Source organism: Erigeron canadensis, chromosome 2 (genome assembly GCF_010389155.1).
Source record: "Erigeron canadensis isolate Cc75 chromosome 2, C_canadensis_v1, whole genome shotgun sequence".
Classification (NCBI taxonomy): Eukaryota; Viridiplantae; Streptophyta; class Magnoliopsida; order Asterales; family Asteraceae; genus Erigeron; species Erigeron canadensis.
This window is the reverse complement of record NC_057762.1, coordinates 32371175-32484704: the sequence shown is the minus strand read 5'-3', so window position 1 is coordinate 32484704 and position 113530 is coordinate 32371175. Positions and strand designations below refer to the sequence as shown.

Here is a 113530-nt window from a genome sequence, read left to right as displayed (position 1 = left end):
TCACTTTTAACATACATAAACACACACACACACACACACACACACACACTATCTTATGTTGTAGCATCGGTTATTGCTCTGGTTACGAATGACCCAATCTATCTACGGTAACCATCCCTACTACTTTAGTAAATGGAGATGTGAACCTAGGAAAGCACGGAATAGACCTACGTGTCAGCTAGTGTCGGGGCAGAGATAAGGACCATGAAAGCATGAGATTCAATCGAACCTTTTCGAACAATTCCTAACGCAGAAGGGGGATGCTAATAAGCTGACTGCTCTCTTTTTTTCCCTTTCTTTTTTGTTTTTTAATTTTTTTCTTAAAAGAAATCCTAAAAAAAATGATGAGATGAAAGATGGACATTCGTCTTAAAGAAGATGGATAAGTGAAAGAAGATAAATCAATGATAGGAAACAAATAAAAATGAGAGGTAAAAAATAAAGTGGAGGACACCGTAAGTATTATTTAGAAGGGTATTGATAAATTGTAACTGATACTTAAATTTTTACAAAAATTCTTAGTTTATTAATGTATTCATTCAAAGCTTATAACACAATACAAACAATATAACCGATCCAGTCTGATAATGCATAGTGGTTGTGTCTGATAATAACCGATCCAATCTTTGATCTACGATAGAGAGTTTTTATGCTAGCATCCTCGAAAAATCAAATTGTATTATTTATCTTGATACTTCAAGAATAATCATCAAATTTCTAACCATTATAAATAAAATATTAAATAAAATCTAACCACTATACTCTTCACTCAAAACTTCTCATTAATATGAATTAAGTTGACTACTAAAAATTGTAAGAAAGGTTACAAAACTAAGCTTTGTTATAATTTCACTCTTTGCTACGAGGATACCTACAAAAATGTATATGCCAAAGATTATGTTGCTAAAGAGGTAAGTTTAAATAGTAAACAAATGGCTTGTTTAAATAGACTAATGAAAATTTCCCAAAAAGCAAAGGACCTTGCACGTATCATTCGTGCAAATTGAGCATACTTTTGTTTCAATCTATTCAAATAAGGTTTTAATTTAATGTTTTGACTTGTTTTTACTCAAACAACTAACCTTGAACTTTCGGTTTAAGAATGTTGGATCAAAGTGTACACTTGTTCGTTGAAATTTGACACCAAAGCTCACTCATTAATTGGTGGCTTGGTTCACGCCCGGTCTAGACTGACTTTTGACTCCAAAACTCCGAGTTTTGACGATGCAATGGTTTCTAGAACATATCAAACATTCTTATACACTTTTTTTGGATTTTGGATTTAATATGTATAAAACTAGAATATATTCTTAAAACTTTTTGCGACCTAAAAGACTAGTAAACCTCAAAATGACTTGATGTAATATATATAAAATTAGGCCAAAGTATTTTTTTCGTCCATTTGGTTTTTCGAATAAACATTTTTCATCATCGCCGTTAACTTTTAGCTAAAATCATAATTGTGGTTTGCATTTCGTCCTTGGATCCGTTAACCCCTTGCACGTGAGGGGCATTTATATCTTTTCGCCCATATTCATGGTTTGTCCCTATGGTTAAGTGCAAAATTATCTTTTATGATGTTGTGTTCTAGATTTACTATAATGTCGCATATGGAGAATTTTAAGTGGTTGATAAGGCTTTTAAGATAATTAATAAACAAAGGGATTTTTACTTTTATTTTTTTGAACGGAAAATTTGGGCTCAACGGTTTGACTTTTCATATACCTAACTCCAGTTCTAAAGGAAATCCATACTGAGAAAACCTCTGTCTCCATTCCTTAGAGCATTTTGCTCATACTAGAATTTAAACCTACTATAAAAAGGATTTTACGACTATATTAGGGATTGATATGTCATTCATAAAACATTGATGTTTAATTATTAATTTGAAGAAACTAACTATCAAAATGTAACATTGTAGTACTAGTAGTTTATCCGTCATTTTAGCAAAAAATGATAATGTTATGTCCATAAAAAGATATAAGCAAACATAGGACATCAAAGAGCCTGTGATTTCCTAGTGAAATCTTCAAAATCATATTAACAAACTCTCCTAATCTAACGCAAAAAATCACCTTAAAACTGTAATAAATTTAGTAACCACCTTAAAACTGTAATAGTAATTTTTAGTAACCAGACTACTTTTATGAAATCTGAATCGTGAGGAGAGAAAAAAAGAAAAGAAAAAGAAGATGGGTGATAATTCAGGTGGAAACCAGACGTTAAAGGCATCAGCGGATGCAATGCTAACCGTCGCTGAGAAGGCTCCCGTTACTTCCCAGAGAAAACTCAGATTAGATCTTGATGCCAAGCTCCCTAAACCTTGTACACCTTTTACTACTTAGATTGATTATTATTGTGATTTTATGATTGTGGGATGAATTTTGTGGTTATATTTGTTGTTTAGATTTGGCGCGAGCCTTGGCTGCACCCGATACGGATAATGTGGATGGAACATGGGGACATAAACACAATAACATGTCTGTTCTTCAACAGCACGTAGCCTTCTTTGATCAAGACGATAATGGCATCATCTACCCTTCGGAAACCTTTAAAGGCAAATCCTTTCATTTACATCATCTTGTTTTTTTGTAAAATCATATCATATGTATTTTTGATGAATTATGTTTTTACTGCCATATCAATGACACATCAAACAATAGGCTTTTATCTAATGACATCAATCTATGTTTTACACTATGTATATACAACATCAACACAAATAAAAGTTATGCTTGATGGCTTGATGCGGTAAAAAGTGTAAAAATGACCCATTGTTATATGTCTAAATAAGAAAATGTAACATAACTGAACGATTAATCAAATGCAATTAATGACAAATTAAACTGATCATTTACCAGGATTTCGTGACCTTGGATTCAACGTTGTCGCTTGTGTATTCTTCACTATGCTTGTGCATGGAACTATGAGTTATGTCACTCTCCCTGTAAGTTGTCATATACCGTCGTTGAGGTTAGATAACAGTTATTATTGTCAAATAAAAGTTATGCTCTTAATTATTGTTATCAAAGCAACAGTAACATTTTTTGATAAAATTTTTTTTGTCGTAGACGTGGTTACCATCACCTTGCTTCCCGATTTACATAGAAAACATACACAAGGCCAAGCATGGAAGTGATTCTGCCACTTATGATACCGAAGGAAGGTATAAAGAAAAGGTTTAATTTTCTTATAGTTTATTGAAGTTAGTTGCTCATAGGTTGGTCAAGTAAAGTGATATGTTTTATGGCAGGTTCATTCCAGCAAACCTTGAGAATATATTCAGCAAATATGCACACACCAAACCAGACAAACTCACCTTCAAAGAACTTTGGCATATGACTGATTCAAATCGTAATGCCTGTGATTTCTTCGGCTGGTACACACATTCTCTCCCTAAAATAGAGGAGGCTGTCACAAATTGTAGATTTTGGTCGAAGCTTTTAAGAAGAAACACTTTCCATATTCTTAGAGTGTCATAAGCATTGAGCTACGTACAGTGATTGATAAGAGTTGCAAATGATAGCGACAAACTTTTTGTTGTTGCAAATAACACTGGTTTGTGTGATACAAAATGAAGTCTTCATTTTTAGTTTAATGTTTGGTTTTTTCAACTTTTTTGTATAGGGCTGCAAGTAAATTGGAATGGGGAGTTCTTTATATGCTTGCAAAGGATTCAGAAGGCTTTTTGTCTAAGGAATCGGTAAGGCGATGCTTTGATGGAAGTTTGTTCGAGTATTGTGCAAGGATGCAAAAGGGTCTAGTTGGTAAAACGACATGATTAAGGCTTCTAGTTATTTTTTTTTTATCGTTATCGACTTGTAAGGTTTATTAGCACTCACTGCAAGAAGTTCAAAATCTACTTTCAAACTCTCATCATGTTACTAGAATACTAGAGAGAGGTGTTTACTAACCACAAGTCCACAACCCACATTTTTTTTGTTAGTAGCTAAAACAACTACACACTTTTACTTTAGTTGCAATTTTTGGCTGATTTTGGCTCTTGGTGTCTTGGTGACACATATTGTTCAGCAAAGGATGGTTGGTTTTTAGTGTATCTAAGTTTCTGCTACTTCATAATAACGAACATACATGTAAAATTACGATGAACATACATTTAAGAGTCATGTCTTTTGTTTGTTGTTGGCACAATTTATATTGGTAAAAGTGATATTCTGGTTGTGGTTGTATCTAAGTCTCCCAAAAAGGTGTAGATTGGCGGGACACCCTTGACCCGAGTGCTTCTTTGCACTGCCATTGCCCACCCACAAGGGAGTTATGTAAATGGGAACTGGATTTAATGTGATGCCTATAGAGATTGTTTTGTTTTCTAACCGAAAGACAACTTGACAAAACTATTATAGAGAAGGTTACACTTCTTAATTTGTAACAACCCGAAATAATTTTCTCAGATTCGCTATTATCTGCTTAAGGGCATATGAGAATTTTGTTTTCAACACTATCAATGATTATCCAATTTAAGAAACGGATAACATACAGGCATTAAGCATGATATTGAACCAAAGAAATTTTAAGTTTAGTTCATCTACTTCAACAAGTTTAGCAACATGTTACATGCTGCAATCCAGTGCCATCTTCACCAATCTGCACAAATGAAATAATAGTTGCTATCAAGATTCAAATGTTAATATGTCACGAAAAAATGGCATAATAATCACTCCATAATATATAAAATAGTAACATTTCATTGTAAACATTCAAAGATTTCACAACCTTATCGGTCTCATATAAATCAGAATTGCCATTTGAAAACACTAATATGCTCATATTAATCACTCTATAAAATAATAAATAGAATAAAACCATCTAATGAAAACAACGACAATATAAAAAATACGCTTCAAGTTAATGAACTAACCATCTTGTTTTCTTTTTGATGATCTGATGCAGAAGCAAAGAGCAGACAATAGTACTAAAGCAACGCCTATCCCAACCACAATTGCTGCAACCTTTGCGGAACTTGCCCCAACGCCATTTTCTGTCAAAATACATCAGTGTATTATGATAAAAATTCAATTGGAGTTGTGGTTTTGGGCTCACAAAAACTGCAACTCAGTGTAGCTAAAAGAGCAAAAACATTCATGCTACATAACAAAATTAATTTGTGACAGAAAATCAGTATTAGTTCGGCGAGGTTCTTTAGATATGCATTTTTAGGAAAAATAACTACTATCAGGGAGTTTTTCTCTATGAAATATAAAGTAACTAATGATCATATACTAATATAAATAACAATACCTTGAGAAGCATTCCCTCCGCCTTGGTTAGGTTGGTTGTCGCTAAAAGTAACAAAGCAGTTCTCCAAATAAACCTCCCCTGAATCAGATCCCCAACATTCATCTTGAGCTACTTGAAATGCATTACTTATGCATTCTCCACACTCACACTCTTCCAAACTCCCTCCACATTGCCCCATCACAGACATCCCTTCATGTGTTGTGTCACAATACCCAATTCCACTACTCATAACACATTTAGCAACTATCTCAAACGCCACGTCCCTAACTCCCTGCAACCCTTCAAACCACGATCTTCTTTCACCACATTTCTTGTGTTGCAAAAAATCTTTTTGTAGACCAATCATAACCCTTTTATGCATCCTTTCAGGTTCCAGCTCAAGCTCAGGCTCAAGCTCTAAACTAATATAACAACCTTTTAGTTGAATTCTAGCTATAAGACTAGATGGACATGCTAAATTTGTAATGCTGGTCACTATGCAATCATGGCAATTGTCATTGGTGAGGTCCCAATGACACTGAAACATACCAGATACCGCGAATGTGTCATCCCCAGTGCTTGTTTGGTAGAACTTGGATTTTGTGGATTTTTCAACAAGTTCTTGGAGGAGGGATGATACCAAGTTATAGGGAATTTGAGTTTCGTTTCGACAATTCTTGTAAACAAAATCTGTATAGTGCGAAACTGTGTTGAGATTTGATGATACCAAGATAAAAAACGTAACGTTTATGAGTATCCATAGTGCCAATCGTATTTTAGACACCATTGGCAAAGTAGTTGTTAATGATCTGATTCATATTCTTGTTCCTGATGGGTAAGTTATGGTTGGAGGAGTTGATGATTTTGTAGTTTTCCCACCAAAATCTATCTAATTAAACCTTTTTGGTTATTCTAAGGAAAAGACTAACATGTGCAAGCAATTTAATCTATTAATAATTTGGACCAAAAAGAATATACGGGATAATGGGAGTCCAAAAATGTAATTTATGAAACAGTAGATGAAACCACCAAGACCAAAAGTGTAATTTACTCATTAAAATAGTAAAGCCTTTTTTTTTTTTCATTATCACAAGTGGAAGGTTTTCTCAACCACCAATGGTTTTCGACTTTCGTTTTTATAATAAAACAACATGCAACAAAACAGGCTAACGTAACGCCCACCGTATTCTTATTTTTATGTTATTTATGTAACATTATATTATTATTATTATCATCATCATTATAACTCTGTTCTACACATAACAAATTATAATTGAATTGATATTCTTTCAATCTAACAAAGTAAAATTAACATCAACATTCCTTCACGCAAAACTCAAATCTTTTCATTCACACTTCTTGACTTTTGAAGGTTCCTTATCCAATATCTCGCCATTTTCTCGTAATTTTCTCGCCAATATCTCGTGGAACCCTTGTATCAAAAACCCATCTTTTAGTATCTTTGTTATATAGACACAAGATTTTGGTAAATTAAGTAATCAAGATTTAATCTAAATCCATGTATAAACTACATAATATTAGCTATATGTTACATATTTAATTAATGTTTGGACTAAGATTATAAGGTGTAAAAATATTAACTTTATGTACAAATACTAAAAAATCTTGACCAAAACTACTTTGATCTTATTCATTCATAATTTCATATATCAATCCAAGAAAATTTGTTGGGTGTTTTAATTTAATAAATTTACATACAGGTATAATCTTTTTTACTCAATATATTACTTATTATAATTATTATTGTTGTTGTAGAATCTTATGTGTATGAGCCTCCATTCTGATGAAGTAAAATATGTTGTGATCTTACTTAGAATATTTTTGTTTATAATAATTATAATTATAATTATAATAGGGCTAAGGTATCATGAAGGTTTTATGTTGTATTCATTCATAGATTAACATTAAAGTTTGTTTTCTTAATTGTTATTAGTATTATTATTATTTTTTATTATAAGTATTATGATAGTTTATAAGGTTCTGTTTTTGTGCCCATGTAATACTTTTCATGTGATATACATTTTTTATGTAATGTTTGTTAATATTAGACTTATTGGTTTATTATTTGCTTTTATTCTAGGATCAACTGAATCTTGTAGCCATCTTCAACATCTGGGCTTAAGCTGCAAATTTGGGAAAAGAAAATATATATTGTAAGTTCTTGTGAATTTTGTTGTTATAATTTGTTATTGAATTTTTGATATGCTCTGTGTCGGTCGGTAGGATTCAAGATGCTTTTTTGTGATTATGATCAAGAATGTGTAACCTTATTATGGAACGCGAAAGACAAACCATTTCCGATCTTATAAATGAATAATTACCTTTATAAATGTTGATGTTCTTGCAATGTCTCAAGAGATACTATATGATAAAGAAATTCCGTAACTTTAATTGACTCGATCATTGACTAGATGGTGTCCATATTCTTTATATTGTAGCTGTTTACTTGAACTACTTGAATTTGGTTTAGTTGTTATACTTTGTGAACTTAAACAGCCCTCTTGAGTTGGGTAAGGGGTCAAAACAGTTGTGATTTCTATAGAGCAATTCTATAGAAATCAGTTGAGGTTTCTATAGAGCAATTCAGTTTAGTTGACTTGTTATACTGTCTTAATTCAGTTGAGATTTCTATAGAGCAATTCAGTATGGCAAGATGGATGGGTTGGGTTGGGTAGGGGTCAAACAATTTGATTTGGCTGACTTGCAGACCTGTTCCTTTTTTGTCCTTTCTTAAATTTTGTGTTTGCTAGGATTAGCGGAATATTTATCAAACAATAACAATGAAATAATCTAAATCTTTGAATAAAACGACTTGGGACATTAAAGGTAGACTTTGGACAACTTCCAACCTGCTTGACCCGCTACGTATTATTTAATCTGACCTGTAATGACAAAAAAATGTAAATCTCTTGTTGCCACTTTTTAAATGATAGATTGTCAATTAATTTGCACATTTCATTTAATTACGTGACGTTTTACATTCTGGGTCCTATTTCTTTTTTGATTATCTGCATATCTTGAATAACAGAAGCGCCTGTGCTAGACTTTCACTATGGGGACAAATCTCATTGGACATTTCACAAAAGAAGAAAACCTCGATATTCCATCAATTCCACCTGGTTTTGAGTCAGTGGCAGCTGCTAGAATAAATGACAGTAGGCTTGCATCAACTTCTGCCTCTATGAGTGTTCTTGAACTTCAAACAGCCAAAAAAGAACCCAGGCATGGGTACAGTGAGTATAAAAAGAGGAGGAGGTCTATTAGGCGTAGATCAGGAACAAATTTCAAACAATCTGAGTGCAGTTCTGGAGACGAGTCTGATTCCAACCTGTTCAATCAGATTGTAATTCATTAAACTTAATTTTTGTGTTTCCTTTTCTGCATTAAGTTCAGTAAGTGTTTGACATAATAATGTTGATGCAGAATAAAACTTCAAAATCTCGGCTTCCAAAGGGGATTATCCGTGGTTGTGAAAAGTGTAGTAATTGCCAAAAGGTTAGATTTTTCTTGCAGCCCTGATGCCTTTTTAGTCATACATGTGCTAAAGTGTAAAGCTGTTTGTGTTTAGGTTACTGCAAAATGGCAGCCACAAGAAGCCCGGGTGCCAAATCTTGAGGAGGCTCCTGTATTTTACCCGACTGAAGAGGTATCTAATTTTCTGTCTAGCTCATCACTGCTAGAGGTTGCAAGATGGGTGGGTTGGGTCACAGGGCAAAATGGTTAACTTTTGTAGGGTTACAACGGGTGGGTTGGGTTGACCGAAACACTTTTTGTACTATTTGAAATTCTATTATAAATAAATTAATATAATTTTGGTAATAAAATGTTTTAGGAAGTGTTCTGCACTAAAAATACACTGTTGGTGACTTTTGTTCTCTTGTTAGAGATAAAACATGACACAAAAATTCCCATCTGTGTCTAGATCATTACTCCTAGATGTGGCAAAATAGACAGGTCAGGTGGGTTGGTAATGGGTGAAAATGGGCTCAGGCTAAAATGACCATTTTTAGCACACGTTACTGGTCGGGTTGGGGTGACCCACAAAAACTATTGTGTAAATGTTATCCCTTATGAATAATAAGTGTTAACTATGCTTACTAAAACAATATCTTTACAATAATAAATCTTAATCTTCAGAAGTTGTATCACTAGAAACTGGTTCCTCTTTCGGCTATTCTTCTATATCACCCGATTGAGCCTTAAATTATAATATATAAGATTCCATGGCTCGACCTATTCATAACTAAAGGGGTCACAGTTCCAATGCTCATCAATTTAGATTAGTAAAGAATTTCACCCTGTTTCAGGAGTTTGAAGATACTTTAAAGTACATTGCAAGCATACGCGATAAAGCAGAAGCATATGGCATATGCCGTGTAATTCCACCCGCATCATGGAAGCCTCCATGCCCCCTTAAAGAAAAAACCGTATGGGAAAATTCTACATTTTCTACTCGAGTCCAGAGGGTTGATAAACTTCAGAATCGGGATTCCATGAGTAAGATTTTTAGACCATATTACCATAAAAAGAATAAAAGGCGAAGAGGCATGCAAGCAGGGGTTGATCACAATACTCATGGGTCTAGTCTGGCTGAACCAATGGTTCTGGAATGCGAGTTTGGTTTTGAACCTGGTCCAAGCTTCACTCTTGATGAATTCAAAAAATATGCAGATGATTTTGTAATACAGTATTTCAGAAAAAATGACGGTATTCCTGATCACCAGCACCAGTTTGAACCCTCGGTACATAATATAGAGGGTGAATATTGGCGTATGGTAGAGAAACCTACCGAAGAAATTGAGGTATGTTGCCTATTACAGATGAGTTAATGTGTTATTAATACTTATTCTTTTAAACTATAAATGTCAGAACAGACGAGTCAGATAACGGATCAAAACAGGGTTGGGCCGCACAAGAAGTTTTAGGTACTGTTCAAATTGGGCAGGGCGGGGGGGGGGGGGGGGTGTGTGTGGGTGTGTGTGTGGGGGGGGGGGGGGGGGTAATTCGTAACCATTTAGTCCTAATATTTTACTTATTTTCCTTCTAGAAATGATTAGTGCGTTATATTATTCGAACAATGATCTAGCTTTTTTTAAAATCGCATGACTTTTTCAAGGATCTTTTTTTCATTATTTGATCCATTTCCTCTTAAGCACGTTTCAATGTATCTAAATATTTTGACCTGGGGTAAAATTTTTGGCATTGGGTTGATCCCCGAGTGGTTGGACATAAAATAATAGCAGCCGACCTTTAAATGGTTGAAAATTGTTATCTTTGATCTATGCATCTGTTCCATGACTTCACATGTGATATTAGCTACTTTCAACTTAGGTGCTTTACGGTGCTGATTTGGAAAGCGGCAAATTTGGTAGTGGGTTTCCCCAAATGCCTTCTCAAGTTGACGGGGCAGACGAAAAGTATGTTAGATCCGGTTGGAACTTGAATAACTTCCCAAAGCTTCCAGGGTCATTACTCTCATATGAAACTAGTGATATATCAGGTGTTTTGGTCCCCTGGTTGTATATCGGAATGTGCTTTTCGTCGTTTTGTTGGGTGAGCTAAAGATACTGTTTATGACATCATTAGTTATATATTGCAATATTGCAATACCCCTTGATTATGACAGAAAAATTGTTACATTATTGCAGCACGTTGAAGATCATCACTTATATTCGATCAATTACTTACATTGGGGAGCTCCAAAGATGTGGTACGCTGTAGCTGGAAAAGATGCCATTAAGTTAGAGACAGCTATGAGAAAGCATTTACCGGATCTTTTTGCAGAGCAACCAGACTTGCTTCATAAGTTGGTGAGTTATCTAACTGGTTATCGGATTTTGATCATCCGGCATTTGCTTTTTGTCACAACTGGTTATCTGATTTTGATGATACGATATTTGCATTTAAATCTTAGGTCACACAACTTTCTCCATCGATACTGAAATCTGAGGGGGTTCCTGTTCATCGTTGCACTCAAAACCCTGGAGAATTTGTGTTAACTTTTCCTCGATCATATCATTCTGGGTTCAACTGTGGCTTCAACTGTGCAGAGGCTGTGAATGTGGCCCCTGTTGATTGGTTGCCTCATGGGCATATTGCAATCGAGCTCTATCGTGAGCAGGCTCGTAAAACATCCATTTCTCATGATAAACTATTACTTGGGGCAGCAAGAGACGCTGTAAAAGCTCAGTGGGAAGTTAATTTACTCAGAAAAAACACCCTCGATAACTTAACATGGAAAGATGCTTGTGGGAAAGATGGAGTCTTATCAAAAGCATTTAAGGTAATTTCCTGCTAATAGTTAATATGTGAATTGCTCTTTTTAGTTACACCTCTGGTCCAAATGTCCTGTATGATCCACTTCGGTAAACATGAGAAGTTTGGTGTTCACAACGCTGGAATTATGTCAGCGGCACTTGTTAAAATGTGTCTTCTTTACAGTCAGCCAATTGGGGCTGGATTGAGATATATCGTGGTCTGTTTTATTGTTTTCTTATAAATATCAGATGCATCAGTTATGATCTGAAGATTTGAAAAAAAATTGTTTAGGAGGATGTATACATCAAACATAGACTTTGGGCCACTTTCACTGAACTTGATTTACTTGGCATGTAACCAGTCCCCCTTTTCACTTTTTACGACATATATTTCATTATACTTGTTTCAAATATAACTTTGTTTAAGTAAATGGGTCATTCTTGACAGTTGACACATCTACTCCAAAGTGTAATAAGTTTGACTTGTGAGGATTCTGGATTTTGTTAAGTTATCAGATGGTTATAACATTCGTACATATTTTATTTGTGTAGGAGCGTGTGGAGTTGGAACGTGTGAGGCGAGATTTTCTTTGTAGGACTACTCAAGTTTTAAAAATGGAAGCTACTTTTGATGCCATTAACGAGAGAGAATGCAATGTATGCTACTTTGACTTGCATCTCTCGGCTGCAGGTTGTCGCAATTGTTCACCCGAGAAGTATTCTTGCTTGAATCATGCAAAACAGCTTTGCTCTTGTTCATCAAGCTCGAAATATTTTTTGTTTCGTTATGACATGGTTGATTTAGGAATGTTAGTTGAGGCTTTAGAAGGCAAACTAAGTGCAATTTATAAATGGGCTAAGAATGATCTTGGGCTCTCTTTAACTAATCATGTAGATAGAGATATTTCTTCCGATATAGAATCGCCGCCCAAAGAGCAGAAGGATTTCTTGAAATATGGTTCTCAGTGCAAGAAGGAATTTTTGGCAAATAAATGCTCATTGGTGGGAAGTAATGATGTGGTAATCCTTAGTGACGACGAGGATGATAAGAAAATGAATGTTGCTTGCAAAAATGCACGTGTTGCGAATAATTTTGAATCTGTATCACGTCCAGTGATTCTTGCTCTTCCGTGCCACAAAAAATCTCAAGCTTATTCATGTGCAAAAGCGAAAAACATTCTAAAAGCTAATGGAAAATGTATAACTGGGAATAAGCCGTCCCCACAAATTAATCTCAAGTTAGAAGATAATGATGTTAAGTGGTTAGCCTGCAAGGTTGAGCTTCTGGAATTTGGAGTTGTGCAACCTGGAAAGCTATGGTGTGATAACCGTGCCATTTATCCTAAGGGTAAGTCTAGCTGCACCATGAAATTTCTACTTCTGGAAATATAGGTAGCAAAATGGGTGGGTCAGCAGGTTTGGTAATGTCTAAAAGCTGGTAATTTTTTTGTGGTAGATTGAAATGGGTCAGTTGTGTTGACCCGAAACTTCCGATTTAGTTTAACTAAATATTTGTGTCAATTGAGGTTATAAAGTTTCTTCCCAAAAAGGTAACTAAATTTGTTGAATAAAACTTCTATAAGTGAATGGGTTGAAATTGCCACCTTTGGTTGTAAGTTATCGTTTTCCACAAGAAATAAAAAAGCAATCATGAATCTATGTCGTGCAGGATTTTGTAGTAGAGTTAAGTACATAGACGTTCTCAATCTCAGCAATATGAGCTACTACATTTCAAAAATCTTGGATGCAGGATTGGGTAGACCTTTGTTTATGGTATTGAGAATATAAATGTTTATTATTCTAAAATATTTCCGCAAAGTTTATGATATTTTTGTAGTCTAGCTTGTGTATTCAAAATAGCCACCTCTATGTAAACTGATGAAAACACCGTCATTGTTCTTGTTGCAGGTTTCGTTGGAGAATTGTCCAAGTGAATTATTTGTCCATTTATCTCCTGCAAAATGTTGGGATATGGTACGGGAAAGAATTAATCATGAGATCTCGATTCAACACAAGTTAGAAAGATCAAATCTTCCACCTTTCCAGCCTCCCGGGAGTCTTGATGGCATGGAAATGTTTGGCTTTTCCTCGCCTTTCATCTTGCAGGTAACCTTGATCGTGCGGTTTAATGTTATATCATTCCTTCTACATAATGTGTACTTCTTGATTTACGAAAATGAAGCTTATATCTGTCATTTTTGTATGTATTTATCACTTATCAAATTGTAAAATTTACCTTAAAATCGTGACAAAGGATTTGGGGAACACAGCCTTTGCTGTTGCTTATATTATTTTTATCATTATCTTTTCACTAATCACATTATTGATAGAAGTGTAATCATGTTAACAAATTGCTCTACAGGAAATCCAGTCGATGGATAGGCATCGCGTGTGCAAAGAGTACTGGGAATCAAAATCCAAAGATGTTTAGAAGAATAAAGAATTAAACATGCTCTGACCATCAATAATTCAACATCTGATAAAAGCTATAACAGGGAAGGTAGTCTTTTTTTAATAAAAAGGTTATCAGAGGATCAAAAAATTGATCTAATATTTTCGGATCCAGTAAATGTTTCAATATTGTTGAACTACAGGTTAGTAGTCAAGTTAACCAACTTGTTTTACATGTAGATTGACTTGGATTTCCTGGTGAGTCTGACCCTTGCTTGCTTTGTTTTTCTATAGCGAGTTTTGATGTTTGTTGGCTTTTGTTGATGACACTCTATTTTGGGTTAATACTCAGGGTGCGTTTAGCTGGGGAAAACACCCTTTGTTTTACAAGAAAACATGTTAGTAGTCAAGTTAACCAACTTGTTTTACATGTAGATTGACTTGGATTTCCTGGTGAGTCTGACCCTTGCTTGCTTTGTTTTTCTATAGCGAGTTTTGATGTTTGTTGGCTTTTGTTGATGACACTCTATTTTGGGTTAATACTCAGGGTGCGTTTAGCTGGGGAAAACACCCTTTGTTTTACAAGAAAACATGGAAAATAAAAAACGCGTTCAAATAATAGTTTTCTAAAAATGTTTTACATGAAAATAAAAAACACTGTTTTCCATTTTTTCTATGGAAAACTAGAAAACACTTTTTTATTGCTTTCACTTTCCATTTTCTAAATTTTGAAAATCTTAAATTGTTTTTCATTTTTTAGTTTTTGAACGTTTTTTAAAATTTTTCATTTGTTTTGTATAGATGAAAAACTCTTTTTTTTTTGTTTTCTAAAAAAACAGAAATAGAACTAAATGCGTCCTTATAAACTTTAATTCTCTAGCTAAGTTTTCAATTTTGAAACTTTGGTTTGAATCTTGAACTTGGGGTGCCCAACCAGACTGATGGCGATTCCTTAATCTTTATTATCGTCCCAAAAGAATGGGCCTGGTGGGGATGAAGGACCAGTTAGGCCTTAGGGCATCTCTAATGTCAGAAACACAATACTTAATTTGGTTAAAAAAACATCTTTAGAGAGTACACCAATACTTATGCATAACCAGTAGTGGAGCGGACGATTCAATTAACCTATATTCATCACGATTCAATTAACCTATATTCATCTGATGAAATTTCACCTCTACCATCAATTGGTTTAGCCAGGGCGTTTACAACACGATCCAAAAAGGCCTCACTCACTGGTATCTGAGCAATTCTTCCTGTTGCTTTTACAGAACTCCCTTCTTGTATCAGCAAACCATCACCCATTAATACAACGCCAACATTAGTTGATTCCAAATTAAGAGCAATGCCTATCGTACTTTCTTCAAATTCTACTAATTCACCCGCCATTACTTCATCAAGACCATGAATACGAGCAATCCCATTGCCTACTTGAAGTATAGTACCGGTATTTACAATCTTTACTTCTCTATTATATTGCTCAATACGTTCACGGATAATATTGCTAATTTCGTCGGCTTGAATGGTTACCATGAGTATTTCTTAATTCTTTTTTGAAAAAAAAAATAAATCAAATATAATGCTTAAAGTAGAAGGACTAAACCGTTATTTGTTTCATCGCCCCCAAAATGCCAATATTTATTTGTTTCATCGCCCCCCAAAATGCCAATATTGGCACTGATAGTACGTAAATGTAACTCGCTGTTTAAACAACTATTCAGGGCCTTAGGTAGCTTGGGTTATCGATGTAAATATAGTTCGATGTAAAATGTGGTAATGTAGTGGATTTACAGGAGTTAAAAGAGATTGATTTTGTAAATAAATTTTATTAAGGGTATTTTTAATAGACTGTGTAATTTGCAAAAGTTATTGATTGTCTAGAGGTAAATACATCAAAGCAGTAATTGAAAATGTAGAGGGTAAATAGATAATTTATTTTAATTTGTTATTGCCACTTGTTAATATCTTAACAATTGCCGGTGAATGTACTTTTTTTAAAAAATTAGTTAAATTGAAGTTATTTATTTTATTTCAACATATATGTATCTATCTTACAACTTGCAATTCGTAACTAACATAGTAACATTTATAACAAATTTAAACACACAATTTCAAAGTGTATAAGCAAAAGACTAACATTTAAACACACAATTTCAAACCAAGCGAGTCACAAAAAGATGACAAGACTACTAAAATGGACAACTCCAGTTTGAACAAAATGCTTCTCGGCTGGCATAGACATGAGTTTTTCCAGAAATATCTAGGATCTCTCTAAAATTGAAGTTAGCCTTATGAAAAGAAAATATCATTGAACCCAAATTTGTTACATATAGTCTAACCAAAAATAAGGAAGTTAAAAGAAAATAATCTCTAAGTAGTACGTAGATTTGATAGTGATGGTACAAATAATTAAGTAGACCATGTTCCTTTAATGTCTTAGGACACCACCTTTATCTTTAGTCGTACATTGGTTATGTCCAATCGATTGTTAAAATCAGCCAGTTTGGGTTACCAATTACAAAAGATGAGTTTTGCTGACGACATAGTCCGACTACGTACAATCGAGAACAAGGGTTAACTACCCGTGTACCCTTGATTATTTGATCATAACGTATTCGAATTAGTTGCATGTTTTTGGACAATTTGTTAGAAAAAGAACATTAATCGCTCATTTTTAGAGTAAATATTTGTGAGTCATACACCACTTAATTATACTTTACTCTAAAATATGTATAGTATCATAAAGCATAATTTAGTAATTAACGACTAAATAATGATAGTGTACGCATGTAACGTTGTTTGTTGGAATAAACATGATTAGTATTATATAATATAATAAAAAATTGATAGAAAACGTACTTGTTGATCTTGAAGAACCTGTTAGATGATTAAGCATACTTGCTAATTGTGTCGGGTTTCCAAAACGAGATAAGTGATTAAAGATAAGATGAGAACATAGAACGGAAATAGGGAGAGCACCACACGAAAATTATGATGGAGATCAAGAGGTGAAAGTGATGGTTGTTGGTCTTTACTTATAATTAGAGAATTTTCACTTTTAATCATGGTGTTTAATGTGTGCTATATATATTAGTAGTTGAAGTTTCAATAGAAATTCTATAGTATGTCTTTTTAAGAGTAAATACGTTCATCGTATATTTAATAGACATAGGAAATTCAGTTATCGTCAATTATCAATATTAAAAATGATAAATGATCAGTGACGATCACATTAACGTGATTCCAACTAACGTATCATCACCAAACCACCTTCAACTATCGAAGGTACTTCAACCACAATGGTGGTGGCAGTGGTAGTCCCAAAGTTTGAATCATAGCATAAAAAATACACACCCTTGTGGCTACAAAGGTTGATTTAATTGCATATCTATTAATATACTTTCTAGTTAGCTTAAGTGGTTGAGCACCTGTGTTACAAGTAGGAGGTTTTGGGTTCAAAGCTTAGGAAGTACATATGAAGTCCTTCTATGAAGGCTTGACTTGGGTATACCCAGGTTCAAGTCTGAGGGGGCAAGGTTTACCCCTATTGATCGTCGTGTCTTCGGGCGGATTAGTAGGGGGTTTTCCCCCAATCGGATATTTGAAATAGGCATTTCTACTCCGAGGGAGCTCTCTAGCGCGAACCCGGTTAAGACAACATATGTTAGACCTCCCGCTGTCGAATCACGACACGAAGTTCTCAAGCGAAATTCACCATTCAAAAAAATTGCATATCTAGTAACATTGATGGGCTACTCATCGAAAATTTAATTCCATCTTTTATAACATTGATGAGCAAAAACCCCAATATTCCATTAACTTCAATGAACAACCTTCATGAACAAAAGCAGCATTCAATTATTCTCGACCATACAACACACAACAACCTTACAAATTCTTGCATTAATACCTTAAAGGAAGAATTTGTTGTCATAACTCATTTGAAACCGTTATTGTAATATTTATGTAAGCCATTACGTGATTTTGACCCCATATCACTCGACAAGTATTCTGCCTGTGCGTTTAGTAAACTTGTACGATTAACTATTTAATTCATTTGATACATTTCCCTTTATGGGGTTTGCTAAATACAAGGCTGTGTTTAAAGTGCATAAATTGTTTGTACATTTATCATGAAAATCAGGGGGTAGACTTTTAATATGGAAGGTACAACCTTTTATGCACGTTAAATACAACCCTTTAGGGAGGGCTGTATTTAACATTTCCCTTTATAATAAACATATGATAAATGTATTATAGCCCTAAATCACCAATTCATTAGGAGTGATTATCATCGTTAAATTTTTTAGGGTGTTTATGATCAGAGACGGAGCCAGAAAGTTATGTTAAATTTTTGATGATGATAAACATTCCAACATTATAACCAAGTCGGTTTCACGGACCGAACTATAACTTTTTTGCTTCCTTCTACATGATGAATTAATAATTGCCCCTAAAATATGTTTTTAACCAAACAGCATATAATTTTTAGAAGGTTGAAATTAACTAAAGCTCGTTAACTCCCAACTTCCATGTATTGGTTATTTAGTTTGATTATTTTGTTCTGCTCCCCTCTAACACTCTAGACTACAATGCCGGTTATAAATTCAAATTTACCTACAATCAATGTTTGAGGTGGATTTAAATAAACATTAAATTTTGGTTAAATAAATGTCAACCTGTTTATCATTTTACATTTTTGTATATTCAATTCTATTGGCTAATAATGTCTTTAGAAATTTATTTAAGTTTCAAATTAATATTTTTACATATAAAAATTTAATCTTCAAGAAGTAGCAAGATTGGTAATATTATCTTAAAGATAACTATAATCCATATCGTTTTTCACCTATCATGTAAAAAAATATTAAACATTCAAATCATTGCAATTGTAAAATATGATATATGTTCGTTATACCATAAGTATAATGGAAATGGCACAAAGTTGGGACTTATGTAAATATTATATATGCGCTTTAAGGGGTTTTTTTATATATATTAAAATGAACAAAATTCAAAGTGATAACGCAGTGTACAAAGATTGGGGGTGCTTGATGGCCAAAATATTTTAGAATTCTCGTCATAGTGAATTAGTGAGCCTTATAAATGGGTAAAATGGTCGGTTGGAGGTGCTAAGTATCGAACAGCCCCCTATTGGGTCCGCGACATATTGTTTGTGGTATATGTTTTTAGATCAACCTTATCTTTAAACAGCGGTGGAAGATGAACCTTTTTGTGAGGGGGGTAAAAAAACTTTCTCATTTTTTTGAGGGGGTAAGTGTATATATAAAAAAAAAATTTAACTAAAATTTTAAATAATTGCTAAATAATACCCAAATTTTTGGGGGGCTTTAAACCCCTTCTTGTCCCTTAAATGTTCCGCCCCTGTCTTTAAATAACTTTGATAGTGATTAAAAAGAGGGAAAAATACATAAAAAGGTAATTTTTTATTCAAAATTCTTAATATGAAGCACCTATTTAGTTTTTGTCTATTAAAAGGATTCTATTTTCCAAAAATTTTTAATAATGGTAATATCGTTAGTTTTTAACGTTAGATCTCCGTTAAATACCAAGTCCACTTGCCACGTCAAAAAATCCACGTGGACACACCCTAAGGACCAAAACTGTATTTAATTCTTATCCATCATATTTCTGTAAGACAGACACAATGACGTCCACAGGAACACAAATCAAACACAAATTGAAACTTTGAATCTGATGGTGGTGCCGTCAGTGGCCGATCTGGTGGTTGTGGTTTCCTGTCACCTTCTCCCGCTATTCTCAAAAAAAAGTTTTTTATTTTGTGATTATATAAGTTAGCATCAATATATAGAAATTTGATTCAATTAATGTTCTTCAATAAGATAAAATGAAATGAGTGAGTGGTGTAGAAATGGAGATCGAAGAGTGGCATGCAGTGCCTTCATTCTTAATTTTTTGTTATTGACTGTGTTTGAAGGATAGCAAAATAAGAGATTACCTATATATATTAGGAATTTTTAGTATAATCATCATGCATAATCCGGTTACTACCAAGCATCAAATATTTGTCCTTCCTAGTAAGTTTTGTACATTCAAACATTAATGCACGACCAAGTAGTTTTTGGATGTGGTTAGCCACCTCATGGCTAGCTTTGTTTCCAAAACCACAAGTGAGTCCCTTGTCCAATTTCTCCAGTACATGAACATAGTAGGTTTGTCTAGGATTCATCAAAAAGTAAATCGGGTCCAACCACTTGAATCCGCTTGCAGTTGTCCCGTAAAACATGGTCACATGTGTGTTCACGGCAACAGGCACAATCTCATCCGTCAACTCCGCAAACAAAGAGCTGAACCTTAACAAGTAAGGCTCCCTGCAAGTTGTTCCTTCGGGACAAATAAACAAATCCCCCTCAATCAATAACTTATTCATTATCTCTCCATCTATTTTCCTATCTCTCGTTAACCTAGCCGTTCTAATTGGGCTTAAGATCTCTGACATCTTACTTACACTATAAGTAACTGCAGTTAATGGCTTACGGATGGCCAATGTTAAGAAGATCGGATCCAAAAGAGTACGGTGTGTGCAAACAAAAAGAACCCCACCATCACGTTCGTTGGTTCTCTTTTCCCTTGAGTAATCACAACCTTTAACCCTAAGTTTTAACCCCATTATAGCACATACAAAGATATTCACTTTATGTGGGAGGAAGACGCCTGCTAAGAGTCCAAGTAATGCACCGAAAATGCCAAAAGGGAACCATAAAATGAGGGCTAACGTTGCAAGTGGAGTTGGAAGAAAAGCAAGCCTTCCATCATGAAAAACCAATGGTTTTGGATACTTGTCTCTTGGCATTTGTCTTCTTGAATACATCTTTGTATCTTCATGGATCATCACATAAGTTGCTTCCTACAATTGAGATATTACTGATGAAACTATAAGCTTGATAGACAATGGGAATGACATATGAGTTTAACTTATTCTTTGATTACATTGATTACATCTAGACAATTATTTCATATTTCAAGTAGCTTGATAAATAAACATCATATCCCCTTGATTTTTAACTTAGCTGCACCAATTTTTGGTGCAGCTAACAATATACATGATTTCCCCATATATGTCTTCATTGTATAGAAAAGCATATAGTTAGTTTAATCATTAACCAATCACATAGTCACATAATATACCTTGAATTGGGCAAGAACACAGCTTCCTACACCAAACTCTTGTTTGATTTCATCACCAAACCACTCCTTCAATACTTTTTGTTTCACAACCACACCGGAACTAGCCACAAACCCGCTATAATAACCCCCAACACTATGCAACTCGGTCCCAACCACATTATAAAAACCCAAATACTCTTTACAAAACCCGTCTACCATCATTCTAGGTACACTAGTTAACACCACAACCCGTGTGGTTCCTACTTCTTTATTGTTTCCAAAGACTAACTCATAGACTTGATGGTCTAAGTTCTCAAGATAAAACTTGGCCAAAACTGTCCTACTAATGTTCTCCAAGTTTTGGACATTCATCCCACAAAATGTGATTAAGATCATCAACCTGAGCATGTGGTCATGGTTTAAGAGAATCAATAGAGGGTAGGTTAACAACAAGAAACATGCTCTGAGTATACTTCCTCCTTCGAAAGCAACCAGCATGAAGTAAGGAAAAAATGATTTTGAATTTATCAAAAGGGTATCTTGAATGTCACAAATTACAGTATGTTCTTTAGGTATACTATAATTTGTGAGCGTAGGGGTTAACGAGAGGTGGTTATTCTGGTTTTTGAGCTTCATTGCGGCTTTCTGACATGAGTTTGCATGCCAAAAACTACATTAAGAAGCCCATGTGTACACGTGTGAGTGTGTTGAGAGTAAAATACTACACACCAGAATGGTGCGGACTATTTATACAAGATACCATAAGGGTGCGATTCCAATTTCGTTTTGAGAAAAACAAACACGAACAAGGATGGCATTGCACTAATCTTACTTTTATCTTTGGTAGGGTTAGTTATTGATGTATTGCTATCCTATATGGCTATATGAACATGGAATGACATTAATTCATGTACTGTTTTTGATTGTTTAATAGTGTTTTAGTTTCCATTTTAGATTTCAATATTCAAAGTTGATGAAGATGCAAGTACATTAAGACGTTGCAAGTTAATTTGACTTTGTAAAAAATTCAATATAAAGACTATTACGTACCATCATTTGGGTATAGTTGACACTTTTTTTTTTTTAACACCAATTGATTTATAAAGTTAGCAAGGTGCTAGAATCTTAATCTTAATTAATATTTACACTTTTTGGTTTTTCATTATCAATTTACACTTTAACCCAATTTAAAAATAATTAATACTTTATTGCATAATGTTTATCCAATAACAAGATATAACTAAAACTTAGAAATATTACATGATTAATACGAATTAATACTTATATCAATATTTTATTTTATATTATTTTTATTGTAAGTCTTATTACTTTTATTAATACGAAACCTTACAAACTCACGAACCAACGCTTACTTTTTATTGTTCATAAGAACCATGACTAACGAAAATAAAATTACTTTTTTGCAAGATATCAATAAAAACTCAGTCAATTGTGTAATCATGGTTAATATATTGTTTATCTGAAAGAATTTGTATAAAAAAACTCTGTTACATTTGAATATCTCAATTATTTTTTAAGTATATTTTTATATTTTAACGTATAAGTATTTTTGTTCCATATAATTCTTATATTAAATAATATTGTAAAACTCATGTATTTGACACGGGTCTAAAATCTAGTTACTTATTACAATTATAACAAGATGAGGGGTCTAATTGCCCACTCAATCCAACTAATATTACATCCTTGAGTTCTATTATTACAAATTCGATTATGTGACTTTGAAACAACATCATCAAAGATTGCCTATGGTCTTTTGGAATTTCGTTGAACACAGAGAGTGGTCCAATTTTTCCATAAGGCCCATGAGATTGTGTAGCAACATCAAAATGGGAAGCTTTTCTTTCGTCAAAACACAAAATGCCGGCCCAGCAAATATGATCATGAATGGTCCTGTTAGGAGGTTCGTTATGAGGGATTTTAATTTTTTTTTCTGTGATATTTGGAGAGTTTTCTTTTTGATTCATCGGAAGCAAAAGACTTGGAATTTTTTTTCCCTTCTTTTGTAACAAGGACGGGTTGGGAATTTTGGGTCAAACTGGGGTTTAAGTTGTTGGGCTTTTTTAGAGTTGAATTTGACAAGTGGGCTGGGATTTTGGGCTTTGGTGAAAGTTTAGAGCTTGTTAAGTTAAGTTAGTTAAAAAGAAATGCCAAGAGCATTGTATGCGGACAACTTTAACCTTAAATATGAGCGACCAAACAGCTAGAAAAAAGTAAAAGGCGACATTCGTTGTCATATACTCCCTCCGTCTCATATTAAATATCCAATTTTAACTTGTCAAGTCTTATGTTTGTAATTTTGACCATAAATAACTATTTTGGTGTTATATAATAGTTTACGAAAATTATATCAATGAAAAGTACATTAAAAACTAAATATGTTCATATATTTTATATGAAGTGTTGTATAATATAGACAAATATTTTCACGGTCAAAGTTTAAAACAAAAGACTTGAAAAGCCAAAATTAGAAATTTAATATGGAACGGAGGGAGTAGTATTTTTTATAATTTCAATTATTATCATCATCAAACTATAATTTCTTTATTACCAACAAGCATGGAATATTTGTCCTTCCTAGTAAGATTTGTGCATTCAAAACCTAATGCATCACCAAGTAGTTTTTGGATGTGGTTAGCCACCTCATGGCTAGACTTGTTACCAAAACCACATGTGAGTCCCTTGTCCAATTTCCCTAGCAATTGAACATGGTAAGTTGGTCTAGGATTCATCAAAAAGTAAATCGGGTCCAACCACTTGAACCCACTTGCAGTTGTTCCATAAAACATGGTTACATGTGTGTTAATTGCAACCGGCACAATCTCATCCGTTAACTCTGCAAACAAAGAGCTAAACCTTAGCAAATAAGGCTCTCTACAAGTCGTCCCTTCTGGGCAAATAACCAAATCACCATCCTTTAATAACTTTTGCATCATTTCTCCATCTTTTTCCCTATCTCTAGTTAACCTTGTTGTTCTTATCGGGCTTAAGATCTCTGACATCTTACTTACACTATATGTAACGGCAATTAGTGGCTTGCCAGTGGTCAATGATAAGAAGACCGGATCCAAAAGAGTACGATGTGTGCAAACAAAAAGAACACCACCACCGCTAACTTCTTTGGTTTTATATGCCATTGAGTGATTACCTCCTTTAATTCTAATTTTTAACCCCGTTAAAGCACATACAAAGAGAGTCACTTTATATGGGAAGAAGACACCTACAAAGAGTCGAATCATTGCAATGAAAATGCCAAAAGGGAACCATAAAAACATGGCCAATGTCACAAATGGAGTTGGAAGAAAAGCAAGCCTTCCATCATGAAATACCAATGGTTTTGGATACTCATCTCTTGGCATTTGTCTTCTTGAACTCATCCCCATATCTCCATTGCTCATTACATAAGTTGCTTCCTACAATTAATATATTGTCATCATACAATTCAATGTCTTAAGGCTATGAGATCAAAATATGCATTTATTTCATTCTAGCTAGGATTGTATTACAACAAAAAATTGAATTTCTTATTTCAAATACCATTAGATGAATATGCAAGTTCATTCTATATATTCATTAATCTTTGAATGCTAAGAAACCATTTTAGCATTATGTTAGTAAGTTTTTTTTTTATTCTTAAAGAATATAAATACCATATACATTTATTAGCTACTACTCAATTATTTAATGAAGTACTATACCTTGTATTGGGCAAGAACACAGTATCCAGCACCAATATCTTGTTGTATTTCATCTCCAAACCACTCTTTGACTACTTTTTGTTTCATAATCACACCAGAAGTAGCCACAAACCCACTATAGTAACCCCTAACACTATGCAACTCAGTCGCTACCACATTATCAACACCCAAAAACTCTCTACAAAACTCATCTACCATCACTCTAGGCACACTCGTTAACACCACAACCTTCGTCGTTCCTACTTCTTTTATGGTCCGAAAGACCAACTCATAGACTTGAAAATCTAAATTTTCAAGATATAACTTGGTCAAAACCGTCCTCCCGATATTCTCCATGTTTTTGACCTTCATCCCACAAAAGGTGATGAAGATCATGAATTTGAGCCTATAATGGTCATGGTTTAAGAGAAGTATTAGAGGATAGGCTGATAGCAAGAAACATGCTCTGAGTATGCTTCCACCTTCAAAAGCAATTAGCATGAAGTAAGGAAAGAAAGATTTTGAATTTAGTAAGAGGGTGTTTTGGATGTCACAAATTATAGTATGTTCTTTGGGTACACTACATTTTGTGAGCGTAAAGTGATGATTATGTTGGTTTTGAAGCTTATTTTCTGCTTTCTGGAATGAGTTTGTTAGAATATTGTTTACTATACAGTTTGCTAGCTTCAGTAACACCGTTATGAGACCCATATGTATGTCTGATGTGTGTGTGTGTTTGTGTTTTGAGAGTAAAACAGGATGATATAGAGTATTTATACAAGAAAAGAGAGGTGTTTTCTTTTATAAGGCAAATCTGCTCTCCAATAACCACAAAGAAATAAAATACATCTATTTAATGTTTCATATAATATTGTCATGCTTTTTAATTCTTCATATCAAGTAATAAATGATTTGCAATATAAGTAAACTAAGGGCAAGTAGCACAAAATAAGTTATTTAATTTTGTTTATTTTTAAATTAACCATTTTAACTTTCAATCAAGAAAAAGTATTTAACTTTTAAAAAAATATATAAAATTGAATGAAAAAATAAAACATTTTTTATTGATGTTATGTAACCTCTCTACTTAGATAAGAATACTTATTATATATCAACCTCCCCATATACGGTCAAAAATAATATTGTAGAAGACAAATGTTACTAACTTATAGGATATAATATAACGGTTCCAGGAGACCAAATTTCGTAATGCAAGTAATGGGTTTGCTATGTGTCTAGCACAGAACCAGATACATACGAGACATGTGCAAGTGTGGAATCTTAAATAACATTAACCTGCTAATAAGCAACATAGGCGAGATGAATTGGTCTAAAAATGTCTTCAAGGCATAAATGACTAGTTAAAGGGGTTAATATTTCGTACATACGTGTGTACTAGGCTGGAAATCAAAGGCTTGTATGGTACAAGATTAAGGAAAACGAACAAATTTGAAAATTCATGGAGCAACCATATGCAATGAGTCTATGATCGGAATTCAAACACAGCAATTAGAGATATACACACACCAATCTTCAAAACAGATATGAAGCTTTCAATATTTCCAAACTACAGGTTCGGAAATAACATGTTAGAGAAGACCACTTATATTTCTTCTTCCTCAAAGAGATCTCGTTCAGGATAATCTCCAACCTGCATTACGTTTAAAAACCACACTATTTGAAAAGAAAGTAAAACAAAAAACAAAAGGGATATACTATAGTTTGAATACATCAATTCTACAGGGTCGCCGTGTTAATGTGGTAAAGTGAACAAATTAGATATTTAGACTATTAGAGGGCATATATTTTGTGTATTGTTGCGACTATCAGCAACTAGTATCTTTATACTTGAAAAGTTGCCAAATATTGGAACTCAGATTTTACACGACATCCCATGGTAGAGATCATTGCAATTCTTAGCAGATAAAGAAGAGCAAGCATATTGTTTTAATTCAAAAGGAGATTCAGGTAAATTGGAATCGTGAACCTAATTTCCCTAAACATTGCTAAATGCTAAGATGAATTTTCTTCAGATGACGGTTCAACTCTTACCAAAGTAAATGCAATTAATTTGTATGTAGGGCAGCCCACTAATACCTCACTTTTCAAAAGGAGCGGTCCCTCTTTACCACTCTATGCATCTAAACAAATGGCAATTATGATCCATTAATTTATAAATGGTTTAGTTCGCCTTATGTTTTATCTCTAATGAACTAAGCAGGTATAAAATGGAAGTTATCTTATAATAAAATAGCTTTATAGTCACCCAAACAGTATTGTTATGCATAAAACCCCCTAAACCGATTTTGTTAGAAAAAATAATCATATTCAACACGTCATCTATACTATATTATAAAGCAAATTCCCCTGTCTAAATTTTAAGTTTCAACATTTACTTTCCCAAATTACCCCCTATCTATTTTATATTTACCTAAAATAACTATAAGAGCACCCCTTATGTAGTAATACGGAGCTCGTATTAGACCTTCAATACGGTCCACACCATTGGGTGTGGGCCGTATTCGAGTGTATTGGTTTACGTATAGGTGGGTTTCGTGGTGGTGAATATGGAGCTCAAGTGCATTTTTGTTTTTTTTTTTTAAATTGAAAGTCGCATAAAAATCAAAAAAAACCAAAAATGTAACTGTTGCACATTCAACCAAACGGCTAGTTTAGGATTTTTTGTTTTTGTTTTTTTTCTTTATTTAAACATTCACCACCTTTCCCCCACCAAACTTCATCTTCAACCTCTCAACCCCTTTCTTCCATGGTTGCAAATATCGGCCATATCGGCCGATATATCGGTGATATATCGGATATCGGCCTTCAACTGAAACGATATATGGGTTATCGGCTGAACTTATCGTTTCGGTCAAATGTCGGTCAATATCGGTCAATATCGGTCAAAAAAGTTGACTTTTTTTTCTCTTTTTTTCTTTCTTTCTTTTTTTCTTTCTTTTTATAAACCAAAAATAGGGTTTCTGACTTTAAGTTTAAAAGGTATGTAAAATTTGCTTCATAACATAGCAATTAAGATTAAAGGTATGTAAAGTTATGTCAAATTGTATATATTGTTAGTCTATATATATATATATATTATATATATATATATATTTAGATGAATTCCTTTACAATTTAGGGTATCCGACATATCCTCGACATATCCGATATATCGCATATCGGGGGTCGGCCGATACGATACCGAAACCGATATTTACAACCTTGCTTTCTTCTACTACAAACACAAAAATGGCATACAACCGTTCCCCCGCGGATGATTTCTACAACGCGGTACACAACTTCGTTCCCGCTAACTCATCAACGGGTGCACATTCATCCGATACTTCACCATCCAAACCACAATATCCACCATTTACACCACCAACTTTCGTACAACCTTATTACCCGACATACCAAAACGATCCAAACTTCCAACAATGGCAACAATACCAACAATGGCTACTATCCAACAAGCTCGTACGACCCCTCCAAGCCAACCCATACCCGAGACACCACAAACCGTACCCGACCCCGTCCCCCAAGCCGAACCACAACCCCAACCACAACCCGAAAGTAGTACGATACGTAAGAAGGGAAAAAGGAAGCATGTCGCGGGTGAGAAAGTCATTAGGAAGCCAAAAGTGGCGTGGTCCGGGGAGGAAGAAAATCACCTAGCTCTTTGTTGGCTTGATGTTTCCGAAGATCCAATCGTTGGCAATTCACAAACCGATGATTGTTTTTGGAACAAAGTGTTCGATATGTACAATGTCGCGGTTCAAATCAAGCGTCGACCCGATCAAATCACGGGTAAATGGCGTCTCATCAAGGAACAAGTCGGGAAGTTTAACTCTACTTACAATAAGTATGATAATAACCATAATAGTGGCGAAAATGATGCTCAAGTGATGGAACAAGCTAGGCAATCGTATACTTTGGAAACGGGTGGGAAGTTTACAATGTACGATGCATGGAACGTTTAAAAAGATAAACCGAAGTTTCTATCTTTTATCGGTGTCGATGGCATGGTGTTAAAGAAGAAACGGATCTCCCGCATGATCGAGTCTAGTGATGACCAAGCGCCCGTGAACCTCGACGAAGAAGAGCCACTCGACACCGACCTCTTCGGCCTAGATGCTATTCCACCCCCCCCCCCCCCAAAGTCGAAAAAGAAAATGCCACGAACATCGGGATCCTTGGATGCGGGATCATCTCGTTCAAGTGCATCCGACTTGGCCGCGCGTCTCGAACAACTTGGAAGCTCCAAACAGCGTTAATTGACAAAAAATAGGACGCCCTCAATTCCATTCGCGAAGAAGAAAAAAAACGACCATGTACGCGGCATTTTTCATTTGTGGGTCAATCAAATCCAAATCCTCGACAACGAAAGTTTATCGAGAAGGTGATGGAGAAGGTGTTGACGAGTACAAGGGGTTCGTTGAGGTGTCCGATGATGAAGACGAAGGCAACAACGAGTAATTTTAGTCGTTATGTTTTTTTTTAATGAATTATGATATTGTTTTTTTTTTAAGTGTTTATGTTTTTTTTATATCTGTTGTAATGTTTTTTTTTTTTATAATAAAATGGTGTTTTTAGGATTTTATATAACATTATGTATTTATTTTATAAATTATATTTGTTTGTTTATTAAATTAAAAGTTGTAAAATATATATGTTGGAGTGAATTGGAATGTATTGGATGCAATGGGTATTGGGTGTGAATCGAAGAAAATGTATTGGAAAGAGGTTTTGCTGATGTGGCAGTGTATTGGTTAGTATTGGGTAAGACCATTGGGGTGCTCTAATACTCTTTCTCTCTCTTTAAATCTCAACCAATCATTTTTTTTCTCTCTCCGCTATAAATCATTCATTCCTCCAATTCATTCAAAGTATTTTATCTCAAAAACCGTACATCGATAAATTATAAAAATTATATGGTTGTTCTTAAAATTTCATTCTCTTTCATTAGAGATGTCATTCGATATACTTTCGACGAATTTTTAAATCTGAGGGCGAAACCCGTACGGTTAAGGCATTTGGCTATCACACTCTATGACCTATTACACTTTATGACCTATCACCCCCACCATCTTACCGCCACAACGCGCGGGTACTTACTCTCGTAACTTATAAAAAGTGTCGTCAACCAAACCTAGCTCATAACATAATCTAAAACAATTGCCCGTTTGAACTCTTACCCAAACATGAACCGTCAGTTTTGTCACTTTTAACTATATGTGTTGTTCATGAGCAAAGAAAATAGCTTGTCTTCATATCAAAAGACCGATGCTAACCTTTACTTTGTCTGGTCTAACTATGGCTCCATGGAGTGGGGGGCACTCAAAGAACCGTGTCCCTTTCACCCTGTCAACATTAGCAAAGATATTTTCAATAATTAGAGGAAAGAGAATTAAGTACCATAGTTAATAAAAAATAAATAAAAGTCAACAACAATAAGGCGATCTGCGGGTGATCAATATTTCATGTCCGTGAGCATTCAGATAAAAATCAGATAATCAATATTTCACGTCCTTAAGCATTCCGATAGAATCCTCATTCTACTTTTGAATCTTTGTGGAATCAATTAGGCCCCAAGGCCTAATCTACATGGTACCTAGATTACTAGAGTGTGCTTACGAAGTTATGAATTATGATTATGATCGAAGTCAGATAAATCATGACCCCAATGAGAATAAGCACTATATGTAGAAGCCTCTTGTACACCAATACAATACAAAGTGTTCAAGAGATGAGAGGAGGGCACTTTAACCTGTTCATACGAATACGGGTCAATTCAGGCTATACTTCACTTAAAAAAGGGAAACTAGCTGTAAGAAAATAGGTCTCGTAAAGTGCAGTTTCAAGTGCTTATAAACTCCGAATCACTTTATTCAAAAGAATATATGATAATGTTTTTCATATAGTTTGTAAGCTCAGGTCAACTAACTCCATTTGACCTGCACTATAAAGTTACCCTTTTATTTATGGAAGTCATAAAGTTACCACTTTTGAAAGCAACCTTGACTGTTACAAACCTGCCTGTTTTTCCTCATCTAATCTTAATGTTATAACTTATAAAGAGTGAAACTTCTATAAGAGACAATAAATGAGGATTAACTACAAAGATGATAAAAGCTTCTCACTGAATTTTTTAAACAAAGGAAGCAGCTAAAAATACACGGCATATCATGATATCATGCCCAAAAAGCAGGGGAAAAAAAAAGGTAAGTAATCAAGGGCACTTACAGGCCGTCGTGTTTTCCCAATGGTTCATCATATTGAATTCCAACCCAGAAGCCAGGTCCGAGGGCTTCTGCCCGACCCACAAATTTCACAACACCCCTTTTTTCACCGGGTTCCACTTGACATCTATCTCCAACCTAGATTGGCACAAAAAAAGAAAATAAAAAATATGCAATATTTAACATGATAGGTAGTTTAAACTTAACTTATTATAAAGTACAAATTTATCCATCAACAATTAATATGGAGAAATTAGAATCTTGTAGGACCAAAACGATGACATGACCAAAGCGATAACATCTATCTCTTTGACGTGACAATAATAAGCAAATAAAGTAGGTAATCTCAGCTTGGAATCTTGCTATGAAAGTTGATAAAAATTACTAGTATTTTTCCTGTCCAACGAAAATTGGAACATTTGACTTCACAACTAAATTAAGTAAAATGTTTTAACTTTTTTCAAGGATCTCCTTTAAAATAAAGAAATCTTATAAACCAAAATCAATTTCATTGGGTTATTTGCAATGGCGATAGTAGAAAACAGGTAACTTTAGCTTGGGATTTTTCCAAAAATGTAAATTCTGTAAATCTCTTCAGATATCCCAAAAGATAAGTGTTGCAAACTTTAGCTGGAAGATGATTACAAATAGCGGAAGACCAACATACCTTGATATTTGCACATATACCTTCCATATAATCATCATCCATCTGGTCAAACATGCCAAAATAGAAGAGTCAAACCAACAATACCACATATACAAGTAATCTAGTATTTCTAGTTTGAGTTCCTTTGAAATTTAATGATCCACCTTAGATCCCTGAGCAGAACTACCTCGAGGTCCAAGCTTCTCTTTAAACTTTCGATATGTACCTGCAAATATGTGTAACCACACGGTAAATCACATGATATATGTTAATCATAATCGATATATACACAAACAAACAAGACATGCTCATGATGTAGCCTTCATGTCTACAAAATGATTTTTTTAAAAAGAAAGTACCATCAAGTTTATCATATGCTTCATCAGAAATCTTGAATTTCTCAACCAATGACGTATCCTCCAACCAACCACCAGATGTTACAGATGATGGATCAAGATCTATAATATGCAGGCGATATCTACAAATATATAAATGGTGAACTACTTTAATCAGGAACATGTAATCTAACTAGAAATACAGATCATTTATTTATATCAAATATGAAAAGAACACTACTATACTAGCTACACTAACCCGTCTAGTGGAGAGTAGAAGCCAAAAGGTCTTGTATTATCACTTAGGACCGATACTTTAACACCCGTATCATCATATAGTTCAAGACTCATTGAAGTAACAGCAGTACCACATTTTTTCCATAGTTTGTCTTTAACTGCTTCTACCGTGCTCTGCCAATAAAAATGGTATACGTTAGAGTATTTTTCAAGCACTAGTTTCATGAGTAATGACACACCCTCATTACAAAAAAGGGATAAGCGTAGGAGAAAGTATTCGACTTTAGTCCAATGTCTATTGTATATATCAAACTTGCACAATCCTATTGTATGTTTCCAACTTTCAAGCACTGCAATTGTTTCCGGTGACTCTTTTGCTGACGAGACATCCACATAAGTTGCCACGTCAGCAAATGTACAACCGGATACATACAATAGCAACATATAAAGTTACATACATCAGATTCCGGGCTATAATGGGCTACATTTCAAGCAATTATATCGACTCCCACATACCGATTTTAATCAAGTAACTTACTTTAATGTATAATATCATAACCATTAACTTTATAAACATAAATGGGGAACATGTAAGGATACCTCAAGTGAAAATCTAACTTCAGAAGAAAACGTCTTGAGATTCGAATGAGTTACACGTATCAAAACCGTATCATCTGATGGAAGTTGTAATAACGACGCCATAGCTTCTTATCTGAAACCCATAGACATATCAAAACAAATTTGAATTATTTTGATCTCGCAAACATTTCATCAAACAGTTGGTGGGCATTCATAATAAAATGCTCATTTGCATTATAAAGTATAAAAGCCCTAAAATTTATATAAGTAAATCAATAATTGTATGTATATGTTTTGTATATATGGGTTAGAGATTAGGGACTGACCAGCTAATTGATTGATTTCTGATCTGAAGAAAAATGGGCAGCTCTGTAAAACTCTCTAATGTGATTTTTGGTTAGTTTGTGTTTTTGAAGTTTCACTTTGCATCCGTGATTTATGGTTTAGATACATATTTGGTCCCATTTGTTTGAAAGTTAATAGAAATTTTAAGAAACCAAACTTTTTTTTTCTCCAAGATTAAGTAGATATGATCTCAGAAAAGACTCACATAGACTTTATAATAGTGAAATTTTACACATATCATAGACAACAACTAGATGTTGATCATTGACCTGTACAAATATTCAAAAGAAAAAACCTTAAAATTTGTCATCCTTGAGAATTGAACTCTAGAACTTAAATAAAAATGAAAATGTCTCTTAACTCGTCCGTCCTGTTTGATTGATTCACCTTCAATTATTCAATCAAGGAGGCAGAGTCAACGACCTTTGAAGAAAGATGACTTATATTTTTAGATTTTGAGTTGGACAGTCAAAAAGTCCAAAGGCCAAAAAGAAGAGCAAAACCTTTTAGGTGTTCTGATTTTACTTATGCACACCGGGCTGCTTAGTCGGAATGGTCAAACGGTGTGCTAGACGAATACATAGAAAAAAGAAACGCAATTGATTTTAGAGATTAATCAATGATTCGTCGTAACTTTACACGGTTGCATCATCAACATTTTGATTGCTATCCTTTCTGTATAAACTTTTCAAAATAAAACATGATATTTTGATATCTATACCAAAATAATGATAAGACGTCATTTAGTGACAATAACTTTTGTGTATTATTGTTTCAGTGCCATTTGGTTTTTATCAAAAAAAAAAAAAAATTGTACCCGTTGAAAAAATTGTCATTATTTTCCTTGTATTTGTTATTAATTAACTTTGAAACATATCTATACTTCTATACTACTATATAAAAATTATACCAATTGAAAAATTAACATTTTTGGGACATGCGAAAGTACCATCTTACCATTAATGAATTAACTTACACAACCATTCCATTATTTAAAATCAAATATCTTTATATTAAATACCTACCTCACTTAACGCATCTGTCGCCGCCGCGATCGATGCCACCATATCATTGTCACCATGCTCGTAATAACTAAGGTTAGTTTAAGGATATACACAATCACAATGGTACCGAAAGAATCATCTAAATTGTTATTTATTGATATTTTACGTAACGATAAACTATCCAACTCTTGTTTCTGATTTATATAATGTTTCATTTAGATAGGGCAAAAGTGCAAAACCACCATTTCTAGAACCTCATTGACCTTCCTGCCAAATTTCAATCACGCCTTTTAATTACAGTCCTGATATCAAACGGACCTTCTGAAGTAGCCCCTTTTATTACTAGCCCATTAGTCATAGAGCTGAATGGAATTGGGCCGAACCCCATAGAATCTGTGCAAAAACGTTCGACCTACAAAAACGTGCATCACAAGCTTAGATTTTACGTACCTACACTACTTATACAACCAAAAATCATATTCTTTAACCGTAATTATCACCAATTAACGAACGAGTAGTTTTACGTGGAGAAACCAAAACCCTAAAGTTCATCAATCATTTAAATTTAGTTCAGGTAAACAATACTCTTATTCTAGCTATTATGTTGAACATTTTAAACGAATAAATAATTATTTGCGATTTTTATCACCAGATGTCGTTTGAACTGTTGACGTTTTTTTTTTGATAATGATACATTACATTTACTATTGTTGGAATTTTAGACCTCCCAACAAACCATATTAGTTTAACCATCAAAAGACGTATTGTAAGCTTGGCTTTACTTTGGCTAATAATTAAATTAAACAAAGGGATAATTCTGGTCCAATTCTTTATCTTCTGTCCGACTTCGTGTCTATATTAATTACTCTGGTCGACAGCGATAAACAAAACAAAGGGGTTTCTTTGGGTTTTGGGTCGAATAAAAGGCAGCAAACAATGGTACGTGTTCGATCGGCTTTGGTGAGCTTGCTAGTATAATCTTATATATATACGTGAGTAATCTTCTTGGTCATAAAAATCGAGTAGAATCAATTAAGTAGCTCAAATAATTAGATTGGTGTTTTTGGTTTAATTTAGTGTATTCTGACTTTGTTTCGGATATTCAAGCTTAACAAGAGTCGACTTTTTAACTAAGGTTTTGTTGGGAGGTCTAAAATTCCAACAACTATATATACAGTTCTATATATTTATCCTTTTGTTACAGTGAACTGATTCAATGGTAAGAAAGACGATTTACGAGAGTAAGGATAAGAAAGGAACGAAGGAAAAGGACAGAAGTACGGCCTCAGTCGTACTTTCAATGATGGACAAGAAACGTGATTGTAAAGGAGCCTCATCAAGTTCTAGTGCGCGTAAAACCAACTCCTGTCCAAAGTTACAACCGTATTATGAAGACATAGATCTCCCTCCCCCTTACGATGATTATGATGATGAAGACGAAGAAGTAACAGATTCGTCTAGTCGCAACGAAGGAAGAAGGGAAAGTCATGAAATACATGTTACCGATAGTAGAGACTCTACGAAACTTAATAAAAAGAAAAAGACGAATACTGCTAATAAGCAGGAGAAACAAGAGCCTTTAAAAGATGGTCGTGATGCATTTAGTGTCACAATTGGTAGACGAGTTTCGGTTCTTGAGCATGGTAAAGATGAAGCTGCTAATGCAAATGTAAAGGACATAACAGTAAATAATTTCTCGGTTTCAGCTCCCGGGAAACAGTTGTTGAAGAATGCATCTTTGACAATCTCGCACGGAAAGAGGTGATGTAATGCTAACCTGATAAACTTTTATAACATATTGGCAATTTTTCTACCCGTTTCCTTTTTAGTCATTAAGTGTTATTAAATTGTTGAATGTATAAATAATGTCTATATGTATTAAGTAAAAGATAAGTAATTGATGGTTATTTTTATTCATTAAGTAAAAAAAAAACATGAAATTTGACTTAATTATTTTCTTAACTATTAAGTTTATTAAGTAAAAAAGAAACGGGATCCGTTAAGTGCTGAACCCATGGCAGCTGACCTCCTAACATCAACCCGTTTGACCAATTGTGACATTCCTTTTATTCAACCTATTTGATATTAGAATCAGGTTTTTGTTTATTCCTAAGTAAACGGGTCAAAACTTCCCATGCATCTAGTTACATTTTTTATTCGACCAGATCGATATTAGTATATGGTTTTTGTCTATTCCTAAGTAAACGGGTCATAACTGTCACATCTAGTTACATTTTTTATTCGACCCGTTTGATATTAGTATATGGTTTTTGTCTATTTCTAAGTAAACAGGTCAATACTGCCACATCTACTTTTCTTCATGAGTCATGACAGGACAGGCTCCAGCTAACTTCGTGTTCTTCTATTAACTTATTGTTTTTCTATCATTTTGGGACGTGTCATTACAGGTATGGTTTGGTGGGACCCAATGGCACAGGGAAGTCCACACTTTTAAAGCTTTTGGCATGGAGGGAAATACCTGTGCCCAAAAATATAGATATACTAATGGTGGAGCAGGAGATAGTTGCCGATGACAGGACCGTCATTGATGCTGTAGTTTCAGCAAATGAAAAGCTCATTAGTTCGAAAAAAGAGTTTGATACATTAACGAATGATGAAAAAGGTGATGTAGATAATGTTAAGAAAGCCGAGAAATTGTATGAAGAGTTGCAAATCATGGGCGCAGATTCTGCTGTAGCTCGAGCCTCAAAGATTCTTGCAGGTTTAGGTTTTACTAGTGTTATGCAAAACGACAAAACGAAGTCATTTAGTGGTGGATGGAGGATGAGAATTTCATTGGCACAAGCACTTTTTGTGGAACCGACTCTGCTATTATTGGATGAGCCAACTAATCATCTTGATCTTAGAGCAGTTCTCTGGTTAGAGGAGTACTTGTGCAGTTGGAAGAACACTCTTGTAGTCGTCTCTCATAATCGAGACTTTTTAAACACAGTCTGCAATGAAATAATTCATCTTGATGTTTTAAAACTTGAGAGTTATAGTGGAAATTATGATAATTTTGAGAATTCGTTCAAGCAGAAGAAAAAAGTGCAGAATAAGGATTTTGACATTTATGAAAAAAAACTTGAAGCCGAAAAGAGAAATGGGAACCAGAAACAACTGGAGAAAGTAAAAGAAAACTATATGAAGAGAAGTAAAGGAAACAAAAAACTTGATGAAAATGACCAGTTTCCAGAGGAACCAAATAAAAGGAAAGACTACGTGGTTCAGTTTCATTTTCACAGACCTACTGAATTGAGACGGCCATTGTTAAAGCTTGATAATGTGAGCTTTAGTTATCCACGAAGAGACTTCAAGCTTTCTAATGTGGATGTTGGGATCGATATGGGTACACGTGTGGCTATAGTTGGACCCAATGGGGCTGGAAAATCAACATTGTTGAAGCTTCTTGATGGAAAGCTGAATCCAACTGAAGGTGAAGTATGGAGGAGTCCGATGTTGAAAATTGGGAGATACTCGCAGCATTTTCATGATCTTTTGACGATGGAAGAAACACCTGTTCAGTATCTTCTCCGACTTTATCCAAATCAGGTGAAAACCTAAGATATTTTACAAAAAAAGGTTTTTTTTTTAGGAAGAAAAATTTAGTAATGATGGCATTGTTAACTTGATTTGGGTAACCAGCAACCTACTTTCTAAAGTGTTTTCACCCGGGTCACTAAATTTTTTACTTTTGTACCTACTTAGTCACTAAAGTTTGCAAATGTATTCCATTTTGTTCAACTTCAAGTAACATCTATAACATTGTTAATTAGTCTTATTGATTTGCTGCATGAATACTACAACTAATATATCTTTGAAATCAGGAGGGTTGCAGTAAGCAAGAGCCTATTCGTGCAGAGCTTAGTAAATTTGGGCTTAAGAAGGATCAAAACAAGAGAATTGCTGAGTTATCTGGTGGGCAGAAGGCTCGTGTTGTGTTTACATCGATCTCATTATCCCGACCGCACATTCTGCTTCTAGATGAGCCCACAAATCATTTGGACATGCAGAGCATTGATGCACTGGCTGATGCACTCAAAGAATTTAAAGGCGGTGTTGTTCTTATTAGTCATGATTCTAAATTGATATCAAGTGTTTGCGAGGATGATGAAAAGAGTGAAATCTGGGAAGTTGATAATGGAAGCGTGATTCCATTCGATGGTACTTTTGAGGAATATAAAAGGAAGCTCCTGAAGGAAATTAGAGATGAAATCGATGATTAACACTACATCTCTGTAATATTAGAGTGCCATACATGATGATTAATGTAATGATATTCATATGGTTTAATTTGATACTCATAATGCCTTATTTGGCTTTAAAACCCCTTAATCTCTTTTCTTGTAAATTCAGCTATTAGAAATGTCCAGCGAGTCAAACAGAAACAGGAAGAAAGTACCAATGATGTCACATGATGGCTACGTTTCATGAACACATGACCACCCACTCACGATACAACTTCAGTCACTAAGGTAAAGTGGCCTTAGATGAGCCTATAGACTTGTGCGACCAAAAGAGGAACCTGATTCAATGGCCTCGACCTATGGCTATACAGAATGGCTTCATACAACCAACCAATAAGGAACCAGGCAGACAATTTCTTCGTTGATCTTTTATGTCAAAACACGGGTGTGGGTCTATAAAAGGGGTTTAGGCTTGAAAAGCACAAATTTTTTTGTTGTGTGATAATAAAAAGTGTTTGACTTGATAACGCATATCCAAAGTTATGTGTTTACCAGTATATACCCTTAGGATCAACCACACGGGAGGGTTATGTGCCATTCTGCAGTCGTTGCATTTCAGGTTACCATAGCACATATATATAGTTGGATATCGGTAACACAAAATGTGCTACCAGCTACACTATATGGGATTCATATCACACATGGAGACATTAGCCAAGCAAAGTACACCAACTCCGTTTTATTTGTCCCGGTAATTTATCAAGGAATGGGTCAATAAGATTTTCAGTTATAGGGTTAGCAATCGGGCCATATACATATACTCCATAGAACTACAATACAACAATCAACAAGTAAAAACATTTCATTTTACCACAACCCTGACTTTACCTCATCAAAAAGTAAAAAATTATTCCCCCTTCATATATCTCGAATGTTAGCCTTCAATAAGTTGCATGGTTCAATTCATGCTGACTCTCAAACGCGAGCTCCCATATAAGGCTGCAAAACATAAAATGGGTGGTGAACATCTGTAGACGGGGTTGAATCATTTGACATGTTTAAAAATGCAAAACTTATGCGATTTTAGTTTCTCAACCCAATTTTCATATTGTTGGTTCACTTTATATAAATTCAAATAAGATTTCAACTTTTTGCTTGAAAACTTAGCGAAAGATGTATGATTTTATATATACTGTGCTAATTACCAGAAAAAGAGCTGTTTTACGAAAAGGTCCTTCTACATATTTTCTGAAGTTGCCTACTCAGTACTCACCTTTATACCCGGTGGAGTGTTTCCAGGTTTAGCTGTAGTTGTGCTGCCAAAGAAACTGATCGCAGGGTTGAACTTTGACTTCTTCTCTGCAGGTTTTAGTATTTGGAAGGAGCACATAAGAGTGTCATCAACACTCATCATTGCACCAGCATTATCAAATTCCCCACAATAATTTGGTGCAGAAAACACAGTTACAAGTTGACGGTTTGCAAAGAATTCATATCCATCCTCTACAACCTGCAATCAAAATTTATTAGATTTCATCATGAGTAATTTTTATATTCCTAGAAGTGATTGACTTTTATAGACCCATTTTTCTTCTTGCTAATTTACCATAATTCTTGCATAGATGCCAATAAACTACTCCATATATGCTTATCAGAAATGGGTCAACTATAAAAAGGAAATGCTGGGTCAAACAGGTTGAAAGTCACCAAACACCAAAGTCTATTTCCTACTTCGCTTGACCCAAAGATGCAGTTTAGGACAATGATTGTATTGTTTTGGTAAAATAAATTAAGGCACCAATTGTTTAAATAAAAAACTTAAATATAAACAAAAGTGTGTTTGAGGGTCAAACCGACCCGACTTAACCCCCTGGATCTGTTTTAACCCATTAGACCATTACCCGACCCGCCCAATTTGCCACCAGTAATTGAAAAGAATAACAAAAACAAGAACAACCAACTGAGATATTCAAACCTGATGAGCACGGCATACAAGATCAAGGTCATGTTTCTGAAGAAACGCAGTTACAATATCAGCACCAAAAGTATACGAAACTCCACGATCATTCATTCCCCATCCTTTGACATCTTTACACGGATCTGACCAGAGAAGGTCACAAAGCAAACCACCATCTGGTACATCAGTAGGACGCCTCAGATTTCTAATTTGATCCAAACTACTGAGGTCGGGTGAAAGGCCACCATGCATGCACAAAATCTTTTCGTCAACAAGAGCCGCCACAGGTAAGCAATTGAAGCAATCTGAGAACGTCTTCCATAATTTAACATTGTATCTTCTTTTACATTCATCATAGAATCCATATATACGGTTTATAGATGCGCATTCATGGTTTCCACGCAAAAGGAAGAAGTTATTCGGGTATTTTATTTTGTAGGCAAGGAGAAGGCATATTGTCTCAAGGCTTTGTTTCCCTCGGTCAACATAATCACCAAGAAATAAGTAATTAGCACGAGGAGGTAATCCACCGTATTCGAAAAGGCGCAAAAGATCAGAATATTGACCGTGGATGTCACCTAATAATCAGAAGACATCCCATTAACGTAAGTAAGTAAAGTTAATGAGTATAAGTGAAAGTACAAAGTACAAACCAGATGTCGAACTACCACTACTTTCGAAATGATGCCTATTGGCTATTGCCTTGTAATTTTCAAATGAGAAGTTAATATAAGTTTTGTTATAGATATAGTACGGATGTCTTTGTATTTGTATCAGTATCATTTTTTGATATGATGTTTAATGTAGCTATCAAACATATTAGCATCATAACTACTTGAAAGATACATATCAACCCCCACAAATACGAGTAATCTTGACCATATTTTGAATCTAACCTTCTCAATAAGAATATCACAACAAAACAGCAAAACCACTATTGGGATGTTTGGATGTGGGTTTTGAAAGTGATTATGTGAGATTTATATTCTATAGTAAAACAGGGCAAACAAAATAGAGTTTGGTTGAGCTTTTACTGTTTGAAGTTGTAATAAAAAGATATAAAGATGCTCAAGTGTTTGGCAAATTGTGATTAATATGAATAGCTTAAAACGGCCAATCAGAACATTTTGTGAAATGCTAAAAGTAAAAGCCTCTCAAATTAGATTGAAATAAAGAGTTGAATAAGCACTCATACACTAAGAATAATCAGTTTTCTTGCCAGATGTGAAACTAATTATCCAAAACTAACAGCATGACCCCTAATTAATCAGATGTTCAAAAGCAGAATATGTGTATCAAATCATTAGAAACTCATCATTCCAAAACGCCAATCCAAACACCCCCTCTGTGACCAACTGAAAAATGACCTAAAATTCATCAGCTTGACAAGAAAATCTACGCTAAACTACACAGGTAATGACAAAGCTTTGTCCCAAGTTACAAGATAGTCTACAAAGATCAACCTTTATACTCCCATACATTTTATTTTACCCTTCTCATTAGGTTGCAAAATGCTTTTTTCTCTATCTGGTAAAAAAACAAGCCTGTCTCTTCAGCACAATAGTCAACACCAAATAATTCTGAACAGAAAATACGTGCAACATGTAAACTAAAGTACCTACAGTGTCCATGTATATAAGGAGAAATTGCAACAATAGCAAGACACTCTCACCTTATAAACTCACTCGAATTTACAAATCATCATCACTGTAACCATCTAACTTTCCAAACTATTATAAACCATTTTACTTCTGTTTTTCCTTTTCTCGATACGGGCAAACTATTATGTGAAATAAGAGCTACTAATGTCATTGGTCCAAAGGCGAGTGACTACAATATTTTCAAGGGATATTAAACTTATTTTGTTTCCCTACTGTATGTGTAGAACTCTCAGAAACTCTATTGTATGTATCAAACGTTCAGTTCAATTCAACTGTATTTATCCGGTTACCTTCTAGTCCAGTAACAAGTATTTTTGCTAGCATGGCAGCCATATAAGCTGCCACAACATCTAACACGTCATCAACACCGGTGACATATCAGCATATTTACAAGCTAAGAGATTTCATACATACAATAACAAAACTCAAAATTCGATACATACAGTAGAGATTTTTTAAATTGGATAACAAAAAAATTGTCCCTGTTTCAACACCCAATTAAAAAATATACTAAAAGAATATCACTATATATAAGTATAGCCATATATCATCTACCATCTATCACAAAAAATTCCATTTCATAAAAGATTAGGCTCAAAAAAGTGACTATCCATTAAAAACATTCAAAAAACCATAACAAATCACCCACCCACACACACACATATATATGACCAAATAACAACAGGAAAATGTCTAGAAATGAAAAAAAGATACCACAAATCTTGATGGGTGCTTCAAGGTCCAACAAATTAGGCTGTTTCAAGAAAATATCTCTTGAAACAACACAAAGTTGTTTAATTTCAGGTTCAGTAAGCTGTACTTGTTTACCAGGTCTTCCTTTTACTTCAAGCAACCTACGAATTATACTATCAAGAACTGCTTTTTCCATCTTTACAAAACACACCCACAATTCAAAATACTAGTTATAATTCAAACTCTGGTTTCTGGGTTTTGTTTAGAAAGAAAAGTTTGGAAATGGGAATCTTTAAAAACCCCAACTTTGAAGGAATTTATAAACAGATATATACAATCTTCTTTGTGTAGAAAGAAAAGATATGTATGTCAGAATAAAGAAAATTCGTTTTGGACGGATACAGATTGTACAAAAAGGTAAAAGCGTGTGTTGGGATTTCTTTTTGTTTTTATATTTTTTTTTATACTGGTATATATTCTTTGGTTGATCTTGAGAGCTGACTTGGTACGGGCTTGTTTGAGAAAGTGGGCGATGACTTTGTGATTCTTTTCCTACACAGTGCTAATTACATTTCAACCCCTTCACGTTTGATAACTCGTACCATGAGTCCATGATACGAGTTAGATGTGAAAAAGGCGTGTACGGGGTGGGTTATGAATCGATAAAATGGTTTTATCTGTTTAATTAGTAGATGGGTCGTGCTTAAGTTAACATTACCAAACATGAAAGCGTGTGTACGTTTTGGGTAATAAATCGATGAATTGGTTTCATTTGTTTAGTAGATGGATCAAACTTAAGTTTAGGCATAGATAAATGGATCAAACATCAAGTCGATCGTTTATAACATGATTACCATTTGTTTGGTTTGTTAAGTTATTTACACGTTGTTTAAATCATAGACATGTTTAACCCGTTTAGATAAACGTGATATGTGGGTCATGTTTGTTTTACATGGGTTACTTGTGTTCCAATGAATCAATTTATAGTGTTTGACTTTTGACTTAATTAAGCCATACAATATGATTGTTTTATTGGTTTTTTTTTTTAACGATCAATCGGTATTCGACATCAAGGAACACCTCACCGTATAATAGTGAAGTCTTGCACGTACTCTAGACTACGAGATGTAAACCATAAGCCGTTACATGTGATTTTAAGAAAAAACCCCCATGACATGTTACTCTAGAGAATCGAACTCATAACCTGGGGTATTTAACCTTCATTGTCTTTTTATTGGTATTGTGAATGTGTATGTTTGGCAATCAAGTTGATAGTTAATGACTTAATGGTTAGTAGTTAGTACCTAGTGTTTGTAGTTAAAAATTGATACCTAAAGCTCTTTAAATATGTGTAGTTGTTTGATATACTCGTAGTAGTTTAATACTTTAATAAAAAGTATTAAATGAAAAGAAGCTAATAGCTTGCTTATGTAACTGTTATGAGTTTTTTTACTCAAACTAAATGTTTTAAACTTATAACCTAGTAAAACTTTTATTAGAAGTTTTTTTCTAAACTTAGAAGATAAAAACTTTTCAACCTAGCTAATCGATCATCTGGAGAACTCGAAACGGCAAGATCTTTTCAAACAAGAACCCGTCAATTCGAAATGGCATCAGAGAAATCAAATTCTTGAGTTACCTTTGGTTCTTTAATAGGAAGCAAAGTTACCAAATAGATTGGTTATATTGGTGTTTTTTAATTTTTAGTTGTATCTCGTATTTTCTTGTATTTTTATAAAAAAGAAATAAGCTTTTAAAAATTCCAAAAGCTCATTAACAACATATATAAAGTAAAGTAAAGTAACTCCCAATGCCGTTTTTCACGGGTTTTGGGTCCCAATACCGTTTTCGATGGTGTATGGGGGAGGTTGATATATAGACAGTCTTACCCCTACCAAAGGTAGAGAGGCTGCTTCCAGGTTCTACCATAGGTAGAAAAGGACCTCCAGCTTTGCTGGACATGATGATCGAACCCATGACCTCTGTTTCCAGAGACATGAGCTTCAACCACTGATCCAACCCAGTTGGTTTTTTATTAACAACATATATAGATACCATATAATTACCAAAATGATAACTTGAAAACAACTTAAATTAAGTGATTATTTTTTCAACAGACATATCTAACTTTGTGCTGTAAATTACGATAACTGTTTGTTTTGATTTAAATAAATTAAATCAAACATAATATCTCATATAAATCAACAAACTAATTGAACTTTGAAATAATAATTTAGAAAGTTTTTTCCAAGAAAAAAGATACGTGGTTTGATAGATTTAAGGGGGTTATTTGAATTAATCCTTTAGTATGAGGTTAAGTATGATTTGCTCACGAGAGGGAATCTACGAAGTATTGCATGTTACAAGACTAGTTTAATTTGATACCCCATGTGTTTTGTCTTTGATACTTGTGATTTATTTATTTTGAGAAATGCTCAATACATGTGTTTAATTTATATCAAATTCAAATATTGTTAGGCATATTAGGATTTGATCAATTATGATACTTATATAAGTGTTAATGAAAAATAAGGTGGTGTCATTCTTTTGTGAATATCTAACTACCCAAACAAGCAGGTGATGATTTTGTGAATATTTAACTACCATACTGGATATGTATATTTAAACCTATCAAAATAATTACGTTTATTATTTTTCATCTAAATCAATCTTTTATCTACTATTTAGATGTTCGCATGACGCAACGATGGTATCATAAGAAAAAAGAATAGAGTGCAGCCGGCATAGAGGGGAGATTGTGGGGAGTGTATATGTACGTTTATTTGTGTGTATTAGACGTATAGGACTTTACGCGATAAGGGTAGTTCTAGTACAGAAGGGGAATAACAAGATACAACAATAGAGACGTACTAGGGCAAGAAAATAATTTTCACTATCTTTTGGTTGAAAAAGAGGGTGGATATCCATTATAAGAGACGAGAAATAGTGCTCGCGCGTTACGATGGTGAGATGGTGGGTGTGATAGGTCAAATCATAGAGTAGGATAGCCAAATGTCTTAGTCATACGGGTTTTCGCCCTCGGATTTAAAAATTCGTCGAAAATATATCGAATAACATCTATAATGAAAGAGCATGAAATTTTAAGAATACCCATATAATTTTTATGATTTATCAATGTACGGTTTTTGAGATAAAAAATTTTAAATGAATTAGAGAAATAAATGATTTGTGGAGGAGAGAGTAAAAAATGAGTGGTTGAGATTTGAGGAGAGAAAAAAAATAAGTAGTTGAGATTTAAGGTTATTATGGGTATATTAGATAGGGATGTTTAAATTAGTCAATAAATAATAGGGGTATTTTTGGTAGTTCAAAAATGCTTTATAAGATAATAAGAGGGTGTTTGGAATTGCGTTATAAAGTGATTATCTGATTATTACGTCTGCAGAACGCAAATAATCTAAAAAAGTGTTTATATGAAAAAGTGATTATTGGCTATGGAAACGCAGTTTTGGAGAAGCATGTACCTACATGCTTTTTCAAAACGCAGTTTTAAAAACACATAATCTATTTTGAAAATACAGATTTTGTTTTGAAATCACAATACCAAACACCCCTAAGTATTAGATAATAAAAATTTATGTAGATCGAAGCACTCATCAATTCATATATATTTCCGTCGCCTTCTACAAATCAATCCAATGATGTATGAATCTTGGTTATGCAAGATCACGAGATTCAATTTTTAATAGTTAAAAAAAACTAGTATTTCTACCCGGACGTTGCCCCGGGAGAAAAACATAACTGTGGTGATAAAGGTTACAAAAATATTAAGCCGAAAAACAAAATTTGCATGACAAAAGTTAAGAAAATAAAAGTTGTGGTTTAAAGTAAAGAAAATAAAACTTTGGTAATAAAATTTAGAAATCAAAAGTTATATCGTAAAAGAAAATGAAAGAAAACTTTCAGAACAAAGTTTAAAAACAAAGTTATATGAAAAAAAGTACAAAAGTTAATAAACGTTATACCTAAAAACAAAGTTTGTATGTTGAAAGTTTAAAAAACAAAAGTTATGTGACGAAAGGTAAAAGGGTAAATGTAAAAAAAAAAATTTGGTGAAAAGTTTAAAAAATAAAAGTTATGTAGTAAAAAAAAAAGAAAATAAAGGTCGTTAAGTCCATCACCTAACAGTCGTTAAGTTTGTTACCTAACCGTCGTTAAGTCCGTTAATTATGTTGGATGCTTTAAAGGCTTGTACCTTATGCTAAAGGGGGGGGGGGTACTTTTAGCTACAGTAAAAAAAGAAAATAAGGGTCGTTAAGTCCGTCACCTAACAGTCATTAAGTTTGTTACCTAACCGGCGTTAAATCCGTTAATTATGTTGGATGCTTTAAAGGCTTGTACCTTATGCTAAAGGGGGAGTACTTTTAGCTACAGTAACTCCCCCTCACAAACCAAAGTTGGTTTTTAGTACAGTATTATATATATAATTCATTAAAAGATGTATACTCACAAGATCGGTTTTCTTATGGGTCTTCTTATGGATCTGTCAAGTATAATTTTGTTAGGTTGATATAGTTAGACCATCCACAACAAGGATGTCCATAGGAAATTTGTGGTGATATGGAGGGTGTTTGTAGAAAGACTATTGATGTGGGTGGTGACATGGAGAATGTCCATCCATGATTGTTTGTAGAGAAGGATGAGGAAGAATGAGGAGAGATAAAGGTAAAAGACAAAAATTACTTTGGAATTTATTTGGTTGTTTGTAAGAAGGATGTATATATTATTGTTGTGGGTAAAAAGTGTTTGTGGGAAGGATGGATGAAAAGTTGACGTAGCATATTGATTAGGATGTTTGTTAGAAGAATATCTTGAACTGATGCGGATAGTCTTATGTGGCTTGCGAAATCATTATAAAAGTAGATTAATTAATGACCAAACGACAAGAATAAAAAATGTGATCTTGCTAAAGGGATCTTCTACAACTTAATTTACAAGATTAACATACGCATAGCATAATTATAAAATTGATAAACATAGACATTTTGCACTATGGTCACTGATTATATTAAACAAATTAAATCAAGAGAAAACTGAGCCAAATGCAAGGTTATTAAACATGATTTTTTTTTTTTAAGTTGTGGATCATTTGATCACAAAAAGGAATCTAGCGCATACGTTGTTTTAATCAGGTCCGCACTAGAGAGACCTCTCATCCTCAATATCTAGTAGCAAGGGAAACCTCCAACTAAACCGCATGCAAAGTTAATTATAAAGATTAGTTACATAACGGGGTTAACTTAGACATTGCCATATGCAATTATGCAAAGCCATGGAATTAATCGCTCAATGTGAACTTTATAAAGATTAGTTCCCCGTGTAATGATATGAAAGATCAATATATGGCCTTTTGAAAAGAAAAAAATTTGTAAAAGATCAAGGACTAAATGGACAATGGGTATAGTGTTTTTGATATTATTATTGTTGAAATTAGTTTGACTGATCCAGGCTATTTGTTGTTGGGCTAAAAGGATTTTTAATTTAAGACTTTTTTGGGCCTGAATAGTCTTGGGTCATAGAGAGTAAAACTTAAAATACTCATGTGACTTTATCTTTGCCGCTCCTTAAACTTCGTTTTTTGAACATTCTTAAGCTTCTATGTTGCCTATAAAGATATAGTATTAGACTCATACCTAAATGTTAATAACGACGTACTTGTTTTCTTGAACGGCAAATGATGACGACGTGTACTTTTAAACAAAGAAACGAAGCGCTAATGGGATTGTCGTTATTAACGTACGTACCTTGTTATACATGCCATACTGACGACATTAAACACTAATGCATGTAAACAATATATAGTATTCATTTCGAATGATCTAAATTGTGGGATTTCCATTTCTTCAAAATCGTACAAAATATGGCATCCTAATTAGAATCTTTTGCATGCTTAATGCTTACAAATTAAAGACTTGAAATTTCATATATAATTTTAAAAAATGTAACACTTAAAAACTCTTCAATAAGGTAAAGTCGTCCAATAAGTTGAAGCTAAAGGAAATCAAACATGAGACTTCCATCAAAAAATCTTTTAAAGAAAATCGTGATTATATGTCTATATGCTCTTTTACCATGAATACTTTCATTTTCTTCACCAATTTTTACTAGTAGTGCCGCTACTCTCGTCATCAAATCCTAATAATTGTTCAAGATAGTCATCACCTAAATCCTCAAAAACGACAACGTTTTCGTTGTCTTCTTGCTTGAACTCCTCTTGTTTCTTCTTCTTCGTCTCCAACCTTCTATTCATTGAATGAATTCTCTTCAATGCCAACACGGGTGAGGTGCCTTCTTCATACATGTACCCCATCTCCTTTAAAGACTCATAAGCCTTCTCCTCTGTGAAATTAAGCACCGCGGATGATCCTCTCAAGGCAAATGCTGCTTGATCATAAGCCAAAGCAGCCGCCTCAGCAGTGTCAAATGTTCCCAACCAAACTCTAGCTCCATTTCTTGTAGAATCACGTATCTCGGCTGCATACTTCCCCCATGGTCGTCGTCTCACGCCTCTATAACTACATTCTTTCTCTTCTTGCTGATCTTTATTCTGCTCTGCTGGAGAAATTTCCCCAGCAGAGTCTGTAATGACTCCGTAGAGCATCATGTCTTCGGAGTCATTTTCATTAAATGGAAGAAAATGATAGTTTTGGTTATTATATGGATAATGGGATTGGACAATTGGTGAATGGTTTTCGGGTGAGCTAAAAGAGGTTCCCGGTGAGAATTCGGGCAATGAGTAGTTGTAGTACGATGGATCCATGTAAGTTTTTTCGATTTAATTAATATTTTTAAAAAAATTCAATGAATGGAGGATGTTTATTTTGGTTAACCGTTTGAAGTTGTTTGAAGTTGAAAGTATTATATATATAGAGAGAGCTATATGTGGAAATCCATGGTGGTCAAATGGATTTGTTTTTATATGGTAGCCTGGTAGGACTATGTAATTAGTTATTACATGTGGGCCTAAACATTTGTTTTGCCCCCTGGCGGCCAAAACATATGACTTTTAAGCAGACAACGTACAAGGTTATACTGTAGTAATTCACTTTAATTCTTATTTATGCTCTACAATCAACTTCTTTTTATCACAAACGAACATAGTACCAGCATATTGTGGTGAATATTATTGATGGGGTATTTCATTTTTTGATTAACGTCTCAAAAGTCTAAACTTTAAAACCCTAACATACAATTATAAAGAGAAGATGATCGATCGAAGAAACAAAAATTAAGATCGGTGGAGAAAAAAAAATCGTCATTAATTAATCGAGAATGGAGATGGATATAATGGTATACAATAATTATATATGTAATAGCAAATAAGTAAATTTGCATATCTCAAATTTATAAATCTTTCAACATCACCCTATAATCTTTAATAGGAAGTATAAATTTAGATGTTAGGTGTGCCAAAATCAGACGGTATATGAGTGTTCCCGCTAAATTACACTTTTGATGGATATAATTATATGGGATGATCCTTATTTGAGTAATATTATTCAACATATCTTGATAATTTATTTTCTTACATGTTCAAGCCACAACAACAACAACAGGATTTAATTTATGCATGCATATATTGTATGAAGGAGGTAAAATATAAAAACAGTCTTGCTTCTATCTAAAGATAGAGATTTGAATCCTGATGGATTTTTCAAGGTTTAAGATTACACGTATTTAATTTCAATTTATGGTGGGTTTGGGTAAGTTTTCTCTTCAGATCTTTGGGTGATAGGGTTTTTGCATCGATGATTTTAAATTGAGGATTTATTCGGCGAGGGGGGTCTCTAGCTTGGGTCCGGTTAAGACAACGTATGCTATACATACTCAATATTCACACCTTTTAAGAAAGCGTTACTGATAATCTTTTTGCTTTTCATGAAACATTAAAATTGTTTTGGTAATTCACGAATAATTCACACTTTTTTTTTCTTTTTTCATTCCTCATATATTCATATATATTAAATGAACTAATCAACAATATACACAAACTATTATAAAAAGATACCATATTCATATATATTATGAAAACTACTCGTTTTTAAAACATTTAATATAATTATTAACCTATCGTATATATACACATGACTCGAATCGAATGAACCTAATTGATACATTAAATATACATAATGATTAAACTATGTTTTTTATGCTTTAATTAAATGTATATTTTTTAAACATGCATGTATTATCTAGGATGTAATGGAAATAATCTAATTCGTATTCGTATGGAGTTTATGACAAAATAATACGGGTATTGTTTAAAATGCGCTTAATATGTCATATTTTGTGTTTGTACGTCTATAGTATATAGTATCTAATACAATAATAAGAAGAACAAGAAGTACAAGTGGTTGTCTATTTTATTCTAAATATTGTATCTAGAACGGTGGTTCCCAATTATGACATACAGACTAAAAATAATGCGAGTGATTCTATCGCGCGTAATCTTTTTTGAAAGTTAAAATAGAGTAAAAGGTAGATTGAGTTGGTTATTTTTTAGGATAGATATTTGTGGCTGAGAGACAAGTTTTGATGATTGTGATTGGTCGTGTAAGAAGTTTGACCGGATATGTTGACCAACACTCTTGCTCAAACTTCAGTAAGTCACTAAATCCTTTCCATAATCTTGGAGGCTCCTTTTAATAAAACACATGTTTAAATATGATTGTGAGGTAGAAAAACATGGACCATCATGTGTCACAAGTTCCACTTTGAATTTAACACTAGTCGATTGCTAACATTGGGGCCTGATTAGATTCATGTGATAACAGATTAACAGTTACATGCCTTGAATCTTGATAACGCCTGGAGGGTGGTCTCTCCTCACATTAGAGAAGACCTATAGAGTGTGCAAATTCGATTCAATTCTTAATCGGGATATAATTTTAAAGGGCATAAATTTTTAAAAATTTTATACGTATGGAGTTGAAATTATTTGATACGTCACAAATTGATGAACTTCACAACCCTATGGATGTTTTAAACGTTTGAAAGAGCTTGGTTATTTTTCAAATGCAACCATTGCATACAAGATCGATATTGTTGACTTTTTCAGTCACAGTTGCATCTGCAAAAAACTAAGTTGAAGTTATTGAAATCTTATTTACGATCAACAATGTCTGAAAAAAGACTTAGTGGATTGGTCATGATAGCAATCGAGAACGAAATATTAGAGAACATAAACTGTGAAGAACCAACCAATTTTCTATAATGAATGCTAGGAGAGCTTCACGAATCATCGGGTAAATAAGTCACTATTATGGTATGTAATTCTAAAATTATGATCTTATTATGCATATATAACTTTTTGTTATAATGCTAATTATCATTTAAAAATTTTTTATATATATTTGAATTTGGTAGAAGTTGTGGCATTTTTTTTGCTCGACCGGGGTGTTTGAATTCTTAGGGCTGTCACTGTCTCCCATATATAGACGAGTATAACTTCTGAAGATATTTATTTGGTTAATTAAAGTTTTATATTTATATAAGGGAAAAGTGAATATAAGGTTGTCCGGCACCTAAGCTTAGGCGTGGAACCCCTCACATACTAATTTTTTTTTTAATATTTCTTGATTAATGAATAAATAAATGTTTGGGCCCCATAAATTTTATGGATTAAAAAAACAATATATGAGTGTTCCACACCTAAATTTAGGTACTTAACAACCTTATATTCTCATCCCCTCTATATAATTATAACTTATATAATTATAACTATATGAAAAGTTGACGACGGTAATGGAGAGATCCCGATTATTAAACTGGTTATCAAATACTTTTGTAGACACTTATTACTAGCCTAACGGTTACATGTTATGTTTTTTCAAAAACGTTCTAAGGTTTAAAACATTCTTAGGTAAAGGTCTTGAAGGAGTCCAGTGAAATGGTCAAAATTAAACGGCCGTAAAGATACGCCATTTTTAGTTAGGGCATAATCGACATTTCCCTGATAACTAGAACAAAGAAGACTTTATCCTTTTACTTGTTTGCGTATATATAATATTGTACTATACAACACCTTAATGGCGGTATGTGGTTATAAGTTGGAAGGTATACAGATCACCACCCAATATTATACGCATATATATGTATTTGTATATGTGTATGTATGTGATATAACGAACACCACCAAACATACATTAAGGTGTTGTATAATACAATATTATATATATATATATATATATCATGTAAGTTTTTTTTAAAGGATATGAACTAATGATATACACTTTTGAAGAAAACTAAATGTCATACTGGAACATCATCGTCAACACATATTTTATGGTGTAGCAAGAAAACGAGTGGTAGTATACCAAGTTTCTGCCATTAGGGTGATAGCCTAGTGGTTAGGGAGTTTTCCACTTTGTGGTTTCTTTATAGGGGTTATGGGTTCAAATCTTGTCACATGCAAATGTGGTGAGTGAACCTTAGCAATGTTTTACCCATCTACACAAGGGAGAGCAAACCCTTTAGGGCATTGCCAAGATTCGAACCCAGCATGAACACATCAAAGTTTGATGTGTTAGCCATTTATCCACTGTGCCTGTAAAAAAAAGTATACCAGGTTTATGTTTGTGAGGTTCGAAGCATATGTGAACGTGAGGGCCCCATCCACTCTTGAAATGTTCGATAATTTAAGAATATTTTTTTCTTTTCAACTACAACAATCTTACTTTAAACCAAAACACTCACTTTTTAAATTTTAACTTTCAAACATAAATCTAAAAATGGTTTGCTCAGGTTCTTCTTCCTATTCGAACACCTATAGGAAAAAATGACATTGTTCGAGGCTTCCTATAATGCCCCAAACTCTTTTAAACATCATTTAACAAAATATTGCACAAGTTGAAAAAATTTTGGTATTTCAAAAAATAATGCAAATTTTCGTCAAAAATTAAAATGTTATAATAACAAGAAATGACAATTGATATATTCTTATAATGGTATAATAAGACTAATTTACGAGTTTCAGGACTCAAGAAGTTCAAACGAAGGCTCGTTAAAAGTGAGGCCAAGGACAGCGGATGCAAGATGGTATAGCGGATGATCTGCTTTCACCTGCGGATGCTCTGGAGGATGATGTGCAACATCCGCACTTTCCTGCAGTTCCACAAAAATTGACAACCTTTCTTGATAACATTTTTATGACCAAAAAGACATATCTCATACTTTGACATCCAAACAAGTTATAATTAATACACAATCCAACATTTGAACAATGATTATTTCTCAAAAACACAAACCTTTACCAAACGGCCATCTTACCCATTTTACCAACATAAAATTTAACACTTTGACACTAAACTTACAATACCATAGTTGAGTTGAAATTTAACAAAAATAAATAACAAGGCCATATCATATACTTCATCATTTCATTTACAAAAAAACACAGAGTTTTTAGGGTACTTGGGAGCCCATAGACCAAATGGGATATTTAACCATCATATACTTCCAATCAACACAACATAATTCTTACCCAAACGCTTCTTCAAAATACTTCTATTTAGCCGCTTCTTTACCTCGGCTACTACCTTCTCCTATAAGAAAAGTTAAACAACTAAACAATAAGCAAAACGCTTAGTGAATGCATATACATATGATCATAATCAAGTTGCCAAATACATCAAACATCATTTATAGCCTATCTATTGATAGCCATTTCATTCATCACAATCATAACATAAATCAACACAAATCACTTTCTACATGGCCATGGATTATGCTAGTAGGACTTGACCCACCTACTAGTCTTTATCATACAATTTGGCTGGTAGAAATTTACCCACATACTAACTCTCAATATCAAAATCACACTTTACCCATCTACTAGCTTTCATTTATTAAATCAATATTTTGACTAGTATGAATTTACCCACCTATGACCTCTAATAACTAGAACATGATCATATGTATATACACTCATCTTAAACTTGGCTATTTGGCACTATATGGCTATTAGGCTTAACAAAATGATCTTCACCATCTACACATTATGCAATATATATCTATGAGTTCTACAAAGTCAACTCTTTCACAATCATCTAACTAAATTCACCATGAACTCTATCATTATGGTGTTTGACTACTTAAAACAATTCATCACAATTTTCATAACATAATTCTAGCCAAACACCAAAAAATATATGGTTTATCACTATGGGGTTTTATCATAAAAACTTCATTTGCATTAACCCCAAAATTCTCCTTTTTAATTCCATTAGGGTTTATTTCTAAAATCCCCAAAATAACAAAAACCCTAATTTCATTAAACAAAAACCCTAATTTCATAACCCAACAATTAGGGAGGATTCTTACCTCAAAAGAAATATAAAACAATTTAAATCCAATTTTCTTCTTGCTAAATTCGAACCCCACAAAGCCACCACAATTTCTCAGTTAGTTTCTTAGTTCTTGAATTAGATAGAAGAATCTAGGGGTGAATTTCATATATTAATTTTGTATAATAGAAGATTGTAGAATAATTTGGAGAGGTAAGAATTTGAGAGAGAGTTGTTAGTGAAATTATGAATCATCAAGTAATGGGGCTGGATACTCCCTCCACATGCCATGTTATATTTCAATTTTAGTGGGTATTATACCCGCTAGCTACTAAATTTCCAACTAAATTAACCCCTTATCTCAAAACAAAATAGTAGGAAATTAATTTAATGTCAAAACTATGATAAGGGTTAATTTATATTACATTAAAATATTGGGGTGTTACACTTGCTCAAAAAAATATTTATATTTTTAGGTTTTTAGTGTTATGTAATGCTTTTATGTGTTTTAGTAATATTATGTAATGTTTTTATGTTTTTTTTAGTAATATTATCTAATGTTTCAATTTTAATGGAATTTTAAGTATTTTTAATAGATAAAAATTATAGTGAATAGTGGGTAAGGGGAGTGTTGTCATAAAATAGTGGAATATGGTATGAAAGGCGGTGGTTGAAGTGTAATAAAATGTTTGGTTGAGAGCGAGAGGTAAAAAAAAATGGTGAGGAGAATGTTGTCACTCTAATTAGTTAAAGCCTTTTTCTTTAGAAACAGGGTTCAGAATTTCGATCTCCGTACTCAGCAAGGTTAGAGGTCCTTTTCTATCTTTGGTAGAACCTAAAAGTAGTCTCTTTACTACCTGTGATAGGGATAAAGTTGTCTACATCTCAACCTCCCTCATATACCCTCAAAGACGGTATTGAGATATTAAACCTGTAGACGAAATTAAGAGTTAGTTTTCGTATTGTTGTCACTCTAATTAACTTGCATAATGGAGTTCTATAAACGCTTTACCATGATCCACAAACTTTTCAAAAGCTTATAAATGATATTGAACAAAACTAACTAGATGTTATCACATTATTAAAATTCGATCAATAAACTTTAGACATAGCTCTTCATTATCTTGTAGTTTGCTAGGTCATTTAATGTATGTTTAGAAGTAATAGACTTGCTAAATTCGAAGGATTAATACGAATGTTGGGTGTTAGTCTTGTCTTGAAGGACGACGTACTTTCTATTATTTGGAGGTGCTTGGAAGACAATATTGACTGATTAACATAAAACGAGCTATTGATTGTAATTGTCCCATTGGTTTATGGTTGCTCGTAATTTTAATTAGCTAAAGGTTAATTGGTTAGTTGTTTTCTGAATTTTTTTTATTAGCCAGGGAGGAAATCACAAACGTTGAATCTAGTTTTGCTTTTTCTATTATTATTTGAAAAAAAATCTAAGGGCGCATTTAGTTGTTGAAAATGTATTATAGTTTTTCATTTTTTAAAAGTAAAAAGAGTTTTACATTTTTAGAAAACAAATAAAAATTTTGAAAACGCATTCAAAACTAGAAAATGGAAAACAACTTGAGCCTTTCAAAATTAAAAAATGGAAAATGAAAAGTGGAAAACAATAAAAAAAAGAAAAAAAAAATTGTATTCTAATTTTCCATAGAAAAGTGGAAAACAATGTTTTCTGTTTTGATGACAAACATTTTTAGAAAACTATGATTTAAACGCGTTTTCTGTTTTCCATGTTTTCTTGAAAAACAAAAATGGAAATCAAAAGAGGGGGGGGGGGGGGGGTGTTTCTCCAACTAAACGCACCCAACTTTTGGGTTTTTGGAGCAATATGATTTTGGAGTTGAGTATATAGACAAGCTAAGTCCAAGTTTATTATTAAAAAATTAATAATAACATATCATAGTTTTTTCTCAATATAACATAATTATAGATTATACATCATCTAATCAAATATAATTTTAATATAAAAATTATTTCAACTACGTTAATAAAGAACCATATCGTAATAATGTAAGCTTAAAATTAGAATTAAGTGAGATTTTGAATTGTATGTTCTTGACTAGAAACTTAGAACTTAAAACTTCACTATCAAGAACTTTGTCTTTTAGTTGCATTATATTGTTTAACCTCATGAGAAATTGTTAGGAAACCCTTAAAAGATGGTTTATATCATATCATTTAATACTATATAGTTTAATCGCGCAGACACAATCTATTACTGTGATATGCTTCAGATTGATGTACATATAATATATTTTTGTAATTATTGAGTAATTATCTTAATTAGACTTGAATTATGTTGGATGATGACTAGTATGGTGTCCTAGTTTAAATTATAACTAGTATATACACTACAAAAAAATTTTCATTTGTCCACACTTTTCATTAAAAGTCCACACTTTTAATTCTACACACTTTTTAGTGTGAAGAAATTTCCACCCATTTTTATTTCTATATATTTTTACACAAAAAAAACGTGACAAATTTTCTAATTTGTTTACACTCCATTAAAAGTGTAGACAAATGAAATTTTTTTTGTAGTATGTTACCGCTCTGGTAGATTGGTATTACTAAAACTATCCACCTAATGACCCAATAAAAACTTTTTTTTATAACATTATTACATTAATAAAGACATTCTAGAGGTTTAGGAAAACCGAAACTTGCAACATTACCTTCCAAAAAAATCAATTCCATCATGGATGTATTATAATAAACAAGTGTCATTTTATGATAATGACGTGTGAGGAAAATTGTTGAAAGAAGCTAAAACAAAATATAAAATATACAATATAATATAATATAATAATGAATAAGGTAACACTCCGGTGAGAACACTTTTAAAATAAGAACGGTGAGAACACTTAAAAACATCATTTTGATGCATTAAAACTCTATAAAATTAACATAGTGCATAACTAATTATCATTATTTAAGTGTTTAACAACAAATTCATACATCAAAATCGAAAAAATCACGTTTTTTATTGGATGCATCATTTTGATGAATATGCATCCAAGATGGATGCACAAAACAAAAAACATGATTTTCTCGATTTTGACAGTTCAATGTGTTGTTAAACACTTAAATAATGATAATTAGTTATACACTATGTTAGTTTTATGGACTTTTAATGCATCAAAATGTAGTTTTTAAGTGTTCTCACCGTGTTCTTATTTTAAGACTGTTCTTATTTGATTGTCCTCTCATACAATATATATAGGGAATATAAGGTTGTCCGACACCTAAGCTTAGGTGTGGAACCCCTCACATACTAATATTTTATTATTTCTTGTTTAATGAATAAATGCATGGGCACGAATGATTTTTATGGACTAAAAAAACAATATGTGAGTGTTCCACATCTAAACTTAGATACCCGACAGCCTTATATTCCCATCCCTCATATATATATAAGTTTTAGGTGGAATAAAACAAGTATTAAAGTAAAACAAATAAAACAATAGGTTTCTCTTTACTGAAAATCACCGTGCATCATGCGAATCATCGTGTATCAATTGTTTCGTGAATCTTCGTGCATCATTTTAACGATGATCTAAGGGTTAAGATCTTGTCCTATTTGTTTTGGGAAATAACATTTCTACGTATAACACATTTTTGCCATATACAACAAAACCTGCATCATGCAGTTGTATTCTGTGCATAAAAATCTATACATTCGTTGTAGATGGCAAAATTCTGTTGTAGAAATATCACTTCCCATTTGTTTTACTTTAATATTTGTTTTACAACACCCAACCCATATATATATATATAGGGGAAAGATAAATGAGTCCAAAAAAAGTCCATTGATTTTTTTCCATCTCCTCCAATTCCAACCACCTCCTATCACCACCGCCATCATCTCCGACCACCACCATGATCATCCGGCGACGGCGACCATCTCCGGCAAGACTTACACATGTATATTTAAGGCATGTTCGGCAAGAACATATTAAAAGTTTTTTTTGTTAGTTTTAGTTTTTAATTTTGATCAATGTATTAAAATTTTTGTTTGGGTGCAACTAGCTTTAGTTTATATTTAATAAAAAAAAGTTTTAAAATGAAACACTACTTGAAGTAGCTTTTCAGGAACTTTTTGTTTAGATGAAGCTTTTAACTTTTAGAAAATTACACACATATCTTTTAAAGTTACATTTACGGTTATCATACCAAACATCTCAAAAAAACCAAAAATCTATGTAAAAATTTTGCTTACAAGTTATAGTTCCAACTAAAAAAATATAACTATAGACTACAGCTATCATGGGAAAGAAATTACTCCGATGAGTTTATATCATACCATGGGAAAGAAATTCTTCCGATGGGGTTATCATGATCACTTTATAATAATTTAGGAGTAATCAAACAAATTGTAATATTTTCTTGAAAACAGTCAAACAAATTCTCACAAATAGTTCGTATATTATCAAAATGTCCACCGTATAGTAAGAATAATATAACCCACCACTATATGTTTTTTTCGTGGAACGACGGAAATATATTTATTAAAAAATATGAACCCTATAGCAAAGTACTAGAGAGAAAAATATACAAAACTACAACCAAATTCGAAAATTCAACATAATAAAACTCAATCTAGTATCAAGTATCCACCACTTATATGTTGATGAGTTATTACTATATATATATATTAAAGCCCATGGTTATGAACGGTGATCATGGGCTTTAATATTCTTACACGTTACCATCACGTGAAATTGGTTGATTGGATAATTTGATACCCCACGTTACTATTCGGATTTTATTATATTGTATTCTTTTTTTTTCACATATTTTTTTGTGAATGGCAATTCGCATGCGTGGCGAGTTGTTTTCATTCATGTCACACCCCGTACCACTATTCAGGTTTCGCCACATTACGTCCTTTTCGGGGGTTTTTTTTTTTTATTACAGGTTACGTTTTGGTTTTATTCCCACTTTTTTTTCCTTTGAGTCATCCAACCTTTTGTGGCACACCTTGTACCACTATTTGCATTTGCTACATCGCATCCGCTTAAATATTGAACTAATATGTTGATGTTTTTGCCATATCAGATCACGTTCGGGTTTCTAATACGGGTTACTTTTGGTTTCTAGTACACTTTTAAACAAAAATATTCATGTTTTTTAGTTTTTGCACATATTTTTTTGTGAATGGCAATTCGCATGTGTGGTGAATTGGTATCTGTTCATGTCACACTCCCGTACCACTATTCGGAGTTCGCCACATTACATCCCTTTCGGGTTTTATTAGGGTTTACTTTTTGTTTGTTTTTTTCACACTTTTATTATGTTGAATCATCCAACGTTTTTGTGGCACACCCTGTACCACTACTTGCATTTTGCTACATCGCATCCGCTTAAATATTAAACTAATATGTTGATGTTTTTGCCATATCACATCACCTTCGGGATTCTACTACTGGTTACTTTTTGGTTTCTCGCACACTTTTAAACAAACATATTGATGACGTAATTATATTTAATTAAGCGATTGAAAATTCACCACATATATACTAAAATAATAACATAACCATTTTTTTTAGAACAACAAGGGCCGGGCCACGGGTATCCAGACTGGTTACCGTGGACCTAAGTCCCGTTTCCCTCCCCCCTGCCCGCCCCACCCGGTAAATGCTCCACGAAGGCCCAAGAAACCTAAAGCTTGTAAATCTGACGCCCGAGAGTATCAAACCTGAGACCTCACGGACAAACGTCCGGGTGTTCAACCATTGAGGTAATCTAACCATTTTAACAAGACAATTGAAACTCCGCAACACGGATCCTAATCATGATAATAAATAATAGTATTTAACATTGTCCAAAATGTTCAAAGAAAACATTGTCCAAATCGCATTTGATGAAAAATCAAACAATCTGGTGAAGAAAGTCATACAAAATTGATTGTATTGGTTGTACATTATTGTCTCAAGTATATTTGGGTGGAGTGACTTGACTAGAATTCGTGATTGCGAACAAGCAAACATATTTATATTAATATTCTATTTATTTATAACTTATTGTTACTTTTTATATTAGTACTTTATTACGTGTATATAATAATTGAAGAAACCATATTAAATAATATTATCGTTGGTTTTGGAGAAATGAACAATTATGCGAGAACTAATATGAGACACATACTAAAAGTGGTGTATATTGACTGTTTGACACTTTGACCATATATTAATAGTCGCCACTTTTGGTTTGAAATTTTATGGATAGCAAAAGGTACTAGGAGTTGGGTGCATGAACCGTACCATATGAAATGTTTTGACCAACGTGCGGTTTATGGCTTCGAGACAAAGAAAAAAATTTGGAGCTACTAACGAATAACGATAGTGATAAGTTGTGTCGAATTGTTTTAGAAAAAGCATATAAAAACTTTACAATTTATGTGTGCAACCGGGATAAATTGAATAATTATAGAGAAAGAATGGGAGTACAATGTCAATGGTTAGATTGGTTAAACGTGTTTAGTTTTAAGAATATTAGTTTTATGTACAATTGCTCTTTTATTTTCTAAAGAAACTTAAATTGATGTATTATAATGATGGAGAAAAAGAATCAAGATTGGAGAATGGAAAATCCAGGTTGGTACAATGCCCCTTTTGTATCCTTGATCCTAGACCAAATGCTGAAACTAGTAACCAGTTTCAAGTCCTCTATGGTAAATAAGGTTAGTATTTCTATTGTATCACTTGATAAGAGAGTATATCAGATTTAATCAAAAATTTAAATGATTAATATTCCTTGATTAAGTATAGATTTGTTATTCTTGTTCAAGATCACGATGATAGGTTAATAGAAGAGGAAGGGGGTAGGGGATTAGGGGTTGAGACCAGAGATGTTTAAATGATTAAAGGTTCGTATGTTTTATGAAAAAGAAGAAATTTAACTGTTTAAAATAGATGATGTTGAAAAGTGTCCGTTGCAAAAATTGACCACTTAAGAATTAAAATTGTATTTTTTTCACTTAAGAGCAAAATGTCAAAATTTTGCCTAGTTAAGGGATGAAAATGTATTTTTTTTTATTTTATATATATTAAGATATAACTCTATTATCAAATGAAGGGTTTTGATCATTTAAAAACTAAAATTTTCGTGAAAACTAGAAAACTGTCAAAACACACTGTGATCTGAATTTAACACAATGTGTTTTTAATATGTTTTTCAAAAACACATTGTGTTAAGTTTATATCATAGTGTGTTTGAATAATTTTCCGATTTACAACGCTATCAAAAACACACCGTGATTTAAAACTTAAGACAACGTATTTTAGGTTACACAATAAAAACACATTGTGTTAAATTTAGATCACAGTGTGTTTTGGTCAGTTTTCTAGTTTTCACAAAAAATTTAGTTTTCAAATGAATATTTCACATCAAATGAAAACTTTTTATTGGTTCGTTGGTGTTTGTATAATTCAAACGAGTTTTCAACTTACCTTGACTCAAACCGAGTCACACTTAATAGGGATCAAATAAAAGTTACCCAACAAGTTGTCTCATTTTTCGCATAAAATGCTTTGACTATTCGACTTGTAAGAGTCTAACAATTATATCCTATTGTCCTTAAATACTTTATTATCTATATCTATATTCATACTATATTATAAAATAAGTAGGGTTTTAAGTTTCAACTTTCAACTTTTAACAATGTACACTTAAAATATCAACTACTCATTTTTTTTCTCTCCTCACATCTCAACTACTTATTTTTCTTTTTCTTGCATAAATCATTTTATTTCTCTAATTCATTTAAACTTTTTTTATCTCAAAAACCGTACATTGATTAATTATAAAATTTATAGGTGTGTTCTTAAAATTTCATTCTTATTCATTAGAGATTTCATTCAATATACTTTCGACGAATTTTTAAATCCAGGGTCGAAGCCCGTGCGGCTAAAAGATTTTGCTATCACATTCTATGATTTATTATGGTATCACCCCCACCATCTCACTACATTCTATGACTTATCATGATATCATCCCACCATCTCACTGCCGCAACACACAAGTATTTTCTCTCGTATATATTTAAGCATGACACGTTTTGCAAAGAAAACAAACTAAAAAATACCCCATGTCGTCAACATAGAAAGGAGAATAATGACTGTATTTTGATAAACTGTGTATTTAATGATTAATGGAAATCTTGACCAACCTTTTTGGTTTAAAGTACAGATGCTAGAAAGTTCTAGATTTGGGCCCGATTTATGGGTTTGGGAAGATCCACGTCCCAAAAGATAGTTTTGTTCTAGATTAGTCCGGTCCAAAGTACACAATATGATTTTTATGTTGGCGACATGTGAATATTATAGTTGTTGAAGAAAAGTAAAGAAATAATAACAGAAAGAGATTTAGAGAGCTAATGGGATGATAGATTATATCACAGAGTTTACAAACCAAAACATAAATACAATAACCCACCAAACAATATGACGAGTCAAGGGACAAACACACATATTACATAACCAGAATAATCAATAGCAACATGATGAATGTATGAAGGTGATGATGATTGAAAGAGTTTTTGTATAACGGTTATAAACGGCAAAAATAGAATTATGTGTTGTGTAAACCCTAGCTCCACTGTAGCTTTGGTTATATAAGGAATAAACTTCACTTTTGCACCCTCATCTTTTTGTCTTCTTGAAAGTCACCCCTTAGTCTTCAAGAAGGCTTTAATGTCATCATCAGTCCTTCTTTTTCTTATTCCTTGTGTACATAAGCAACAAAAACAATAAAACACCTTAAGTTAGATGATGAATTCATAATCAAGGTGTTTATATTTTAACAGTTGTAAAGTATGTGGATAATAGTTACAGAGGGATGCGCAAGACTCGATCTAGACCAACAAAATAGAAGACCAAAGCATTGCACCATTGGTTATGTACGGTCCTATCGTCATATCTATATTAAAAATAAAATGAAAACACACTTTATATAATGTAAAAAGCGAGGAAGTTCAACGCCCGCGTTGCGAGCTACAATAATCGTGGATGCGTAATGTTGCGGGTAAATGAGAATATATTTTAAGGGCAATGTCGACACAACCACATTTTAAATATCACTTGATAGGAAAAATAGGAGTTAAAAAGCAAAAATCTACCAAAGGAAATATAAAAGCAATTAAACAATTAATACATAAATTATAAAATAAAACAAATTGTTGACAAAAAAAACAATTTTTTTAAAAAGAAATCAAATGTTTAACAGAAAAGATGCAAAAGCAAAAAAAATTTTAAAAAATATATATATAAACAATTAAATTTGATCAAAATATTATAAAAGAAATTAAGTGTAAAAAGGTTTTTAAAAATATATGTTAAAAAAGAAAAAAAATAAAACAAATTACATAACTTTAAAGGGTGGAAACAAGAAAAAACAAAAGAGGAGGGGCTGGAAAGAAAAAAAAAAGGGGGGGGGGGGGATGAAAAAACCTTTTAGAAAGAAAAGGGAAAAAAAAATAAAATTGTGGGAGTGTTTCCAGCAACCTCCACCTCCACCCTTAAAGGAGTGAGTATAAACCACTCCACCGACTTTGGTTTTTGGTTAAGAAATGACATGTACTGTATATATATTAAAGATGCAAAAAAAAGACAAAAAAGTCATTGTTCATAACCATGCTCATTGTTATTATTCTAATGTTTCCGAACCAACTCAACCGTTAGAAAAAACCAAATAATTAACTTACAACCGGACTAGTATTCCACTACTGGTTATGTGCGGTCTGGTTGTCTCCTATGTAGGGTTTTTGCTATGTGTTTCCGCGTGAGGGAAAGATAGATGTTGAATTTTTTTTAAGAGAATTTTAGTTACAGTTTATAAAATAGAAATAAAGATGTATTAAGATGTAAGGTAAATGTGTCATTTGAAATTCTTAAAATTAAGGAGGGTGGGAGACAGTTTCTTTTATAAGGAAGTATAGATCTCTTATATTAATAAAAGAGAATTGTTTCTAGAACTTTTTTTCTTATGTGGCATGCTAACATTTTTTGTTAAGTTATTTTCTACAAATTTATGATGTCATAATTCTTTTTCTTTATTTTCAAAAACTCTTTAAGCTCTTTATTTTCTTACAAATTATCTTTCTTAAGCTCTTTAATTTTAATTTTATATCTACCATTGATTTATGTTAGTTACTTTTTACTTTTTAATCACCCTAATCAGTTTATATCTTAATTTTTATCTTTATAAGTATATATTGCATCTCCATATCAAAAAATATACTCGTAATAGATTGACCACAAATTACATACAACAACAACAATGATACCCAATCCGACAAAAGCCGAGTTTGGGGGAGGTAGAATGTAGACAATCTTACCCCTACACGAAGGTACAAAGGTTGCTTCCAAAAGGATTTATGGCCAAAAAGAGGCAAAAGATAGAGAGTGTAAAAAGTTTAGTAACCATACATGTCGGTCGAATATCGTCTAACTACATTACAATTAGAGAAGAATAGCAGACACCACATTACACACTTTAGCGCAAAATGGACAATACATAGTAAAAAAGGCATTTAAACCTATTAAACATGTCCATGTGCATACAACCAAGCAGGAATACAACAATTATGAGCGGTATATGTAAGAACTCCCCTAAACCCCCTCCCAGCAAACCAAAGAAGCAAATAAGGTTGAACCAGACATACATAAGTCTATATATTTGTTCGTTTTAACTTTTTAATTAAGCGGCCCGGGTTGAACCCGGGTTTATTAGCTAGTATAGATATAAATATGCTTTGCATTTTTAGTGATCATGAATTCACAACGTTTTCATCATAGACAACTAGTACAAATCTGTTAATGCATATTATACAACTTTCTAAAATAATGATTCTTTTATATGACAAAAACTCATTGTGAATTTATCTATCACCCTTTAAATAAAAACCTCATAACCTGCTAAAGAAGATTAGGTTTAATGAGGAAAAGCTTTAGATTTCTACGCTTCAAAAACTTTGATTACTTTATAGAGCTCACGTACACATCATCTTGTTAGGAGCATGGGTTATGTGTTACACATTTTAATTTAATGTATGTAATTAAACAGATTTTGCTTCTGCTTATCAATATTCATTTTTACAACTTGATTTACTTTTCTACATCTTTGCAATATATTAAACTTTTACCATCCAAAAAGAAAAGATACAAGTATACACATAAATGCAATTGATCACAGAAATCAAATGTTTAAAAAAAAAGATTTGATTTAAAAAAAAATTGGGATGGGTTTATATCAGTTTACTTTTCGGTTCAACTATCTTTCCAGTTTCGATTTTGATATGGTTTGTGGTCTGGATACAAACCTTCAATGACATTACTTTTGTTTTGCTTGTTCGAACAGCCCCTGTAAGCAGTTGAGCCAATATCGACCCAGATTTAGGTATTAAGAAAAAAAAAAATTAGCTGCGGGTCTTTAGTATTGATAAACAAGAAAGTTATCCAAAGCTATAAAAGTTCCACAATTATAAACTGATAGCATCTACTCAAGGTTCATATAAAATAGAGAGATACTCAAGGTTCATATAAAAAAGAGATGATTAACTCTTTAACCTCCCTCTAATTCTCTTTAACTTCGCCACAATCTTCAATAACGACATTGGATGAAGTGGCCCCACCATCAGACCCGACTTTCTCCATCTCTTTCACAACGCCATACCCATCGACGACCTTCCCAAACACCACATGCTTTCCATCAAGCCATGACGTCTTATCTGTACATATAAAAAACTGGGACCCGTTAGTATTTGGGCCGGCATTGGCCATGGAAAGAACTCCTGGACCTGTATGCTTTTTGATGAAGTTCTCATCTGCAAATTTTGCCCCGTAGATAGATTCCCCTCCTGTTCCATTACCCCTAGTGAAATCTCCCCCTTGACACATGAAATTTGGGATGATTCGGTGGAATGCAGACCCTTTGTAGTGTAATGGCTTTCCACAAGTTCCAAGACCTTTCTCACCAGTGCAAAGGGCGCGGAAATTTTCTGCCGTTTTAGGGGTGACATCAGCAAACAGTTCCATGACAATCCGGCCAGCTTTCATCTTGCCAATCAGTATGTCAAAGAAAACCTTTGGATTCGACATTTTTTTTTGTAAATCTGCAAAAGTTTACATAATTTGTAGGTTAACACAAAAAGCAAAACACAGATACACAATGGTTTAGTTGCTGATTGAAAAAGTAGAGATACTTGACTAATAGGTGACAATAAGAATCTCTAACTATCCAGGCAAAAAGGGAATGTTTAACACTGAGACAGAGGCTAAGTGGGGACAATCAAAATAAATTAAACACCACTTTCTACCAAGATATATTGGAAACCAGAAATATTTAGAAACTAATAACTTAAAAGAGCAGCTGTGTTGTTTAAATGCAAGGAAGCTATGTTGCCTTTCACTTATCTCGGTTTACAGATTGGTGCTAACATGAACAGAGTATCGAGCTGGAACTTCTTGTTTGACATTTTTGAATCGTGTCTAGCTAGTTGGATGGCTAACTCCTTATCGATTGGTGGGAGGGTCACTCTCATTAAAGCTGTTTTGGAAAGCCTCCCTACCTATTATTTCTCTCTTTTTTCGGTGCCTAGTATGGTTATTGATGGATTAGAGTCTATCATCAGAAGGTTTTTATGGGGAGGCTCTCGTGATAATAATAAAATTAGCTGGGTTGCTTGGGATAGGGTTGCTTCCCCTATGAAAGTTGGTGGTTTGGGTATTTGTAAACTTAAGGATTCAAATGTTGCTCTTCTTTCCAAATGGTGTGGCGTTATAGGAACGAGAACGGGGCTCTTTGGAGAAGGGTGATAGATTCTATTCATGGCTCCTGTAGAGGGTGGCAGTCAGTTCCTATAAGTCGATCCCTTTCTAGTGTCTGGAAGACGATTGTTGGACAGGTCGATAAAACGAAGGTGGCAAGTACTAGCTTAAATGGATTGTTTAAAGGTGTTTGTGGCAAGGGGATGGACTACTTTTTTGTTGGACCCCTGGGTTAGTAACACATGTTTGAAGGATATGTTCCCATTATTATTTAGCATGGAGAAGGACAAAAAATGTGTAATCAAAGACCCGTTTTGCAACGAGTCAAAAAGGTTCGTTGGACATACGGATTGGTATTCGACACCTATGTCCCCTGATGCTATATCTGAATGGGTCTCTTTTCGAGAGCTGTTGGATGCTGTTCGTCTTTCTGAAGCAAAGGTTAAGTGGGTGTGGATAGGCAACTCGCAAAACAGGTTCTCTGTCAAGAGCGTAAAGATATTTATATGGAGTGGCAGGGATATTAGTGTAAGGTTCTTATTCAAGTGGGCGGCCAGTGTTCCAAAAAAAGTTGATATTTTAATGTGGTGTGCTGCCCTTGAACGCATCCCTACATATATGGCGCTCCAGGTAGTAATTGTTCATTTGGGTCGACCCATTGTGGTTTGTGTGAAAGCTGGGATGAAACGATAGATCACCTGCTTTGTTACTGTTCTTTCTCTTCGGTTGTTTGGGGACACATTGGTGCGTGGTGCAAAGTTGGGAATCTGATGTGTTCTACGGTCCAAGTATTAATTGACTACTATGACAAAGTGGGTTTGGGAAAGAAAGAAAGGCAGGTTTTTAAAGGTATTATCTTTGTCACGTGTTGGTGTTTGTGGAAGACAAGGAATGAAAAGGTCTTTCAAGGGGCAAAGATTTGTAGTAGCAAAGTTTTTCTAGATGTTAAAGCTATCGGTTTTTTGTGGTATAGAAGTAGATTGAAAAAGGAACTATAAGTTGGGAGGATTGGAATCGTTTTAATGTAATCTACTCCTCTACTTTGTACCGATCGACTACTCTGCAATTGCAGAGTTGTGTATTTTTGATGTGAATAATACTTACTTTTCAAAAAAATAAAAAAAATAACTGGGTGCGAGACTACCCTACTTGAGCAATTAGTAAATCACGTGTCTACAGGAGTAAGTAATATAAGTATTCGCCCTGGTGGTTTCAAAAGAAATTCTGAAGGATGAGGAGCTTAAACTTATAGCACATATGTGCTTACTAAAATCGGCTACATCTACAAGCTTAAAATGTAAGTAAGCAACAAAAATGCAAGACGATTTTAACAAGGTCAACAGAATATGGACGGCGATGTTGTAAGATATCATTGTATGTTGACTTGTAGAGTTTGATGCTTGCGTTGACGACCCTATCGTCTCACATAGAGTGGAAGTCTGACGACACCTGCACACAATGGTTGGGCATCGTATGGAATATTTAAGCCAAGAAATCAAGTGAATTGTAATCTTTTCTTGCTGTGCAAGCAGCTGTGTTTGAATATGATTTGTCAAAAATTGGCTCTCAGAATATTATATAAAAAAAAAATAACGCAAGCTCAACATTTGCCACAACTAATGTGTTTCAATTCCATAGAACTCCTATCAGCCGAAAATATGCTTGAAGAAAACTCTTCCATGACTACATGGACAAAGAATCTCCTTCGGCAGGGTTGACACATTCTTTGAAGGCACGGATACAACATTAGTATAACGATATTCAGCCTTAAAAATAGGTTATACTATACATTATTAATTCAGCTCAAGGAACTAAGGAAGAGGCACATATAGATTTTTGTCATGTTTAATGTTTTGTCAATGGGGAGTCAATAGCAGATTGTATGATCTAAACTAACAAGCAAGAGCAACTGTGATTTACGGTCATACAAGTAATTTTATTAAAAAAGTTTCTGGCATAAACTATTATAATTTTGACAGCATGTCATTTATAAAACTTAAATTTGCTTTTAAAAAGTGCATATCGCAGAATCACAAACGTAATTCACTAATCGAAGCTCCCCCACATGATCCAAAACTACACCCAATGCCTTTTTCCCTAACCTATATGTTGTGAAGATACAAGTGACCCATTAATAATTAGTCTAGATTATTGTTCCTTATCCGATTTGATTACTTCAAACCTAACTAACAAATAGAAAAATCTTTGTTTTCGACTTAATTGACTTAATGGGCAAAAAGGGTAGGTGTAGTAAGCCACAATATTCCTTAATCTACACAGACTATATCATCTATCTAGATAGACACTTTATCTATACAGTACTTAACTGGTAATTCGATAAAACAAACAACCAAATAATTTTCTCTGCTAATCAAGATTAGTTACTTCCCCAGATCACAATTATCAACTAAAACCCACATCCAAACAACCAAAAAAAACTCTGTAACCAAACATAAAAACAAAGAACAATTAATCAACCCTAGGGAATCTTAAATGTTAATTTTATCATCAAATACAATCAGTTTTTTACAGCAGTAGTTGATAGGATACATCAATTAGAGAATACAAATAATGGGTAAATGAAATCTTGAGATAAAAGTAAGAAAGTTAGAACCTTTTCTCAACGGCGAGTGAAAATGGGGTTTGGAGTATGAAAGGTTGAAAAGGGGCTATGTGTGGGTTTATAAAGCAGGGGTTTTTGTTAGGGTTTTAAATTTTTATTTTTTTATTATCTCAAGTTCTCAACTATGCTTCTTAGAATTTTTTTGGCAACTAGTCCTACCCTACCAATTTCTAACTAGTCCACAAAGCTTAAAAGTATGGGCTTTTAGCATAAAGAAAACTCAAGACAATTAAGGCCCATAATTAACAGAGTGACAACTTATAGTCATACTGTCTTGTGTCTTCTACATGGGATTTAATTGAATGGCGACTTTACAATCAAAAGAATTTTGTTAATTGGTTTTGCAACCCAAATATCTTTAAAGCTTTTACAAACTAATGACATACCAGATCAGAAAGGAAAGGCCTTAGAACTCTTATCTCCATACAGTGGCGGATCTTAATATTTTTAGCGGTAGGGGACAAAATTTTTTCCCCAATCGCTATGTTCCGGGTATTATATTATCGTCATGCAATACACTTAATCGGGTCGGGTCAAACAAAAATAACACTAATAATCTAAGTTTTCCATTACAACAAAAAACTACAAAGACTTATGAATATACCAAGAGAAAGGGCGTTGGATTGTAGATTGTGGGAGATATACCTTGTTACGTGGATTGTGGATTGTTGGATAAAACATAAAATTACGAATGGACTAAGTGAATTGTGGGTTATAAAAACTAAAAAGGTAAATTTTATTTTTTTCTAGAGCCTAAAACTCAAAAAAACGAGGAAGACCTTATTACGTGGATTGTGAATTGTAGGCTAAAACATAGAATTATGAATGAATTAAGTGAATCGTTGGTTATAAAAGTTAAAAAGGTAAATTTTATTTTTTCTTGAGCCTAAAACTTAAAAAAAGGGAGAAATACCTTGTTACGTGAATTGTGAATTGTAAACTAAAACATAGAATTATGAATGGACTAAGTTAATTGTAGGTTATAAAAACCAAAAAGGTAAATTTTATTATACTATTAAATTTATTAAACGTATCAAAAGTTTTTAAAAAATAATTCTTGGGGGCCGACTTAATAGATATAAATTATTTTAGACGAGATACGGATATAATAATACTACTAAACGAAAAAACGATGGTGGCCCAGACCCCCACGGGCCCCTAAAGAGAACCACCATTGTCTCCATACTTTGTGAGTAATCAAACAAAACCTAGAAACGGGCCATGAGTGACAAACATAGTTGTTAAACTTTTACAAGTCACGAGTTGCTTCTTTTAAATTGAGTCGATTTTTACGAGTTAAATTACACCGAAAACGATGTGACTCTTTAGGTGACTCTCATTTGCTCCTTACTTTGACGTGTCGGGGTGTGGTTCCTGAACTCTTAAAAGTTAGGTGTGGCTTAGTATGAGACAAGGCGAGTCGCAAACTCGTCCAAGTCAAGAGAAGAACAATGAATCAATGATCGTTGTAGTTTCATATCCATGATGCATAAATCATATTTTTGATTCTCCTTTTCGATATTAAATGTTAAACTTTGACTTTTCAAATTTTTCGTTAACATTATATAGTAGTTGATGAAAGTTATATCAACGAAAAATATATGTAAAACTCAATAGATTCATATATTTTATACGAAATGTTATATAATACAAACAAAAATTTTTATGGTCATAGTTGAAAGCAGAAGACTTGAAAAGTCAAAATTGAACATTTAATATGAGACGTAGAGAGTATATTATATTTATGGTTACATTATTTTCTATATTATATATGTATTCTTCATGCCTTTATGATAAATTATAATTTTATGACTAAAAACTATTAAATAAGTTTAGCAGTCGAGTCACAAGTTAATAATTCAGGTTTTCGAGTTGAGCTAACAACTACGATAACCACATAGCTAGGATAATAATGGAAGAAATAACAATCGCGGTTCAGGAAGATATATCTAAACCTTTTTATTAAATATGGATGTAATTTTATTAATTAACATTACGTTATACTCCATCCGTCCCATATTAAATGTCTAATTTTGACTTGTCAAGTCTTCTGCTTTGAACTTTGACCGTGAAAATATTTGTCTATATTATACAACATTTCATATAAAATATATGGATGAATTGAGTTTTCAATGTACTTTTCATTGATATAACATCCGTAATCTATTATATAACACACACAAAAAAAGATATTTATGGTCAAAATTAAAAGCAGAAGACTTGACAAATCAAAATTAGACATTTAATATAATATGAGTGAGTATGATATTTTTGTACCAAAAATGTATATGGGCCTAAGGGGTAAATCTAAGAGCCAATAATCGAGATAGTCCCAAATTTGAAATCCAATATATCCTGAGTAGAATTAGAATTAAACAGTTGTAATATCATACCGATAAAAGACTAGCTAGTTATATTATGATAGTAAGTCAATGACAAAAATTCGAAAGGTAAGGAACGTAGAAAAAAAAGTTTTGTTAATGATATAAGATTTGTAAATAAGCTACATAAAAAAAAATTGTGTTTTTCGTATCAAACAAACTAATTAATGCACTTTATAAACTATAATCACAAATCTATGAAGTACTGTTTTGTGGATTTTATATTATTAATTAACTCATGCGTTATCATCGAAGTCAAACTAATGACTTTGACCCAAGGAATCAATAAATTGATATGCAAATTGAATAGCCCTCTTGTCATATGCTCCAAAAACCCTAAGTCCAAGAACCCTTTCTCTTACCTCTAGAGTTTTTTCTTTTTCTTTCTTGATGGAACAACACTTTGTCGGCGTCAACCAACATACCATTATACACATACCCAATACAATACATAATTATCATTTGTTATTTATCTTTAATTGATCCAATTTTAATTAGACCTAACTTAATTACATTATTCTTAAGTTAAATGTTCACTTCTAAAATACGGAGAAACACTTGTTGGAACCACGTTAGTGTGACCTTCACTGATCATGTATCATTCCTGATATGATAATTGACAATAAATGAAATCCCTATGTCTAGTAAATATATAATGGGCTTATCTATACTATATATTAAAAAAATATAGCCCCTGTTGAAAGTTACAAGAGGGAAAATGTCTATTATGCCCTCAGCTATTAAGAAATCACCCAAAAATCATTATCGAGCATAAAAACGTCTCCTGCACACAATTACTTCATTCTTATCACTTATAAGTTTCCAAAATTACGCCCACAATTACTTCATTCTTATCACTTATAAGTTTTCAAAATTAAGATGATAACTGATTACTACGTATTAATTGATGATTGATGATGATAATTCCAACCTTTTCAAACTTCATTCACTGCATAATAGTTTCCAACTTTTTCAAACTTTTCAAACGACCTTTTAGTTCTTTGATAATAATTTACATAATTAAAATGTCATAATTTATTTGAGTTGCATATAAATACTTTTCATTTCACACAAAACTTTTCATATCACCATATGAATACCTTTCAATCTTTATATTGTGTCCCTACAATGGCCAAAACTGGTCCATCTACCAATGCTTCTTCATCGCGCAAAAGAAAAAATCGTCAACGCTCGCATACACAGCCCCAAACGCGTCGCGCTCCAAACTCGCCGTCTGCAACCGCTTACGCCGTTGCAACCAACAACGGCTAACCCCGGTCATATTTAATTTTATATCTAAGTTGCAGGTTGCGTATACAGAGATTTGTTGGATATTTTTTTAATTCCTACTATATTTAGATTAACATTGGCCGTTGTTGCATTTACGTTATCCATCGTATGCTATTGTTTAATTGATTGTCCACATTTATTTTTATTTGTTAATCACGGCATGAGAAGCCTTTATCATGGTATCCCGGCGCAACGCGCGGGTACCATGCTAGTTTACTTTTAAAGACGTAGTATAGGGTTTCCCATTAGGTGATTGTAACTAAGAGGACTAATGGTGCACACATAAAACCCTAATTTTCGTGTGTCTATCCTTTCTAAATTCATGCATCAAGTTACAGCCGAATTACTCATCCTATCATTACTCAATCACCTTGTTATGGGAACCCGAAATCAATAGCAATTATGTTTTATACTTTTACAGGTTCCTCAGAATGATCTGTGATGTTTCATCACTCGAATTGAATCATGTTTATTCCAACAACACTAACTTTTGTGTGTGTGTATATATATATAGATATATAACTCTTGTATATACGTACGGTTGGGTTAATTACTGTGTTTGTAATGTCTTAATTAAAATTTGAAGTATACGAAGAACTAATACACATACATCTTGGTAACTAAGATGTTTGTCAGTAATAACTAATTGATATACATCTTAGTAAGGCGAGAGTTCCCACTGCTAAAGGGGTAACACCTTATTTTTTTTGCATATGAACGTATCAAATTAACATGTTATAACCTAAAAGTCTTATGTTTCTTCTTAGATGGTTAACTTTCATGAAAATTTTCTTGTATGTATCTATGTGTATCCAGTGGCGGAGCCACTTTGGGAGTGGGACGGGCCATGGCCCATTCTAGACTTGGGTTTTTAGATCCAATATATGTATATTAACCCTGATAATGAGCTTTATTATCTTTTGGCTCATCCTAGTTAGAAGACATACTCATGGTCCAATGCTTAAAACGTGTCACTGGAGCTTTCAAAACAAATGAGATTACTGTTTTCTTTAAGTTGAACTTTACAATATTCTCAATTTACAAACCTATATAGGTTTTCCTTACTTATTACTGGATTGTGATTGTGATAGCATAAATCAATGCTTCTTTAGTTATAAGTATGACTTATTTAATATTTATTTATTTTAATTCATTATAAAGTATGGAATGATTTAACATCCTTAAATTGGGAATTGGTTTATTAATTCTTTTAAACCTTTGATTTTATTAATTCTTTTAAACCTTTGTGACTAGCTAATGTCGGAATTATTTTTTTGGCCCTTCCTAAATCAATTAGTTGGTTTCGCCACTGTGTGTATCTACCTTATTTATAAAAAAATTAGTTTGTCCGTATTTATATGCATACGATGCCATTACGGATTTATACATGCATGTGTACGTAGTGTATGTACATGTATGCATCATGAGTGTATATAGATAGAAAGTTATAAGAAATTTCCAACCTTGGACAAATATATACACACTACCAAAAAATATATATACAATATGTTATAATAGACATAGATGCATATATAGAGCACAACTTGGTATTAAAATATAAAACCTTTGATAGATACACCCAAACCCACCAATTAAACGGATGTACACAAAGCTCATATATAGGAAAAGAACCAATTAAACATATTTCTTCTCAAACAATTACCTCACATTCAACGTACTGTTTCTGTCTACACCATCATCATCATCATCATCTCTCTTTATTAATATATTCTCTAATCACTAATAAAGCAGTCTTAATTAGAAAGGCCAGGGTTCCAATTAATTAAGGACCCTTAATTAATTTGTTCAACCTCTATATCTCTCTCTCTATATATATCCACATCATATATATGTATTGATTCTTGATCAAGCTAGATTGATCATGTCAAATGGATGGTGGACTGGCCAAGTCAACGTAGCCGGCGTGGAAACATCTTCCGCGAGCAAGAAACCAGATCTTGGAATCGGAATGAACGAAAACACCAACAACGTAAGTGAAGATGATGAAAGAGATAACAACAGTGATGATCCAAGAGAAGGTGCAATCGACCCTTCTAACCGTAGACCAAGAGGAAGACCTCCGGGATCTAAAAACAAGCCGAAACCCCCTATTTTTGTGACTAGAGATAGCCCTAACGCGCTACGAAGCCACGTGATGGAGGTGGCTAATGGAACAGATGTAGCCGAAAGTATAGCTCAGTTTAGTAGGAAAAGACAAAGAGGTGTGTGTGTTATGAGTGCTAGTGGAACAGTTATGAATGTAACCCTAAGACAACCATCAGCGCCTGGTTCAGTCATGACTTTACCAGGCCGGTTTGAGATATTATCTCTAACCGGTGCCTTTTTACCTGGTCCCGCCCCACCTGGATCCACTGGCCTCACAGTTTATTTAGCTGGAGGCCAGGGACAGGTTGTGGGCGGGAGCGTTGTGGGGTCCTTGATTGCTTCAGGACCCGTGATGATCATTGCTGCCACTTTTTCTAATGCTACCTATGAAAGACTTCCTATAGAGGATGAGGAAGAAGCCGACAGTGTCACACCAGCAGGGCTAGGTGGTGGCCGCAGTGGATCACCACCACAACACGGGATGGGTGATCCGAATCCAATTCCCGGGTACAATTTGCAGCCGAATTTGATCCATAATAGTGGTGCACAGTTGAACCATGAAGCTTTTGGTTGGGCTCATGGCCGGCCTCCATACTAGAGGATTGATTAAGGTATCAAATTCAAACATAAATAATAATGATTCATAAGATATATATATAGAGTATTGATATGATATATTAATAGATATATAGATTAATTTGTTTAATACACTTTTAGGGAAGTTGTCATGTTGAACACAATGATCACCATCTTCATGATATTGTAAATATTCTAATAGGGGCCAAATATAAGTTTGATCATGTTTATAATATGCTGTTATTGTTTTGTTTGAAACAAAAGTGATCGATGTATATATGTACTGAATTAATGATGTTTGTTTTTGTTTGAAAAACACTAATCAAGTGAAGTTAGCCGGCCGGTGACCTGCAACAGAGAAACCATATATGGTTCTTTTCAATTAGGCTAATGGCCGGATGCATGTGAGTGAAACATATAAATATGAATGAGATTTAATTTAATTTGTTCATGTTTTCGTTTAATTACTTAATAAAAGGGTCACTAATATATAATCAAACTTCAAGCTGTGTTCATATTCATTTGTTGTAATTTGTAATGTTGATCAAGCAATACAAACGAATTTTAACAATCACAAAAAAGCAAGCTAACAAATCAATCTATTATAATATAACTAAAAGAGGGGATCATGGTACACTTAGCACCACTAATCCCCCTCCTTTAGTAAAAATGGCCGACCTTTAATAAAAAAATCTTATAAGGCAACATATGTTAACCATAATCCATGATTCCGTGTTGTGAACAACTCGAAGAAAATCAAAACGTTCGAGATGCTCTTTGTTGATGATTGTTATGTATTTTTCAAATTATATACTCTAAACTTTTTGTTTCTCCTTTTCTTTTACTACCGTTAAAAAAAAGTAAACTGGATTCAATATTTATATGTAGTTAATTTTCATGTTTCTTATTTATCTTTCGTATTAATTAATTTATGATATTGGTCATACACTTTTTGTTTCTCTTTTTATTTAACTAAAGTTCAAAAAAAAAAATAATAAACTAGAATCAATATTTATATTGAGTTAATTTTCATATGTTTCTTCTTTAATTTTCGTATTCATTAAGTTCTGATATTGGTCATACACTTTTTGTTTTACAATTATTATAAGATTTATGTATTTTGAGACTACTCGTTTAATGAACAGGTCTGAACACTAATATTGAATATAGGCTTTTGTGAATTTAATATAGAATAAATATCTAACAAGTACTTTCGAAGAAGTTATAAATAATTCAAAATTAATAAAATCCTATATGTCATACTAATACTAATATAAATATAAATATAAATAAATGCATGAATATAAACGAACAATGTTTACAAAACAAACTAATAAACATTCACGAAGGTAAATAGACGAACTAAAGCTATTTTCATATTGATTCATTAACTAATCAAGTAAACAGTTTTTTGTTGTTTATTGTCCATTATAAAATTCTTCGACTCAATGAACGTTTAAATCGTTTAAAATCCCATATTCTATGTACTAAATAAATTATAGAAGATGTGTTCATGTACGTTAAATCTATTATTATATTAATAAAAAAAATTGTGATGACTTAAGATTTTTAAAAAATTGTATTATCACACATTTTTCTAATTTAATTATGATATCATCATACTTTTTTATTTAAATTTAACATATTAAATTTTTAAATATGTATCATTAAATCATTAATATAGATTTTTATTAAATGTCCATATTATTAGGTAAGATTTTAATCACCTAAGCTTAGTTTATGTAAATGTAAAACTTTCATATATAAAAAACTAGCTTATCAAACTCGGATACCCAGATAGGTCGAAGATACATATTTACTGTTCGATCATGTATATGTGTGTATATATATATATATATATGAGTTGGGTATTATAAATTAAACAAGTATTAAAGTAAAACAAATAAGACAAGATCTTGACCTTAGATAATGGTTAAATTGATGCACGAAGATTCACAAAGCAATTGATGCATGATGATTTTCATGATGCACGGTGATTTCAATGAAGAGAAACCTATTGTTTTATTTGTTTTACTTTAATACTTGTTTTATTTTACTTAAAACCTATATATATATATATATATATATATATATATAAGCAAAATCATAATATATTCATGAAACCAAGAAATATGAAGTAATTGAATTAATTTTGTCTTTTTCATAGGAAAATGTATAACTTAAGAATATGCAAAAAGATTTTTATCAACTAATATGTAAGAATCTAAAAAATATAATAAAATAAGTAATGTAGTTTAATGTTATAATGATGTTATATTTAGGTCTTTTCCACTTTTTTTTGGAATTGACATATAAGATATTTTGATGAAATGATGATGTAATTATTATTTTGTTTTATTTAATATAGACACTCAACAAGTTATTAAATTTAACTAGTGTTATATCCGGCCGTTGGCCGGGGATAATCAAATGTAAAAAAAAATAAAATAAAAAGAATATAATAAAACCAAAAAATAAAAAGGAGAACAAAAGGGAATACGAAAACCAAATGAAAATTTTATAAAAAGCTAAATTGTTACATGTGAAAAAGGTATAAAAACTAAATGTTTAAAAAATAAAAATGAATATATAATGCAACAAAAAGAAAAGAGAAACATATAGGATAAAAAAACAAAATACATAGCATTTTAAAAAGTTATAACAGAACAAAATGTAAAGTGTAGAAAAAGGTATAAAAAAATAAATGTTAAAAAATGATTAAAAAGAAACACATATTATGTAAGGTTAGGGGTAAATATGATAAGAATAAAATAAAAGGATACATATTATGTAAGATTAGGGGGTAAATATAATAAGAATAAAACAAAAAGGGCATAAAAAAAAAGGGCATAAAAGAAAAAAAAAGGGTGGGATAAATTGCAGAAACAAAAAGAAAACTAAAACAAAAAACAAGGAGGGAGGGTTTTGAACCTATGACCTCTCACCACACAAGCAAAGCACAAACAACAACACTAGGAGTCACTTTTGACTTTTATTTGACAGATATTATATTTATGTTTAAACAGAAGATAAAGAAAAATTTTCACGCAAAATTCTTTAAATAGGTTATAATATGAGCTTAAATTACTAAAAGTTAGAAATTCTTTTCCCTTTCAATTTGAAAAATACATTATATTTGATTTATGTAAATAAAATTAAATATGAATATTTTATGGATACATACAATTTGTAATTAAATCTTCAATATTGCATGGAATTGAGTATGGAATGTTTTAGAATTTATTGATGTACATACATGTTTGAAAATTTATTACTTAATATTTTATCATCCTTATTAGTATAATATTAACATTAACAGTATATATGTATATACATGAAATTAAACCACTAATTTAGACTTAAAAAAAAGGAAAACTAAAAAAAGACATGCATGCTATATATTGAAATTATACATGCTATACATTGAAATGGGTAATAAGTCTAAAAATCCTCCTAATGTATAAGATGATGATATGTGAAAAATCAAAAGGTAATATTAAAAAAAAAATTAGTTGAATAAAGTTGTCATATTGATATGGTTTTATAAGAATTTTTAGTCTAATATTTACAAGAAATAATCATTTTCCTATTGAAATTATACATGCACACCTCTATATATAATAAAACAAGATTGTTTCCTATAAGTATTTTTAGAAAGTTTTTGATGTGGCAAATTCATATTTCATCTTAAAGTTTTTGTTATTTATTATGATGTCATATATAAATAAAATAGAAATAACTCTTTACATGTTTAATAAAAATATTATTTATTTATTTAAAGAAAAATATAGAAATAACTAAATAATAAAAATTTTAAAGTGAAATATGAATTTGCCATATCAAAAACTTTCTAAAAATACTAAAACTTTCTAAAAATACTTGTAGGAAACAATCAAGTATTTTTAGAAAGTTTTTGATGTGACAAATTTATATTTCACCTTAAAGTTTTTGTTATTTAGTTATGATGTCATATATAAATAAAGTAAAAATATTATTTATTTATTTACAGAAAAATATAGAAATAACTAAATAATAAAAATTTTAAGGTGAAATATGGATTTGCCATATCAAAAACTTTTTAAAAATACTTATAGGAAACAATCTTGTTTTATTATATATAGAGATAGAGATAGAGATAATTATTGTGTTAATTGAATTATTAAATTTATATCAAGTTATAATGTTTTTTTATTATATTTTATAATTTTAAATTTTTAATTAATATTTTCGGGTTGAACCTAGGTTAATTAACTAGTTAAGAAAAGAAGAGAATTCTATGAAATGAAAGTACGTAAAATGAAACTATTTATGCCAATTATGAACTATAAAATCATTAAGTTGACCTTAATTTAGAAGGATTAATTATAATTATTTTTGGATGGAAGTAACACTCGGTCGAACGAGAAGTTAGAACATCAAAATTAAAGCGGAATATCATATCAGAAAAATGTTAATGGAACTTACGCCCCACTTCCTAAGGCGGGCTATTGGACAGATAGATTATTATAATAAGGGGTTTGCTAAATACAGTTTTAAGGTTGTGTTTGAAGTGCATAAATTATTTGTATATTTACCATGAAAATCAGGAGGTGTGTTTTTAATATGAAAGATACAAGTTGTTTTATGCACGTTAAATACAGACCTAAAGGTTGTATTTAGCATTTTCCTTATATTAATTAATATTTAATTAATTAGTACGAAAAGTAAATTAATTATAAATTAACTAAAGGGTGATTAAAAAACTAAAGTAATATTTTAGGTGCTAAAATGCTAATTAAATACGAGTAATCGGTAAACCTTTTACATTAAATAATCTATTTTTCTGTCTATGTTCCATGTTCGTCATCATCCTAGAAGATGAGAGTTTGGCTAGATAATTAAAATACTACGAGTATTTTCATTAAAATATAAGCATGTGATTTATATAGCACTGGGTTATCAACTTATAATCTTATTATATTTTAATCTTAATTTCTCTATATAAATAAGAAAGTATATGTTTTTGCTTAATTGACATTTATAAGAACATGACATGTAGGATTTTTTATAAGTTGTCATTTTTTCATTAATTTCTTAATTTTAAGGTGTCATATGTTTATCTGTCATTTAAATTATTCCTAATCATCATTATAATTATTAAAAATAACTTCTTCCGTTATTTGTTATTCACGTGAAGTCGGCTGCATCATATCATAAACCTACAAAATTAATATATAATAAGTTGCCCAAATATTGAATTAGTAAATTAGTATATAATAAGTCGGTTGCAAACCTATATCATCTTGAATCAAATTAATGCTATCATATATTCTCTTAAATCTATCCTAAAGATATATTAAATTTTAGTAATTTTTTAAATTTAATTCTTTATATATAACTAAAAAAGTTATGTATTTTTAGGTGTCATCTTTGCATATAATTTATAAATATTTACGTTTCATTAGTCATGTTTTAACATATTTGATATATATCATATAATCATAAATTATAATTTTATTATTTGCATCAGTTGTAATCTAACTAATTATTTATATTATTATAAATCATGAATAAAAATGTATTTATCTGTTACCTTTAAATTACACTTTTAGTCAGCTCTGCACATCGTGCGGGTTTAATCTAGTCTTAATATATACTTAAAAGTCAATTTGAATTTCTCTAAATTAAGATTTTTAACATGGATTAAATTAAGCTTAATAAATCGACAAAATTCTATTTAGTTTGGATAAACTATAAATCATATCATTTATTATTGATTCTCTAAATTTAAATTCGTGATTAAATTAAGATTGGAAACACAAGTTTTGATAGACGGCCGCATTGTATTAGGTTATTGTGTTGCCCGCGTGAAACCAACAGCTTTGAGGATGGTCTCATTGGATCCTCTTTTTCACATATAGAACAGAAATGATCTTAAACTTCCAATAAAGCTTATATTCCGGTGAATTTACAACAACAATTATGTATCTATATGCACTATAGGTTAACAATCGAATTGTTAACCCAAATATATTTTAAACTGATACGGAGTATAAAATTTTTAGTAGCTTGACTCACCAACTTGTCAATCCAATAACCTGCCAACCCGTTAACTCATTTGACTAGAAGGCTTGCTAATCTATTTGACCCAATATCTCACAACCTATCAACCCATTTGACTCGTTAATTAACCTGAAAACTTGTTTTTAATCATGTTGATGGGGCATTTCAGTTTGACAGGTTGTTGGTTAGGGTTGAGTTTACAACCCGGTCTTGATATCAAGATGGGTTCAAATTGGGTTATTTAAACCCGTTAACCATTAATCCTGCTAAGCCAATCAACATTTCTACTTTGGAGTAGTTTTTATTTTAGGCTATCTTATTTCAAGACATGGGCATATATAATTTTGAATCCTCAATAAGAGAAGTGAGTATTAGTAGTCGGAAACAAGTGAAAATCATCACGCTCGTTTGTTGGCAGAAGAAAAAAAATCTACGATTCATATCTGATCCAACCATCGTAACACTTAAGCTGAATAAAGTCAGATAATTATAATTAGTAAACCTCAATTCTTATTGTTAAATATTTTAGCTATAAACATAACAGCATCTCCATAGCACTTCCTTAAATGTTTGCAAAGTCTTAAAGTCTTCGTAGCATTATATCAATATATTGATGGGAAGGGATTCCCTCAAGTTATTTGCTCAACTTAAATTAAGTTGGAAAAATCTTAGTCCTTGATTTTCATCTAAGGATCAAGATTACCTTCACGTGACTAGTCATGTTAGGATAACAAGAATCTCCTCCCTATATTGATCCATGACTTTTCTATTTATATTTCTTTTCTTATTTTTATCAAAGATCTTGACCCATGTCAAGTCTTTTGAGTTTTGATCAGTTTTGTAAGTCTAAATATGGTTGAAAAAACCTTTTAAAATGTCTTTTTCGGTTGGAGTAGATTGATGTAATAGATATCTAATAGATAATGACTTGGATAAAACTCACTTCAATTTTTTTCCTATTGTAGTTGCTTTAAGTTGTCGGGTTCATCGGTCGGTCCAAGATATTCTTATTGTTCAAATTCTCAAATGAAGCTTTGTTTCTTTTTGCTATTTAAGATTAAAATAAAATTAAATCAACAAAGATGTTTTCTTTAGCGAAACAAACAATAAAGGACCCATTATACATTGTCTTACACATGGACCAATAATCGTTTTTAGAATATAAAGTTCTTTTTAGCTTAAAGTGCTCTTTTGGCAAAATAATACATATTAGGAGATTGATGTTAACAGAAATACAGTAATATATTTTCAAGTAAAAACCAACCAAAAGTACTACTAATGTGAAACTAAAACAGATGTATCCAAGAAAATAGAGTTTTTGGGTTGGATGCGCAAACAACCTAATCGAAGTATTCATGTGATCGTATCTAAACATTTTGCAAGAGCATCACGGATTAAGGGAAATCAAGACAGTAGCAACACAATGGTGTATACTGTGTTGAAAAAAAAAATCGGCTAAAAAGCTGTAGACTGCAAAACCAAATATTTTCATACTGGACACACCCGCCATGTTTTGGTTCAGCTTAGCCAGTTTACTTACTTGAGTCGAACCACGCAGACCCTTACCCACAGCCCCACAGGCCATAACCTAGATATGTATGTCTAAATAAGAAAGCAGTTGAATGAACCTAAAATAAATCTATGTATTCATTTAACTAAATAGTTTAATTATATATAAGAGGATTATGAATCAATGGGGTTGTATAGAAACCAGAACAAAATGTTAGTTCCATATGTATGTCTACTATAATTTGACTACCTTTCACCTGCTCGTTGCAAAACCGTTCTAAGTTCGTTTTCCAATCCACGCAAAAGAACAGGTTTCCGAATTACTCCGTTCATTCCAACTTGCAAACATCTTTCCCACACTTGTTCTTCTGCACTTGCGGTCAGTGCAATAATTAACGGTCGGTTTCGGCTTCTAAATTTCCGTATCCTTGTGGCCACTTCAAACCCATCCATCTCAGGCATATGAAGATCTAATATAACAACATGAAACGGGCTCATTGTGGGCCTGAGAGAACTCAAGCACTCGATCCCCGACGAGACGGTGGTGACATTGCAACCGAGCTTCTCCAGGAGCTTTTTGGTTACCATACGGTTTACGCCATCATCGTCTGCTAAAATGATTTGAAGGCCCCTGAATATGGAGTTCGACTTTGGTTGTTCAATAAAGTTTCCAAGATCAAACATTGGTCTTTTGTACGCTTGTTGGACTTGAAATCTGAGAACGAGACTCGAGCTTTGTATATATCCCTGAGGGCTTGAAGACATCCATATTTTTCCTTGCATCATCTACGATTGTTTTGAGCAAAAATTCAGTTATTGCGACAAAAACATAAAACTATGGCACAGCTATACGATGTGAACTTTTTGCAAGTTAATTTCACTGACCACCACCAGTTTCGGAAGATAATATCAACATATACTTGCTAAAACGTATGCTATATTTACGAATAGTCAAATTCAAAGCTCTAAACTGTCTAAAGTACTCTTATCTAATAGATATCTATTAGTCTGTTACTGCAATAAAGGGGTGCAAAGGGAGATTATACCAATAGGTCCAAGCACAAAATAGTGCATCCTGTATACCTAAAAAATAATGTTGGGGAGCATTGGTCTGAATCAACATGTGAAGAATGATGCATGGAAAAATACATTTCTTCAATCGAAAACCATAGAAAAAATTTATAGCTCATAACTTTAATCAACAGATGCACATGTTGTAGAGATGGCCATTTGACCCATTTACTCATGAGGTCGATTCAAAATACATTTTATGTATACCAATAGCTTAAAAGGAAGCAAGTTAAACGGGCCAAAAGTGCCAAAAGCGTATTTACTTGCATACAACCTCACGAGTCATTATTTTCAATAAGTTAGATGATCAATAAGAATGATGCAACTTTTATGTATAACAACACCTTAAAAGGAAACACTAGCTATTATTGAGAAACTTAATGTTTTGGACAAAAGGTGTTTCGGATCAACCCAGCAACACGACCAGGTTCGACCTCTACCAAATTACCAGTATTGACCCAAACCCGTTTTGACTCGCAAGCAATCTGCCTGACCCACCCAACTTGCTACTTCTACAAGAAACTGATGATATAAGTAGGTGTATCAAAATCATCAGGTTACAGTCTTACTGTTTCTTAAACCATTTTAAGAGATGCAAGTTTAATGGGACATTAAAAGTATCAACTAATCTAAAGATAATAAATAAAAAAGTGACCTAACCTGCACAAGCTGTTTGCACATACTAAAGCTCAAACTGTCTTTAAGGCGGTTGACATTTTGCCTCTTAACTCCTGAGTGCATATTTGAAACCGCTATTTCTGACGGAAAACCACCATCACCAGTCCCGATTTCAAACTTCACATTCACAAATTCTTCGATCGCAGGTCGACCTGTTCCCCAAGCTTTATCATTTCTAACTTCATTTCCATTTTCTAAAGTAACACGAAACATAACGGACCTCCCTACTTCACTAACATCAAGTAAATGACCTACCATATGCAATAAAACTTGAAAAGTTCTCATTTCATCACCCATAACCAAATTAGGAATCGAACTAGGAACCGCCATCGTGAACCCAAATCCTTGGTTGATACACAAACACTTTACCAAACAGCAAGCTTCTTTAATCATGGAATGTAATTGAAATGGTCTTATTTCTAACGGTAATCGACCCGTGTCTTTAGCAGATATCTCCATCACATCATTGATCAATGTGGACAGCACACTGCTTGTTTTTGCAATCGTGTCAATAATATTCGTCTGGTCTAAGCTTGTTTTTTCATCTTGAAGAATTGAAAGGAGGCCCATGATTGAGTGCATGGGTCGTCTCATTCCATGACTCATTACTTTCTGAAATGAGTTTCGTGCTTGACTCGCCATCATAGCATTTTCTTTAGCTTGTTGCAACACACGATTTTGTTCAACTAATTGTTCACGCATTGACTGTGATTCTTCAAGAACTGCCGCATGTGACAGTGCAACCGCCACTTGATCAGCCACCACCTCCACTATCTGGAGTTCATCAAAACTCCAATTTCGTTCGGCTTCATTAGGAAGAACCAAAACCAATATGGCATAACAGGTGTCGACTGATTCAGGGGTCCCACCCTTAAAATTAGAAACATGAAGCATAGGCATACGTATTGCAGCCACTGGGCCTGATTCACCTAAACCACCTCTACTTTGGACAGAAAGTACCGAATCTGCCCTCAAAATCGTCACCCCTTTCTTCTGTGTTATCTCTAATACATCAGGGTCGTTCTTAGGAATGGAAGAATGGTAAGCTGAAGAATTGGGTCTTAACTCATGGGTCAAATTCATTTCGGTTTTTTGATCGTTTAGCATCCAAACCGCGCAATTTTGAAGTACTAATGTATTTGAAAGCTCGACTAAAGTGGTGTATAAAATTGTATGTCTATCTAACGATTTTCGGATCTCGTGGGTAAGCATACGAACATGCCACCCTGCCTCTTTTTGTTTTTTCATGATCCCAACTTCTTGATCAAGCTCCAACACATTTTGTTTCAAGAAAAGTTCCCTAACTTTGAATTTAAGAAGCAATGGAATCAAAGTCAAAAGGGTGATTGCAGTTGCACAAGAAACAAGTGCAGTCAGCAACTTAGCAACAGTTAATGCCATCATCAACTGGAACGTTTGGTTACCGTAATACCCCCACCCGTTGATCAAATGGGTCAAACCACAAAGGACTATAAACAGGATGAACTGAACAACAACCCATTTAAATGGCACATTTGAACAACTTAAAAAGTAAAGTAATTCAAGTGGAATCGAAAAGTAAGCAATTGCTATCAAGAAATCACTCACTCTTTGGCTTTCGATAATATGTGCATTCCAGGATCCTTCATCATCACAATGACAATGAGCAAACTCGTGATCATTCGCTAATGATACCGTTACAATCAAAGAAGCAATTAAGAACCCCAGAACCAATCTTTTCAACATTTTGCAGCAACCCAAAAGGAAAATAAATGAAATCCTCTAGTAACCCAAAAAACTAAACCTAAAAATACAGTCAAAACCCCAAAAAGATTCAACCAAGTGGAAGATAACATCAAAAGAAAGTGATAACTTTGGATCTAGATATAGCCCATTTCAATAAACTTGTCAAGATTCAAACTTTTCACAAGACCCTAAACTTATACACTTAAAAATTGACCCAAAAACCCATAAAGATTTAAAAAAAGACCCAATAATCTTAAGATCTAGCAAAACCCCATTTCAAGAAATGATCAAGATTCAAAATTTCAATGTCCCTAATCTTGTTTCCTGAAATCAAATCTATATCTGTATCTATATCTATATCTATATCTATATCTATATATAAGGCTATATAGTATAAAATTACTTACTTTTCCAGAAACAAACCTTAAATTTAGATAAAAGCAAGCAACTTGAAGACGCTATGTGGAGTTAAGTTACTTGAATAGTTGACTACAAAACCCCTGCTAAAAAAGACCAAACCAACTTGAGCTTAAAGTGACAAACTTTACCTACGTAAAAATTTATTCTTAAAAAAATATATCAAAAAAGAAAACATCAAAAAAGACGAAAGTCTAGCTCACCAAACCAAGAGACCTCCATTTTTTGTTTACAATCACAACCTAAAAACCATGAAAAAATTTTGGTTAAATAAAGGACCTTTGTCTGCAAGTATCTTGTGATTCAACACCTCTTTATTGAAATTAATTTATAATATTATGTCTACAATATTGTATATATGCATTTACAAATATATACATTAGACTAAATTGACTTGAAATGTTAATCAAGACATACAAAAAGATGGATGGGATATGAAAAAGAATCAATTTTTGAAAGGCACTAGGAAAATAAACAATATGTGAATTCTGATTTATGGGGCCTACTTTAGATTTACATGAAGAGAACCTAGACAAATTGTCATGAATATAACATAAAAATATGTGAGTATATATATGTTTTCCTACCCACTGAAGGAATTATTAATTGATTAGTACAACTTTTTAGATTTTGTTTTTGATTATGGAATATTTCTACTTTGTAAGCTAGTTTAGGTGAGAATTAAAGAAATTAATATGTACTTACAATATGTAGTTTAGATTTTGTTTTTGAGACACAACCGGTTTTAACTCTTAAATTTGATCCTTAGGGATGATAGAATCTTGGGGTTTTTTTATCTGTGTACTTGTAATGGCTTATGGTCAACATCTCGTTGTTTAGGGTACGTGAAAGGCTTCACCATCATATGGTAAAATTTCTCCGATATCGTATACCGACTGAATGTTCGGAAAAAAAATACAGATATAAGTATATATCTATAAATTTAACTAAAGATGTAAATAGGTAAATAGATGATACTTTTTTTAAGGTTATGCATGCTAATAAAAGTATATATATCTATAAATTCAGGGTATAATACCTCTTTGTATTGAAGATATCGAAATGCCTAACGACTAAGCCATCTCATTAATCTTCTAAATTAAGATTATATATACGAATCAATAAAAAAAAGGGGGGGGGGGAAATGATGGATACAACGGCTGTACCCATGCTACGTACATCCATATACAATTTTTTTTAAAAAAACATTGCAAATTAAACTTTTAAATTTTATAAATGCACAATAATGCCCTGAACATGTACGTTCATAAGTTATGTGTCCCCCGTACATAAGTTATTATGTACTGTCCATAGTACATAAAAAAAATAATCTTGAATTTAATATTAAAAAAATAGGTATCAAATATTTTTCCTACCCATTATAGATGAAATTAAAATTTGGAAGTACAGCTTTTTTAGATTACGGAATACTACTTCTAGTTTGTAAGAATCTTTAGTTGCTGATTAAAGAAATTGATATGTAATTACAAGTTGTCATACAAGTATGAATATTCTGTTAACTCTGTTGGTAGGATATATTCAAATTGCTTGAACAAACCATCACCAAACAAATAAATTTATAAATCCTTCAAATTTGTGAAAGTACGAATTTAAACAACTGTGCATGCTTAGCGAGTAGTATTAAATATTCGTATTAATATATTTGATAAAATTATGTATAGAAAATACAGGAAAAGGTATATAGAAAAAAATAATTAGATGGGAACCCCTTAATCTCATTTACAATTTGGTGCTCACTATTCCTCAGCTAAGCTAGTGTCCAGGTGAATCTCAACCACTTAATAATCCTCTCCTAAGACCTCTCCGCCTAGAAAGTAACAGCTGGTGGTCATTAGGCTATTTACTTAGTGGTTTACAGGAAAAAGTATATCATGTACAATATGTAAACGTCGAACAACTGATTAATATTTAATCTTGACCTCATATCTTTTTATAATTTTATCCATAAGTTTAAGAGGATTATGCAAGAATGGTAAACAAATACTGCTATTAAAACTTCCACAATATTATGTTTAGTCTTTCCATCCTCCACCACAACACCATTGGCTCAAATTATGCGTCCTTGGTCCGTCCGTTCCTCCAAAGACGGTAGTCCTTGGTCCATCATTTGTCCATCTTTGACATGAGTGTTTTGGAGAGACATGTCCTTAATGGAAAGAAAAAAATGATATGACGTTGACTGACACACGTTCTTGGATGATTTTTTCTCTGACACTGTGTTGAGATGAAAACTATGAATCTAAAAGTTTTTTGTCTTTCGTGAAATATATATGGATCCCATAGAGTAAGAGATCGAAGGGAAACCAAATTAAAACTATATATAACTTGTCTTAATTTTATATTTAAATGCTTCACAATATATATAATATAAGTTATATATTTGTGTCCTAGAAATTTACCTTGCCTATATAAGAAGAAATCACTATACAATTAATAAATGAATATATAAAAATTACCAAGATCAATATGAAACTTCTGCTAGCTTTCTGTTGGCTTATGTCATCCTTTTTGTCAACAATTATTTCAATAGTTTTTAGACATTCAACTAAAAAACGAACTTCGCTGTTATTTCTTTCTTTAAGAATAACACTCTATCTTTATGCATGCCTTTTTTGACTTCATAATTGAAGAAATAAAGTGATTGGACCTCACTACTAAATAATCCTCATTTCAAAAACATTTGTTCAGAACATGTCGCTATATTTGTCCTGTTTTACATCATCATAACATGTTTGGTTCGAAACAATTTAATCAATAGTGCATGTATATTTGTTAGTTACAATAGAATATTACGAGTACTATTTTGGGAATTAAATACATGAACAGGATAATACAATGAAAAACAAGTTATGATTTGTAATAACAGTTTTTGTAGTAACTATTAAACTTATAACTAAAAAACCAAATCATATTATTCTTGTACGAGAGGGGAACCCGCGCAATGCGATGACGAGATATGTGTGGTTATTGATGTAAAGGTAGTTGACGTAAAAAGATAACATATTTAATGAAAACTGTGAAATATGAGATATGTGCGAAGATGTTTGGTTTTATGTAAAAGTATTTTAGGGTTTAGAATACATGTGTTAAAAGGTTATGGGTAAAAAAAATAATTCAAAAGGCTGAATTGTTTAAAGGAACAAATGGTCTTTCTCTTTATTCAATAGTAGTATTGATATAGATATACGGGTAATACTCCATTTTTTTATACACTTTTGTTCCTATACTTTTTTAATGTTACATTAAAATGCACAATTCTCCAATCGACTATATATGGTAAAAGCGCTAAAAATAATGCAAAACAGAAACAATAATAGATCAAATCAGAATTTACAATGTAAAACAGTAATAGATCAAATTAAAACTAAATTCAGAATTTTATTAATTATGAAAAGCATCAAAACGAAGAACCCTAACCCTATATCTATAAGGTAAAATAGATCATACTAAATTAAAACGTTTTTTTTTTACTCGTATTTAAGATAAGATACGTAAAGCCTGTTCTACTGTAATAGGGAGCCTTAACTTTTTAAAGTTTAGTCGAGGCCCACTTTCATGCCTCGCTTCTCACATTCAGATATTTAATTAGCCCACTACGTTTGGGCTTGGAGAAAATATCTTTATTGTGGGGTCAAATGACCCAATGAAGATGAAGTAAGCTGTAGCTAGTTCGTAACTTGAAACAATAGAGACGAGAAAAAAGGAACAAGATTTTTAAAATCAACGGTTTGATTTCTTCAGGTCATGCCTCTTGAAAACTTCAAAGACATTTCAATATTTCTAAATATAGCTTTCAAAAGTCTTTCATTATTGGCTGGTGCCTGGTGGTAACTTACGTACGTACATATATAATTATAATTATGTATAATATAGACACACATATATATACATACTAGATTTTAGACCCGTGTCCAACACTGGACACAAGACTTACGATATTACTAATATTAGACATTATTACATGTAACTCATAAAAGCTTATAAGTTTAAAGTTAAAGATATAAGTAGATACTAAGTGTTCAATTCAAATGCCAAAATGTTAAGCTAATAGTAGGAAAATAAATGTAATAAAAGAACATTGGAAGCACATACTCTACTTCATCATTTGAAAGACTTCTTTATAGACGAAATTTGTTGTAGTATTTTTTGTCTTCTCATCTTTGTCATATATTAACACCTTAAAGCTCCCCTCGACTTAACTCGAGATACACCAATATACAATTGTTCATGTGTGAAACCGGACTTTGTAGATAGACACCAACTTTAATAACATTGTAAAATATGTTAGTTATTTGCTTTTTATTAGTTAAAGAAACTTATCTAAAAAACTAAATGAAACATCAGCGAGAGTCAATTTAATCGATCAATCGATTGATTAATAACATTTTAATTCAACTGTGTTTTAGTATAATAAAAAATTAAAATTAAAATAGAACAATAATTACTATTAAAATCTTAATATAATTACATTAAATTTAATTTATTTTTAACTAATTATATATATATATGAGAATATAAGGTTGTTAGGTACCTAAGCTTAGACGTCGGACACTCATATACTAATTTTTTAAGCCATAAAAATCATGGGGACCCAGACATTTATTCATTAAATAATAAATAATAAAATATTAGTATGTGAGGGGTTCCACACCTAAGCTTAGGTGTCGGACAATCTTATATTCCCTTTTCCCATATATATATGATAGAACATATTATTGAATATATATTAGTTATTATTTTATTGGATAACTATTAGCTATTATTTTATCGCATATATATTAGCTATTATTATTTATTTATTGTATTAAAATTATTGGGTAATAAATGTAAACTTATGATGGAAAACTAAAAAAAGTGTAAATTTGTTATTATTTTATTGGATAAATATTAGCCATTATTGTATCGGATATATATTAGCTATTATTATTTATTTATTATATAGAAGTTATTGGGTAAAAAGTGTAAATTTGTGATGGAAAACAAAAAAGGGTAAATTAAAGTCAAAATTGAAAACAAAAGTCAACATTAAGAAATCGAAAACTGTGATTGATCGATAAGTTATTAGAGCAACTATGTTTTAATATAATAAAAGATATTCAGATGTGTATGGCCATAATTTCATGATTCCCCAAAAGTGGGTGCCAAACTGTCAAGAGATATTGTTTTTCAAGATATTGACCTTGTCAAATTTACTTAAAAAGGAAAGTGAACATTTCAAGCCTTTATAAATTGAATAAAATGGTGTCATTTAGCTAGTTTGACAGCAATAAAATTACGTACGTACGACTTCCTATATATATATATATATATATATATAAAAGCATGATCGATCATCTATATCTTACCTCCTCATTCCTTGCTTTTGACGAGATTGTAGTATATTGTTAAATATTTTTGCTTATATAAATCAAATTAAGTACAACACATCAAGTAAAAAAACTAACACGATTCGTGGTAATTATGAAGTTCAATAATGGTCTTATGTTGATATTCAGTGTTGTTTTGATACTTGTCCTGCTTGTTTCTTCAGAAGGAGTAAATCCTCAAAACACTACACAACTCCAAAATCCGATAGCAAAAGGTATAATCAATGACTATATCATTCATCACGTACCTGTATATATATGCTCATTTCATTATTTATAGGATGTACATTAATTATGTTTACAAATTAATTGTTTTTGTTCAGCAAATGCAACTACTATTGTTCACCGCAGAAATCGTCAAAGGAGGGGCGGTTGTTGGCGTTGCTGGAGTAACCGTCGCTTACAAACCATAAGGTTGGGTGACTGATCCGATGTTTTTAGTTTATAAGGACCGGAGCTAGAGATATCGCTCCGCACTAATGAAAGTACAAGATGGCATCATAAGTTAGTTTAATTTGTGATTTAATTAATTATGTTGTGTGTAACTAAATTATGGAGTGTTTGTGATTGAGTTTTGAGCCGATTATTTGATTATTGCGTTTGTATAACGCAAATAATCGAAAAATGTGTTTGGCAAAATAAGTGATTATCTGCGTTTAATTAGAGAGAAAACGCAGTTTTGAAAAAGCAGGTAAGGACATGCTTTTTCAAAACGCAGTTTTTAAACGCACAATCTATTCTGGAAACGCAAACACAAACACCCCTAATTAAGCATATGTAGTTATGATAGCTAGTTGGTGAGGGAAAATAAAAATGTCGTCTACTCGTATGTATAATGATTGACTTAAGATGATTTTGTGCATATATATACGTATAAAGTTGGACTTGGCATGCACTCAATTCATTTAGTATTTAATTACGGAGTAATATATTAGTATATCTTTTAAAGAGCGAAAACTTTTGATTTATCAATTTGAATTTTGTTATGAATTATGAATGATAATATTCAGTAGTTTAGCATGGGTTGTCTCTATATACACATACTCAAAAATTCGACAAAAACACTCGGTTCTTGACAAGTACATCATTATACGTCCATATCAAAGTTTGACAAGAAAAGTCAAATTACTAGACGGGAAGTATTAATGTAAACTCCCCGTGGGATGGTTATTTGAGTGTTTATACCAAATTGAGGTGTTCTTATAGTAGAACCCAGTATATAAGTTCATGTTTCTACGGAGCCATGAATAATACCAGTAGTAATTAAATATATGTCATTTCAATTTTTTTTTAATTTTATTAAATGATTGTTTTAGCTAGACTTTTTGATATTTTACAAAAAGTTTTAGTAAGTAACCTCATATTCTCATATTCTCATGTATGTTTAATGTTACATAACCATAAGCATGAGATACAATTAATTGTAGTGTACATGTAACACGGAGACTAGTCTGATTTATAAATCAGAGGGGAATGATCCGACTTACATCACCAAATGTGTTAATAGTATTATACCATACAATACAATACATATATATGTTTAAGCATTTTTGGATACGTGCTGCCAAAAAAATACTTGTAAGATGTGTACGGATCAGACCCTAAATTATAAAGGAATTCGATCTTCATCTAGCTTCAAGAAAATAAGTAACAATTGAGTAACATTTACTTAATTAAAACGTCATGGACTTCGGATCGAGTATAACAACTTTTGATTAATTATATACGAGACTAGACGTACAATTATACTTTCAGTTAATACACCAACAACGATTAATTACCATAACTTATGATTATATATATATACTACACACAACGTGTATCAAAAACAACATGCACTTCATTAATTAATATTGTAGTTTTATTCAAATACTTGCATAAATGAATCATTTCAATTGTAGGCTCTTCGTATAAAGCATATTATTTTACATATACAAACGTCGTCGATCAACCCAACCAATTAAATGGTGTGTAATAAGCGACGCTTTCTCCAGCAACTCCAACAACCGCCCCACTCCCCTTTGGACTTAGTTAAATCTTCTGCATGCATGCATGTGTGTAAACATATATAGAAGTTAATTAATTATATACATCATATATTAATTTACATCCAAATATATATATATATATATATATATCTTATATAATCATACCTTTGATTGCTTTTGAAGGTTGGGGTGGTTGTGTAGTAGTGGCTTGTTGGAGCTTTCTTCCTGCTTCTGAATAATCTGAAGAAATTAGGACAAGTGCAAAGACAACTAGTAACAAACCATTAAACTTCATTATAAGAATATATATGTACGTATAATTGGTTAGGTGTTTAATTTGATTTCATTTATATAGAGGCTAATATGCTTGTCAAATTAACTTAATGTACGTACGAAACCATTATATATATATATACCTTTTATGTTTTATATTAATTTGTCAAATAAGGGGAAAGACAAGAGGCAAGCGCAATAGTTGACTTTAAATTCGATCTAACCAAAATACACTTTTTCAAAAGATTGAATGTTAACCTTTTTAGTTATTAAAACTCTATTTGACTATAGGTTGACATATTCAAAATATTGAAAACTCTTGGGCAGTTGGCACCCAGTTTTGAGGGATCATGGAAATTTACCAACGTACGTGTTTACGTGACAAAATGATATGACATATTAAAATAGAAGAGTCCATGTGAAATTTTAAAACTTTCTGTGGATAAATTTCTTTATAATTTTGAGTAATTATAGTACACACATAAAAACATGACACACTTTTATAATTTGTTTAAGCTAACTAGTAACTAAACATATATATAGATAATTGTAATCTTATTTGTAGTGAACGACTTTGCACAAATTTTGCTAAAACCAAATACTTAACTTCATTTGGTGGAGGTCTATGAGGCCTGTTGCTCATTAATCTAATAAGTTATACATGCAATATTTAATTTTTGTAACATGTGATACTTATATTAAAATTATCTACTAAGATGCTAGCAGATAAATGGGATGTACAATAAATTTAATTAGTTAAAGATGGGGTGAATACTTACTCCACTAATGACAAACAACTAGATTTACAACATTTTGATAATTAATTTGATCTATTTGAGATATCCAAGGAAAAAGGATTACAAAATTTCATCAAAAACTTTTTATGGAGTATGTTATAGTAGATCAGATGGCGGATCGATGAGGTTATTAACAGAGGAGGGGGTTTCAATGGTAGACATGCTGTCAGTCACAAAATATTCCATGGCGTGCGGAAAATAATAGTTTTTCTTTGTAGTGATGGTTGTAATTTATGTAGTTTGTTCATTTGAGTCCTCATTTTTCTTTGGAAATTAGGGGACAAATCTAGACTATTAGATTATCCCCTCAAAAATAAATCTCCACCCTTTATTTCCCTTCCCCTTGTCTTCTTCCTCCCACCAAACACAGACACACACACACACACACACACACTATGACTCTCTCTCTCCCCCTCGCTTTTCCGGCAACTACTCTCCGGCGATGGGATCTTGAACCACCGCCATCTCCACCTTTATCTCTGACCGGCGACAGCGACCACCTCCTCCTCCTTCTTCTCCGGCGATACAACCGTCGGAAAATGCAACAAACTTCGTCGGAAAACTTCAAACGCCGATATATCCTTCGTTCCTTCGAATTAGAACATCACACTTCTACCAAAACACTCACAATCACACCGCGAACAAACCCTGACCAGAAACTAATCCGATCTATACTCGCTGGAAAAATTAAAAACACTATAGCTGTGTTGTTTCTTCGAATTAATGCATGAAACTTGTACCAAAACACTCAAAAACACATTCCGCACAAACCCTATCCAATAAACACTGTTTTTGAGCTCGCCGGAAAAATCAATGTCGCCGGAAAAATCAGAATCCACCATCTGTTGGATCGCCGCCCATCAAATCCATACCATTCCCATATGTGTCCCTTGACGATCAGTTTAGAACGGATAAGGGCCTCTGGCCTGTTCCGTATCCACCCGAAAATGAAATTGATTAGCCGGAGAAGTCGCCGGAGAAGATTCGACGGCGTTAGTGTCTTAGTGATTACCAATCAAGCTTGATTTGGCTTGACCAATCAAATATGATTAGAAAATGTCGCCGGAGTAATTCGCCAGAGTAATCAATCAAGCTTAATTGGCTTGACCAATCAAATATGATTGGACAATGTCGCCGGAGTAATCCGCCGGAGTAACCAATCAAGCTTGATTGGCTAGACCAATCAAATATGATTGCACAGTCGCCAGAGTAATTCACCGGAGTAACCAATCATGTTTGATGGGACTTTGATGATGGTTAATCCAAGGGCTGAGATTAGTCCCTGGGTTTCCATCATTTTTAAAGGATCCATATGAATCCAACCCTGTAGTTTATAAGCTGAGCTACGTATAGTACTTAGTGAGTTGTTCGAGTTTTAATTTAGCTTTTTCAAATAATTAATAATTAAAGTTCAACTTGAGCCGAGTCAAAAGTAACTTGGTATGACCTTTCTATATATCTATTTTCACAAAAGGACGAATATGCACGCGTACGTGACTAAGAAATAAGAAAAAATCAATTATTGATCAATAAATGATGACTATGGTGAGATATCACCAAACAAAGCCCTAATTCTATAAGTATTTAGAGGTTTTGAAGATTAGAGAGACAGATTTCAGTCAAGGTTGGACAAATCCTTATTTTTGTGGAAGTCTATATATATATGAATTTAAATATATCGAAGCCTTGAGAATGTAAGACACTCTCTCTCTCTCTTGAAGCTTATATCTTAAAGAGAACCTTGATCGAGCCTTTAAGGCTAGGAGAAGAGAGAGAGAGAGTCAACTAAAGAGGGAAAGTTGTCAAGATCGACGAGCCTTGGAGGTGGATGAAAGGTGTTGTTGGATAGATACACACTTACCCATTTTATCTATACATACCCTTACAAGGGTGAATACAAAAAAAGTCACAAGGTTTCTCTAATTAGAGAACAAGAAAAATACATACCCTTTCTCTATTCTCAAATACAATACACATTCATTCAAACTCATTCTCAATCAATCATTCATCAAAATCATTCATATTTCACATCCTCCAAAGATCGAGACATCTTTTTGGAAAAATCATCATTCACCTTAGGTTCGTCAAGAGCTTAGTAGGTTTGCACTCTTATTGAGGAGATCTAGATGATTTTTGTGGTTAAATCCATTCGTGATTGAGCTCGACAATCCATGCTCAAACATTGGTGCCATCCGTGGGACCCGACAAAACGATCTTCGTGTCTCAAAAAATCGATCAACAAACTGGACAGATTCTCGTATCTGGAAATCCGAACAAGCCATATTTTCAGATAAGTTTTTTACTCTAAAATCTGGTGTTTAGTAAGTTTTATTCACACTTTCACAGTTTTAAGCCATATTAGTCGTTCCAAATAAAGATGTGAAAATCAATATTTTCACTATTCTTTCGATCATGATTACTCTTGAAAACCCACAACTTTGTGTATAACATCAGTTTTATACAAATACGACTTAATTTGAGGCTTAAAATTGGTCATTATATGAAGAAACCTAAGTTAGAAATTTAAGTTGGCTTGAGCATGAGTATCTCGTTTGATGGGGACTTATCTGGTTTAATTATTGCCAGAGGAATAAGATTGTAAACATGCTTGTATCTGTCATAAAAACCATTTGAATTCTTGAATCCATGTACACCAACTGTTTGACAAAATGTCTCAATGAAGCTTCATGATTTAATTAGCACCTTGAAATCCCACTGTAAGTTGCCTGCTCACTAGCTCATATAGCTATAAGTACTTAGTCGTGAAGTGCTAGAATGATATTCCATCTCTAAGCCTCTATATGCTAAATTGTTGTAAGCATGGCTCTAGTTAACATCATGTAATTCTGGTTATCTACTGAAACAAGTTTACCGAGGTTGTAAAAACAACCTGGCCATTTGTTACTTTGAACATGTCGCTTAAAACACATGTAGTTGTAGTCACACATGATGGTCAAGTTACTGATGCATGTTATATGAGATAACCTCTTGTTATGGCTTGAATGCTCCTTGATGCCTGACAGTATTAGTCCGTGTTTGCTGTTAGATGGTCTGATGATGCCACTTATCTATGTGATATCTATATTGAATCTTATTCTTAAGAGTATTTACCTACAAGGACTCATATTAGTATACACCATTAGCTATATAGCATTTCTCTTTAAGGTGTTTCTGATTATTATGGGGTTGTACAAATTTGGAGGAATTTATAAACATGTTGTCAATTCCTTGTGGCTGTATGAATAATTTATTGCTGGTATAGACACTTAACCAGGCCCATCAAAATGCACAGTCTCAAACTGGTTAGGGCTGCCCAAAAATTCGAGTAGCTGCAAGTCTAAAAACCTACGTTTGGTTAATGACTTTTAAAGATGCTTTATAGAATGCGTAAAAGAAAAAACTACTTCTGAGACTCTATAGAGTGTTGTCGAGGTTGACGTTTTTTGTACATTCTTTGTTAAAAAAAAAAAGATGCTCTGTAGTTCAGTAGCTCTGTATAATATACTTTTTGACAGTTGATTACCTTGCGATATTTTCTGTTAAAAAAGAAGAAGCATGATTTTACAACTAGAGCAAAATTCGTTTCAAGATTTTAAACCTTATAAGGTATAGCGTATGATATCAGTACATGAACAAGATTGAAAAGGAGCCAAAAGTCATGGATAACACACTGAAAGGGCGGCCTTGTGCATATTATGAAGGCATTAGCAAGTCATTCTCCAGCTGCGCAAACTCTTCGAGATGGTTGCTGATGGATTTCAATTTTATTCTCGAGATATAAAGTTTGGACTTAGCCCGAACAAATATGGTTATGGATGTACACACACAACAAGAAGCAAAATTTCGCTTTCAAAAGCTCCCATTTGACTAAATGGGCAGGAAAGCGAATCTCATCGTTTCTCGAGTATTACTTAACAAATATGGCTACGGCCTACTTGTACTAGTAGCAAATATTTCAGTTTGCAAACACCCCCATTTGATTAAATGGGCAAGAGCATGAATTTCATCTCTTATCAGTTATTATTCTACAAATATGGCCATATTGCTTCAAGAACGGTCCAGCTTATTATAAGAATGAGAATTCTGACTTCGATTACTCCTAGACAGGTCTTCCTCTTGGCTCAAGTATGGACAAAATGGCACCCTTTGCTAGTCAATGCCAACTGATTGTATGGCAACACGCCAACACACTTGAGATTCTTCCTCAAACGTAGAAAATAGCCATAAAGTGATACCAGCATTATTTATAACTTATGTACTGTTCCACCAATAAAGTAGCCGAGCAATTGTTGCTTCTCCATGGTTCCTTCCGGTTGATTTGCCTTCACGGAAAACCTTAGTTGCTGACATAATAGTTTCATTTGGAGCAATAATCTACAACTTGCAAGGCCAGAGATCTCGCAAGTGTCAGTGACACTGGCAGCACATCGATGGCAACAGTTGCTGCATCATGATTTACCTTGATCAACAGGAAAATTGTAGCTTGGCAGCCACAACACTAGGCCAAAATGCTCTTAGATTCTGACTTAAAAGTTTCATGACAGAACTAAGAGCTGTAAAGGCAGGGCTGCTCTCATGCAAAATGCCATTCAAATATCTTGGAAAATAGTGATCTGGATAATTTCAGGGGAGAAAAATGCCAAAGTCTGAAGAAAAAACTTCCTTTGGCCAGCTTCCAACAATAAAGCAAAATGCCAAAATGGGAGAAAAAACTTCCTTTAGGCGACTTCAAAAAAAAAAATTAAAAAAAAAGCACAAGAGCATGAATCTGCTCGCTTCTCTCCCATTACTCAACGATAGGGCGTCCTCTTGGCCAAAGCAAAACTGGGCCGGCAGTGGCACCCTTTGCTGGTCCCCGCTAACCGGCTCTGAGCAATGCCTAACATATGCAAAATGTCAGGTACAATTTAATGAAATTTATATGCATATGTTTATGCTTAGTGATTTTATACATACATTTAGGCCAAGTATACATATTTATATAGTATGTTTATTCGCTGGATTAACGTGGAATTATAGTGGCATGATTTTTGACATGCTGTCATAGCTAAAATCAATGAGCTTTACCTTGGGGTGATAAATACAAAGGCTCGTTAAAGTATATGGATCCAGCCTATGAAAATATTAAAGGTCGTTTGACTCATAAGTCAAACATCTTCTCTTCTGGTGTGGTATTGATTGAAGCTTTGTTCGAGAAGGGGCTCACCCAAGACTTAACAGTCACCTGCTCCATGTCGATAACATTCTCTGGTCTCGCCAGCATCTAGTGCATCCAGCCACCGTACCTTGAAGCTCTGGTCAACAATGAAAAAAGTTTGGACCAATGATACATTGTGGGAAAATAAAAGGATGGCCATGACACACTCTGGCCAGACTTGATGCTACATAGGACTCGATCAAAAGTTGAACAAAAATAGAATTCAAAATAAGACGATCCAAGTTGGTCTGATCAACTATGGCTATGACCTGATTGTACAACAATCTCTATGGCTTGCTGCCTCCTGTGCCGTTGTTTCTGAACATGGCTATCAGAAGTGAAACTGGTAATGTTGGTCTTTGTGGAGGCCCGTTACCAATCTGTGACGGGTCTTCGTTCCACCCCGCACTGCTTTGGGAAGTCAGGAGTGGCGATGCTGCCAGAGGCAAAATAGTCGCAATGATGGCAGCTGTTGTGGGTGGGATTTCTCTTATTTTGATTGTTGTTATCTTATATTTCATAATAAAAAAAGGGTACACGAAATATAACCGCAATAGAGGATGATACAGAAACTTCTTCGGTCTCGCCAGCATGTATATACTTGCCACCCAAAAATGGTTTCAAGTTCCAAGAGTTGGTTGAGGCCATACAGAACTTCCACGACGATAATGTTATCGGAAGGGGAGAGATGGGAATGATTTACAAAGCAGTGATGTAGTCTGGACAGATAGTTAGGAAAAGGTTTGCTTCTAATCGAGAAGGAAACAACATTGAAAACAGTTTTCATGCTAAAATCTTGAGAGTAGGAAAGATCGGGCATCCTAACATTGTAAAGCTTTATGGGTATTGTCATTACCATGGCTCTAATTTACTGCTATACTAGTATATGGCGAGGGGTAGTTTGGGCGAATTGCTTCATAATGGTTCGTCTTGCAGTTTGAACTGGCCAACTCAGTTCACCATTGCCCTTGGGGCTACCCAAGGTCTTGCTTATTTACATTATGACTGTAAACTAAGAAACATTCATCGTGATATCAAGTAAGACTGGGTTGGCACCCTTTGCTAGTCCACGTAGGCTGGTTTTAAGAAATGTCTGACATACATGCAAAGTGTGAACGATCAGAGTTTATGGATCAGAAAGAAGCAAGCTGCATTTAAAGAAGCAAGCTGTATTTGAAAAGGCTTGCCCTCCTTTGACTTTTTCATTTGACCATTATAGACGGTGCATTCTGTTACAGGTACATACATTTAAGTGTGGTAACATTGTGGGCTACTTCGTCGCATCAGATTATCAGCTCAAATGCTATGCTAAACGACTCTTGTCTGCATTTAATAAAGTGGGTCATCCATTTGTTCTTGGTATGATGTGGCAAGATAATGCTGTTACGAGTCAATTCCTGGGTCGAGTCCAATTTGGACTACTAACCGGGTCGCCTATCTTCTCATTCTCTCTTTCACATCCTAAAAGGGTCATCCTGCCCGAGTAATTTATTGGGTCATATCCCATATTAATTAAACACGGGTCCTCATTCAACCAGATAATAACTGGACTGTTACAAGTGGTGACATACATGCTACGAGATAAATGCCTCATGTCACCGTTATTGAAAAACTAGATGGATCCCAAGACTCTTTAGACTCAACACAACATTGGCAAGCAATGTTGGTGGCAAGGACCACCTTGCGGGCCCCCTCTGGAGTGGGCTCAAATATTTTTGCCTGAAGCTCGGTGGGAAGATTTGTATATATGATAAGTTCTGCTATTTTACTCCCTGGTCCCCGTGTTCTGTGTTTCAGGATTTCCTGATCTATTTCAATTTCCTTTTGACCAATGAGGAAGACAAGTGCGTCACCATCTTCGGGAGGTTGAGTGACATGGATTTGGAGAGCTGCGACAATTGCAGCATCCAGGTAATCAGCCTCCAGTGCTTTAATGTATAGTATTTCCACAGGATATCTTCTTCTGGGAATTCTAAAAATTGGTGCAGAGTCAAAATAGTTGCTTAACTTCTCAACGTCGATAGTGGCACTCGAAATGAGCACCTTGAGATCAGGATGAAATTGAGCGATATCCTTAACTAAACCGAACAAGATATCAGTTGATAACGTCCTTTCAGAGCCTCATCCACCATCACCACACTGTAATTTGCAAGATCAGGTTTACCAAGAAACTCTCGCAGTAGCATGCCATCAGTTATATGTTTAAGCACTGTCTTTCCAGAAGTACATTTTTCACAACGTATTGAATAGCCAACCTCTTGCCCAACTTTGACTCCTATTTCCTGAGAAACTCGGGCAGCAGCACCCATAGCAGCAACCCGTCTAGGTTGCGTACAACCTAACATTCCACGTCTCGTGTAACCAGCCTCAGGTAGCAATCAGGTCTCAATCAAACTTGTAAGTATTCTTTCGTATGTATGTTATTCTACAATTTCCATCGTATCTTATAATTCTGAAAATACACATGTTAATTGGTGTGCGATAAGATTTTACTCCGGATTTATCCAAATCCACAACAAAAAATGCATAAGAAATGATACTTTTCATGTTGGGTTCTGTTGAAGTTTTTACCCATAAGCTCGAATGCAATACATAGGTATGTAATGTGATATTGTGATCAGGCTATTCTTCAGTCGGTATACTCTTTATTAGCTTACTATGCTAAAACTCATTTGGAATATAGTATAGTCTACAAACCTATATTTTGATAACGACTTTCGAAAATGCTCTATGCAATGCCAAAACAAATAAACTAGTTGTGGAGCATTATTTCCTGGACCGGATCCAATCTTTATTGAGTGTTGTAAAGGTTGAAGTTCTTTCACATATATGTTATAATATGAAGCTATTTTAGTCGTTCGCAAGGTAATTTTTTGTACAGATTAACCCTTGTTGTTACTTTTGTGCTATTCTTGGCAAGAAAGTGTGCAAAAGCCCTCAGCTATTCACAAAGTCCCCATGAAGTCAGACTCCAATTCATGAGTGTTTGTGCACACAAAGTTGCATCAAGTTCCAACAAGGGCATTGCACTTGGTGCACGGATCATTAAAGCTTAATTTAGTTCTTCTAAAAAAAATAAAAAATAAAAAAATAAAAATTTGGGATGACCAAATATGTTCCTGATACATGATCTTTGATGTTGGATATTTCCGGATATATTTTTCGGATGAATGAAGAATATCATATGAGTGAAGACTATAAATATCCCGGACGTATTCTCCGGATGAGTGAAGACTATAAATATTCCCAAACGTATTTTCCGGATGAGTATAGATTATAAATGTTCTTGGACCTATTTTTCGAATGAGTAAAATGTATAATCATGCTCGGACGCTTTTGGCACGAGCTTGTTCAAACATCGGAAAACATTATTTGGTCAAAAAAGCTCAAAAATCTAACAAAAGTTGAGCTCAAAAATAAAAAGAAAAAGTTGGTCTTATCATGCATCCCAACTTTTTCACTGATGAAAACATCATTTGTCAAAGTCATAAAAATATTGGAGTTGAAGCAACTCTCTAAGGGTAATCCGAATGAAAATTCCAGAAGTCAAGTGCTAAGATGGAAGAAAGAATTCCTAGCCAGCTTCTGACAAGATGGAAGAAAGAATTCCTAGTCAGCTTCTGACAAGGATTATACAAACCCAAGTATTTGTAAAGGAAGACAGACAAACCAAGTGCCTAAAGGCTAAGGCATACCTCATATGTATGAGTAGAAATTGCAAAAAGGGATAAAAGCTACAAAGCAATCCCCAGCTAACAATTAAAATGATTTTAATCTTCCTCGCTCATGAGGATAGACACTTCGTAAGAATAATAATATAAAGTGAACATCTAAGCTAAGCTTGGCTAGCAATCAGAAAACTTTCATCCTCTAGATGGAAGCTTAGTTAACACTTAGAAAATTTTCGTTATTCCCATCTACCGGATAGGAGTAAAGTGCTTCTCATTGGGAAGCAAGACACGAATAAGACAAAGTCTCACCAAAATGTGAGTCCCGAAGTGTAACAAGCCAAAACTGGCCCCGGCTGAACATTAACAAAAAAATTACTCATCTTTTTATCATCAAATAAAAAGGTAGGCACTTCTCACCGGGAAGTGATGTATTTATTCATCTTTTTGTTCATCGGACAAAAAGGTAAGCACTTCTCATCATGAAGTGATGTTGATGAAGGGATAGCGAAGAAATTACTCCACCCACATCAAATTCACGTCTTATTTATTCATTGGATGATAAGATAAGCGTTTCCTATTGGAAAGCGGCGCGCGCATAAAATTCAGTCATCTTTTTATTCGTCGAATAAAAGAGATAAACACTTCTCACTGACTGTACGATACAACTCAGCTATTTATACAAGGGGGTTAGAAACCACCCACCCACCCCCACCCCCCAAACTTGGGATAAAAACAAAGCGAAGTGGTCTGGCTTCAGGGTAACAAAAGAGGACAAAACAAGGCTCTTATCTTCTTTTGTTTGATCTGGCTACACAAGAAGGAAAAGAAGTTATATGAAAACTAGGAAGAGTAATAAAGATTTAAGTTTGAAACTAAGTCTTTGAATGAGAAATCCTTACCTCTAAACTTGGGGGACTTGATGACTATGGTGAGATATTACCAAACAAAGCCCTAATTATATAAGTATTTAGAGGCTTTGAAGATAAGAGAGACAGATTTCGGTTAAGGTTGGACAAATCCTTATTTTTGTGGAAGTCTATATATATATGAATTTAAATATATCGAAGCCTTGAGAATGTAAGACACTCTCTCTCTCTCTCTCTCTTGAAGCTTATATCTAAAAGAGAACCTTGATCGAGCCTTTAAGGCTAGGAGAAGAGAGAGAGAGTCAACTAAAGAAGAAAAGTTGTCAAGATCGACGAGCCTTGGAGGTGGATGAAAGGTGTTGTTGGATAAACACACACTTACCCATTTTATCTATATATACCCTTACAAGGGTGAATACAAAAAAGGGTCACAAGGTTTCTCTAATTAGAGAACAAGAAAAATACATACCCTTTCTCTATATCATATCTTCTCAAATACAATACACATTCATTCAAACTCATTCTCAATCAATCATTCATCAAAATCATTCATATTTCACATCCTCCAAAGATCGAGACATCTCTTTGGGAAAATTATCATTCACCTTAGGTTCGTCAAGAGCTTAGTAGGTTTGCACTCTTATTGAGGAGATCTAGATGATTTTCGTGGTTAAATCCATTCGTGATTGAGCTCGACAATCCATGCTCAAACAATAAACAAAGAACGAAGAAATTAAGATTCAAATTAAGGTCTAGAGGAATTAATTCAACTATGTCAAATTAATGAGTTGAAAGCGAGCTCTTTAATTAACTTACTAATTAGCAAAAACAAAGAAAGAACACGTACCGTACCACAAAGTTCAGATTTTATTTTATCATACATTATTTATTGAATATTATATTAGAATTATATTAAGAGAACATAATCTATCAATCCATAACATATATAGCTATTGATATCGTTCATGATGGGTCGACCCAACCAAATAACCATATATGCATACAGGCAGTTTATCGAAGACGACGATTATGTTGATGCGTCCAACAACCAGAACAGCCTCCCCATGTATTATCTGTATGTGCTACATTCTCTCCTTCCACTTTATCTCCTGCACGCATACATATATAATTAACACAAAATATTAATTACAAGCACTTACATACAATATATAATACATGCATTGCCTGTTATTATATCACTTTCTACGTATATATGTATCTATATATATACTCAAATTATACAATATATGGGTTAATTAGCTCAAAAAGAAGTACATATCTAAGATATCTTTGTGGTAAAACAAGTAATTAAGCACAAAGAAGATGACGGGGTAACTTTTGGGCATGTATCAATAATTCGTATGCGTGCATCACTTTTATCAATAATATCATTTATAATGGCTCAAAACTTGATTTCGGACTGACGAGTGTCATTTGTTTATGTATATGTGTACGCAGTAACCGAGCTAAAATCCTGGCTTCGTCACTGTACATATATAATAATGGGATTGATGTGATCATATATATACAATACCTTTGGATTTTTGAGTTTTGGACTGGACAGTGGTTGGAGGATGGGTTCTTCCTGCAGAAGAAATGAGCATAACTGAAAACAAAACAATCAAGAACAACGTAAAACCATTGGGTTTCATTTTGAGAATTTGTGTACGTGTTGATCTATGCATTCTGATTGACTTATATAGCAGTATGTTCAACATGTCATCTGTTTAAAATAAAAAGAATATTCAACATGTTGACATCTAAACCACACTTTTGGAGAGTGGGTAGATTAGTAGATTACACCCACCATTTTTTAATTATTTTTATTTTACAAGTTTTATTATTATTATTATTATTATTATTATTATTATTATTATTATATATCTATTGCTACCGATGAGTGACTTTCCAAAATAATTATGTCCATCCGATTGAAAATGTACTTCATCACCACCACAATAATATCTCCTTTTAAAGTGGATTATATCTTATAGTTTGTTGATCAACAAGAAAACATGTGCTTCTTAGATTTTTCTTTTGTTCTTATCTACTAGGATTTATCTTTATATATATATAATTCTCTATCTCCAAGCGCATATGTGGCATACCTCTTTACTCGCCACGTCATCTTTTTCCTACGTGGCACTCATACGTTGATTATCTACGAGAACTTGACAAATCATCGTCCACATAGACATTCGCTTTTATTAATTATAAATAAAAGATTAAAAAGCTAAATGCAAGATTAGAACCCATGACCTCTAACTTTTAATGTGAGGCACAAACCACTTCATCCAAATTGATATTTGTTTACTTTTTAAAAAATTAAATAGATATTGTTACAAACAAACCAGTACATACCAACTTCAAATATATCATGTAACGATTTTGTGAAGAGATTTGTGAATTGTTAAAATCTTATTGAATGTCTTATTTGAAATATACCATAAATAGAGTACAAATAAACATACGATAAATAAACATTCCCATCCCAAGTGATATATAATTATGAGTACTCTTTTTGAAAGTGCAATATACGAGAACTTTAAACAAATTATTTTAAGATACACAATCAATTAAGATACAAGTATTATTGTTATTAGAAAAAAAAATTATATCAATAAATTATGAATGACTCTACATTATATTATATTATTTTATTACGTATATAATAGATTTTAAGTCGTGTCCAATACATGGAACATACAATTTTATCAATATTAGAAGTGAATATGAGACGGTTAGGCACCCAAGTTTTGTGAAAAAAACTCCGACATATCAATTTATAATACATAAAAAAACATATGGGCCCAATTAATTATTCAAAATATTAAAAAATTAATATGTGAAAAATGTTGACAAAAGTTGGGTGTCTAATAACCTCATATTCACTTTTCCAATATATAAAAAAGATATATATAAAAAATATAATATTAATATATACTATGTAAATCGATTAATAATAATTATATCTTAATGACATATTCCAAAGTCATTAAATTTTTGTAATTAAAGGATTTTGTCTAATTCTCACTAAAAAGTTATCATGGCTCTTAATATCTTTTTTAAATGTTTTGAGATATAAAATTTCATATTTATATTTAACTTTTACTTTTTAATATAAATTTATTGCAAAAGGATAAACTTTAGATAACTTGGAAGATAAAAAAGAGAAAAAGGAAGGTATAAAACTTTCAATAATGAGTGACCAAATTCGATAAATACGTTGTTTTAACAAACTCCGTTTAGAGAATCCACTCATAATCCTCAATTACATATTGCCTCTTTCATTCCAACATTTTTTAGTAAAACATGTTATTATGTGTAGATAATCAAGATGATAGTTGTTGCTCTTTTTATTGTTTTTTCTCTAGTTATCGTCTTCATTATCATCTTATTCAAGTTATTACACGTTATATAAAAAAAGATTGATTATCTAAAATAGAAAGTTATAGGAATAGATACATAAAGTTGTGTAACCTCCCAAACAACTTAAAAAAAATTGGTATTTGCCTGGGCACCACTTAATCGCATAGAGAATAATTCTCTCAAGCCGCTACCCTAGCAAAGCAAGCTTGGCGGTGAAATCTCCAAACTCCTTGTGTTGGGATCGAACCCAGGACATGCGCCCACAAGGGGTTTTTGTGAGGAGGCAGGTAGCCACTGCGCCATTAAATGAGTGGTTCTCCCAAACAACTTTACTATATAAAAGAGTGGGATGGTTAAAATCGTTTCTAAATGTATACAAAACATGTAATTTGTAATGTATCTCCCTTTTGGCTTATAAATTTTTTAATCACTATGACTGTCAGTTGCTTGTTTTTGTTACATAACAAGTCATCACGAAAAATGTTGTCTTAATTTAAGTTGATATATGTTTTTATATACTTTATATTTAGTTATCTGAGGGTGGAAGGAGTACGTACGTATGAGAGTAAGGTGGTGACTAGGTGAAACAACTCTCTGCTCTATAGGTACTTATGGGATGAGGAGCAAAGTGGTGATAGTAGTGTCTGATTTCTTCTTCACACTCTCACCTTATAATTTGTTTAATTTTTTTCTTGATTTTTTTGTTTTCTTTTAAATGTAGAGAGATGGGGAGAGAATGGTGAAACATTCCTTACTTGCGGGGAGGGGATGAAGGGGGATGAAAAAATAGGAAAGAGTGAGGAATGGTGTTTATTACTTTGTACTTTAATGACATTTACTTGAATTTCACAATAATATATATTCTTCTTTCAATGAATTATATTCATATGTTATTGAATTATTCGTTAAAAATTTACGTTAGCTCGTGCAACGCACGGGCCCAAAACCTAGTTTTGTATATGTAAGACAATAAACTTGCAATTTTAAATTTAGGCAAGCATGTTTTCACATCTAGCAAACTAACTGAGGAGATAATTGTGGAAATTTAAATTTTACATACACAACTTCCCTCCCAATTATTTCATGAACATACCATTATATAAATACATACATACCACACTTATTTTACTCAGAACCTTCGCTAAGGTATACACCTAGAGAAGTAAAAATGAAAAGTGGCTTCAAACAAAACATCAAATGATACGTCTTCGACCAACGTCAATATCATCAAGTCACCTACCAAGGTATAGTTTCTTTCATATATTTAAGACGATTCATATGTAATGTGACTAATTGTGTCCTTCATTTTCAGGATGTTGAAAAAATGAAAAAATGAAAACAAGAAGATAACTTAAAGAACTAGAAATGGGACAATGTGATTGTAATCCACGATCTAGATGATGAGGAATTAAGTTGACAATTTGGACTATGATGGTAATGATGAATTTTCTCTCTTAGATGACTTTATACTCTTGGATGATATACAATATTTAGTTATTTACTCTATCATTTGATTCAACGTAAATTATTAATCATGCTATATAGGTGAATTTTCAAGCTCATGATGTATTTCCTGTCTATGACTTCTGTTGGATGAAATTCATAGTGATGAAGATCATCTTGATCATTTTAATCTGGTAATTAACATGTCTACAATACTTACTCGTCGTTTTGATATCACGTATCTTTTTTTTTTCCTGTAGGAGATTCTCGATGTTGACGATGCAGAGGATTAAACGAAGCCAAGAAAGATCAAATCAATGTCAAAACTAAAACTGGACGAACCATCTGTTCGTTGAAGATGATGAAGAAATGTTTAGATGTCATTTATTTCATTTTTATAAAATATCTTTTTTGGTTTACTTATTCTAATATCTATGTTTTGAAGTTTAGTTTTATAGGGACGCCAATCATTTACTTCGAATTGTTATGTGTTAAGTTGACTTTCTTTAGGGATTTAATCAACTTTTTTTCTTCATTATGTTATATTGTTGCATGATAATATCGAAACATGATGCATTTGATGTTGTTTTGAGAGCAAATAAGTACGATCGTTTATTAGACTAATTTGATCATTGGCATACATATTCAATATATTGGGTAGAATGTTTAAGGTAAATTATATATGTTTTTGTTCATTCACTAACTACTCATGCTCATCACATAATCATTAAATGTAAAAAAATTATATAATGATAATTTAACCAAATACATAACACATCATGATCTCACTTTGTGTCATTCTAAATTTCATATTTACATTATATGATCATTAAATATAAAAATTAATTATTTGGAATACTTATATTTATTAAAATAAAATGTGCAAATTTGATGAATTGTTCATCCGTATTTGTACATGTTGAATACGAGTTTACAAAAATAAATATTAAAATGTACAATTTCATGAATCATCGATACTTTAAAATTCTTTTTTAAATCTTAAATAAAAACTCAAAGTTTTATTTACTTTCATTTGGGGTATGGTGGAGGCAAAGAGGTTTGCTGAGTTGCAGAGGCAAAAAAGAATGGAGGCAGATGGAATCGTGAAAGTTTCTTTGTCCTTTTTCGCTTTATAATGTTAATGCGGAAATGTGAATAACCACCCGTTTATTCATTAGGTCATCTTCAATATTAAAAAAATAAGTAAATACAAATGAGACTCTAATCAAGTTAAAACATTTACATAAAATTTTAACCTTAAAGATTCATAGTTTTATTACATCATCAATTTTTCATTTCCTATTTAAGACTTATATTTCTTACGAGTAAGTTTATTAAAATTATTAATAATAAATTTTAAGTAGTTACATATAACTAGGTAAAAGCTTTAATTTATATGATAACTTATAACCTTAAACATTTCCATGTTAGACATGACGCGGGACAACGATGATGGTAATTGTGGTGATTGGTGGTGGCGATGATGGTGCTAACGGCAACAAGTGGTGGTGGTGGTCATGATGGTAGCCACGACGAGTGGTGGTGACAGCTATGGCGTCGGGTAATGTAGGTTGTGGCGATACCGGGTAGGGATGGTGGTTTAGGCAGCGAATGGTGATGATGGCGGTGCCCGTGGGTAGTGTAGGTATTGATATGAAAAGGGTTATTTTTTTTAGGAGTTAATAATATTTTAAATTATTCTATTAAATATGCTTTCGATAGATTATGTATCTTAAGTGGTAGGTATATTGAATATTGTGACATTTTAAGTACATCAAATCTGATATAAGAGTTTTTGCTGTTCAAAAAAAAGTAAAAAAAATCAGATATAAGAGTAAGGGGGTTTGGGTTGATTTTATGGTATTATAGATATATAATTATGAAAACCACATAAAATCTTGTAGTTTTGTATTAAATGTGGAAGATCATGATGAAAACCTATGTAATTAAGTTAAAATTACATCGGTGAGTCTGAATCATAATTTAATCATCGGTGATAAGACAACTAAACATATGCAAGTAAAATAAAAACGTACTTGATAAGTAAGTGTAACCCGAGCTATGCACGGGTATTGTTCTAGTTATTATTATTATTATTTTAAGAGCAAATTTACTTTATTATACATCAAATATTTCTAAACTACTTTAAGCGGCATATAAATGAACCTAAGATTACTTTTGATTTGAGAGGTATAAATTTCTATGAAGTGAATTATTTTTATTTTTACTTTTATTTTATTTTTATTTTTTTGAAAGAGAGAAGCATTGGGTTTGTTTTCACATGTCTTTGATGAGTATAGTATTTGGTTTGATTCAGTGGCAAAGCTAGAAATTTTTGAGTGGGGGGTCGGGATCTAAATTTTTTTTTCTTAACGTTATTTTTCAGGTAATATGTTT

General features: G+C 32.9%; 13 protein-coding genes and 2 long non-coding RNA genes across 16 annotated transcripts; 5 read left to right on the top strand and 10 right to left on the bottom strand.

Annotated features, from left to right (window-relative positions):
• The first annotated feature begins 2190 nt into the window (after positions 1-2190).
• On the top strand, positions 2191-3794 carry LOC122589982 (probable peroxygenase 3). 2 transcript variants are annotated; one of them, XM_043762312.1, is made up of 6 exons: positions 2191-2325; positions 2408-2557; positions 2862-2947; positions 3072-3166; positions 3254-3322; positions 3628-3794. In XM_043762312.1, the coding sequence occupies exons 1-6, from the start codon at positions 2193-2195 to the stop codon at positions 3779-3781; spliced, it is 687 nt and encodes a 228-aa protein (XP_043618247.1). In that variant the 5' UTR covers positions 2191-2192; the 3' UTR covers positions 3782-3794. The 2 variants fall into 2 exon arrangements, with proteins under 2 accessions (XP_043618247.1, XP_043618246.1); XM_043762311.1 differs by having other exon boundaries at positions 3254-3379.
• Positions 3795-4874: 1080 nt separating this feature from the next.
• LOC122588099 (plasmodesmata-located protein 2-like) lies at positions 4875-6025 on the bottom strand. Its single transcript, XM_043760238.1, has 2 exons — positions 5281-6025; positions 4875-4999 (listed from the first exon to the last, which is right to left on the bottom strand). Exons 1-2 carry the CDS (start codon positions 6023-6025, stop codon positions 4875-4877), a joined length of 870 nt encoding a protein of 289 aa, XP_043616173.1.
• Positions 6026-6561: 536 nt separating this feature from the next.
• Positions 6562-14196, top strand: LOC122590253 (putative lysine-specific demethylase JMJ16). Its single transcript, XM_043762583.1, has 13 exons — positions 6562-6640; positions 7340-7412; positions 8288-8602; positions 8683-8754; positions 8828-8905; positions 9567-10061; positions 10591-10812; positions 10908-11069; positions 11174-11542; positions 12069-12864; positions 13186-13289; positions 13425-13622; positions 13879-14196. The coding sequence occupies exons 3-13, from the start codon at positions 8312-8314 to the stop codon at positions 13945-13947; spliced, it is 2856 nt and encodes a 951-aa protein (XP_043618518.1). The 5' UTR covers positions 6562-6640; positions 7340-7412; positions 8288-8311; the 3' UTR covers positions 13948-14196.
• An 845-nt stretch (positions 14197-15041) lies between these two features.
• On the bottom strand, positions 15042-15440 carry LOC122588097 (ATP synthase subunit alpha, chloroplastic-like). The gene has a single exon (XM_043760237.1). The coding sequence runs from the start codon at positions 15438-15440 to the stop codon at positions 15042-15044; it is 399 nt and encodes a 132-aa protein (XP_043616172.1).
• A 4456-nt stretch (positions 15441-19896) lies between these two features.
• On the bottom strand, positions 19897-21692 carry LOC122588096 (glycerol-3-phosphate acyltransferase 1-like). The gene is made up of 2 exons (XM_043760236.1): positions 21096-21692; positions 19897-20796 (listed from the first exon to the last, which is right to left on the bottom strand). The coding sequence occupies exons 1-2, from the start codon at positions 21690-21692 to the stop codon at positions 19897-19899; spliced, it is 1497 nt and encodes a 498-aa protein (XP_043616171.1).
• A 1913-nt stretch (positions 21693-23605) lies between these two features.
• On the bottom strand, positions 23606-25465 carry LOC122588095 (glycerol-3-phosphate acyltransferase 1-like). Its single transcript, XM_043760235.1, has 2 exons — positions 24776-25465; positions 23606-24490 (listed from the first exon to the last, which is right to left on the bottom strand). Exons 1-2 carry the CDS (start codon positions 25463-25465, stop codon positions 23606-23608), a joined length of 1575 nt encoding a protein of 524 aa, XP_043616170.1.
• A 614-nt stretch (positions 25466-26079) lies between these two features.
• On the bottom strand, positions 26080-33213 carry LOC122588424 (tubulin-folding cofactor B). The gene is made up of 9 exons (XM_043760534.1): positions 33117-33213; positions 32812-32923; positions 32234-32385; positions 31999-32117; positions 31804-31865; positions 31661-31702; positions 30998-31131; positions 30046-30115; positions 26080-26405 (listed from the first exon to the last, which is right to left on the bottom strand). Exons 2-9 carry the CDS (start codon positions 32911-32913, stop codon positions 26358-26360), a joined length of 729 nt encoding a protein of 242 aa, XP_043616469.1. The 5' UTR covers positions 32914-32923; positions 33117-33213; the 3' UTR covers positions 26080-26357.
• Positions 33214-34639: 1426 nt separating this feature from the next.
• LOC122586340 (ABC transporter F family member 4-like) lies at positions 34640-38386 on the top strand. Its single transcript, XM_043758334.1, has 4 exons — positions 34640-34713; positions 35344-35900; positions 36548-37691; positions 37967-38386. The coding sequence occupies exons 2-4, from the start codon at positions 35356-35358 to the stop codon at positions 38363-38365; spliced, it is 2088 nt and encodes a 695-aa protein (XP_043614269.1). The 5' UTR covers positions 34640-34713; positions 35344-35355; the 3' UTR covers positions 38366-38386.
• Positions 38387-39050: 664 nt separating this feature from the next.
• LOC122586341 (serine/threonine-protein phosphatase PP1 isozyme 3-like) lies at positions 39051-43001 on the bottom strand. Its single transcript, XM_043758335.1, has 4 exons — positions 42659-43001; positions 40302-40861; positions 39600-39836; positions 39051-39325 (listed from the first exon to the last, which is right to left on the bottom strand). The coding sequence occupies exons 1-4, from the start codon at positions 42831-42833 to the stop codon at positions 39302-39304; spliced, it is 996 nt and encodes a 331-aa protein (XP_043614270.1). The 5' UTR covers positions 42834-43001; the 3' UTR covers positions 39051-39301.
• Positions 43002-48600: 5599 nt separating this feature from the next.
• On the bottom strand, positions 48601-49512 carry LOC122588601 (ethylene-responsive transcription factor 1B-like). Its single transcript, XM_043760748.1, has one exon. It carries the CDS (start codon positions 49416-49418, stop codon positions 48750-48752), a length of 669 nt encoding a protein of 222 aa, XP_043616683.1. The 5' UTR covers positions 49419-49512; the 3' UTR covers positions 48601-48749.
• Positions 49513-66357: 16845 nt separating this feature from the next.
• Positions 66358-70439, bottom strand: LOC122588761 (peptidyl-prolyl cis-trans isomerase CYP19-3-like). Its single transcript, XM_043760952.1, has 2 exons — positions 70339-70439; positions 66358-67069 (listed from the first exon to the last, which is right to left on the bottom strand). The coding sequence occupies exon 2, from the start codon at positions 67053-67055 to the stop codon at positions 66531-66533; it is 525 nt and encodes a 174-aa protein (XP_043616887.1). The 5' UTR covers positions 67056-67069; positions 70339-70439; the 3' UTR covers positions 66358-66530.
• A 5292-nt stretch (positions 70440-75731) lies between these two features.
• On the top strand, positions 75732-76898 carry LOC122589776 (AT-hook motif nuclear-localized protein 19-like). The gene has a single exon (XM_043762100.1). The coding sequence runs from the start codon at positions 75901-75903 to the stop codon at positions 76720-76722; it is 822 nt and encodes a 273-aa protein (XP_043618035.1). The 5' UTR covers positions 75732-75900; the 3' UTR covers positions 76723-76898.
• Positions 76899-84365: 7467 nt separating this feature from the next.
• Positions 84366-88083, bottom strand: LOC122587398 (protein EIN4). Its single transcript, XM_043759557.1, has 2 exons — positions 85983-88083; positions 84366-85037 (listed from the first exon to the last, which is right to left on the bottom strand). The coding sequence occupies exons 1-2, from the start codon at positions 87723-87725 to the stop codon at positions 84498-84500; spliced, it is 2283 nt and encodes a 760-aa protein (XP_043615492.1). The 5' UTR covers positions 87726-88083; the 3' UTR covers positions 84366-84497.
• A 13784-nt stretch (positions 88084-101867) lies between these two features.
• Positions 101868-107872, top strand: LOC122586551. Its single transcript, XR_006322029.1, has 3 exons — positions 101868-104181; positions 107328-107396; positions 107780-107872. It is a non-coding gene; the product is annotated as an uncharacterized LOC122586551 (long non-coding RNA).
• On the bottom strand, positions 107171-107942 carry LOC122586550. Its single transcript, XR_006322028.1, has 2 exons — positions 107856-107942; positions 107171-107430 (listed from the first exon to the last, which is right to left on the bottom strand). It is a non-coding gene; the product is annotated as an uncharacterized LOC122586550 (long non-coding RNA).
• Between the last annotated feature and the right edge of the window lie 5588 nt (positions 107943-113530).

Bases quoted from the DNA above. Each gene is read 5' to 3' on its own strand.
- LOC122589982 (XM_043762311.1), top strand. From the start codon at position 2,193: ATGGGTGATAATTCAGGTGGAAACCAGACGTTAAAGGCATCAGCGGAT. The intron at 2,948-3,071 runs GTAAGTTGTCAT...TTTTTGTCGTAG, and splicing joins TGAGTTATGTCACTCTCCCT to ACGTGGTTACCATCACCTTG. The intron at 3,380-3,627 runs GTACACACATTC...TTTTTTGTATAG, and splicing joins GCCTGTGATTTCTTCGGCTG to GGCTGCAAGTAAATTGGAAT.
- LOC122588099 (XM_043760238.1), bottom strand. From the start codon at position 6,025: ATGGTGTCTAAAATACGATTGGCACTATGGATACTCATAAACGTTACG. The intron at 5,000-5,280 runs GCGGAGGGAATG...GTATTTTGACAG, and splicing joins CGACAACCAACCTAACCAAG to AAAATGGCGTTGGGGCAAGT.
- LOC122590253 (XM_043762583.1), top strand. From the start codon at position 8,312: ATGGGGACAAATCTCATTGGACATTTCACAAAAGAAGAAAACCTCGAT. The intron at 8,755-8,827 runs GTTAGATTTTTC...GTTTGTGTTTAG, and splicing joins AGTGTAGTAATTGCCAAAAG to GTTACTGCAAAATGGCAGCC. The intron at 8,906-9,566 runs GTATCTAATTTT...ACCCTGTTTCAG, and splicing joins TATTTTACCCGACTGAAGAG to GAGTTTGAAGATACTTTAAA.
- LOC122588097 (XM_043760237.1), bottom strand. From the start codon at position 15,440: ATGGTAACCATTCAAGCCGACGAAATTAGCAATATTATCCGTGAACGT.
- LOC122588096 (XM_043760236.1), bottom strand. From the start codon at position 21,692: ATGAAGCTCAAAAACCAGAATAACCACCTCTCGTTAACCCCTACGCTC. The intron at 20,797-21,095 runs GTTCTTGCCCAA...TCTCAATTGTAG, and splicing joins AGTTTGGTGTAGGAAGCTGT to GAAGCAACTTATGTGATGAT.
- LOC122588095 (XM_043760235.1), bottom strand. From the start codon at position 25,465: ATGGGTCTCATAACGGTGTTACTGAAGCTAGCAAACTGTATAGTAAAC. The intron at 24,491-24,775 runs GTATAGTACTTC...TATTAATTGTAG, and splicing joins GTGTTCTTGCCCAATACAAG to GAAGCAACTTATGTAATGAG.
- LOC122588424 (XM_043760534.1), bottom strand. From the start codon at position 32,913: ATGGCGTCGTTATTACAACTTCCATCAGATGATACGGTTTTGATACGT. The intron at 31,703-31,803 runs GTGGATCATTAA...ATGTTTGACCAG, and splicing joins GTTCTGCTCAGGGATCTAAG to ATGGATGATGATTATATGGA. The intron at 30,116-30,997 runs GTAAGTGCCCTT...TAATGTTGACAG, and splicing joins TTGGGAAAACACGACGGCCT to GGTGAAAGGGACACGGTTCT.
- LOC122586340 (XM_043758334.1), top strand. From the start codon at position 35,356: ATGGTAAGAAAGACGATTTACGAGAGTAAGGATAAGAAAGGAACGAAG. The intron at 35,901-36,547 runs GTGATGTAATGC...GTGTCATTACAG, and splicing joins ACAATCTCGCACGGAAAGAG to GTATGGTTTGGTGGGACCCA. The intron at 37,692-37,966 runs GTGAAAACCTAA...CTTTGAAATCAG, and splicing joins TCCGACTTTATCCAAATCAG to GAGGGTTGCAGTAAGCAAGA.
- LOC122586341 (XM_043758335.1), bottom strand. From the start codon at position 42,833: ATGGAAAAAGCAGTTCTTGATAGTATAATTCGTAGGTTGCTTGAAGTA. The intron at 39,837-40,301 runs GTTTGAATATCT...TTTTGATTGCAG, and splicing joins TTGTATGCCGTGCTCATCAG to GTTGTAGAGGATGGATATGA. The intron at 39,326-39,599 runs GTGAGTACTGAG...TATGTTTTGCAG, and splicing joins ACACTCCACCGGGTATAAAG to CCTTATATGGGAGCTCGCGT.
- LOC122588601 (XM_043760748.1), bottom strand. From the start codon at position 49,418: ATGGATCCATCGTACTACAACTACTCATTGCCCGAATTCTCACCGGGA.
- LOC122588761 (XM_043760952.1), bottom strand. From the start codon at position 67,055: ATGTCGAATCCAAAGGTTTTCTTTGACATACTGATTGGCAAGATGAAA.
- LOC122589776 (XM_043762100.1), top strand. From the start codon at position 75,901: ATGTCAAATGGATGGTGGACTGGCCAAGTCAACGTAGCCGGCGTGGAA.
- LOC122587398 (XM_043759557.1), bottom strand. From the start codon at position 87,725: ATGTTGAAAAGATTGGTTCTGGGGTTCTTAATTGCTTCTTTGATTGTA. The intron at 85,038-85,982 runs GTTAGGTCACTT...AAACAATCGTAG, and splicing joins TGTGCAAACAGCTTGTGCAG to ATGATGCAAGGAAAAATATG.